This window comes from Tenrec ecaudatus, chromosome 4 (assembly GCF_050624435.1).
Source record: "Tenrec ecaudatus isolate mTenEca1 chromosome 4, mTenEca1.hap1, whole genome shotgun sequence".
In the NCBI taxonomy this organism is placed as follows: domain Eukaryota; kingdom Metazoa; phylum Chordata; class Mammalia; order Afrosoricida; family Tenrecidae; genus Tenrec; species Tenrec ecaudatus.
This window is the reverse complement of record NC_134533.1, coordinates 18,088,959-18,233,137: the sequence shown is the minus strand read 5'-3', so window position 1 is coordinate 18,233,137 and position 144,179 is coordinate 18,088,959. Positions and strand designations below refer to the sequence as shown.

At 39.7% G+C, this 144,179-nt stretch overlaps 8 protein-coding genes and 7 pseudogenes across 8 annotated transcripts; 8 read left to right on the top strand and 7 right to left on the bottom strand.

The window, feature by feature from the left end:
- Positions 1-5,586: 5,586 nt before the first annotated feature.
- On the top strand, positions 5,587-6,540 carry LOC142446370 (olfactory receptor 9G19-like; annotated as a pseudogene).
- A 2,390-nt stretch (positions 6,541-8,930) lies between these two features.
- Positions 8,931-9,869, bottom strand: LOC142445687 (olfactory receptor 9G4-like). The gene has a single exon (XM_075547624.1). The coding sequence runs from the start codon at positions 9,867-9,869 to the stop codon at positions 8,931-8,933; it is 939 nt and encodes a 312-aa protein (XP_075403739.1).
- A 16,825-nt stretch (positions 9,870-26,694) lies between these two features.
- On the top strand, positions 26,695-27,620 carry LOC142446369 (olfactory receptor 9G19-like). Its single transcript, XM_075548123.1, is given in 2 exon segments — positions 26,695-27,090; positions 27,093-27,620. Coding segments are annotated over 2 exon segments (918 nt in total). The 5' UTR covers positions 26,695-26,700.
- Positions 27,621-38,322: 10,702 nt separating this feature from the next.
- LOC142446368 (olfactory receptor 9G19-like) lies at positions 38,323-39,212 on the top strand (annotated as a pseudogene).
- Positions 39,213-41,655: 2,443 nt separating this feature from the next.
- Positions 41,656-42,594, bottom strand: LOC142445686 (olfactory receptor 9G4). Its single transcript, XM_075547623.1, has one exon. The coding sequence runs from the start codon at positions 42,592-42,594 to the stop codon at positions 41,656-41,658; it is 939 nt and encodes a 312-aa protein (XP_075403738.1).
- Positions 42,595-50,677: 8,083 nt separating this feature from the next.
- On the top strand, positions 50,678-53,887 carry LOC142445685 (olfactory receptor 9G19-like; annotated as a pseudogene).
- Positions 53,888-56,178: 2,291 nt separating this feature from the next.
- Positions 56,179-57,117, bottom strand: LOC142445684 (olfactory receptor 9G4-like). The gene has a single exon (XM_075547621.1). The coding sequence runs from the start codon at positions 57,115-57,117 to the stop codon at positions 56,179-56,181; it is 939 nt and encodes a 312-aa protein (XP_075403736.1).
- A 7,147-nt stretch (positions 57,118-64,264) lies between these two features.
- Positions 64,265-65,203, bottom strand: LOC142445683 (olfactory receptor 9G19-like). Its single transcript, XM_075547620.1, has one exon. It carries the CDS (start codon positions 65,201-65,203, stop codon positions 64,265-64,267), a length of 939 nt encoding a protein of 312 aa, XP_075403735.1.
- A 131-nt stretch (positions 65,204-65,334) lies between these two features.
- LOC142445682 (ubiquitin-conjugating enzyme E2 B pseudogene) lies at positions 65,335-86,666 on the top strand (annotated as a pseudogene).
- A 4,764-nt stretch (positions 86,667-91,430) lies between these two features.
- On the bottom strand, positions 91,431-92,369 carry LOC142445680 (olfactory receptor 9G19-like). Its single transcript, XM_075547619.1, has one exon. The coding sequence runs from the start codon at positions 92,367-92,369 to the stop codon at positions 91,431-91,433; it is 939 nt and encodes a 312-aa protein (XP_075403734.1).
- Positions 92,370-102,979: 10,610 nt separating this feature from the next.
- LOC142445679 (ubiquitin-conjugating enzyme E2 B pseudogene) lies at positions 102,980-105,633 on the top strand (annotated as a pseudogene).
- A 4,762-nt stretch (positions 105,634-110,395) lies between these two features.
- On the bottom strand, positions 110,396-111,334 carry LOC142445678 (olfactory receptor 9G19-like). The gene has a single exon (XM_075547618.1). The coding sequence runs from the start codon at positions 111,332-111,334 to the stop codon at positions 110,396-110,398; it is 939 nt and encodes a 312-aa protein (XP_075403733.1).
- A 10,609-nt stretch (positions 111,335-121,943) lies between these two features.
- On the top strand, positions 121,944-124,596 carry LOC142445677 (ubiquitin-conjugating enzyme E2 B pseudogene; annotated as a pseudogene).
- A 4,766-nt stretch (positions 124,597-129,362) lies between these two features.
- Positions 129,363-130,301, bottom strand: LOC142445676 (olfactory receptor 9G19-like). Its single transcript, XM_075547617.1, has one exon. It carries the CDS (start codon positions 130,299-130,301, stop codon positions 129,363-129,365), a length of 939 nt encoding a protein of 312 aa, XP_075403732.1.
- An 11,040-nt stretch (positions 130,302-141,341) lies between these two features.
- Positions 141,342-141,919, top strand: LOC142445675 (ubiquitin-conjugating enzyme E2 B pseudogene; annotated as a pseudogene).
- The last annotated feature ends 2,260 nt before the right edge of the window (positions 141,920-144,179 follow it).

The window sequence follows — 144,179 nt, the reverse complement described above, 5'->3', positions numbered from 1 at the left end:
ATGCAAAATAGAATGATAATTATCAGTCTCCAGATAATTCCACGATATCACAATCTTAAGAGCAAAAAAAATCTCTCTAAATAATACCCAATTGGTCAACGTGTGATTTTGATTAATTCTGTTGGTAATAAATTTGCAAATTATTAAATCCTGAGAGACCAGGTCTCTAAAGCTCTGAGGACCTAAAAGAGATATAAAAGATTCTGGGAGCAACGGATGCGGACTCTGTTTGGATGATGGTGTGGCTGAGATGTTTAGGTAAGTTGCCTAGTTCAGATGTTAAAGGTAGATGGAAAAAACAACTTTTTATTGGGAATTATATGAAGGACACAGCAGATGATACTTTCACATTCAACAACTCTTACGCATTCTGATTCAATGCACCAATTGTTATCTTCTCAAAGTACCATTGGTTATCTCACTTCTATCGATGTCACCTGTTTCCATTCCTTCTTCACGAATCTTCTGAACTTTGTCCTTGGTGAATGCTGTCCTTCCGATCTTAAGTGGTGAATGGTTAATGGTTCTACCATGGCGATGAGTTCAGTTACAGACTGCACGTAAAGGCCACTAGTCTTGAAGGTGCTCTGGTAGCTAGCTAACCAGTCAACCAGGTTTTTTTATCCATTTAAATTCTGTTCTACATTTATCTCCCACTCTCTCCTCGATCTTCTAAAATGATCCGTTTGGAGCAGTTGGTAGTGCAGTTGGGCATTGCTTAGTTCTTCTGATTCTAGGGTAGATGGAAGGTTTTATGTGTCTCTCACAACTAGTCCAGTGAGCTACATACTAGTCATTATAAAGGATTAGGAAGGGCCCTTTAAAAAAATCACAAGCATCTATGTGCCATCAATGAAACTGCTGAAAATACAATAAGGGTGTTTTATTTATTTCTCTTAGCATCGTGAACAGGGAAATTATCATTACAGCAAAATACTAGGAGCAGAAACCTAAAGGAAGCAGACCACCATTAGGACCAGGTTAGCCAACAGCCTTTGTGAATATCGCAAGCATGACTGGAGCCACAGAGTAAAATAGCAGAAAGTAGGAGTCTGAGGAGCAAAAGAAAAGTTTAAATATCTTTAAACTGGCTATTTCTTTAAATATGGTGTATTTAAAATGATTTCTAGGTGGCAGAGATTTGCTTCTAAAAGTACTATAAGTACATAATGTAGGATGAAAATGTTGAAATGTTATTTGAACTCATAAAGTAAATATATTATGTTCAGTAAAGTAAACACGCTAATGAGTTCACACACACTATCAGATAGACATAATCTTCGGGGTCTGATACCAAACAGATCACTCAGTAATTCAAGCCAATCTCTCAACAGGTATGCATAGACAGGTTTCAAGAAAATCACCAAGGAACATGTGGACTCTATTTTGTTTTCCATGCCAGAGTGTGTTATGAGGGAGTTTGCTTCATTTTCCCCTGGTGAAAGCAATTATATGGCTTTGTAAAATTCTCTAAAAGGGCTGAAACACAATAGAAGAGAATTCTCAGCTGTAAAGTAATGGAGCGCAGAGATCGTGAATGCCAGTAAGGGACAGAGCATCACGATGGACTCCGGGTTGGATCATTAGATCACTGGAAGGTTATTGCTGTTGTTCATTGCCATGGAGTCAATTCCAGCTCATAGAGACATCACGTACAATGAACAACGTGTGCCTGCATCTTCCTCATAATCACCAGCAGTTTGGAGTTCATGGTGGTAGCTACTGCACTAATCGATTTCACGGTGGTTCTCCCTCAGACTCCCCTGTCTTCTACCTCACCAATAAGGATGTCCTTCCACTAGCTATGGATCCCTCCTCATGACGTGTCCCAAACTCATGATTCAGAAATTGTCTGCTTGTGACTCATAGTATTTTCTTTTTTTTTAAAATCATTATATCGGGAGCTCTTACAGATTATATAACCATCCATAATTCAATTAGATCAAGCACAGTTGTACAGCTGCTGCCATCATCAGTTTCAAATAACTTACTTTTTCTTTTTTCCTGATTTTATTATAATTATATTTATTTTTTAAAATTTTTTTAACATTTTATTAGGGACTCATACAACTCTTACCACAATCCATACATGCTTCAATTGTATAAAGCACATCTGTACAGTCTCTGCCTTCATCATTTTCAAAGCATTTGCTCTCCACTTAAGCCCTTTGCATTCAGTCCTCTTTAAAAAAGAGGACTCATAATATTTTCATTGGCTAGTTTTCATAAGCAGATCCTCAGGGCTGCTTCTAGTTTGTTCTAATGTAGAAACCCCCATCTCCCAGGAGTGGCCCTTATGGTATTTTCATTACCAGTGACAGAACTTCCACTTTCATGATTTCATGACGACACTCAAGCCACCACAGTGTGACAAATTGCTGGAAAACGTTGAGAAGACTTGGAGCCAAGAATGATTGGGACAAGGTAGAAAATGGAAAGATGCAGGATTGGAATAGATAGTATGTATCAGGTACCTTGGAAAGGTATTAGACACCAATGTTACCCTTGCAATGTTTTACATAAGCATATCACTGTTTTGTAGCATTGCAACTTAACTCCTTATATATGTTAGCTATTTTCCACATGTCAAACTATACACTAAGGCCTCTAAGACTCCTGCTTCCTTCTTGCAATAAAATAAGGTAATTTTTATCATTCCCATAAGTAGATAAGGTAAACAAATATTGAGGAAGTAAAATAAACTTCCCAAGGTTTTTAATACTTGCCCTCAAATCAACGAAAACGTGATATCCACACAAAATTGTGCCCCGTGAGGTTTTGGGAAGCTGATTTTTGACAAGTAGGGAGCCCAGCCTTTAATCTGAGGCAACTCAGAGTAGATCCAAACCTCCAGATCTCCTTGGACAGCACATCACTTTTCGCAGGACTCATCTCTGTATTTCTCTCTCTTCCTGCTACCAATGACAGTGCAGGCCCACAATGAAAGTGAATGGACCACTGCGTCATGCTAGATAAAAGGGAGATTCAATAGTTGGTGGGAAAAAGATGAAATTGACATAAATTTCCCCATGAACTCTTTGAACCCTCCTCATAATTGAAGCGAACACTCAATGATTTTCTCCAATTAGTTACTATTCCTTCACATGATTCCTAGAAGAATCCTCTGAAGAGCTAAAAAGCAATTTCCAAACATGTGGAGTTGTTAACACAGTGTTAAAATCCTTGAAGGAGCAGATGTTAAGTAGGTGTTCAGAAGTCTTATGGTCACAAAGATTGGGACCCATCAACCACAAAGTGTCGAAAAGACAGACATGAGGATGCTCTGTACCCCTGGATCTGTCCCACACAAGGAAAAATGCCCCGCACCTTGTATCCAGCCGGAACACCCGTGTGTGCATGTGAAGTGCTTTCTACTAAGGAATCAGAAATCTATTTCATGTTACAAATAAACACAATATAAATTGTGCACAGTTTACGTACATACCAATTTTTCTCAAAGGGCTCATCCCTGTGAAGATGAAGAGAGCTTAATTATTTTATTGTGTGACATTTGAGGAACTATTTAGTGTTCCGGAAAACAAAATGTTACTAACCACAAAATTTATTTTGCAAGGTTTTAACCTATACGAACTTGACTGGGAAGTGTCATTTATTTTGCTTGGATGTTATCAAGAATTCTTCCACTTTTAAGAAAAACCAAGTCGCCAATAAACATACCACCTCTAATATTTGAGTCATGGATATATCCATGGAGAGTCTACATATGTGTGTAAATATTTGCTTCATTAAGTGTATAAGTATTGACATATTTAATTTTCATTGTTTCATATAATTTTCATTTTACAATTACTACTGCCATTGAGTTGCTACTAATCCATCTTTCCTAGGCCAGACAGCCTCCTCTTTTCCCATGTATTATAATAATAATTACCAAGTAGACATCAAATAATATGCTACGTTCCTTTAAACTTTAGATTAAATTTAAGATACATGCATACATACACATATGAGGCATCTTCAAAAAAGTGTGTGGAAAACATTCATTAGCTTTTCATTCCAGTTTTCTCTGAACTTTCTGAAGCACGCTCACATATATGTTTGTGAGTAGAAGTAGGTTAAATGACCCATAAACTTAATTTTAGGGGCATATATGTGTGTTAGTTTGGAATAAGTAGAGCAACAAATTCAGGGAAACTCATAGGTTTATAAGAAGGACCTTTATATAAAAGAGCAATAGTATATTGAGAAAACATGCCAGCCCAGTCCAGATCAAGGGCAGAAGGCTGATATTAGTCCATATGCCTGGTACCAAGCTATAAATTCCTCTTCAGGCTCATGCAAAACATGCAGTGAAGCTGAATGCAGTAAGATCACAGGGCAGTTGGTGGAAAGTCTCATAGAGCCAGTGGCAGTGAAACGTTTCAGTGTGGACAGGGGTCTCCACATGGGTCCTCCAGCACTGAGGCTCTAGTAGTTCCATGTGTCTTGTCAGCAGGAGACAGAGCAGGGAGTATGTCTGTACATGACCTCCAGTGGTAAGTTTACTTATCTCCATGGTGCCGTCAAATGAGGTCATCAAGCTGCAGCCTAATGGATAGGCTAGACTCCACCCCTTCACAAGCTGACAGGAAATTCTGAAACTGCCACATGAAGTATTCAAAAAAAACCCCATTATTTTAGAACAATGCTAATGTCTGATACTATAAAGCAGCAGTTCTCACATGTGGGATGCGACCATTTTGGGGGTCAAACGACTCTTTCACGGGGTCACCTGATTCATCACAGTAGCAAAATTACAGTTACAAGGTAACAACAAAAATAATTTTATAGTTGGGGCGGTCACCACAACATGAGGAGCTATATTAAAGGGCTGCAGGATTAGAAAGGTTGATAAACACTATTATAGAGAAAGGCTAAATTCCAGCTTTATAGATCCTGAAAAACTCAAAAGGCGATCACATTTTATGAGCTTGATATATTGTAATGGAATTATCTTTACTCTGAAATTTCACCAGTTCTCAATCTGTTTCCCACTCCTGTGATTTATGATCATTGTACTCAAGATTCCTCTAGAGGCTCTGAAGGAAAAACTCCCCCTCTATTGGCACAAGGACAGCATGTCATCAATCCTAAACCATGGGGGACTTCCTGCTCCCATGGGACCTGAGCAATTTGCACATTCCTATCCAGAAAAGAAGAAAGGAAGGATTCTCCTCTGTGTTTCAATCCAATTAGCTGCTCTCCTGAGTGGGTATTATCCCATGTTCACTTTTATTTTTAATAACATTTAATATTCTACAGAACATAATGATTCCTTATTGTTTTCACTCTCTCTCCTATTGAACACATGTTGCTCAAGAATAAGGCACAGCACTGTGACTTCAATATGAGAAAAAAAATAAATAGACTGCACAGCAGCATTGGGACACTCCCACTATCAATGCATTTTCGTGAAATGAATATTTGGAGACTCAAGAGAACTCACATCAAGTAAGTCAGGATTACTGCTCAGCTCTGCTACTTCTACAACCTTTAGTCTTGACCACATCGCATGTATCTGGTCCATAGGAAGCATTCATTGGATATGAGTTGAGGGAAATACACTCTTCTCCACTCTAATTGTAGATGATGAATCCTTTAGTCATGGAGAGGGACAACCACACTGTGACGGAATTCATCCTGTTGGGCTTCTCAACAGACCCTGTGATGCAGATGATCTTATTCATGGTGTTCCTCGTCATGTACTCTGTGACTGTGGTGGGAAATACCATGCTTATCATGCTAGTATGTAATGATGCCCGACTGCACACACCCATGTATTTTTTCATTGGAAATCTGTCATTCCTGGATCTCTGGTATTCCTCTGTCTACACCCCAAAGATCCTAGTGACATGCATCTCTGTGGATAAAAGCATCTCCTTTGCAGGATGCCTGGCCCAGTTCTTCTTCTCTGCTGGACTGGCCTACAGTGAATGTTACCTGTTAGCTGCCATGGCTTATGATCGCTACGTGGCCATCTCTAACCCCTTGCTTTATGCTCAGGTCATGTCAAAAAGACTGTGTGTCTGTTTGGTCATATGTTCCTATACAGGAGGGTTCATCAATGCAGTCATACTCACCAGCAACACATTTACATTGGAGTTTTGTGGTGACAATGTCATTGATGACTCTTTCTGTGATGTCCCACCACTGGTGAAGTAGGCATGTGATGTGAAAGAGAGCTACCAGGCAGTGCTTTACTTCCTACTGGCCTTGAATGTCATCGCCCCAACTGTGCACATCCTTGCCTCCTACCTCTTCATCATTGCTGCCATCCTGAGGATCCGCTCCACTCGAGGCCGCCACAAAGCCTTCTCCACCTGCTCCTCCCACGTGATCTCTGTCACCTTGTACTATGGCTCCATTCTCTACATCTACTCTCGCCCAAGCTCCAGCTATTCCCTGGAGAGGGACAAAATGGTTTCTACCTTTTATACTGTGGTCTTCCCCATGTTGAATCCCATGATCTACAGTCTGAGGAATAAGGATGTGAAAGAGGCTCTGAAAAAACTCCTCAGGTTAACACAACCAGGAGTCTAAATTGAAATCAATTTCCAGAAATTAGTGCTAAAGGATGATGGATTGCTTAAAGGCAAGCCTGGGAATTTGGGACTTTAGAAACCAAAGATATCTTTTGTTCCCTAAAAACCTATCCACTGAGATCATTGTATATCTTTGTTTTAGATTCTTTGTGAGGTTCAGTGAACAGACTCTATTCTGGACTATAGTATGTACATAGATAAAAGTCAACAGTCAACTCAAATTGATTCTGACACACCATGAATCTGTCTGTTGCTCCACAGTAGACTTGGGCTCCCCAAAGATTGCAAAGTCCATGAACTTCCTCAGGGAATCCGGTGGTGTAGCAATTACACAGAGGGTTCCTAACCGCAAAGGTAGCCGGTGGAAGGCACCTTGGGAGAAAGATAGGGCATTTCTACTCCCACAAACAGTTACAGAAACTCACAGGGGCAGTTCTATTCTGTCCTACAGCGTCACTATGACTCAGAATTGACTTAATAGCAATAAATTTGGGGGTGTTTTTGGTATGATCTGCCTCAGGGTAGGTCCAAAGATATAACAGGATTATTAGGAGAGCAACTGACCATTCTTGCTCCCTAGAGGCCTCTATATTTTTCTTTCTTTCCCATGACTGTAAATCTATTTCTACTCATAAGTTTTCAGACAATGTAAATCTTTACAAAAGCAAATAACCTCATTTTTCTCCCATATGGTGCCTTGTGGGTTTGAACAGCCCACCTTGCGGTTAGAAGTCCAATACTTAACCCACAGGACTATCCAAATTTCTTCCTAAAGAATCGAGGTCTAGTTTAATATTCACTCACTCACTTTAATTGAGTCCATTCTGACAAATAGTGACCCAACAGGACAGAGTAGAACTGACCCAGTGGATTTCCAAGGATATAAATCTTTGTAGAAGTAGAAAACTTTGTCATTCTGTAGTAAAGACTGACAAGTTCAACTGCTAAACTTCTCATTAGCAGTTCAGTACCTTGCGAACTATGTTCCACCTAGACTCCTTCAATTTAATATTAATATAGATTGGAGGTAATTTGGTTTAATATGAAACCAAGGAGGGTTAATTTAATAAATACCATTTTTAATGGCAGAACCTTCATTTCATGCAAAGCAAACTAGAATGTTTCACTTCTAAGATCCCAAAGGATTGATCCAAGTTTTCCGATTTCCCTCGGAGAGAGTTCTTATAGGCATGTGAAGAAAATGCTATGTGTGTTGCTGAAAGGCATAGAATAGACATCATATTTTTTCAATTAAGTGCTACCAATGGTATTAGAAGAATACAGGATGTGAAGAAAATTGTGATATAAAGCAAGTGGGCAGTGATATATTAGAAATAAAACAGGTGAAAAGAAAACCAGGAATACCATACAAATTACTAAGAGTAAAGCAGCAATAATTACTTTGAGCAAAATTTTAATTTAGATGCATTTTGGAAAGCTTTTCATTTCAATACTTACAATTTTTAGTAGCCAAGGTCTAATATCTAGGCTTACAGCTTCTTATCTGAAATATATGTCTAATGATTCTCCCAATGTTCTACAGAGTATTGAATAAAATATTTCCTAAAATTATTGCATGAGTCTGATGTTGATCTGTAAAATTTCTTTATACCTAGTATTTTCTGGTGGAAACAACCATCAATGAGTCTAGAAAAGAGTGGGAATGATTTGGTTTGGGTTGTCTGTTTCATTTTGTTTCACTTGAGGCTGTGGGAGGACATACGGTCACGTGGCAGAAGGGACGCTGCTATGGGATATTCCTGTTCTAAGGGAGAAATACTCTCTCTTTAGAGGTTATAGATTAAGAAGGGTCGTGTTCTTCCATAGATTTACTTTTTGTTTGTCTTAAATAAACTAAACAAGTTCTAAACACCCAGACTACTATTTTATTCAGATATAAGACACCGTTTCACACACATATGTTCTTTATATGCAATCACAACTTTAGAAAGGAATTGATAATAAAAAATTCTGTACTAACATGAAGTATTTGTAAATATTTCAGTAAATCTCAAGTAGTTCGACCCATTCCACCACAACCCTTTACCTAACCGAATTTGTTTGCCAAGCTTCAAAGGCAAATCATACACAAAACCCATCACCATTAGCTCCTCTCTTGCGAAGACATCACCCGAAAAATATATTTTATAAAAATCCCAGTAACTCACAGTGGTAAAATGAAATCCTGCAGAAAGTGTGACAAACAACCAATATAAGTTGAAAGTGGTTTACCTCTCAACACCCTCAGAGTAACAACTGAAAGAATAGTTTCATTAACATTTCACTAAGCCTGACAGTGGAATTTCAGTGAAATTTCAATATTTCCAGACTACAGCACTAATTTGGAAAGAAAATCAGAGCATTCATTGGAAAGATAGAGGATGGCCTTCAACGTTGTGGCCTCAAGGTCTGTATTGCTTTCCGGAAAGCCTCTTTGACATCTTTGTTCCTCACGCTGTAGATGAGAGGGTTGAGCAAGGGGTTCACCACAGTGTAGAAGAGGGCAGCCACCTTGTCTTTAGCCAGCGAGTAGGTGGAACTGGGCCTGGAGTACATGAAGAGCAGGGACCCGTAGAAGAACATGACCGAGATCACATGGGCAGCACAGGTGGAGAAGGCCTTGCGCCTTCCAGAGGCTGAGCGGATGCGCAGGATAGCCAGGAGGATGTTGAAGTAGGAAATCAGGATGGCCAGGATGCTGGAGAGGACCGTGAAGCTCACCAAACCCAGGAGCACTTTCTCATAGACCCGCGTGTCCGTGCAGGACATCTTCACCAGAGGTGGGACATCACAGAAAAAGTGCTCGATGATGTTCTTGCCACAGAAACTCAGGCGGAAAGTGTTGGCAGTATGAGCGATGGCATTCAACAGCCCACCAATGTAGGAGCCAGCGACGAGCCCGGTGCAGAGAGCCGGGGACATAGTGCCAGAGTAGAGGAGTGGATTACAAATAGCCGCGTGGCGGTCATAAGACATGGCGGCTAGGAGATAACACTCTGTGTAGGCTACAGCGCAGGAAAAGAACATCTGCGTCCCACATCCTGACAAAGAAATGCGCTTGTCTTCTGAGATACAATTAGCCAGGATGAGGGGGGTATACACAGAGGTGTACCAGAAATCAAGGAAAGACAGACTGCCAATAAAAAAGTACATAGGTGTGTGCAGCTGTGAATCAATCCGGACTAAGATCACCAGAGTCATGTTCCCAGACAAGGTCACCAAATAGAGCACTAGAAATACTCCAAACAGAATCAGCTGCAACTGACGATCTGCTGTGAAGCCCAGCAAGATGAACTCCGTCAGGGTTGTGCGATTTCCCACCCTCATATCCACGCTCTGAGGGTCTGATTAAGATTCCGGGTGGGATGTGGAGGCGTCACTTAGGGATTCTACTGGTGTAAGAAGTAAATAATGCTGTTATTTAAGATATCTCAGTAATGACAATACTGGATTCGGGTTAATATCCCAGTAGGCAGCTGGCTTCCATCTGCATATATGGAAGTGTGAGAAAGCTAAAGCCAAGAGAGGACTGTGATTTATTTTCATTTTGGAAATATTTACTATTAGACTCAGAACAGAATTGAAATTAGAATGCAACCCCAAGTGCTATAGCTCAAGGTCCACTGCTGTCCTCGTTAGGAAGTGGGTGTGAGAATTACTCAGATATGGCTGGCAATGTGCAGAGAAGATAGGACTTGACCGATGATATTGTTTAAGCAAAGCAGCTTGAAGACCTGGAATCCACTCCATTTCTCTCTCAGTCTCTAATGGATCTCTCTCTACTCACTAGCACATGAACAGAAGAGGCTCTCTCCCTACATGTCTTTATCCACTGAAAACTTCAACAAACCTAAATGACTCCCATATCCTATGCCTCAGGAATAATTCCATACTTATCAGGAGCTTCACAGTAGATATATAGTTTATATTGTGCAAATAAATAAAAATAGTTTGTACTGTCATCCATTATTAACACTAAATTTTTTTCTGAGTCCGCTTAAGGTTTTTACCTCGGCTGAAATGGGATGAATATATATTAACGTTTGAATGTTTCTAATGCATATGTATGAGCCAGGTGCTTCATGCAATCAGGAAACCAATTAGAGGCTATATTTAAAAGAGCATAAATGGAAGTTTATTTCGTTATGAGGAAGTACTGTGATCAGATTTACATCTTCAAAGTGCACTCTGACTGCAAATAAGACAACATACTGAACGGGAGTAAATATTCCCTCACAACATAGACCTTCTGAAACCTCTTCTTTTCTATCACGTGCAGAGACAAGTTTATAAAGTTATAAGCAGAAGGGGAGGCAGAGTTCTGGTTAGAATAACTAGGGATTGAATAAACTGTAATTTATCCTGGAGACCGAACTCAAAGACCAGCAGTCTGACTCCAAATAGAAATTTATATTTACAGAGGAATGTGTCCAGAAATGCTTGGAACACCATTAAAGAAAACGTCTCTGAAAATATATCAAAGTAAAAGCTCATTATCTCTTTTTAATTTCTTTATTTATTTACAAAAGAAACTAGAAAGTCTTGGGAGAGTTAATAAAATATACCTGATTAAGCTCTGTAGCATTCCATTAGAAGACACTGTATTATACCACCATTCTCAACTCTGTATGCAGGATGGATCTATCACAATGCAGCATAGCATATTATTATTGTCCACAGTCTGTTGGGTAGAAATGGGTAAACTAAGATCCCCACACCCCACATCACCCCTGCCCTCCCTCGATAGGCAGATATAAAGAAAAAAGGATCACAATTATTTCCAGATCTTCATTTCACAATAGGAATCCTTTGATTCCCTTCTTGAATCCAAATGCCCTGTAACATACTTTGGCCCACAAGAGTCCCCTGTGAATTACAAGGCTGCTCTCAATAGGCTTTGATCTTCTTTCCTCACTTTTGGACCTGGGACCACCAAGTAATGGCAGAGAATGGGATCTCTAGAAAGGTTCTCGCCATCACTCTAGGGTAGAAGCTATCTGTCAGAGATGATTGCTCTCTGACAGCAACCTGGCCCCCAGACATGTGAGGTTGGTGAGTCAGGATCATGCAGTCCCCATTTGACTTTCCAGCTGACCACAGCCACACAAACAAGACTAGCTGACAGCAGACAGACCTGGCACGGTCAAGGCTGAGAAACTGAAACAGTTGTTCTATCATTTTGGAAAAAAATTTAACAGCCCCTCCACTTGTTAACGTAGGAACCATGCTTGAGATATGAATAGAAGGGGGAAATATTCTATAAAGAGTTAATTTAAGTCAGCACTGTGTTATGGTTTGTAGTCTGCCTAAACTCCTGAATGTTTGATATTTTTTTCACTTATTCTAATGTTATTTGCCAAAGAAACGTCAGGTTGATAAATACAGAGTTCCCTACATTAGGAAGTTCTGGGGTTTGGGTCCAGCTCTGAATGTTGTATTATTCACTGTTTACCATCTATGTGAAAAAAAGATGATAAACAGTGGTTGATACTTTTTCCAGGGCTAACCCTCTAAGATTTCCTTTTGTTAGCCTGTATCCATCATAAACATACAAAGAGATGACCTCAGCTACCTACAATCTGGTAGAAAAAAATATCAGAACACAGACTGTATTTTTGGGTACAAAGGAAAAGATTCACATTTGGTTGATGTAAGAGACAGAATGAATTAGACAACATAATTACTCTTTTCACTTCAAGATTTTCATTCTCATTCTTGTTTCATACTGTGCTGTGCATATTCTCAAATGTCTGCAATCTTCAATTTCGACATCTGCAAATATTTAGCAGTTCATAATTTTTTGAAACATAATGAAATTCTGGGAGAGCTTTATAAGAAGCAGCATTTCTTCTTCCCTACCTCACGGGGGTAAATGCACATCTATCTAATTTCACAAATATTTAGACTCAGAGGTCAGAAACGTCTGTAAGTCTGTCCATGGACTTCTTTCCTATAATTTTCAATTTAAAATTTCACAACTAAAAGGTGCCCATATTTCTAGTTAGTGGTAACACTTTATAATTATGAAATATCCTTTGATTTTATGAAATATCTTTTGTGACTACCTTCACAAATAAATAGCATATTTAAAATAGAATTCTACAGATATAAAAATCATCTATCAATTCATTAGTTTCCCATATTAATAAAATTCTGCTTTTCCAATCCCTGAAGACAAAAATTTGGAGCTGATGTACTCTCATTCCCTCTTACTAATCTCCTAAGAAACCTTAGTGTCTTTATGTTCAAGATATATTCTGAAATTTCATTTTACTGCCACCCTCTGCTAAACCACCATCATCTCCTGTCAAGAGTCCCTCAATGCCTCCTAACTTGTCAACAACCTACTGCCCTTCAGGCTACCCTTTAGTAGGTGACATTTAAAAGAGAAAAATCATGTCATACAATGCCTATACTTCATATCTTTTAAGGTTGCCATTTTACTCAAAGATAAAGTCAAAGCCATACAATAGTTGTATGGTCCTCTCTAGCTGGTAATGCTTTACTGTGGCATCCTCTTCTCTGAATTCCATCCCTGACTCAGTTGGCGACCAGTTTGTTGTCATTCTTTCTCAAACACGCAATCAAGGCATGCCTCGGCATCAGAGATTTCAAACTGTCTGTCCCTCTGCCTGGACTTCCATTTCCCCGGACCTGTGCATAGCTTATCCTCCCATCGCCTTTATGTCCCTTCCAAATATCATTGACATAGCGATGGCCAGCCCAACACCCCATCAGAAATGCCATTCCCAGCCTGCTCGACCGCCCTCATCCTTGCTCTGCTCCTTTCCCCTACATATTATCTTCTATTTATTACTCCTGCGTAGTCTATTTCCCCCACCCACCACAATGCAAAATCCACAAATGTAGACAGACAAGTCTAGCTTATTTATTGCTGTCTCACCAGAACTAGCAGTTTTCACAAACTAATTTTTTAAAGTCACCACGGAGGGATTCAAACTGATGTTGACCCATGTGTGCAGAGTGGAACCATATAGCACAGGGTTGATTTCTCACAAGACCGTACTTCAGAGGTGGATTTTAAACTATGCTCCACCCTGTGTATCCAGCATACCGAAGTGGATTTTAAACTATGCTCAACACTGTGTATCTAGCATACTGAACTTTCAATTCTAGATAAAGTCAGGTATTTCGCGAGATGGGATCCTGGCCTCCTCTTTAGAAGGTTGTGTGTGTGTGTGTGTGTGTGTGTGTGTGTGTGTGTGTGTGTGTGTGTGCGCGTATAGTTGTTTGAGTAGGTGTTTGGCATTCAGGGATCCTTTGAAGACTAACCCAGGTCCTGCTGTCCTATTCCAACTGTATCTCAGGTCACAGAGAAGCCAGATTTTGTAACTCCGCTGCCCCCAGGTGCTTACCCTCTGTTGGGAAGTTTGATTCCTGGAAATGACACTCTGTCCCTCGCTGATGTGTTGACCTGCCTTAGCTAACCCTGTATTTATATATGTATAAATTGGTGTGTGTGTGTTTGTGTGTGCGTATATATTTACCCAGCACTCCTTTGGGATGTCTTCTACTCTGCAGCACAGAAATATTTATTCCAGGCTCCAGAGATTCAATTAAAGGTGATTTGGAGTTTAGGGATGTCATAGTAATTAGGATATGATAAAATAAGGAAGAGTTTACTAAAAATGAAAGTTCTCTTTTTCTTTCTCTTATAAGCCAGAAGATACTCATTGTGTCTTATAGGAAACTCTCCAAGTTGCACTAACTAGGTATTCTGGAACATATCACGTGATCTATAATCTTGATCTTTATTCTTTCTCCCAAGGCTTAAAAACCCTGCCCTGTGCAGGCGACTAGCAATTCTGGGAAACAAATCATTGATCTTTTTTATCTTATTATATACTTATGTCTTATATGCCAAAATAGTACCACAGTGAAGTAATATGTGCATCCTAAAATTATATCATCCATGATTTAATTATAAATTAACTACACATAAAATAACAAGAAAACAAATACAAAATTGATGTAATCTTAATGCGTAATAGTAACCTTGGTAGTACAGTAATTAATGCCCTCAGCTGCAGCCTACAAAGTTGGGGGGGTGGCTCAACCTGTCAATCTGCAGGAGAAAGTGTTAGTGTCTTCCTCCATCAAGCTGAGAGCCTTAGAAACCATATGGGAACATGCTACTCTGTCCTATAGGGTTGCTATAAATCAGTATCTTCTTGATGAAAGTAAGTTTTCTTTGGTTTGATTTCAGGTTATTGGTTGTAAATCATCTTTATGGCCCCCATTAAGATTCCTAATCTATAATTATATATTCTTTTGATGCTGTAATTACTAAAATCATTGATTACATTATTGATTACCATGTACTGTGATCCACCAAAATTAATGATTTATTGTCACCTCATATCAACAAGTATTATCTTCTGTATTAACACTTTTAATGAATTCAAAAAAACATTTTTTATGCTGGGTGTTTCACAGACTAAATTTGTCAGAATAAATTTATAACAAAAGATATATATCAATTTTTAAGTATTCCTTAGATTCAATGTTTTCTGGAATCCCTATATTTCTCTCTTTCTGTCTCATTGTCTAGCTGTATCTCCATTATTATTCCTGTCATACTCATATAGCTTCTATACCTTTGTTCTTGATTGTTTAATTATTAGAGAAAAAAACATTTCTCTGAAAGCTCACAGAGATTCTAACTAAAGGCGTTTGTTCCCTCATATGCTTAATACCAATGAAACCTGCTGCTTTTATGTCACGAAATGACATAGAAGGGACTAAATCCAGAATCAGATTAAGAAAAGAAGAAAACGTTCTTTCTAGGGTCTTTCAAAGTAGGTGTTGTTCATCCTACTGTCTAGGGCACTGGGTCTCAGCCTTCCTAATGCCACGGCCCTTTCATACAGTTCCTCATGTTGTGGTGACCACCCCACCATAAAATTATTTTCATTACTACTTCATCGCTGTCATTTTGCTACTGTTACGAATCGGGCAACATCGATGAAAGGGTCATTAGATCCCCAAAGGGGTCACAACCACAAGTTGAGAACTGCTGCTCCACAGCCTTCTCTCCAAACAAGCAGACCTTCAGAGCTGGAACTTCTGAGTTTACATTCCTCCTCTTCCACTCATGGATCAATGATTTGAAGCAAGACCATTTAATCGATCTTATTTGAACATTTGTTATATGATTTTGTCAAAAAATATTGAGAAATTTCCAGAAGAACATTCGTGTATTGTACAATTTAATAGTTTAATTACATTCTTAATGAGGTGGAGGGGGTTTACATTTCTGACCATCAACTTTGCTCAACAGTTCAAACAATTCCTCAACTCCCAACCTTGCATTCTACCTCACCCGTCTCCCACCCCCTGATTTGAAGGGGAGCTAGCTGGATATGAAGTGGGAAATTGAAAGGATTTTATCATATTTCTTCTATGCCTTTTTTCCTTCTTGTGGTGGATAAATGTAACACAAACAGTCAAGCATCTCCCATAATCAGACTCTCCTAAATATTTTAATAAAACTCACTACCCCGAAAGCTATTGTTTCTGAACATATCCTCCATCTGGGTCTATACACCTCTGGGGCAGTGTTTCAACATAGCTGTTTTGACAACCTCAAGGGATTCAAATCATACCCCTTTTAAATGTCCTTTGAGCTTTGAGAATAATGAGTATAAAAGGGCAAGATCAGAGTTATAAGGGTTGCAGGGTGGATAATGGGGTGAGGTTTCCCTATGAAATTCCCCATGGGAGCTCTTGCTGCCCTGAAGGGATGAACATGTGTGTTGTCTTGATGAAGCGGGGCAGCGGAGGGAGGAGGGGAAGAAATCCCTTGGCACAACTTTGCTGACCTTTTCAGAACCAGAAAAGTTATTCCGTGGGATTTTCCAACTCTCCTAAAGCTTCTTCCTACAGTGACCCCCATCATGATTCTGTGTTGTTCAAAGAAGTCTGTCAAATCTCATTTGGAATCCCATAAAACAGTCACCAAAACCTGACCTGACCTCTCAGTCTTTTTTTTTTTTTAATTAAAAAACATTTTATTAGGGGCTCATACAACTCTTATCACAATCCATACATATACATACATCAATTGTATAAAAAACATCTGTACATTCTTTGCCCTAATCATTTTCTTTTTTTTTTATTTTTTTTTTAATTTTAACAATTTATTAGGGGCTCATACAATTCTTATCACAGTTCATACATATACATACATCAATTGTATAAAGCACATCTGTACAGTCCCTGCCCTAATCATTTTTTTCCTCCTCTTTTCTTTTTTTACATTTTATTAGGGACCCATACAACTCTTATCACCATCCATACATATACATACATCAATTGTATAAAGCACATCCATAGATTCCCTGCCCCAATCATTCTCAAAGCATTTGCTCTCCACTTAAGCCCCTTGCATCAGGTCCTCTTTCTTTTTTCCCCTCCCTCCCCTTTCCCCCCTCCCTCATGTGCCCTTGGTAATTTATACCTCGTTATTTTGTCATATCTTGCCCTATCCGGTGTAATAATTTTTAAAATAATAATAATTTAGAACATTTTATTAGTTAAAAGGCATACTTCAATAAAGATACTGAAGAGTCAGTAATTCACAGAAGTGTTTATAAAGGTATTTTTTTAAACAATTTATTGGGGCTGATACAATTCTTTTCACAGTTCATATATATACATACATCAATTGTATAAAGCACATCTGTACAGTCTTTGCCCTAATCATTTTTTTCTCTTTTCTTCTTTTACATTTTATTAGGGACTCAAACAACTCTTACCACAATCCATACATATACATACATCAATTGTATAAAGCACATCCATACATTCCCTGCCCCAATCATTCTCAAGGCATTTGCTCTCCACTTAAGCCTCTTGCATCAGGTCCGCTTTTTTTTTTCCCCTCCCTCCCCTTTCCCCCCTCCCTCATATGCCCTTGGTAATTTATACCTCGTTATTTTGTCATATCTTGCCCTATCCGGAGTCTCCCTTCCCCCCTTCTCTGCTGTCCCTCTCCCAGGGAAGAGGTCACATGTGGATCCTTGCAATCAGTTCCCCCTTTCCAACCCACTCACCCTCCACTCTCCCAGCATCGTCCCTCACACCCTTGGTCCTGAAGGTATCATCCACCCTGGATTCCCTGTACCTCCAGCCCTCATATGTACCAGTGTACAGCCTCTGTCCTATCCAGCCCTGATAGGTAGAATTCGGATCATGGTAGTTGGGGGGAGGAAGCATGCAGGATCTGGGGGAAAGCTGTGTTCTTCATCGATACTACATCACACCCTAATTAACCCATCTCCTCTCCTAAGCCCCTCTATGAGGGGAGACCTCTCAGTCTTGAATGTAACCGGCTCAGTAGATCCCCTTGAAAGTCATTGTTTTGATTAGACCTCGCTCCCTGGATCATACTGGTAAAACCAAAACTCCCTAGTTATCATTAGTTCCATAAACTATATGCATTTACTTAGATCTTGTTTAAAAGACTCATGGAAAAATCAGTTCTTTAAGCGAGCAGATCTTTGAATAATGTTTCTGGCACCCATAACACCGAACTATATTTGAGACATAGCTGTTCATTGCAAGTTGAAACTGGTAAACCGTGTGAGAGCTCAATTTCAGTATCTCTCTCTACAGTCTTCTTCCATCGATGTCTGGGTCTCAGCTACTGTTTCTTCATTTGTAGAGGTTGGCCGTCTTCCTTCTCCTGGCTCGTTATGTCACTTGATCCACTTAAATTAACAACATTTACACTGTTTGGGGCAGTATTTCCATAAATCTGATCATAGCTTAGATGGTTTAGAAATATGTTCACTTAAGTTGCCGCTATGTGTGCATAAGCAAATGTGGTGAAGAAAGCTTATGGTGCCCAGCTAACAAAAGATATAGCATCTGGGGTCTTAAAGGCTCTAAGATAAACAAGTGGCCATCTAGTTCAGAAGCAACAAAGCCCACATGGAAGAAATAAATCAGCCTGTGTGACCACGAACTGTCGAAGGGATCAGGTATCAAGCATCAAGGAACAAAATATCATATCATTGAAATAGTTCCTTCCCCATAGGATTGTGAGAAATTACATGAAATAATTCACATTACATACTGAGCAGAGGATTAGGCACACATCCAAATCCCAAAAAATACTTGTGCTTAGAATAATTGGGAAGTTTGAATAGAAATTTTCTGGAGATCCGCAGAAATGATCACTTTTATAATCACATGAGGAAGGGCTAATGAATTCATGAGACTGGCAGAGATTGAACTATTTGAATATAAATCCAAGCAGATCAAGGGAGAAGCCTCTTCTTTTTGTCTAAATTTTCTATTCATTGCACACTGTGCAGAAATAATGTACGAGGTTTTAACTTCACAATCTGCTTGCAAAGCCTATCGCTGCTCTATACAATCAGCCGATATTTTGAATTAACCAATCCCATAGCTACAAAATAAAATTGGTAAAAATATCTATCACATAACTTTTATGAAACATGGAAATACAAGGAGAGTTCTTTCCAAAAGTTCATGGGAACATTTAATTTAAAAGTAATGGAATATTTCCATGGATGTTTTGCAGGCCCCTCTTAAATGAAAATTTTCTAGTAGAGATCCTGGTTTGGAAGCACATCATTCCTATCTTCCTTCTCTCCATTATTATTAATTTTTTAGGAATTATATTTGTGAAAATCAAATCTAACTTAATCCAGTCATTGTGTGTATTCCCTTATGGAATTTCCATGAGGACCTAGGCCATGAAGTGCTCAATTGATTCAGGTTTATGAACTACATATAGGGTGAGGTCAGCAGTGCTCTTAACACTCCAAGAACTTGTAGACTAGACATCTATTGTAGGACAATAAACATTGCAAGTAAATATTCTGATCCTGGGGTACACTTTATGCATTCATACTTTAGATCAGCTTTATGTGATTTGATTTAAGCACACCTGGAATTGCCTACAATTGGAAATACCACCAAGCTTTTCCCTTTAGCCCCAGAGAGTTACCAGAATTTTAATACTGATTCAGGTTAGCCCATTATCTCCATGACGATTCTGGGTGTGGCCTTAAGAGATCTGTGATGTCATTTAATTTAATCTCTACTGCTCCTCCAAATATACTCTACTTCAGAGAGCTCTGTTAAATTGCCAACCAATTCTCCATAATCCATTCCACTTACTCTTTGTATGACTATGTTGTCAAGGGAGACCAGCCCCTGGAGAAGGACACCATGCTTGGTAAAGGAAGGGCAGGGAATGATGAAGACTGTCAACACGTTGGAACACAGAGACCCCAATGGTCTCAAACATGCACACAGCTGTGAGGACAGTGGTAGGCCTAGCAATGTTTTGATCTGTTGCACATAGGGTGGCTATGGGGCAGAGCCAACTCGATGGCACCTAAGAAAAGAATAAGATGCTTTCCCCACCCACATGGAAGAAGTTCACCAGCCGGTGCAATCATGAGGTGAAGTCTGGACCAAATAACAGGTATCAGAAGACCCATAACAAATAAACCAACAAACAAAAAGCCCATTTTGTTTAGAATGAGAGGAGTCAGAGCAGAGACTCAAAGCGCATCTGTAGATGATGGGACATGCCACAACAGACGGCTCACTGGGAAGGGGTAAGTCAATCAGCGAGCAGTAAAGGACCAGTGAAACACACAATATTTCTCTGGTTCTTTGGGGCATGCTCATCCCCGGTTATCATGACCCCATTGCTGCCTCTCACTTTGGGCTAGACCAAAGCATGTACACAGGTACAGATAAGAAATAAGAGCTCAGGATACACAGAATCCAGGAACAGGAATGGGAATAACAATACTAGAAGGGTAGAGAGAAAGTGAGGAGAGGAGAGGAGAGGAGGATGGGGAAACTGATCACAATGCTCAACACATAGCCACACACACCCCTCCAGGGGGACGAACAACAGAAACCTTGAGGGGAGGGAGACAGTGGTCACTGTAAGATGCGAAAATAATAATAATATATAATTTATCAAGGGGTCAGAAGGGGGTTGGCGAGAGAAGCTGATACCAAGAGCTCAATAGAAAGCAAAGATCTAGAAAAGAATGATGGCAGCATTTAAACAAATATACTTGATACATTTGATATATGGATTGTTAGAAGAGTTGTAAGAGGTCCCAATAAAATGATCTTTTAATAAACATTTTTAAAAGAATAGCACGCTCTGTTTCTTTCTTCAGAAATGCCCTTCCACCACATGGCAACTGTGTTTCCTCTTGCTGTGTGAGATCTCTCACGGCGCAATTTCCACTCTCATGTCACCCAGTATCAGGTATGGTTAGTGCTATTTTAACCTACCGCACTTCTTTATAGAGGTTTATTTACTCCCAATAAACTGCATGCTTCTTCTGGTAGGGTCCATGTCTTTATTCTGTCTCATGTAGGTAGAACCGGGAGAATATCTAGAACATACTAGAACGTACTAGACCGAGAACATACTAGATAGTAGATAATATCTGGGTTTTAGGAAGGATTTAGAGCACTGGGAGAACTAGTTTGGAATGTTGACTCAGCCACACGCCACCTTTGTCACCTTACTGTATGACCAAGGATTTCCATGTCTCAGATAATACATTTGTAAAAGAGTAATAATAACTATACTTCTTTCATAAGACTATGGTGCAGGCTAAAATAATATGGCACTTTCAAAAGCACCAGGCAGAGTGTCTGCTGCATACTAATCACACTATAAATAACATGGTAAGAATGGGAGCAAGGCAACAAGTGCGTTTAAGCATGTCACTGCAGAATTGGGTCATGCGTGGATGAAGAACGCAAGTGAATGTACTTTTGCAAAATCTATATAGAGTTTAAAAGTGGGTGAAGTTCACACTTAAAGAATACAGTCAGAGCCCCATAGGTACTCAAAGATTATGCTTCTTTGAAGGGGAGCAAGCAGGAATTTTATAATCAGATTGTCCTGAGTTCAGATTTTAACTCCCCTTCTTTCTGAGTTGATCTTATGGCAGCTAAGTGATTGTTCTGACTCTCTTGTATGTAGCTAGAACTGCAATGTGGTCTTCTGAGAAGTGTTTTACAAGCAAAGTACCACAAGGTAGTTGCACAAAGTAGCTTCTATTATATCATAATGATCATCAGTTATTTTATTTTTTACAAATTCTTCTTTGTATGGAGCAAGATTGTCCTAAATAAGGTCATCACATTCTTTAGTTAATTGCCCTTTCAGAAACTTTCTGAGCATGAAGCCCTGAGGTGCTTAAATCATCAAATACACTGGGGAGCCTGGAAAGGTATAAGACAGCTAAACACACGCTGCGGGCTTTCATTGCTTGCGACTATGAGAGCTGCAGGTACGTGATTTGATCCTGAGTTGGGGTGGAATTGGCCGTTTCTATGGTCATAATCAGAGTTGGCTGTAACATAAGGGACAAAGGAATCTCCCAGTACATGGTTGTCACTTTCATAGGAACGCTCTGGTTGCCCTGTGGAAAACCGACTCCAAAGCAGTGCTTGCAAATGGTTTCTGGCTCTACAGGTAGGAGGCACCCACCTGTGATAACAAGGATGCATCACTTAGCACACCCATTGGTTTCTGTTAAAGTATCATAATCAAAAAGACAGAAATCCCTGAAGTGTTCTAACTAATAAGACCAAAAAAGCAAAAACAAACAAACACATTGACATTGAACTCTGGTGAATTACACTGTGGGCCATAAACTGCAGAGTCAATCTGTTGAACCCACCAGCCATTAGTAAGCTTTCTGCCCCTGGAAAGCCTCCCATTAGTAGGAGCTTCTTTGATCCTGATATCAAATATTAAAGGAGGTGACAAAGTAGTTAATAACTTGGCGTATGGAATAAGACTGCACAATTAACAATTTCTGAAATCTCAATTTGATCCTCTATTAACTAGAAGGTTGCTGGTTCAAATCCACCAGCTATTTCAAGGAATAAAGTTTTGGCTATCTGCTCCAGTAAACATTTACAACCTCCAAAACCCTGAATAGGCTCATTTATTACAGATGAATATTTCTGATTTCTCAACTAGACAGAAGTGTGTTTGGGGGGAGGTTCATCTGCAAACCTACTCAAGAAATATGTTGTGCTGAATGAATATTATAAAGCATATAGATTCATAATATAATACATTGTCAAGAATAAATAATATAATGTATATAATAATAGTTGAATACTTCAACCAAGCACACAAAATCCTGTGCTTAGTTTAGAGGGAATTTGAAATGCTATTCATTATCTTACATAAATCATCAAATTCTGAGATTATGGAAATCAGAAATATTTAAGCAGGAGGGATTGAGATTGAGACGATTGACACAGATGCCAACAGTGTTTTGCTTTTTGCTACAGGAATGCACTTTTAATTTTGATGAGTTCCATGTTCTCAAATATTTTGTCCAATCATAAAATTATCCTCATATTAGGTTAAGAGATTTTTCCAGAATAAACAGCCTACCCAATCTCACAATGGAACTACAAATCAACCTGAGGTAAACACTGAGGAATATATGCAATAAGGATAGGCACTTTTATGCAGATTAGAGTTTAGTAGTGGACGCTGAGGTTAGGAAAGGGGGGGAAAGAGGAAGCCATTGCTTAGAAAGCATTGAATTTCTGTTCATGGAGACAGAAATCTTGATAATGGATACTGGTGATGGTTATACAACTTGATGGACATAATTGGTGAGATCAGCTTATATACAGGAAAATATGCTATCGATAAATTTATAACAATAAGCAATAATGGAAAATAAAACTGGGAAAGAACATATCTGAGGGAGGAGAGAGGGACTAGGTTACCTGTGTGTTATAGTGGGGGCTGAGTGGTGCTAGTGGAAAGAATAAACTTGGAAAGGGGGAAGGCAAGTCAGGGAAATGGACAACAATGTGGGAGTCAAGGAATCCTTTTAAAAATTAGCCACAGAGCGAAGAAAAACCTGGAAAAAGGGAGAGAACTAGCTATGAAGATGGCTGAGGAGAAAGTGGAGGACGCAGGAGGATTTCCAGCCTCCAGAAAGAGCAACTACAAACAGCACAGATGATGCCCCATTTACTCCAGGAAATACCAAGGCCAGGCCCGCTGACTGGAAGGAGGCAAACCGTGAAGGGAAAGTTAGTGGGAATCAGCAGCAGACAAGGACTGAGGGCAACATCACAGTGAGCAAGTCCACTTTGGGAGAGATGTTGGATATTTCCTCAGATCATTTGAGACAGCTTTGGAGCTTTCAAAAGAAAGGAGGCCGATGAGGGAACTGGCATTTTCCTGGGAACACTGACTGTCCTGATGCGAACAGTCCAGGTGGATCTGAATGGAAGCACCAGGAGCGCCAGGAGGTGACTGCTCTCAGGGAAGGAGGAGACTGTCATGGCTTAGACTAGGCTAGGAGGGAAACGGAGCCGTGAGAAGCTGGTCATGCTCTGAGTGCATCTATGTATTGAAGGTGGAAATAAGAGGTGTTTGCTGATATTTTTCAGAAACAGTATAAAGGAAGAGTCAAGAGTGATATTAAATGATTGCCCCTATCTTGGAAATCATGCCATTTATTTTTGTGGGGAAGTCTGGGAAAGAAAAATTGTCCAGGACTCAGTTTTATGGATGTACCAGGTGAAACTGTCAGAAGAGGCATTTAAAAAATTCGGGGGGGGGGGGCAACTAGGGCCAGGTTTCCATGGGTGCTCCTCCCTGTGCCTTCGGCTACTGCTGCCTACGATGCTAGGTCCATAAGGCTGGGAGTCTGGAAATGCTGTCCAAGAAACATTGCTTCTTGCTTATAGAGGCGGGTTTGAGCCTGATGAGATCAGGGGACTGGATGCTCTCCATGGACAGGGCCATGGGGACCATAGGGCCTTGATTCTGCCTCCCCTTCCTTTGGTGACCTTGGCTGTAGGAGGCACCACACTTTGTGGACCCTAGGACCCACAAGTTTCAGGCTGTCATAGAGAGCCTGATGCCGCTGTGGCTTCCCAGCCCCTGCGCTGCCTTTTCCCAAGGGAAGTCACCTCAAAGCAGCTGCTGAAAGACAGCAGGAAGGATGGAGGACAGGAAGCAGAGGGGGGCCCAGTCAGCCTCAGAAGGAGCAGGAGCCTGAGCCAAACTGAGCAAGTAGAGCACTGTGCTGGCTGACTTAATCAGAAGGTTCCAGGTGTAGGTCTCAGACTTCTCTGGCATCTGCTCCAGATTCTGCATGGTCTGATACTAGAGAGAAGTTCAACTGTAGGGAGCAGGGTGACAAGATTATTTACAGCATTGAGCGACACCACTGGACATAGGAGAGTTCATTCACATATGGAAAGTAAACACAAAGCCAGCTCTGGTCTTCTGGACTAGTTGTGGATTTAGAAGGGAATCCCTCACAAAGTTTGGTCTCAGGGCACTGAAAGCTGGGGTAATAACACCACAAACCAGCAACTAGAGAAGTAGAAGGAAAAGCAGTAAGTATGAAAGTATGATAATGATGCATCTCTGATGGCTATTATGCATTGGACTGATAACCCCACAAGGCCAGTTGTTCAAAACCACCAGATGCTCAAAGGGCAAAAGATGAGGCTGTCTGGTCACATAAAGATTTACAGCTTGGGAAGCCCACAAGGCAATGGTACTCTCTCCTCTATGGTCCCTAGTAGACAGAATCAACTCCAGTGATGATGCTGATGCTGACGCTGATGATGATGATGAACTGGACAGGCAGGCGTGATGAATTGTTAAGCACTACTGATCATTAATTATAGTCCTTTGACTTCTTTGGGCCTTAATATGAACATCTTTAGTGACATCTCAGAAAAACACAGTCAATGCTATTGTGCTAGGTGACTAAGCGAACCTAGAGGACAGAGTAGAAACCTCCCCCGTAGGTTGGTTTCGGAGACCATAACTCTTTACCGCTGTACAAAGTCTCTTTCTCTTTTGGAGCAGCTGGTGGTTTCCAACGGATGACCTTGGGGTTGACAGCCACCACAGCCTAATTCGGACAATCTTCTCTATTTTACTTGGAAAGAAGCCCGTATCTTAGCACTAATATTGGAACGCTCACAGAAATTGAATGCTCCTAGGTTCCACTAGGATGAATCTACACATCATAAAAATCTTATTTTCTGGGATTCATGTTCATTTAAGTACAAAAGGACTTCAGTTTGTATATAATTAGCATAATGGGATGGTACTTTAATGGATTAGAGATGCATAGTTGCTACCTATAATCCTGTATACTCACTACATTAAAGTTTTTTTCATGGTCACTGCAGATTTATGTATAGCCAAACAGAATTGTGGGCCTCTTTGTCAGTTTAAGGCACATTTGGTTTTTTGCATCATTATTATTAAGGGTAAAACCCACAATGGTAAAAATTAAAATAACAGAAATATTAAATATTTTGTTTTCATTTTCAGAATAGACAAAGAGTTTTGCTTAAACCTAAAATTGGTTCGTTATTAGTCTGTGTTTGGTGGTTCTCGCAGGCTATGTATAAGTACAGTTAAATCTGTGTGCTGAATCATCTCATTATTGTATATCGTCCAGCTTTATATTTTCTAAAAATTTGTAGGTACGTTACTATGTGCTGTAAACTCTTTCTCCCTTATACCCATTGGTGGTTTGGCAGCAGCTCCACAGGGGAAAGATGATGCTTTGTCTTCTTATAAAGATCTATAGTCTCAGAAGTCCTCCTTTGCAATTCTACTCTCTCCTATAGGATCACTTTCCATCACAGACAACTCCATGGCAAGGATTTGGGGTTCCGTGGTCTAGATGCTACTATGAAACAGAACTACATAATGGTATTCCAGTATATGCTAGACACAAAAGAAAAAAATCAAATTTTAAAAATATCTTAGAATTAGGTCCTAAGTCCGGTCTTTCCTATGGAAACGCTTTAGGTCCAGTCTGTTTCCCCCTTAGTCTGATAGTCCTTCTTCATGGGAAAAACTATTCACTGACTTCAGAAATGTGAAATTGAATGTCTACTGAGCAATATGAGTGCTGGGTGCAAATTGGGGGGGCGGGGAAAGAATCATTCCAAATCAACAATGAAAGTCATTGGAGGAAGCCTAGATTTCTAGATGTAGCAGTGATGTGCTATGAATTCGCTCATATGTTTCCCTTTACGCAGCAAAGCAACTCAGGTTACACCAACTGATTTTTCTTCAGGTGAGATGGCGGCCATGGACAGAAGCAATAGCACTGTGACTGAGTTCATCCTCGTGGGCTTCACAACAGACCCCATGATACAGTTGGTCCTGTTTGTGGTGTTTATTGGTGTGTACTCGGTGACTGTGGCAGGAAATACCACACTCATTGTGTTGATCTGTAACGATTCCCGGCTCCACACACCCATGTACTTTTTCATTGGTAATTTGTCTTTTCTGGACCTCTGGTATTCCTCTGTCTACATCCCGAAGATCCTAGTGACCTGCATCTCTGAGGACAAAAGCATCTCCTTTGCTGGCTGTGTAGCTCAGTTCTTTTTCTCTGGTGCCCTGGCATATAGTGAATGTTACCTCTTGACTGCCATGGCTTACGACCGCTATATGGCCATATCAAAACCACTGCTTAATATTCTCAGGCAATGCCCATCAGGTTGTGTGCATTTTTGGTGGCAGCCTCATATCTTGGTGGGTTTATTAACACTTCTGTCATCACCAAAAGAACTTTTGCCATGAACTTTTGTGGTAACAATGTCATAGATGACTTTTTCTGTGACTTACTCCCCCTGGTGAAGTTGGCTTGTGGCAGAAAAGATGGCTACCAAATTTTATTGTATTTTCTCTTAGCTTCGAATGTCATCACCCCCACTGTGCTCATACTTGCATCCTATCTCTTCATCATTGCCACCATTTTGAAGATCCGCTCCACCCAGGGCCGCCTCAAAGCCTTCTCCACCTGCTCCTCCCACTTGATCTCCGTCACCTTGTACTATGGCTCCATTCTCTACATCTACTGCCGTCCGCGATCAAGTTACTCTATGGAAAGAGACAAGATAGTCTCCACCTTTTACACTGTGGTTTTCCCTATGCTGAATCCCATGATCTATAGTCTAAGGAATAAGGATGTGAAAGAGGCTCTGAATAAACTATTGAAATAAATCAAGGTTCTCTTCTGCTAAGAAGTTGCTAAGATGATTTCTTTTCAGGTTACATATCAAGTTTGGATACCATCATGCCCCATCATGATCAAGAAAACATAAAACTCAAGCTAAAGAGTTTTTCCCATCTTGACACAGGGGTCCAAGATATGAAAACTGGGACAAATTAGAAATTGAATTTAAATGTAAACTGTAAGGATTTTGTCTGGATTCTATCGGCTAGGAACAACAAGCAATGTGGATTAGAAAAAAAACAGTAAATCAGTAAAAAGCAAAAAAAATTCCTCTGCCTTTATAAATAAAATAAACACTATCTCATAGAAAGATCTCTTCAGACTGATTCATATGGTGTTGCATCTACACAGTTATGCCCTCGGTGTAGAAAAAGAACACGATGCATTAATGTTTAGTGCTTTCCTGTGACTAGTAACTAGATGGTGTGCATCACTATTTCCTTGGTGAATAAAATGAAATATTGACATCAACTGTTTCCAGAGCGTTTAGCATGAAGACCTAGTAGGACACATGGATCATCTAGGTGAAAACTAACCTCAGCAAGCATGATCTCACCAATCTGCTGGTCTCATGCAAAGAGGAAAATCAGCCAAGACTCATAGACAGGATTTGTGTGCATTATTGTAACGCCCCAGGATCCTTTAAGCCTGCCACTAATCAAATTATGACATAGTTGGCATTAAAATACAATTACCAAAATAATAACTATAGTGAAGTAACCTCACATGCTAAGTCAGAGCCTATCAGGTGGAAAAAAAGTCAATTCTAACTCATAAACCTACAGGACAAATTAGAACTGGCCCTGTATGTTTCTGAGGCTACAGCTCTTTACCGGTTTGTTTGCCTGTGGGCAGACCCTGTCCTTCTTGCCTGAGGGAAGACAGCTTTGCTTCCTTGACTTTGAACCCACATGAGCTGAAGGACTTCCACTATATTAACTGTTCCGTGGAAGTGAGTTTCACAGAGCCATCAGTACTGCAGTGTGGACTAGTTAGTTTTTATATTCCTTCTTGCTGTATAGACCTATCCATATATTTATATATATAGATATATATGGATATGTGAAAGCATATGTTTTAAAGTTATATGTTCTATATGTAAATTCTTAGTGTCTTAAACAATGCCAATCCAGGAGAAGAGATCTTTAAAAAATCCCAAAGGAATACCATTGTATAAATATCTATATAAACAATATTGAAAAGATTCCTATATTAACAGTCAATTTCATGTCCAGTAAAAGATATTAAAATAATAAGTATCTAAATAATTGAGATTGCTGAAACTATAAAAACTACTATTCCTATGCTCAATAAAAACCATAATACCTGACGTTTCCGTGATTCTTGTCCATTTACTCTCTCCCTGAATCTCTGCTGATTGCAAACATTATACGATGTCTCAAACTTACATTCTAGCGAGATCTGAAATTTCACTCTCATGTCTGTTGGGTGGTCATAATACTTTTTATTAAGAAATCCTGAAGCTCCACTGAGATAACTAAGTTCACCTAGCTCCTTAACATAATTCTTGACTCTATTTTGTAGCACAGATAATTTTCTTATGGTGACTGGAATCAATCACCCTGTTCAGTAGGCTGACTCTTGTATGTCACTGGAAGAGAAGACCAAGATATTCAGGAGAAACCATTCTATTTCAATTTATTATGACAATGAAACTTCTCCATTGGGGAAGCATCCCTGCCTCAGGCACACAGACTTACAATACCACTGTACCCTGGGACAGGAGATAAAAGCTAGTGGACTATTTGGGCAACAGTGAAGCAGAATGCAGTAGTCTAAGTCCTCTGAGGATAAAACACCAAGAAGGATTCAGCGTGCTAGGCCTTTATTAAAGGAAATAACTGTGCACAAGAAAATTGAGAAGGAATAAGAAAAGGCAAGAAGAGACATCAGCTCATGATAAAATATTGACCGCAAGGGAAAAGGATAGTGTGTTAGTCTGAGTCGACTAGAGAAACAAATCCATAGACATTCGTATGTATATAAGAAAGAGGTTTATATACAAGAGCAATGGAATATTGAGAAAACATTCCAGGCCAGTCCAGATCAAGTCCATAAGTCCAGTATTAGCCCATATGTCCAATACCAATCTATAACTTCCTCTTCAGACTCACAAAACACATGCAATGATGCTGAATGCAGGATGATCACAGGCCAGTGGGTAGAAAGTCTTTTGGATCCAGTGGCGGTGTAAGCATCGCAATGCTGGCAGGGTCTCCACATGACTTCTCCAGCTGTAGGGTTCTGACTGTCACCATCCTGTCTTCATGTGGCTTGTCAACAAGAATATCTCAGAGAGTGAACCAGTGTCTTGCCTACAGCAAGCTATTTATATCCTTAACACCTCCAAATGAAGTCACCAAGCTGCGACTTGATTGACAGGTAAACGCCACCCCTTCACTCGTAAGTCTCAAATTGACAACAGATTATGTAACTACCACAGATAGGTAATAACTCATGTGTGAACGTATCCTAAATCATGTGAAGAGTAACCGAAGTTCAGCCAGGTCAGTAGAGAAGTCCTTGAATCAAAGAAAGGAATCCACAATATAATAAAACCAGACATGCCTTCATATTTATACTACGCTGTCATTTTTTGGCAGCATCCTTGGTGCAGAGGTATGATTGAGAGGTCTGAGCTAAATAGCTAGGGTGCTTGGTCCAAGTACATGCTCTGCATTTGAAGGACTGAAAGACTCATGTCCTGGCCGTTTCAGGGCCCATGATCACTGCAGTCCCTTAGTTGCCAGAAATGTATAGTCTTGATTAAAGAAAGATCGTATCAGATAGCAGATGCTGTTTTAAATAATATAACGTAACTTTGAGGGCACCTGCTTAGAAGCTATGATGGTGAGAGTTTGTCTCACTTACCTTGAGCATATTAATGGAAAAGCCCAATCCCAGTGTTATAAAGAAGAGTAGCAATTCCTGGAGAAGGACACCGTGCTTTGTCAAGTAAAGGGCATTCAAGAGAGAAAATCGCCCAACGAGATGAATAGACACAGTGGCTGGAACAATGGGCTCAAGCATAGCAATGAATGTGAGGATGCACAGAATTCAGGAGTGTTTCGTTAAGTTCTTCATAGCGCACATAGCATCATTCACCCACTTAATATAAAAACTCACTAGCACTGAGTTGATTCTGACTCAGTAACTCTGGGACAGAATAGACTGCCTCTGAGTTTCTATAAACTGTAAATCTTTATTGGAGCAGAAAGCCTCATATTTCTCCCACAGAGCATCAGTGAGACGGCATCAACTAGTGAGTACTTAACAAGTGCCTCGATGGAGGTAATTACTGCTTTCCTTTCTACCTAATATAGTTCTTGGTCAAAGATAACATTTGGTGGTATCCCATGTTCATGAATTAGGTGATTTTTCTAGATTAAGCTAGATATGTTGATAATAGGAAGTTGGCAGGGAGATGGGTGTATAAAGAAAACGAGTTACAGTCTCAGCAACCCAAGGGGCAATTCTGCTCTATCCTAAACGGCTGTGGAACCAACTGATGGCATTGAGATCATTCATAGTACTGTTGAAAATTTTGACATGTAATAGTAATTCAGTTTACTGAATTGGCTTATTTATGAAGCAATTTTTTTAATGTTCCTCCTAAAATTAATGACTATTCCTAAAAGAAAATCACTCCCCTGTCATTTGGGCTTAGGAGGAATTGTCTGGTCAAATTGGGTTGCCATGCAGGTGACAATGGTGTTTTCAGAAAATGATGGTACTTTAAAATCACATTGTAATTTCTGTTGTTTGCATTTCAGATACAGAAAATGAAGGGTGGTCATATTAGGCAGTGCTCAAATGCCCCATCCTGCATGCCAGAATCCAGCCTCTGCACAGTCAGCTCTGTTATATCTTCTAAGGTTGACCACATATTTGGGCTGTGAATCTGGATCCCTGAAACTCAGAAAGTGGCTGTAGTCATCAATAATCACTTCCCTAGGACCACAAATTGTGAAAGACTTTTTCAAAACGCAATTCGGGAATTCTAATCACCGATTTCTTTATTTCCATAGGGTGGTCACAGTTTAAACTTCAACAGGTGCCAACAACCCATGCACTATTTATAATCTCGATTGGCATGTATCTTTGACTAAGTTCATGTGTCTGTCAATGCCTTGCTTTCCACCCGCTTTTCATACCACAATACCACCCTTGATCATCTTTAAACAAATTTGATTAAATTATAGATTACCAGTGTTTCATTTGAGTAAGGAGTACATCTAATAAAGAAACTATAAGAAAGTGATGTGTGCCGTATGGAACCACCCCTAGAATTAGTGTGAGAACACATAAGTAACTTCTGAGACATTACGACCCTAGGTCTGAAGACATCAGAAAAGCAAGTGGTCAAGGGCACTGGAGGGTGAACTTCGAAAGAGGACTGTTTGGCTGGAGCTGTGGTGTCTGTCCAGAGATGCAGCCAGATTATGGCACCTCAACAGTTAGAGAGCCTGGGGAAAGTCACTCTGACCTCACTCTTCCTCACTGCGCATGAACAAACCCATTAGAAGACGGGAAGCAAAGAAGCCCATTGATGGCTGACATAGGTCACCCTCTTAAAGCTCGAGGAGGTTGAGAAGAAAAACAGAAATGGAGAGATGCATTGATGTTATGCAGAAATATTTCTATTGATGAACAGGTATACTTTAGTATGCACATATAAATATATGCAACCAACTAACCAAACAAACACACAACCCCATTGCCAGTGTGTCATTTTCTTTTTTTTTTTGGGGGGGGGTGTGTGTCAATTTCTATATAATAAAAGAGAATTACTCTTGTAGACTCCAAAGCATCAATTTTTATGTTTCTCCTGTAGAGTGGCTTGTGAACTTAAACAGTTAATTTTTTTATTAACAGCCAACAGCTTAAAATTGCACAATTAGGACTCCTCATAAATATATAGTCTATCTCATATGCCTGAGAAAACCAGGGCTTTCTTCTCCCATTCACCGTTACAGTCTTAGAAGCTCACAGTGCCAGTTCTCTCCATTCCTACAGAGTTGCTAGGAGTCAGCATCAACTCAATGTTAATGACTATCTAGTATGCACATGCATGTTTATCTTCCTCATGATGCAAAATAGAATGATAATTATCAGTCTCCAGATAATTCCACGATATCACAATCTTAAGAGCAAAAAAAATCTCTCTAAATAATACCCAATTGGTCAACGTGTGATTTTGATTAATTCTGTTGGTAATAAATTTGCAAATTATTAAATCCTGAGAGACCAGGTCTCTAAAGCTCTGAGGACCTAAAAGAGATATAAAAGATTCTGGGAGCAACGGATGCGGACTCTGTTTGGATGATGGTGTGGCTGAGATGTTTAGGTAAGTTGCCTAGTTCAGATGTTAAAGGTAGATGGAAAAAACAACTTTTTATTGGGAATTATATGAAGGACACAGCAGATGATACTTTCACATTCAACAACTCTTACGCATTCTGATTCAATGCACCAATTGTTATCTTCTCAAAGTACCATTGGTTATCTCACTTCTATCGGTGTCACCTGTTTCCATTCCTTCTTCACGAATCTTCTGAACTTTGTCCTTGGTGAATGCTGTCCTTCCGATCTTAAGTGGTGAATGGTTAATGGTTCTACCATGGCGATGAGTTCAGTTACAGACTGCACGTAAAGGCCACTAGTCTTGAAGGTCCTCTGGTAGCTAGCTAACCAGTCAGCCCAGTCTTTTTATCCATTTAAATTCTGTTCTACGTTTATCTCCCACTCTCTCCTCGATCTTCTAAAATGATCCGTTTGGAGCAGTTGGTAGTGCAGTTGGGCATTGCTTAGTTCTTCTGATTCTAGGGTAGATGGAAGGTTTTATGTGTCTCTCACAACTAGTCCAGTGAGCTACATACTAGTCATTATAAAGGATTAGGAAGGGCCCTTTAAAAAAATCACAAGCATTTATGTGCCATCAATGAAACTGCTGAAAATACAATAAAGTTGTTTTATTTATTTCTCTTAGCATCGTGAACAGGGAAATTATCATTACAGCAAAATACTAGGAGCAGAAACCTAAAGGAATCAGACCACCATTAGGACCAGGTTAGCCAATAGCCTTTGTGAATATCGCAAGCATGACTGGATCCACAGAGTAAAATAGCAGAAAGTAGGAGTCTGAGGAGCAAAAGAAAAGTTTAACTGTCTTTAAACTGGCTATTTCTTTAAATATGGTGTATTTAAAACGATTTCTAGGTGGCAGAGATTTGCTTCTAAAAGTACTATAAGTACATAATGTAGGATGAAAATGTTGAAATGTTATTTGAACTCATAAAGTAAATATATTATGTTCAGTAAAGTAAATACGCTAATGAGTTCACACACACTATCAGATAGACATAATCTTCGGGGTCTGATACCAAACAGATCGCTCAGCAATTCAAGCCAATCTCTCAACAGGTATGCATAGACAGGTTTCAAGAAAGTCACCAAGGAACATGTGGGCTCTATTTTGTTTTCCCATGCCAGAGTGCGTTAAGAGGGAGTTTGCTTCATTTTCCCCTTGTGAAAGCAATTATATGGCTTTGTAAAATTTTCTGAAAGGGATGAAACACAATAGAAGAGAATTCTCAGCTGTAAAGTAATGGAGCGCAGAGATCGTGAATGCCAGTAAGGGACAGAGCATCACGATGGACTCCGGGTTGGATCATTAGATCACTGGAAGGTTATTGCTGTTGTTCATTGCCATGGAGTCAATTCCAGCTCATAGAGACATCACGTACAATGAACAACGTGTGCCCTTCCTCATAATCACCAGCAGTTTGGAGTTCATGGTGGTAGCTACTGCACTAATCGATTACACGGTGGTTCTCCCTCGGCCTCCCCGGTCTTCTACCTCACCAATAAGGATGTCTTTCCACTAGCTATGGATCCCTCCTCATGACGTGCCCCAAACTCATGATTCAGAAATTGTTTGCTTGTAACTCATAGTATTTTTTTAAATCTTTATATCGGGAGCTCTTACAGATTATATAACCATCCATAATTCAATTAGATCAAGCACAGTTGTACAGCTGCTGCCACCATCAGTTTCAAATAACTTACTTTTTCTTTTTTCCTGATTTTATTATTATTTTATTTATTTATTTAAAAAATTTTTTAACATTTTATTAGGGACTCATACAACTCGTACCACAATCCATACATGCTTCAATTGTATAAAGCACATCTGTACAGTCTCTGCCCTCATCATTTTCAAAGCATTTGCTCTCCACTTAAGCCCTTTGCATTCAGTCCTCTTTAAAAAAGAGGACTCATAATATTTTCATTGGCTAGTTTTCATAAGCAGATCCTCAGGGCTGCTTCTAGTTTGTTCTAATGTAGAAACCCCCATCTCCCAGGAGTCGCCCTTATGGTATTTTCATTACCAGTGACAGAACTTCCCTTTCATGATTTCATGAGGACACTCAAGCCACCACAGTGTGACAAATTGCTGGAAAACGTTGAGAAGACTTGGAGCCAAGAACGATTGGGACAAGGTAGAAAATGGAAAGATGCAGGATTGGAATAGATAGTATGTATCAGGTACCTTGGAAAGGTATTAGACACCAATGTTACCCTTGCAATGTTTTACATAAGCATATCACTGTTTTGTAGCATTGCAACTTAACTCCTTATATATGTTAGCTATTTTCCACATGTCAAACTATACACTAAGGCCTCTGAGACTCCTGCTTCCTTCTTGCAATAAAATAAGGAAATTTTTATCATTCCCATAAGTAGATAAGGAAAACAAACATTGAGGAAGTAAAATAAACTTCCCAAGGTTTTTAATACTTGCCCTCAAATCAACGAAAACAGGTGATATCCACACAAAATTGTGCCCCGTGAGGTTTTGGGAAGCTGATTTTTGACAAGTAGGGAGCCCAGCCTTTAATCTGAGGCAACTCAGAGTAGATCCAAACCTCCAGATCTCCTTGGACAGCACATCACTTTTCGCACGACTCATCTCTGAATTTCTCTCTCTTCCTGCTACCAATGACGCCGCAGGCCCACCATAAAAGTGAATGGACCACTGAGTCATGCTAGATAAAAGGGAGATTCAATAGTTGGTGGGAAAAAGATAAAATTGACATAAATTTTCCCATGAACTCTTTGAACCCTCCTCATAATTGAAGCAAACACTCAATGATTTTCTCCACTTAGTTACTATTCCTTCACATGATTCCTAGAAGAATCCTCTGAAGAGCTAAAAAGCAATTTGCAAACATGTGGAGTTGTTAACACAGTGTTAAAATCCTTGAAGGAGCAGATGTTAAGTAGGTGCTCAGAAGTCTTATGGTCACAAAGATTGGGACCATCATCCACCAAGTGTCGATAAGACAGACATGAGGATGCTCTGTACCCCTGGATCTGTCCCACACAAGGAAAAATGCCCCACACCTTGTATCCAGCTGGAACAGCCGTGTGTGCATGTGAAGTGCTTTCTACTAAGGAATCTGAAATCTATTTCATGTTACAAATAAACGCAATATAAATTGTGCATAGTTTACGTACATACAAATTTTCTCAAAGGGCTCATCCCTGTGAAGATGAAGAGAGCTTAATTATTTTATTGTGTGAAATTTGATGAACTATTCAGTGTTCCGGAAAACAAAATGTTGCCAACCACAAAATTTATTTTGCAAGGTTTTAACCTATACGAACTTGATTGGGAAGTGTCATTTATTTTGCTTGGATGTTATCAAGAATTCTTCCACTTTTAAGAAAAACCATGTTGCCGATAAACATACCACCTCTAATATTTGAGTCATGGATATATCCATGGAGAGTCTACATATGTGTGTAAATATTTGCTTCATTAAGTGTATAAGTATTGACATATTTAATTTTCATTGTTTCATATAATTTTCATTTTACAATTACTACTGCCATTGAGTTGCTACTAATCCATCTTTCCTAGGCCAGACAGCCTCCTCTTTTCCCATGTATTATAATAATAATTACCAAGTAGACATCAAATAATATGCTACGTTCCTTTAAACTTTAGATTAAATTTAAGAAACATGCATACATACACATATGAGGCATCTTCAAAAAAGTGTGTGGAAAACATTCATTAGCTTTTCATTCCAGTTTTCTCTGAACTTTCTGAAGCACGCTCACATATATGTTTATGAGTAGAAGTAGGTTAAATGACCCATAAACTTAATTTTAGGGGCATATATGTGTGTTAGTTTGGGATGAGTAGAGCAACAAATTCAGGGAAACTCATAGGTTTATAAGAAGGACCTTTATATAAAAGAGCAATAGTATATTGAGAAAACATGCCAGCCCAGTCCGGATCAAGGGCAGAAGGCTGATATTAGTCCATATGCCTGGTACCAAGCTATAAATTCCTCTTCAGACTCATGCAAAACATGCAGTGAAGCTGAATGCAGTAAGATCACAGGGCAGTGGGTGGAAAGTCTCATGGAGCCAGTGGCAGTGAAACGTTTCAGTGCGGACAGGGGTCTCCACTGAGGCCCTAGCGTAGTTCCATGTGTCTTGTCAGCAAGAGACAGAGCAGGGAGTGTGTCTGTACATGACCTCCAGTGGTAAGTTTACTTATCTCCATGGTGCCGTCAAATGAGGTCATCAAGCTGCAGCCTAATGGACAGGCTAGACTCCACCCCTTCACAAGCTGACAGGAAATTCTGAAACTGTCACATGAGGAATTAAAAAAAAACCCATTATTTTAGAACAATGCTAATGTCTGATACTGTAAAGCAGCAGTTCTCACATGTGGGATGCAACCATTTTGGGGGTCAAACGACCCTTTCGCGGGGTTACCTGATTCATAACAGTAGCAAAATTACAGTTACAAGGTAACAACAAAAATAATTTTATAGTTGGGGCGGTCACCACAACATGAGGAACTATATTAAAGGGCTGCAGGATTAGAAAGGTTGATAAACACTATTATAGAGAAAGGCTAAATTCCAGCTTTATAGATCCTGAAAAACTCAAAAGGCGATCACATTTTATGAACTTGATATATTGTAATGGAATTATCTTTACTCTGAAATTTCACCAGTTCACAATCTGTTTCCCACTCCTGTGATTTATGATCATTGTACTCAAGATTCCTCTAGAGGCTCTGAAGGAAAAACTCCCCCTCTATTGGCACAAGAACAGCATGTCATCATCTCCTAAACCATGGGGGACTTCCTGCTCCCATGGGACCTGAGCAATTTGCACATTCCTATCCAGAAACTAAGAAAGGAAGGATTCTCCTCTGTGTTTCAATCCAATTAGCTGCTCTCCTAGTGGGTATTATCCCATGTTCACTTTTATTTTTAATAACATTTAATATTCTACAGAACATAATGATTCCTTATTGTTTTCACTCTCTCTCCTGTTGAACACATGTTGCTCAAGAATAAGGCACAACACTGTGACTTCAATATGAGAAAAAAAATAAATAGACTGCACAGCAGCATTGGGACACTCCCACTATCAATGCATTTTTGTGAAATGACTATTTGGAGACTCAAGAGAACTCACATCATGTAAGTCAGGATTACTGCTCAGCTCTGCTACTTCTACAACCTTTAGTCTTGACCACATCGCATGTATCTGGTCCATAGGAAGCATTCATTGGATATGAGTTGAGGGAAATACACTCTTCTCCACTCTAATTGTAGATGATGAATCCTTTAGTCATGGAGAGGGACAACCACACTGTGACGGAATTCATCCTGTTGGGCTTCTCAACAGACCCTGTGATGCAGATGATCTTATTCATGGTGTTCCTCGGCATGTACTCTGTGACTGTGGTGGGAAATACTATGCTTATCATGCTAATATGTAATGATGCCCGACTGCACACACCCATGTATTTTTTCATTGGAAATCTGTCATTCCTGGATCTCTGGTATTCCTCTGTCTACACCCCAAAGATCCTAGTGACATGCATCTCTGTGGATAAAAGCATCTCCTTTGCAGGATGCCTGGCCCAGTTCTTCTTCTCTGCTGGACTGGCCTACAGTGAATGTTACCTGTTAGCTGCCATGGCTTATGATCGCTACGTGGCCATCTCTAACCCCTTGCTTTATGCTCAGGTCATGTCAAAAAGACTGTGTGTCTGTTTGGTCATATGTTCCTATACAGGAGGGTTCATCAATGCAGTCATACTCACCAGCAACACATTTACATTGGAGTTTTGTGGTGACAATGTCATTGATGACTCTTTCTGTGATGTCCCACCACTGGTGAAGTAGGCATGTGATGTGAAAGAGAGCTACCAGGCAGTGCTTTCTTCCTACTGGCCTCGAATGTCATCGCCCCCACTGTGCTCATCCTTGCCTCCTACCTCTTCATCATTGCTGCCATCCTGAGGATCCGCTCCACTCGAGGCCGCCACAAAGCCTTCTCCACCTGCTCCTCCCACGTGATCTCTGTCACCTTGTACTATGGCTCCATTCTCTACATCTACTCTCGCCCAAGCTCCAGCTATTCCCGGGAGAGGGACAAAATGGTTTCTACCTTTTATACTGTGGTCTTCCCCATGTTGAATCCCATGATCTACAGTCTGAGGAATAAGGATGTGTAAGAGGCTCTGAAGAAACTCCTCAGGTTAACACAACCAGGAGTCTAAATTGAAATCAATTTCCAGAAATTAGTGCTAAAGGATGATGGATTGCTTAAAGGCAAGCCTGGGAATTTGGGACTTTAGAAACCAAAGATATCTTTTGTTCCCTAAAAACTTCTCCACTGAGATCATTGTATATCTTTGTTTTAGATTCTTTGTGAGGTTCAGTGAACAGACTCTATTCTGGACTATAGTATGTACATAGATAAAAGTCAACAGTCAACTCAAATTGATTCTGACACACCATGAATCTGTCTGTTGCTCCACAGTAGACTTGGGCTCCCCAAAGATTGCAAGGTCCATGAACTTCCTCAGGGAGCCCGGGTGGTATAGCAATTACACAGAGTGTTCCTAACAGCAAAGGTAGCAGGTGGAAGGCACCATAGGAGAAAGATAGGGCATTTCTACTCCCACAAACAGTTACAGAAACTCACAGGGGCAGTTCTATTCTGTCCTACAGCGTCACTATGACTCAGAATTGATTTAATAGCAATAAATTTGGGGGTTTTTTTGGTATGATCTGCCTTAGGGTAGGTCCAAAGATATAACAGGATTATTAGGAGAGCAACTGATCATTCATGCTCCCTAGAGACCTCTATATTTTTCTTTCTTTCCCATGACTGTAAATCTATTTCTACTCATAAGATTTCAGACAATGTAAGCCTTTACAAAAGCAAATAACCTCATTTTTCTCCCATATGGTGCCTTGTGGGTTTGAACAGCCCACCTTGCGGTTAGAAGTCCAATACTTAACCCACAGGACTATCCGAATTTCTTTCTAAAGGATCGAGGTCTAGTTTAATATTCACTCACTCACTATAATTGAGTCCATTCTGACACATAGTGACCCAACAGAACAGAGTAGAACTGACCCTGTGGATTTCCAAGGATATAAATCTTTGTAGAAGTAGAAAACTTTGTCATTCTGTAGTAAAGACTGACAAGTTCAACTGCTAAACTTCTCATTAGCAGTTCAGTACCTTGAGAACTATGTTCCACCTAGACTCCTTCAATTTAAAATTTATAGAGATTTTTTGGAGGTAATTCGGTTTAATATGAAACCAAGGAGAGTTAATTTTATATTAATACCATTTTTAATGGCAGAACCTTCATTTAATGCAAAGCAAACTAGAATGTTTCACTTCTAAGATCCCAAAGGATTGATCCAAGTTTTCTGATTTCCCTCTGAGAGAGTTCTTATAGGCATGTGAAGAAAATGCTATGTGTGCTGCTGAAAGGCATAGAATAGACCTCATATATTTTCAATTAAGTGCTCCCAATGGTATTAGAAGAATACAGAATGTGAAGAAAATTGTGATATAAAGCAAGTGGGCAGTGATATATTAGAAATAAAACAGGTGAAAAGAAAGACCAGGAATACCATACAAATTACTAAGAGTAAAGCAGCAATAATTACTTTGAGCAAAATTTTAATTTAGATGCATTTTGTAAAGGTTTTCATTTCAATACTTACAATTTTTAGTAGCCAAGGTCTAATATCTAGGCTTACAGCTTCTTATCTGAAATATATGTCTAATGATTCTCCCAATGTTCTACAGAGTATTGAATAAAATATTTCCTAAAATTATTGCATGAGTCTGATGTCGATCTGTAAAATTTCTTTATACCTAGTATTTTCTGGTGGAAACAACCATCAATGAGTCTAGAAAAGAGGGGGAATGATTTGGTTTGGGTTGTTTGTTTCATTTTGTTTCACTTGAGGCTGTGGGAGCACGTACGGTCACGTGGCAGAAGGGACGCTGCTATGGGATATTCCTGTTCTAAGGGAGAAATACTCTCTCTTTAGAGGTTATAGATTAAGAAGGGTCGTGTTCTTCCATAGATTTACTTTTTGTTTGTCTTAAATAAACTAAACAAATTCTAAACACCCAGACTACTATTTTATTCAGATATAAGACACCGTTTCACACACATATGTTCTTTATATGCAATCACAACTTTAGAAAGGATGTTATAATAAAAAATTCTATACTAACATGAAGTATTTGTAAATATTTGAGTAAATTTCAAGTAGTTCGACCCATTCCTCCACAACACTTTACCTAACCGAATTTGTTTGCCAAACTTCAAAGGCAAATCACACACAAAACCCATCACCATTAGCTCCTCTCTTGCGAAGACATCACCCGAAAAATATATTTTATAAAAATCCCAGTAACTCACAGTGGTAAAATGAAATCCTGCAGAAAGTGTGTCAAACAACCAATATAAGTTTAAAGTGGTTTACCTCTCAACAACCTCAGAGTAACAACTGAAAAAATAGTTTCATTAACATTTCACTAAGCCTGACAGTGGAATTTCAGTGAAATTTCAATATTTCCAGACTACAGCACTAATTTGGAAAAAAAATCAGAGCATTCATTGGAAAGATAGAGGATGGCCTTCAACGTTGTGGCCTCAAGGTCTGTATTGCTTTCCGGAAAGCCTCTTTGACATCTTTGTTCCTCACGCTGTAGATGAGAGGGTTGAGCAAGGGGTTCACCACAGTGTAGAAGAGGGCAGCCACCTTGTCTTTCGCCAGTGAGTAGGTGGAACTGGGCCTGGAGTACATGAAGAGCAGGGACCCGTAGAAGAACATGACCGAGATCACATGGGCAGCACAGGTGGAGAAGGCCTTGCGCCTTCCAGAGGCTGAGCGGATGCGCAGGATAGCCAGGAGGATGTTGAAGTAGGAAATCAGGATGGCCAGGATGCTGGAGAGGACCGTGAAGCCCACCACACCCAGGAGCACTTTCTCATAGACCCGCGTGTCCGTGCAGGACATCTTCACCAGAGGTGGGGCATCACAGAAAAAGTGGTCGATGATGTTCTTGCCACAGAAACTCAGGCGGAAAGTGTTGGCGGTATGAGCGATGGCATTCAACAGCCCACCAATGTAGGAGCCAGCGACGAGCCCGGTGCAGAGAGCCGGGGACATAGTGCCAGAGTAGAGGAGCGGATTACAAATAGCCGCGTGGCGGTCATAAGACATGGCGGCCAGGAGATAACACTCTGTGTAGGCTACAACGCAGGAAAAGAACATCTGCGTCCCACATCCTGACAAAGAAATGCGCTTGTCTTCTGAGATACAATTAGCCAGGATGAGGGGGGTATACACAGAGGTGTACCAGAAATCAAGGAAAGACAGACTGCCAATAAAAAAGTACATAGGTGTGTGGAGCTGTGAATCAATCCGGATTAAGATCACCAGAGTCATGTTCCCAGACAAGGTCACCAAATAGAGCGCTAGAAATACTCCAAACAGAATCAGCTGCAACTGACGATCTGCTGTGAAGCCCAGCAAGATGAACTCCGTCAGGGTTGTGCGATTTCCCACCCTCATATCCACGCTCTGAGGGTCTGATTAAGATTCCGGGTGGGGTGCGGAGACGTCACTTGGGGATTCTTCTGTTGTAAGAAGTAAATAATGCTGTTATTTAAGATATCTCAGTAATGACAGTACCGGATTTGGGGTAATATCCCAGTAGGCAGCTGGCTTCCATCTGCATATATGTGAGAAAGCTAAAGCCAAGAGAGGACTGTGATTTATTTTCATTTTGGAAATATTTACCAATAGACTCAGAACAGGATTAAAATTTGAATGCAACCCCAAGTGCTATAGCTCAAGGTCCACTGCTGTCCTCCTTAGGAAGTAGGTGTGAGAATTACTCAGATATGGCTGGCAATGTGCAGAGAAGATAGGACTTGACCTATGATATTGTTTAAGCAAAGCAGCTTGAAGACCTGGAATCCATTCCATTTCTCTCTCAGTCTCTAATGGATCTCTCTCTACTCACTAGCACATGAACAGAAGAGGCTCTCTCCCTACATGTCTTTATCCACTGAAAACTTCAACAAACCTAAATGACTCCCATATCCTATGCCTCAGGAATAATTTCATACATACCAGAAGCTACACAAGTAGATTATTGGTTTGCATTGGGAAGATATATAAATATAGTTTGTGCTATCATCCATTATTACACTCATTTTTTTCTAAGTCTGCTTAAGCTTACGTACCTTTTACCTTAGCTGAAATAGAATTAAAATATATTAATGTTTGAATGTTTCTAGTGCATATGTATGAGCCAGGTGCTTCATGCAATCATAAAACTGGCCAGGGGCTATATTTAAAACAGCTTAACTGGAAGTCATGATCATTATGAGGAAGTACTATGATCATATTTACAACTTGAAGTTCATTCTGACTGCAGATAAGACAAGTATTGAAAGAGAGAAAACATTTCCTCATAACGAAGAGTTTCTGAAACCTCTTCTCTTCTATCACCTGCAGAGAAAGCTTTAAAAAGTTACAGGCAGAGAGGGGAGGCATTAAAAAATTCTGGATAGAATGACTATGAATTACAAAATCTGTAATTGACCCTGAGAGTCCAGACTCAAGGACTAACAGCCTTACTCCAAATGGAAATTTATATTTACAGTGTAATGTGTCCAGAAATGCTTGGGACACCATTAAAGAAAACATCTCTGAAAATAAATCAAAGTAAAACCTCATTATCTCTTTCTTTCTTCCTTTCTTTCTTTCTCTCTTTCTTTCTTTCTTTGTTTATAAACAGCAGAAACTACAAAATCTTGGGAGAGTTAATAAAATATACCTGATTAAGCTCTGTAGCATTCCAGTAGAAGACACTGTATTATACCACCATTCTCAACTCTGTATGCAGGATGGATATATCACAATGCAGCATAGCATATTATTATTGTCCACAGTCTGTCGTGTAGAAATGGGTAAACTAAGATCCCCACACCCCACATCACCCCTGCCCTTCCTCGATAGGCAGATATAAAGAAAAAAGGATCACAATTATTTCCAGGTCTTCATTTCAAAGAGTAATCCTTTGATTCCCTTCTTGAATCCAAATGCCCAGTAACATACTTTGGCCCACAAGAGTGCCCTGTGAATTACAAGGCTGCTCTCAATAGGCTTTGATCTTCTTTCCTCACTTTTGGACCTGGGACCACCAAGTAATAGCAGAGAATGGGATCTCTAGAAAGGTTCTCGCCATCACTCTAGAGTAGAAGATATCTCTCAGAGATGATTGCTCTCTGACAGCAACCTGGCCCCCAGACATGTGAGGTTCATGAGTCAGGATCCTGCAGTCCCAATTTGACTTCACAGCTGACCACAGCCACGCAAACAAGACTAGCTGAGAGCAGACAGACCTGGCACGGTCAAGGCTGTGAAACTGAAACACTGGTTCTATAATCTTGCAAAAATTTTAACAGCCCCTCCACTTGTTAAGGTAAGAGCCATACATACTTGAGGCATGGGTACAGGGAGGAAATTTTCTATAGAGTTTATATAAGTCAGAAGAGTGGTGTGATTTGTAGTCTAAAATCCTGAATGGTTGATATTTTTTCACTTATTCAAATGTTATTTGCCAAAGTAATGGCAGGTTGATAAATACAGAGTTCCCTGGATTAGGGAGTACTGGGGTTGGGTTCCAGCTCTGAATGTTGTATTATTCACTGTCTAACATGTATATGAAAATATGATGGCAAACAGAGGTTGCTCGTTTTTCCAGGGACAACCCTCTAAGATTCCAATTTGTTAGCCTGGATCCAACATAAATGTACAGAGAAACCAGCTAACTGCAATATGGTAGAAAAAATATCAGCACAAAGATTGTATTTTGGGTACAAAGGAGAGATACATATTTGTTTGAAATGAGAGACAGAATGAATTAAAGAAAACATAACGATTCTTTTCATTTCACGATTGTCATTCTCATTCTTGTTTCACTAAAAATCAAAATTTGGTGTTGTGCATATTCTCAAATGTCTGCAATCTTCAATTTCTACCTCTGCAAATATTTAGCAGCTTATAAGTTTGAAGCAATATGAAATTCTTGGAGAGCTTTATTAGAAGCAGCATTAATTCTTCCCCAACTCACGGGAAAAAATGCACACTTATGTAATTGAACAAAGCTTTAGAGTCAGGGTTCAGAAACTTCCATAAGCCTGTCCATGGACTTCTTTGCTATAATTCTCAATTTAAAATTCCATCAGGTGCCCATATTTCTTGTTAGTGGTAACACTTTATAATTATAAAACATCCTTTGAGTAATGAATACCTTAAACAGCATATTTAAAACACAATTCCTAATCAACTCATATGAAAATCATCTATCAATTCATTCATTTCCCATATTAATACTGCTTTTTCCCATATTAATTCTGCTTTTCCAATCCCTGAAGACTAAAATTTGGAGCTGCTGTACTTTCATTCCCTCTTACCATTCTCACAAAAAATTAAAATTCAGTATCTTTATGTTCAAGATATATTCTGAATCTGCATTTCACTGCCATCCCCTCCCTAATCACCACCATCTCCTGTCAAGAGTCCCTCAATGCCTCCTAACTTGTCAACAACCTTGTGCCCTTCAGGGCACCCTCTAGTAGGTGGCAATACGTATACAATGCCTGCACTTCATATCTTTTAAGGTTACCATTTTACTCAAAGATAAAGTCAAAGCCATACAATAGTTTTATGGTCCTCTCTAGCTGGTAATGCTTTACTGTGGCATCCTCTTCTCTGAATTCCATCCCTGACTCAGTTGGCGACTAATTTGTTGTCATTCTTTCTCAAACACACAATCAAGGCATGCCTCGGCATCAGAGATTTCAAACTGTCTGTCCCTCTGCCTGGAGTTCCATTTCCCCGGACCTGTGCATAGCTTATCCTCCCATCGCCTTTATGTCCCTTCCAAATGCCATTGACCTACCGATGGCCAGCCCAACACCCCATCCGAAATGCCATTCCCAGCCTGCTCGACCGCCCTCATCCTTCCTCTGCTCCTTTCCCCTACATATTATCTTCTATTTATTACTCCTGCGTAGTCTATTTCCCCCACCCACCACAATGCAAAATCCACAAATGTAGCCAGACATGTGTAGCTTATGTATTGCTGTCTCACCAGAACAAGCAGTTTTCAGAAACTAAATTTTTTAAGGCACCACAGAGGGATTCAAACTGATGTTGACCCATGTGTGGTGCAGAGTGGAACTGAAAAGCACAGGGTTGATTTTTCACAAGACCTTTCTTCAGAGGTGCATTTTAATCTATGCTCCACCCTGTGTATCTCACAAACTAAGCTTGTAATTCTAGAAGGTCAGGTATTCCACTAGATGGAATCCTGTTTAGAAGGTAGTGGGTGTGTTTCAATGTGCGTGTGCATGTGTGCGCGCGCTCACATATAGTTGTTTGTGTAGGTGTTTGGCATTCAGGGATCCTTTGAAGACTCGCCCAGATTCCGCTGTCCTATTCCAACTGCAGCTCAGGTCACAGAGAAGCCAGACTAGGTAACCCCACTGACCCCAGGTGCTTACCCTCTGTTGGGAAGATTGACTCCTGGAAATGACACTCTCTTCCCTTGCTGATGTTTTGACCTGCCTTAACTAACCCTATATATGTGTGTATGTGTTTGTGTATGCGTATATATTTCCCCAGCACTCCTTTGGGATATCTTCTACACAGCAGCCCGGAAATATGTATCCCAGGCTCCAGAGATTCAATTAAAGGTGATTTGGAGTTTAGGGATGTCATAGTAATTGGGATATGATAAAATAAGGAAGAGTTTTTTAAAATTGAAAGTTCACTAATTGTGTCTTAGAGGAAATTCTCCAAATTTCACTAACTAGGTTTTCTGGAACATATCACGTGATCCACAATCTTGATCCTTATTAATTCTCCCAAGGCTTAAATGTCTTGCCCTGGAGCAGGTGACTAGCATTTCTGGGGAACAAATCATCGATCTTTTATATCCTATTATATACTCATGTCTTATATGCCCAAAGAGTACTATAATGAAGTAATATGTAAATCCTAAAGATATATTCTCCATTATTTAATAATAAATTCAATATACATAAAATTAACAAGGAAACAAATACAAAATTCATATAACTGTAATGGTCATTAGTAACCTTGGTAGTACAGTAATTAATGCCCTCAGCTGCAGGCTGCAAAGGGGGAGGTTGGCTCAACCTGTCAATCTGGAGGAGAAAGCGTTAGTGCTCTTCCTCCATCAAGCTGAGAGCCTTAGAAACCATATGGGAACGTGCTACTCTGTCCTATTGGGTTGCTATAAATCAGTATCTTCTTGATTACAGTGAGTTTTCTTTGGTTTGGTTTCAAGTTATTGGTTATAAACCATCTTCATAGTCTCCATTAAGATTCCTAATCTAGGATATAGAATTATATATTCCTTTTATGAATTGATTAATAAAATCATTGTTACATTATTAATTACCATGTAGTGCACTCCACCAAAATTCATGATTTTATTATCACCTCATATCAAATTTTATCTTATGTATTAATGCATTTAATGAACTTATAAAAATATTTATTTCATAGCCTAATTTGTCAGAATAAATTAATAACATAAAAATATCAATTTTTAAGTGTTCCTTAGATTCAATGTTTCCTGGAATCCCTTTCTTTCTCTCTTTCTGTCTCATTTTCTAGCTGTATCTCCATCACTCTTTCTATCATAGTCATATAGCTTCTATATGTTGTTCTTGATTCTTTAATTGTTAGAGAAAGAATATTTCTCTGAAACCTTACAGAAATCTTATCTAAAGGTGTTTGTTCTCTCACATGTTTATTACAAATAAAACCTGCTGCTTTTATATCATGGAATGACACAGAATGGATCAAGTCAAGAATCAGATTAAGAATAGAAGAAAACGTTGCTCTAGGGCCATTTCAAAATAGGTGTCTTTCTTCCCCTCCCCCCCTCAGGTTGACCAGAGACATCTGTTTATCTGCGTGATTAAAGTACCATTACATGGTTTTTATTTTTTTTATCTTTTTAAAATTTATTTTTAATTGTTTTATTAGGACCTCATACAACTTATATCACAATCCATACATACATCAATTGCGTAAGACACATTTGTACATTCATTGCCTTCATCATTCTCAAAATAGTTGCTCTCCACTAATGCCCCTGGAATCAGGTCCTCATTTTTTCCCTTCCCTCCCTGTTCCCCACACCCTCATGAACACTTGATATTTTATAAGTTATTATTTTGTCATATCTTGCCCTGTCTGACATCTCACTTCACCCACTTTCTGTTGTCTGTCCCACAGGGACAGGTCACATGTAGATCCTTGTAATCAGTTCCCCATATCCAACCCACTCTCCTTACTACTGTCCATGGCAGTGGTTCCCAAACTTCCTAATGACACAACCATTTAATACAGTTCCTCATGTTGTGGTGACTCCCCTACCCCCACTATCTAATTATTTTCATTACTACTTCATCACTGTCATTTTGCTACTGTTATGAATCGGGAGACACCCGTGAAAAGGTCATTGAACCCCCAAAGGGCCACAACCCACAAGTTGAGAACCACTGTTCCATGGCTTTCTCTCTCAACAAACAGACTTTCAGAGCTGGAACTTCTGAGTTTACATTCCTGCTCTTTGACTCATGGATCAATGATTTGAAGCAAGACCATTTAACCGATCTTATTTGAACATTTGTTATATGATTTGGTCAAAAAAATATTGAGAGATTGCTAAAGGAACAAACAAATCTGTCTTGGAAGACAGAATGCTCCTTAGAAGTGAGGAAGTGAACAACCCAATTTCTGGACGGCTGTGTGGGACTGTGGGAGCCCCAGAGCCATCTGCAGACTAGCTACTCAGACTGACCCACTAGAAGATACATTCTCAGCAAGGGCAAGTGTCCAAAGCAGCCTTAATACCAGGCAGAGACGACTGTAAACTTGATTATGCTGAATCCAACATAGGACTTAGCCAGTTGACCTCCCGAAAGACAGGTCTGAAATCGTGGTGGGTGCCAGTATCTCTTAGTTGTTCCATGACAGAAATTTCTTCCCTGCTTTTCCAATGTCAGTGGGAGTCGTCTCCCTGTCACCCATTGTTTCTATTTTTGTGTTTATACGAATATGATCTTATCCTTACCACCTTAGTGCAATTTGCTTTTCATTGTTTTCTGTTGAGTTTCCTGGAGGTTAAGTATAGGAGGAAGGGCTATATAAGGATATATAAGGACAATATATAAGGATTCAAGGGGTTTGTAGGGTGTGCATAGGTGGGAGATAGGTGAAGAGAGGGGAAAGCAGATTATGACAGTGGAAAAGGACAGCAGGGCAGAGAGGGAACTGGAGAACTAGAATTGATCAATGCATTTTTGTGAATGCACAATTCATGTTGAAGGTGATCTAACTATGGGGAAGGAGTGATGCTAAATGATAGATGTGGTGGTGATTGTACAATTCCCACTGATATGACTGAACGATTGAAGTATTCAATTAAATGATATGTGAATTATGACATGTAATTGTGTGCCACCAAAAGAGGACATCGAGCTGTGGCCTGATTGACAGTCTAGCCTCCACCCCTTCGCAAGTTGACAGGAAGCTATGAAACTACCACATGTGGTATTTTTTAAAAAGCATTATTTTAGAGCAATACTAATGTTTGATACTGTAGAGCATGGGTTCTCAACATGTGGGAAGCAACCACTTTGGGGCTCAAACAACCCTTTCTCAGGGGTCACCTGATCCATAACGGTAGCAAAATTAGAGTTATTAAGCAGCAACGAAATAATTTTATGTTTTCGGTGGTCACCACAACATGAGGAACTGTGTTAGAGGGCCACAGGATTACTAAGGTTGTGAACCACTGCTATAAAGGAGGGCTAAATGCCAGCTTTTCAGATCCTGACACACTCAAAAAGCTATCACATTTTATGTGCTTGATATATTCTAATGGATTTATCTTTACTCTGAAATTTCACCAGATCCAATCTGTTCCATATCCTGTGATTTATGATCATTCTACCCAAGATTCCTCTCCAGGAGCTGAAGGAAAAACTCCCCCTCTATTTGCAGAAAAAGAGAATGTCATCATGTAGTAAACCATGGGGGACTTCCTGCTCCCATGAGATCTGAACAATTTGTTCATCCCTAACCAATAATAAAGAAATGAAAGATTCTTCTCTGTGTTTAAATCCAATTAGCTGCTCTCCTGAGTAGATATTATCTCGTGTTCACATTTATTTTTAATAATATTTGATATTATTTAAAACGTTACGATTCCTTATTGTTTTCAATCCTTCAACTATTGAACAAATGCTCCTCAAAAATAAGTCATCGCACTGTGTCTTGAACATGAGAAAAAATTAAATACACCGCACAACAGCATTGGGACACTCCCACTATCAATGCATTTTCGTGAAATGAATATTTTGAGAATCAAGAGAACTCACATCAAGTAAGTCAGGATTCCTGCTCAGCTCTGCTATGTCTAACACCTTTAGTCTTGATCTTATTGCATGTATCTGGTACATAGGAAACATACATTGGATATGAGTTGACGGAAATACACTCATCTCCACTCTAATTGTAGATGATGAATCCTTTAGCCATGGAGAGGGCCAAACACACTGTGATGGAATTCATCCTGTTGGGCTCACCACAGACCCTGTGATGCAGATGATCTTATTCATGGTGTTCCTCGGCATGTATTCTGTGACTGGAGTAGGAAATAGCACACATAGAATATGGTTAGTACAGTGACACCCTTCCTGACCTGTTGATCCAAAGGCTTGAGAAGCTCAAAGTGGCTAGGGGGCATTCTCAGCTGCCAGTTCAGTGGAATCCATCCTGTGTTCCCATGTGGGAGGGCTCCTTCCTTCGGGACCAGGCCCACCATGCCTAAGCAACACAGGGTTGCTGGGACAGGAAGCTAAAATGCTGCAAGTGGACCAATAGGAGTAACAGTGAGTGGTGCCACTCCAGCTTCCACCCCTTGGTTCCTGGACCCATGAATTCTGGCTATTGGAGACACAGCACCATATATTGGCCGCTGGTTTAGAGCATATAGAGCTTCCTGGAGAACATTGCCCCAGCCCCGCAAGTTGTTGCCACCTAGTTGGCGCCATATTTGTGTCTTTAGGAGCCCATTCTATCATTCTATCAAGCCAGCAGCTTCAGGATGATGAGGAACTTGATACGACCAGTGGATTCCATGGGAATGGGCCCACTGCCCCACTGTATTTGCTGTAAAGTGAGTTCCTGGATCTGAAGCAATGCTATGTGGGATGCCATGCCAGTGGATGAGGCATTCTGTAAGTCTACGAATAGTAGTTTGGGGAGAAGCATAGCGTGCAGGGAAGGCAAATCCATATCCAGAGTAGGTGTCTATTCCAGTAAGAACAAAACGCTGTCCCCTCCATGATATAAGTGATATAAGTGGTATCCTCTTTAATCCACCTAGCACCAAGTTGCTGGTTGATCTCACCAAGGAATGGTCCCATATCTTCGATTAAATGTTGGATTCTTCTACTGGCCAATGGGGCACTCAGCAGTGGCAGTGGCCAAGTCAGCCTTGGTGAGTGGAAGTCCATGTTGCTGTGCCCATGCATAACGTCCATCCCTGCCACCATATCCGCTTTGTTCATGTGTCCTTTGGGTAATAACAGGATTGGCAGAGGAATGAGGAGGGCCAGGAGTGCTTCTAGAGAAATAAAATCATAAATATGGGCTTCTTAAATTGGCTCCCCAGCCTGACTAGTCTAAAGCATGGATAAGTCTGCTACTCTGCCTAATCCATGGTGTGAAATACCAAAGATAATACCTAAAGTAGCACCACTGATAGATGAAATTCTGGTCAAAGGAGAGGCTCTGAGTGATCATATGTTTGATATTTTCCAGGAGTTTTGTAAGGATGCCAAGTACAGGGAAGCTGTTGGCTGGTCCTTCTTACAATGGAAAGTGTGATTAAGGAGAGGGATGGTCTCAGAGCCTTAAAAGTGCACTTCAGGTACAGACTAAAGGATTTGAAAATGTCCATCTGTGCTACAAAGGAGAGCCTTCTCGCCTCTAGTAAAAGAGCTGACATTGCTGAGAACCATGTCCAGAGTCACATTATGTGGGTGGCTAAATTACAACAGCAGCTGAATTGCAGATCTAGAGCAGTGTCAGAAACCAAAGTAAGGACATTGATTGGGAAAAATTGGGAACCTGAAACATGGATGGGAACATATGGGCTGATGAGACAGAAGAGGAGGATATTGAGCCCATAGAAACAATTGACCCACCTGAGTCAATAGATCCACCTCACTCCTGGGACCAAAATATGTTAGACAGGGTTCTCTAGAGAGATAAACCAGATTGCTGATAAATATATATATAAAGATAGATAGATAGCTAGATAGATAGATAGATAGCACAAGAAATGGACTGTTAAATTATATACAGATAGATAGATAGATAATACAATAAATGAACAGTTAAATTGTAAGCAGTACAAATGGCTCAATGAAACTCACTCCCATGAGAGAGTTGTGAGACGCTGGCAGGCCTTCAAGTCTTGAGAGCTACGAGGTAGTTCTATGTAGAGAGAGCTAGGCTATCCCAACAGAGGCAGCAAACAGCAAGGCAGGCCACCAACTGTCAGCCAGGTCAGCAACCATCAGATCCCAGCTCCATAGATGTACATTCCAATTCTCTGGCGAGGCAAGTCTTAAAGGTTCCTCAAATTACAGTGACACCGTTCACAAGTTAGGTGTCCCGCAGGTAGTATAGCTTGAAAATTGAGGCACAGAACAGGCAAGGCAGCCGCACACTGGTCAGATGATCAAAGAGCAAGAGATAAGAAAGGCGGTGCTCAGCTAGCCATTTATCTCTCCGCCCTTCAATTAAACCCACATATGTTTATCACCCTGGCTGGCACAATATACTATCTCATAATACTAATATGTAATGAAACCTGACTGCACATACCCATATATTTTTTCATTGGAAAACTCCATTCCTGGATCTCTGGTATTCCTCTGTCTAGACCCCAAAGATCCTAGTGACATGCATCTCTGTAGACAAAAGGACTTCTTTGCAGGATGTCTGGCTCAGTTCTTCTCAGTTCTTCTTCACTGGACTGGCCTACAGTGAATGTTGCCTGTTAGCTGCCATGGCTTAGGACCACTATATGGCCATCTCTAACCCCTTGCTTTATGCTCAGGTCATATCAAAAAGACTGTGTGTCTGTTTGGTCATATGTTCCTATACAGGAGGGTTCATCAATGCAGTCATGCTCACCAGCAGCACATTTACATTGGAGTTTTGTGGTGACAATGTCATTGATGACTTTTTCTGTGATGTCCCACCACTGGTGAAGTTGGCATGTGATGTGAAAGAGAGCTACCAGGCAGTGCTTTACTTCCTACTGGCCTTGAATGTCATCGCCCCCACTGTGCTCATCCTTGCCTCCTACCTCTTCATCATTGCTGCCATCCTGAGGATCCGCTCCACTCGAGGCCGCCACAAAGCTTTCTCCACCTGCTCCTCCCACGTGATCTCTGTCACCTTGTACTATGGCTCCATTCTCTACATCTACTCTTGCCCAAGCTCCAGCTATTCCCTGGAGAGGGACAAAATGGTTTCTACCTTTTATACTGTGGTCTTCCCCATGTTGAATCCCATGATCTACAGTCTGAGGAATAAGGATGTGAAAGAGGCTCTGAAAAAACTCCTCAGGTTAACACAACCAAGAGTTAAAATTGAAATCAATTTCCAGAAATTAGTGCTAAAGGATGATGGATTGCTTAAAGGCAACCCTGGGAATTTGGGACTTTAGAAACCCAAGTTATCTTTTGTTCCCTAAAAAATTACCCACTGAGATCATTGTATATCTTTGTTTTAGATTCTTTGTGAGGTTCAGTGAACAGACTCTATTCTGGATTATAGTATGTATACAAATCAAAGCAGCAGTCAACTCAAATTGCATCTGACACACCATGAATCTGTCTGTTGCTCCACAGTAGACTTGGGATCCCTTTGCAAGGTCCATGAACTTCCTCAGGGAGCCGGGTGGTGTAGCAATTACACAGAGGGTTCCTAACCACAAAGGTAGCAGGTGGAATGCACCATGGGAGACAGATAAGGCATTTCTTCTCCCACAAACAGTTACAGAAATTCACAGGGGCAGATCTATTCTGTCCTACAGCGTCACTATGACTCAGAATTGACTTAATTGCAAAAAATGTTATTTTGGGGGGTTAGGGGGTATGATCTGCCTCAGGGTAGATCCAAAGATATAATAGGATTATTAGGTGGGCATCTGACCATTCATACTCCCCAGGGACCATTATATTTTCTTTCTTTCCTGTGACTATACCTCTATTCCTACTCATAAGATTCCAGACACGAAGTCTTTATAGAAGCAAATAACCCCAGTTTTCTCCCATATGGTGCCTTGTGGGTTTGAACAGCCCACTTTGCAGTTAGAAGTCCAATGTTTAACCCACAGGACTATTCAAACTATTCAAACATCTTCCTAGAATCTAGGTCTGAATAGATCACATAGAATAGGGTACAAATACTCCTGTGGATGTCCAAGGATATAAATCTTTATTGAAGCAGAAAACTTTATCATTTTCTAGGGAAGGCTGACAGGTTCAAACTGCTATGGAAGGCTGACATGTTCATTAGCAGTTCAATACATTGCTAACTATGTTCCATCTGGACTCCTTCAATTTATTATTAATAAAGATTTTTAGGAGATAACTTGGTTCAATATAAAATCAGGGAGAATTAGTTTAACATTAACACCATCTTTAATAGAAGAAGCTCCATTTGATGCAAAGTAAACTATAATGTTTCACTTCTAAGATCCCAAAGGATTGATCCAAGTCTTCCTATTTCTCTCTGTGATTGTTCTTATAGGCTTGGGGAGGAAATGGTATGTGCATTGCTGAAAGGCATAGAAAAGACCTCATATATTTTCAGTTAAGTGCTCCCAGGCCTTCAATGATATTAGAAGAATACAGAATGTGAAGAAGATTGTGATGTAAAGCAAGTGGGCAGTGATACCTTAGAAATAAAATAGGTGAACAGAAAGAGCAGGAATCCTATACACTTTACTAAGGGTAAAGTAGGAATAATTATTTTGAGGAAAGTTTTAATTTATATGCATTTAGGAAAAGTTCTCAAAATTCAAAACTTTCCATTTTTAGTAGTCAAGGTCTAATGCCTAAGCTTGAAGCTCCTTATTTGAAATACATATCTACCGAATATTAACTATCAATATTCTACAGAGTATTGAATAAAGATTTCCTAAAAATTTGATATATATCTGATATTGATCTGTAACATTTCTTTAGAGCTAATATTTTCTGGTAGAAGAAATAATCAGTGAGTCCAGAATAGAGGGGGGATGTTTTGGTGTTGTTTGTCTGTTTCATTTTGTTTCTCTTGAGGCTGTAGGAGCATGTACGGTAGCATGGCAGAAGAGACGCAGCTATGGGATATTCCTGTTCTAAGGGAGAAGTATTCTCTATTTAGAGGGTATAGATTTGAAAAGCGTCATATTCTTCCATAAATCTAATTTTTGTTTTGTTTTTTAAATAATCTAAACACATTCTAAACACTCAGAGTAACTATTTTATTCATGCACAGGTTTGCACATATATTTTCTTTATATGCAATCACAACTTTAGGAAATGATAAAATAAAAATACTGTAATAAAATTAAATATATGTAATTGTTTGAGTAAATTTCAAGCACTTAAACCAGTTCCGCAAGATCCCATCACCAACTGCATTTTCTTGGCAGGATTCAAAGGCAAATCCCACACAAAACGCACCTACATTAGTTACTCCCTTGCTAAGATATCCCCAGAAAGGAACATTTCATAGAGAGCCCAGTACTGCACAGAGATAAATGGGAAAGCTGCAGGGAAAGTGTCAAACAACAAAAATAAAAGGGTGTAACTCTCCACAACTTCATAGTAACAACTGAAAGAATATTTTCATTAACATTTCACTAAACCTAACATTGGACTATCAGTGAAATTTCATTATTTCCAGACTACAGCAGTAATTTGGAAAGAAAATCAGAGCATTCATTGGAAAGATAGAGGATGGCCTTCATCTTTGTGGCCTCAAGGTCTGTATTGCTTTCCGGAAAGCCTCTTTGACATCTTTGTTCCTCACGCTGTAGATGAGAGGGTTGAGCAAGGGGTTCACCACAGTGTAGAAGAGGGCAGCCACCTTGTCTTTCGCCAGCGAGTAGGTGGAACTGGGCCTGGAGTACATGAAGAGCAGGGACCCGTAGAAGAACATGACCGAGATCACATGGGCAGCACAGGTGGAGAAGGCCTTGCGCCTTCCAGAGGCTGAGCGGATGCGCAGGATAGCCAGGAGGATGTTGAAGTAGGAAATCAGGATGGCCAGGATGCTGGAGAGGACCGTGAAGCCCACCACACCCAGGAGCACTTTCTCATAGACCCGCGTGTCTGTGCAGGACATCTTCACCAGAGGTGGGGCATCACAGAAAAAGTGGTCGATGATGTTCTTGCCACAGAAACTCAGGCGGAAAGTGTTGGCGGTATGAGCGATGGCATTCAACAGCCCACCAATGTAGGAGCCAGCGACGAGCCCAGTGCAGAGAGCCGGGGACATAGTGCCAGAGTAGAGGAGCGGATTACAAATAGCCGCGTGGCGGTCATAAGACATGGCTGCTAGGAGGTAGCATTCTGTGTAAGCTACGAGGCAGGAAAAGAAAGCCTGTGCCCCACATCCTGACAAAGAAATGCGCTTGTCTTCTGAGATGCAATTAGCCAGGATGAGGGGGGTGTACACAGTGGCGTACCAGAAATCAAGGAAAGACAGACTGCCAATAAAAAAGTACATAGGTGTGTGCAGACGGGAATCAAACCGGATTAAGATGATCATAGTCATGTTCCCAGACAAGGTCACCAAATAGAGCACTAGAAATACTCCAAACAGAATCAGCTGCAACTGACGATCTGCTGTGAAGCCCAGCAAGATGAACTCCGTCAGGGTTGTGCGATTTCCCACCCTCATATCCACTGCTCTGAGGGTCTGATTAAGATTCCGGGTGGGGTGCGGAGGCGTCACTTAGGGATTCTTCTGGTGTAAGAAGTAAATAATGCTGTTATCAAATTTTCTCACTTTTGACAGTACTGGATTCGGGTTAATATCCCAGTAGGAAGCTGGCTTCCGTCTGCATATATGGAAGTGTGAGAAAGTTAAAGCCAAGAGAGGACTGTGATTTATTTTCATTTTGGAAATATTTACCATTAGACTCAGAACAGAATTGAAATTAGAATGCAACCCCAGGTGCTATAGCTCAAGGTCCACTGCTGTCCTCGTTAGGAAGTGGGTGTGAGAATTACTTAGATATGGCTGGCAATGTGCAGAGATGATAGGACTTGACTGATGATATTGTTTAAGCAAAGCAGCTTGAAGACCTGGAATCCATTCCATTTCTCTCTTAGTCCCTAATGGATCTCTCTCTACTCACTAGCACATGAACAGAAGAGGCTCTCTCCCTACTTGTCTTTATACACTGAAAACTTTAACAAACCTAAATGACTCCCATATTCTATGCCTCAGGAATAATTCCATACTTATCAGGAGCTTCACAAGTAGATATATAGTTTATATTGTGCAAATAAATAAATATAGTTTGTACTGTCATCCATTATTACATTTCATTTTTTTCTGAGTCCGCTTAAGGTTTTTACCTAGGCTGAAATGGGATGAATATATATTAACGTTTGAATGTTTCTAATGCATATGTATGAGCCAGGTGCTTCATGCAATCAGGAAACCAATTAGAGGCTATATTTAAAAGAGCATAAATGGAAGTTTATTTCGTTATGAGGAAGTACTGTGATCAGATTTACATCTTCAAAGTGCACTCTGACTGCAAATAAGACAACATACTGAATGGGAGTAAATATTCCCTCACAACATAGACCTTCTGAAACCTCTTCTTTTCTATCACTTGCAGAGACAAGTTTATAAAGTTATAAGCAGAAGGGGAGGCAGAGTTCTGGTTAGAATAACTAGGGATTGAATAAACTGTAATTGACCCTGGGAGACCGAACTCAAAGACCAGCACTCTGACTCCAAATAGAAATTTATATTTACAGAGGAATGTGTCCAGAAATGCTTGGAACACCATTAAAGAAAACGTCTCTGAAAATATATCAAAGTAAGAGCTCATTATCTCTTTTTAATTTCTTTATTTATTTACAAAAGAAACTAGAAAGTCTTGGGAGAGTTAATAAAATATACCTGATTAAGCTCTGTAGCATTCCATTAGAAGACACTGTATTATACCACCATTCTCAACTCTGTATGCAGGATGGATCTATCACAATGCAGCATAGCATATTATTATTGTCCACAGTCTGTTGGGCAGAAATGGGTAAACTAAGATCCCCACACCCCACATCACCCCTGCCCTCCCTCGATAGGCAGATATAAAGAAAAAAGGATCACAATTATTTCCAGATCTTCATTTCACAATAGGAATCCTTTGATTCCCTTCTTGAATCCAAATGCCCTGTAACATACTTTGGCCCACAAGAGTCCCCTGTGAATTACAAGGCTGCTCTCAATAGGCTTTGATCTTCTTTCCTCACTTTTGGACCTGGGACCACCAAGTAATGGCAGTGAATGGGATCTCTAGAAAGGTTCTCGCCATCACTCTAGGGTAGAAGCTATCTGTCAGAGATGATTGCTCTCTGACAGCAACCTGGCCCCCAGACATGTGAGGTTGGTGAGTCAGGATCATGCAGTCCCCATTTGACTTTCCAGCTGACCACAGCCACGCAAACAAGACTAGCTGAGAGCAGACAGACCTGGCACGGTCAAGGCTGAGAAACTGAAACAGTTGTTCTATCATTTTGGAAAAAAATTTAACAGCCCCTCCACTAGTTAACGTAGGAACCATGCTTGAGATATGAATAGAAGGGGGAAATATTCTATAAAGACTTAATTTAAGTCAGCACTGTGTTATGGTTTGTAGTCTGCCTAAACTCCTGAATGTTTGATTTTTTTTTCACTTATTCTAATGTTATTTGCCAAAGAAACGGCAGGTTGATAAATACAGAGTTCCCTACATTAGGAAGTTCTGGGGTTTGGGTCCAGCTCTGAATGTTGTATTATTCACTGTTTACCATCTATGTGAAAAAAAGATGATAAACAGTGGTTGATACTTTTTCCAGGGCTAACCCTCTAAGATTTCCTTTTGTTAGCCTGTATCCATCATAAACATACAAAGAGATGACCTCAGCTACCTACCATCTGGTAGAAAAAAATATCAGAACACAGACTGTATTTTTGGGTACAAAGGAAAAGATTCACATTTGGTTGATGTAAGAGACAGAATGAATTAGACAACATAATTGCTCTTTTCACTTCAAGATTTTCATTCTCATTCTTGTTTCATACTGTGCTGTGCATATTCTCAAATGTCTGCAATCTTCAATTTCGACATCTGCAAATATTTAGCAGTTCATAATTTTTTGAAACATAATGAAATTCTGGGAGAGCTTTATAAGAAGCAGCATTTCTTCTTCCCTACCTCACGGGGGTAAAATGCACATCTATCTAATTTCACAAATATTTAGACTCAGAGGTCAGAAACGTCTGTCTGTCCATGGACTTCTTTCCTATAATTTTCAATTTAAAATTTCACAACTAAAAGGTGCCCATATTTCTAGTTAGTGGTAACACTTTATAATTATGAAATATCCTTTGATTTATGACTACCTTCACAAATAAATAGCATATTTAAAATAGAATTCTACAGATATAAAAATCATCTATCAATTCATTTGTTTACCATATTAATAAAAGTCTGCTTTTCCAATCCCTGAAGACAAAAATTTGGAGCTGACGTACTCTCATTCCCTCTTACCAATCTCCTAAGAAACCTTAGTGTCTTTATGTTCAAGATATATTCTGAAATTTCATTTTACTGCCACCCTCTGTTAAACCACCATCATCTCCTGTCAAGAGTCCCTCAATGCCTCCTAACTTGTCAACAACCTACTGCCCTTCAGGCTACCCTTTAGTAGGTGACATTTAAAAGAGAAAAATCATGTCGTACAATGCCTGTACTTCATATCTTTTAAGGTTACCATTTTACTCAAAGTTAAAGTCAAAGCCATACAATAGTTTTATGGTCCTCTCTAGCTGGTAGTGCTTTACTGTGGCATCCTCTTCTCTGAATTCCATCCATGACTCAGTTGGCGACCAATTTGTTGTCATTCTTTCTCAAACACGCAATCAAGGCATGCCTCGGCGTCAGAGATTTCAAACTGTCTGTCCCTCTGCCTGGAGTTCCGTTTCCCTGGACCTGTGCATAGCTTATCCTCCCATCACCTTTAAGTCCCTTCCAAATGCCATTGACCTACCGATGGCCAGCCCAACACCCCATCAGAAATGCCATTCCCAGCCTGCTCGACCGTCCTCATCCTTCCTCTGCTCCTTTCCCCTACATATTATCTTCTATTTATTACTCCTGCGTAGTCTATTTCCCCCACCAACCACTATGCAAAATCTACAAATGTAGCCAGACATGTCTAGCTTATTTATTGCTGTCTCACCAGAACTAGCAGTTTTCACAAACTAATTTTTTAAAGTCACCACGGAGGGATTCAAACTGATGTTGACCCATGTGTGCATGTGTGGAACCATACAGCACAGTGTTGATTTCTCACAAGAAGTGGATTTTAAACTATGCTCGACACTGTGTATCTAGCATACTGAACTTGCAATTCTAGATAAAGTCAGGTATTTCGCGAGATGGGATCCTGGCATCCTCTTTAGAAGGTTGTGTGTGTGTGTGTGTGTGTGTGTGTGTATGTGTGTGTATAGTTGTTTGTGTAGGTGTTTGGCATTCAGGGATCCTTTGAAGACTAACCCAGATCTTGCTGTCCTATTCCAACTGCAGCTCAGGTCAAAGAGAAGCCAGACTATGTAACTCCGCTGCCCCCAGGTGCTTACCCTCTGTTGGCAAGTTTGATTCCTGGAAATGACACTCTGTCCCTCACTGATGTTTTCACCTGTCTTAGCTAACCCTGTATTTATATATGTTTAAATTTTTGTGTGTGCGTATATATTTCCCCAGCACTCCTTTGGGATGTCTTCTACTCTGCAGCCCAGAAATATTTATTCCAGGCTCCAGAGATTCAATTAAAGGTGATTTGGAGTTTAGGGATGTCATAGTAATTAGAATATGATAAAATAAGGAAGAGTTTACTAAAAATGAAAGTTCTCTTTTTCTTTCTCTTATAAGCCAGAAGACACTCATTGTGTCTTATAGGACACTCTCCAAGTTGCACTAACTAGGTATTCTGGAACATATCACGTGATCTGTAATCTTGATCTTTATTCTTTCTCCCAAGGCTTAAAAATCCTGCCCTGGAGCAGGCGACTAGCAATTCTGGGAAACCAATCATTGATCTTTTTTATCTTATTATATACTTATGTCTTACATGCCAAAATAGTACCACAGTGAAGTAATATGTGCATCCTAAAATTATATCATCCATGATTTAATTATAAATTCACTACACATAAAATAACAAGAAAACAAATACAAAATTGATGTAATCTTAATGCGTAATAGTAACCTTGGTAGTACAGTAATTAATGCCCTCAGCTGCAGCCTGCAAAGTTGGGGGGGTGGCTCAACCTGTCAATCTGGAGGAGAAAGTGTTAGTGTCTTCCTCCATCAAGCTGAGAGCCTTAGAAACCATATGGGAACATGCTACTCTGTCCTATAGGGTTGCTATAAATCAGTATCTTCTTGATGAAAGTAAGTTTTCTTTGGTTTGATTTCAGGTTATTGGTTGTAAATCATCTTTATGGCCCCCGTTAAGATTCCTAATCTATAATTATATATTCTTTTGATGCTGTGATTACTAAAATCATTGATTACATTATTGATTACCATATACGGTGCTCCACCAAAATTAATGATTTATTGTCACCGCATATCAACAAGTATAATCTTCTATATTAACACTTTTAATGAATTCAAGAAAACATTTTTTATGCTGGGTGTTTCACAGACTAAATTTGTGAGAATAAATTTATAACAAAAGATATATATCAATTTTTAAGTATTCCTTAGATTCAATGTTTTCTGGAATCCCTATATTTCTCTCTTTCTGTCTCATTGTCTAGCTGTATCTCCATTATTATTCCTGTCATACTCATATAGCTTCTATACCTTTGTTCTTGATTGTTTAATTATTAGAGAAAAAAACATTTCTCTGAAAGCTCACAGAGATTCTAACTAAAGGTGTTTGTTCCCTCATATGCTTAATACCAATGAAACCTGCTGCTTTTATGTCACGAAATGACATAGAAGGGATTAAATCCAGAATCAGATTAAGAAAAGAAGAAAACGTTCTTTCTAGGGTCTTTCAAAGTAGGTGTTGTTCATCCTACTGTCTATGGCATTGGGTCTCAGCCTTCCTAATGCCACGGCCCTTTCATACAGTTCCTCATGTTGTGGTGACCACCCCACCATAAAATCATTTTCATTACTACTTCATCGCTGTCATTTTGCTACTGTTACGAATCGGGCGACATCGATGAAAGGGTCATTAGACCACCCAAAGGGGTCACACCCACAAGTTGAGAACTGCTGCTCCACAGCCTTCTCTCCAAACAAGCAGACCTTCAGAGCTGGAACTTCTGAGTTTACATTCCTCCTCTTCCACTCATGGATTAATGATTTGAAGCAAGACCATTTAACCGATCTTATTTGAACATTTGTTATATGATTTTGTCAAAAAATATTGAGAAATTTCCAGAAGAACAAACAAATCTGTCTTGGAAGACAGAATGCTCCTTAGGAGTGAGGAAGTGAACAACCCAATTTCTGGAAGGCTGTGTAGGACAGTGGGAGCCCAAACACCATCTGCAGAGGATCTAGTCAGACTGAGCCAGTAGGGGATACATTCTCAGCAAGGGCAAGTGTCCAAAGCAGCCTTCATACCAGGCAGAGACCACTGTAAACTTGATATAGGCCTTAGCCTGGTGACCACCCTAAAGACAGTATCTGAAATCGTGGTGGATGCCAGTATCTCTTAGTTTTTCCAGGACAGAAATTTCTTCCCTGACTTTTTGAATGTCAGTGGGAATCTTCTCCCTGTCACCCATTGTTTCTATCTTTGTGTTTACACTAATATGTTATTATCCTTACCACCTTAGTGCAATTTGTTTTTCATTGTTTTCTGTAGAGTTTCCTAGAGGTTAAGCACAGGAGGACAGGATATATAAGGACAATATATAAGGATTCAAGGGGATATAGGTCATGCATAGGTGGCAGATGGATGATAAGAAGGAAAATCAAATTATGAGAGTGGAAAAGGAGGGCTGAGGGGGACAAGTAAATTTGATCAGGAAAGCAAAATTCATATTGAAGGTGATGCAACCATGGGGAAGGAGGGATGCTCAGTGATAGATGTGGTGGTGATTGTACAATTCCCATTGATATGATTGAAGTATTCAATTGAATTATACATAAATTATATGCCAATAACACTGTTCGGGAGAAATAAGAAGTCAGGATGACTAGACTTCATTGCATCCACATGTTGGACATGGTCTCAGGAGAGAACTGTGCCAGGGAGAAAAATCATACTTGGTAAAATGAAGGTCCGTGAAAAACAGGAAGATCTTCAACAAGATGGTCTGACACAGTGGCTGCAACATCAACAATAGTTTACGGATGGCACAGGACCAGGCAGTAGTGTTGTGTGCTGTTGTACACAGAGTGGACACACCTCAAAACAGCAACAATGTGAGCTATGATCCCACAGACGGTTGTAGTGTGCCCATTTGGAGATTAAAGTATCTTATGAATTTTCAACTTAAAAAACTTTCAAGTGGAAATGAAAAATCTGCTTTTCTTTTAACCTTCTCAGTTCCAAGAAATTTTAAAACTTCTGTTTTCAACTAGGAGACAGCAAATTTCCCGAAAGCCCCAACACCATTTATTTGTAAGATACATTGAAATACATTAGTACATAATTTTTAAAGATGAATGAAAAACAGTTTTCTATATAGTAAAATTTTTTTTGTCTGTTTACTTCTTTATTTCTAAAAGTACAGGCTGATAACAATGATATGGTGATGAAGTGGAACAAACACAATACCCATTGCTTCTCTAGTGTCTTCACTTAGGAAACTTTGCTCTGTCTAACATTTTCTTGAAAGCATCTTTCACATCTTTGTTCCTTAAGCTATAGATCAAAGGGTTCAACATTGGAATCACCACGGTATAGAAAACTGACACAACTTTGTCTCGTTCCAGGGCATAGCTAGTGCTTGGTCGGGAGTAAATAAAGAGAATCGAACCATAGTACAAAGTGACGGCGGTCAGGTGAGAGCCACAGGTGGAGAAGGCTTTGAGGCGGCCCTGAGCAGAGCGGATCTTCAAGATGGCAGCAATGATGAAGATGTAGGAGGCAAGGATGAGCACTGTTGGAGTAATGACATTGGAGGCAAGTATGAAATATAGCACAGCCTGGTAACTCTCCTTCACATCACATGCCAACTTCACAAGTGGGGGAAGATCACAGAAGAAATCATCGATAATATTGTTGCCACAGAAGTTCAAAGTAAATGTTTCACTGGTGATAATAGTCGAGTTAATAAAGCCACCAAGATACGAAGTTGCCACAAGACTGGCACATAATCTTGGGGACATAGCCTGGGAATAAAGCAGGGGATTTGAAATAGCCACGTAGCGGTCATAAGCCATGGCAGCTAATAGATAGCACTCACTGTAGGCCAGTCCAGCAGAGAAGAAGAACTGAGCCAGACACGCAGCAAAGGAGATACTTTTGTCCTCGGAAATGCAGGTCACTAGGATCTTGGGGGCATAGACAGAGGAATACCAGAGATCCAGGAATGACAGATTCCCAATGAAGAAATACATGGGTGTGTGGAGCCGTGAATCACCACAGATCAGAGAAATCAGGGTGATGTTCCCTAAGAGACTGATGACATAAATAATGAGGAAGATAAAAAAGAGTCCTCTCTGTAACCTCAAATCGGCCGTGAACCCTAAAAGTATGAACTCCTTCACGTTGGTGAAATTTTTCTCTTCCATTGTTTGGAGGTTTGCTGAGTCCCTCTCTGTGAAATAATGAATAAATAGGTCATGAATTAAGAAATATTATCCCAAACTTCTGTTTCCCATTTTAAACATTGGAAAAAACTACAACAAAAAAACACTGCTACATGGACATTGTTCTTGGTAAGATGCGTTTCTACTGACCTGAGTCTTACTCCTTTTTTGGATACCTGGGAAATCAGTTCTATGCTATGGTCTCAAGAACTCAGTCCTTATACACCTGACATACTGTGCACCATCTTATATTATTAATCTTGTGTGTGTGACGTGAGTGATTAGAACTTTTTCCTCTGGTTGCACTTGGGATGATTGATGGCCATGTGACCAAAACACCCAATCCCACTGTCTTTGAGTCAATTCCACCTCATAGCGACCCTCTACAGGGTTTCTGCAGCTGCAAATATTTAAGGAAGCAGACAGACTCCTCTGTGTCCCTTGGAGCAGCAGGTTGGTTGGCAGTCCCAATACATCCTACAGTCCCACTGGTGCAATCATGCAAAACACACATAAAAGCAAGTTTGAAAGAATGCTCTGACAATAATCCATGCCTTTGAGTCTTTGTCTTTTTCCAGGGAATTATACAGAGAAGGTTGATCTTAATATTTTAACAGAACTAGAAGTAACTATATCTTGTTCATCTTTTCACCTCAAAACCAAGCATAAAAAGGGCCCTAATGTGGAAGTTAAGGGGGCTGAAAAAAAGACTACAGAGTAACTGTAGAGAAATGGAACTTGGGCCATGGCTACTTTTATGATCTTCAAACATATGCTGAACTAACGACACTAATTGACATAATTGTGTTCATCATGTTGATTGCACTTTACCGAGAATGAATGAGTTTTTAAACTGGCTACACTAATGGTTTCGGGGATGTATGGAGCATAGGCTCTAGCAATCCTCAGGGATGGAAGTGGAAGGTCGGACCATTGCACACATGGTAGAAGTGTCATAATCTGCTTCTTTGCTTCAACCCAAGGACCTGTGCTATAACCCATCACACTCCACCAAGAACTAAATCACTATCACCGGGATTCTGAATTGACAGGTGATATAAAAAAGTTTGCCGTACATTCATGCTTTCATGCTTTCTTATGCTAGAGGAGAAAAACAAAACCGAAGCTACTTACTTTGCCCGTTATGCTAGGTCAAATCCAACTGCCCTTGAGTAGGTGCTGTCTCGTAGGTCTCCGTTAGAGGTTTTGCAGAGCTGTAAGTCTTTATGAGAATAGATAGCCTCATCTATCTCTAGAGGGGCAGCAGATTGATTTCAACCACCAACCTTACGTTCAATATAGCAGGCCAATGCTTGCCCTAAAGTACCACCAGGGTTTATATATTCCAGCTCATGAACTTAAAATTGAACTTGAAAAATAAAGGATATTCTTGTGTTAGACAGGGTTTTGTAGAGAGAAAAAATCAGATTGCTGATAATTTTATATATGTATATTTATAAAGATAGATTTATAACACAAGAAATGAACTGTTAAATTATATACAGCTAGATAGGTATATAAGACAAGAAATGAACAGTTAAATTATAAAGCAATACAAATGGCTCAGTGCAACTCACTCCCATGAGAGAGTTTTGAGACACTGGCAGTTCTTCAAGTCTTGAGAGTCGCCGGGTAGTTCTCTGTGGAGAGATTTAGGCTATTCCAGCACAGGCAGAAAATAGCAAGGCAAGTCACCGACCGTCAGCCAGGTCACCAACCGTCAGTCCCCAGCTCCAGAGTTGTAAATTCAAATCGTGTGGTCTTAAAGGGACTTCAACTTACAGCAACACAGTCCACAGGCTAGGCGTCCCACAGGCAGTGTACACTGTAAATTGAGGCACAGAACAAGCAAGGCAGCTTCACACTGGTCCGATGATTAAAGAGAGAGAGACAAGAAAGGCGAGGTTCACCAAGACATTTATTTCTCCACCCTTCAATTAATCCCACTTGTGTTTATTGGCCAGGTTGGCACAGTAAACTAACTATCTCAATTTTCTTGGAACTTCATCAATTTGAGGAGAGATGATTTTTCCACACTTGAGTCATAGTTGTTGTTATTTATCATAAAGTCATGTAACTAAAACCAAACTAAACTCACTATCAGCAGGTTGGTTTCGACTTAGAGCAGCCCTGTAAACAGACAAGAACTGCTCTTTAGGGATTCTGAGACAATAAAGTTTTATGGGGCAGACAGTCTTCTCCTCCAACAGAGTGACTGGCGGGTTTAAATCGCTGACCTGTGGTTAGTAATGGTTATGTTCAGCCCATTACACTGGTAAAAATCTCTAATTATCATTTTCTAAGGAAACATTTAATATCAAAATCATTAATAGAGTTCATAACAACCAAAAGAAGGTTGGAAAAGTGACATTGAAGCTCTCTTCCTATTTCAAGATTATGAGTGACAAAGTGATTTTTAAGTGAAACATACGTGTAGAAGCAGTTTAGGACTCAGAATCAGAAAACGCTGATTATAATCTTAGTTGTCTGGTGGCAAATATCAATAAAACCATCCCAAGGGCACCGACCTTCTCACCTGTCTTTCTTAGTCCAATGAGACTTTATGAACTCAAATAAGATCCCATGTAATGAAAGAGTTATATCTGGGAGTCTCATTCTCTATAATTTCATAATTGTCTCATCTCATATATATTTGATTCAAATCACCAAGATTCCCAAGTGTACTCATTATTTAATGCCTCACAGGGTTTCAAAGTTCCCTCTGACAAAAACTATCCCTTCTTTTAAAAAAAAGGATATATATTTTAATCATTTTTATTGGGTGCTCTGTGGCACAATGGACAGCGCACTGGACTCCTAACTTTTCCCAACAAGTGATTCAAAAAAGGATTTTTTTATTGATCATTTTTATCTCCAAATTTCCTTAATAAGGAAATGGACAAAATATGATACATGATACACAGGGGTATACAAAACGTTTTTGTAAAATTTCCATGATGGTTTAATAACATTTTTTCATTAATGTTTTCAAAGCTCCCTCATATTGAATAATATTCTTATTTACATAGATACAAGGGATAGTTTTAGAGCTACATGAATTTCCCATTACTTCATGGATCTAAAGCTATACTTATTGGATTCAAAGTATGTTGGGAAGCTTTCTTCTCACAAAACATCAATCAGGCATCTTCCTTGACCAAGAGACCTCTATCAGACATAGCTGCCTCTGGGGGTGGACACACAGAAAGGGGCTGACCTTCTGTTGACTTCTTGGTGCCTTTTCAGGGCTTAATCCACCGGTTCTTTGTGATTTCTAGTTTGGTAATTTAATCAGATAATTATTGAATTATATATTAATAAAGAATATAAGACATCGTCCCAAAGTGATAGGCAAGTTTAATTGTGCTTCATCTCTCAAGGAGATTCTATGCCAGGAAGAGGTCAATAAAAACTAAAGCATATTGAAGTTATAAAAATATTAACCTGCTTGAAGTTTTCTACACATTAACCTGCTCTAAGGACTACCACGGTCCCTTGAATGGCAACAGTGGAAACAAGAGTAGGCTACAGATGCAGAGGGCTTATTAGAATAACATTATCTCCCAAGCACACATCTACTACGCATCTAATTCCTTGCTTTGCTAAGAGAAGATACTTGGAAATGTTTTAACTTTCTTCATCAATTACTATAAGGAAGAAAACCTTTTTCTTTATCATGGAGTATAATTATAATGTGGTTTCATTACATGGAAAAGTTATTAAATTAATGAAATCATATCTAATATTGTTATATATATATTAATTTTATAATATAACCATATTTTATAATATGGTTATATATATTAATTTTTAACCTTTTGCCTATGTTGAGATGAATCATCATTATCTCCCAGATGAATTAAACAAGTTTATTGCCATGATCATAAATAGTCATTTTGTTTGCATTTCACCTGAAACCCAGATTTTCCCACATTACCTTAGAATTCAAAATGCTTTCTACTGATTCCAAAAGAAACGTCTCAGTGGTAGCAATGCTAGGAGAACATATAAGCTTAAGCAGCCCTGTGGGATGTTCCCTGAAAGCAAAGGGGATCTTCGAGTGCAACTCTGGTGCCTTGTGACCAATTATGATGATCATCAATCTTTCTGGAAAGATGTGGAGAGGAATTGTCATGAATGCAATTGGCCCAATTAGCTTGGAAAACTCTTTTAACTTATGAGTGTCATTTATGCATTTGAGATTTAAAGAAAACTAAATCAGAAAGGACTAACTTAACAGAATTTACAACTAAAAATTATTATGAAAATATTACAGAATTGGTTTCCAGAAATGGAGTTATTGCCACTCGTGAAACTGGTTAATTTTACAAATGAAATTGAGAGGCAGAAAATGTAAAAGCCATGTGGACAGAAACGCCATATAGTTAGGGGGAATTTTAGCTCTTTATGATTTTATGTTAGCTAATTGTGGGTAGTTCAGCGAGGACAGGAAGTGTAGAATGCTAATGAAAGGATTTTTAATAGTTTAAATTCAATAGGAAGATATTAGAGAGTTTTGATTAAATGGACAGTGTAGCAAAATAAAATTTGAAGGGAAAAATTAGATCTGTCTTTATAACATGATGAAGATATGAAAAAAACAGCTTCACCAGGTGACTATTACAGCAACCCCAGGGAGCTGATGCCATTTGGGCTAGGGCAGTGGTTTTCGACCTGTGAGTTGTGGTGCCTTGGGAGTGGTAAGACCCTTTCACAGGGGTTGCTAATTCATAACAGGGGCAAAATTACAGAGATGGAGTAGCAATGAAGATAATTTTATGGTTAGGGAGTCACCACAGCATGAGGAACTGTATGAAAGGGCCACGGCATTAAAATGGCTGTGGCATTAAAAAGGTTGAGAACCTTTTTAATTTGGTAAAAAATAGATGGGTCAGATATTTAGACGTTTTATATATATGGTGGTTCTGAGAACTTTGAATGCCTAATATTCTTGAAATTTTATTAACGGTGAAATCAGTTCCTTCTCTATCTCAAGGAAATCTTTTACTCCGAAAAATAGAACAAAATAAAAATTGTTCAATGGCTTTAGCTAATGCAGTTGACTTGAAAGGATTGTCAATGTCTTCTCAGTCCACTCCCCAATATCTATCTGTCTTCCTGGTCTAAAGGATAGCGAGATCCAATCATAGCCCAGGGACCCTAAGTCTACAGAATCCTTGTCCGTGGCTGCTTACGAGTCAAGGAAAGCCATTGCCAAGTGTACTTGTGAGAACTGTTAGGACTCATCCAAGGCCATGAAGAGCTCATGGTAGAGCCAGTATGATAAACTGTCCTTGTCATGTGACTTGCATGTCTTATATTTTTTAGCCCTTCAGCCTCCATCCTCCTTTCACCTGAATGTCTTTTGCTACCAATTTTTACTTTGGGGTCCTGTGTTAGTCTGGGTACTTCGGAGAAACAAATCCACAAAAAATTATGTATAAGAGAGAGTTTTATATATAGGTTAAGTGTGCATCAAGAAAACACCCCAACCCAGTGCTGCTCAAACCTACAAGTCCAACAACAACCCATATGTCCAACACCAGTCCACAAAGTCCTCCTCCATCTCACAAAACAGACATAAAGATGCCGACTGCAGAAGGAAAGCCAAGTCAGTGAACTTGTAAGCATCTCAGTGCTGGCAGGAGTCTCCACACAGCAGTTCCAGCACCCAGGGCTGCATTTGGATAGGTCCACGTGGCTTCTCCTTGGGGATGTCTTGCAGGAAGTCAGCCTTGCAAGCTGAAGCAGGGAACTGCTAAGGCAGCTGCACCCTGGTATGACCATCACAAAGCAAGAGACCTGAGAACTAGAAAGGCGAGGCTCACTGAGCCATTTATCCCTCCGCCCTTCAATCAATTCCACTTGTGTTTATCAGCCAGGTTGGCACAATAAACTAACTCAGGTCCCTTGATAGTACATACAGTAAGGAGCTCTGGTGGTTCTGCTGGTTGGATCTACAAGTCAACTCATTAACTACTCCACAGATCATTGATGAACTTTCGTGATCCCACATAGATTTCAAGTCTTGAAAACCATAAGTAGCTGTTCTATTCTGCCATAAAGGGACACATTGAGTTGGATTCCACTGGTCACCATGTGTGGGTTAGGATCATTTTGATATTGAGCTGGTTTTAGCATTGGACTCCTTACTGAAAGACAAACTGTTACTTGCCATTTCACACTATCAGTCACTCTAGGGGAGTAAGATGCATATCTTCCTTTAAGATGTATAGTCTCAGAAACACTTGGGAATAGTTGTACTTTGTCCTGTAAATCAGAATGAACTCTCTGATTATCATTGTTATTAGGTGCCCTTGAATTGGTTTGTATTCATAGTCATAGCCCTAGGCACAACAGAACTAAATACTGCCTGGTCCACTCTGCTAGCCTCACAATAGATACATCGGAATCCATTATTGTAGCTATTGTGTCAAACCATCTCATCAAGAATCTTCTTTTTCACTGCCCCATTCACTTCACATTTATAAGTACAATGTTCTTTTCCAGGGACTGATAACATGTCCAAAGCTTATAAGGCAAAGTCTCACAATTCTCATTTCTCAGGAGCATTCAGGCTATACCTATTCCAAGGTAGACTTGTTTCTTCTTTTGGCAGTCCACGGTACTTTTTATATTATTTTCCAACACTGCAATTCAAATACATCGACTCTTCATCACTATTCCTTATTCAATAGCCACTTTCAATTCATATGAGGCCATTGAAAATAGCATGGATTAGTGGGACATAACTTAATACTCAAAGAAATATGCTGGTTATTCAATACTTTAAAGATGTCTTATGCAGCAGATTTATCCAGTGCAATGTCATTTGATTTATTTATTTATTTGGCTGCTTCTACCATGAGCATTTATTGTAGATCCAAGCCAGACAAAACCCTTGACAGCTTTGATATTTTCTCTGATTATCATGATGTAAACCTATTGGCCACTTCTTAGGATTTTTTAAGTTGATTTATAATCCATTTTGAAGACTGTAATCCTTGAACTTCATCAACAGCTGCTTCAAATTCTCACTTTCAGCAAGCAGGTTTGCGTCATCTGCATATCTCAAGTTGTTAATAAGCTTTATTCCAATCTTGATGTGGCATTCTTCTTGATATAGTACAGATTCTCAAATTATTTGTACAGCATACAGAATGCATAAGTATGATGAAAAGATAAAATCCTGATGTACATATGTCCTGATTTTAAGCAGTGTTTGAGCAACTCCCTCTTGATCCATGTACAGTATGAACACAATGAAGTGTTTTGGAATTCTGATTCTTTCCAGTATTATCCATAGTTGGTTATTATCCACACAGCTACATGCCTTTGCATAAGTGTTAAAACACAAGTAAATATTTTTTCTATTATTATCTGATTTTAGTCAAGAGTCATGACAAATTGGCAATAATAACCTATATTCCACATCACTTATGGATCTAACTTGAACTTCTGGAAGCTTCCTCTCAATGTACTATGGCCACCACTGTTTAATGTTCCTCAGCAAAATTTTACTTGAACATGATATTAAGGATGTTGTCCATTAGTTTCTGAATTTTGTGGGGGTCACTTTTCTTTGGAGTGTTTATTAATGTGGATCTCTTGCAGTTGTTTGGCCAGGTATCTTTTTTCCAAGTGTCTTGGCTAGACTAATGAGTGCTTCCCTTGCTGCGTTGGCATGTGCAAAAATTGCAATAAGTATTCTGTGAATTCTTGTCCCTTTTTTTCTGGTCTCTAATCCCTTCAGTGCAACTTTCAATTCCCCCATCAGTACAATTGGCTCTTGATCATGTGCTACCTCTTGAAATGATGGAATGTGGTCTAGTTCTTTCTGATATAACGACTCTCTGCTTTCCTACCTCTTCCTTGGATGCTTCCTGCCTGGTTCAGTATTTGGCCGATAGATTCTTCTGTAGTGCAAATCAAGGCTTACATTTTTCTTCAGTTCTTTCAGATTAAGATAGGCTGTGTCCTTTTCTAAGGTCTTTGCACATTTCGTTATGATACTTCACTTTATCTTCTCAAACTCCACTTTGAATTTTTCTGGTCAGCTCTTCATCATTTCTTCCTTTAGCTTTATCTACTCTTCAGGGAAGAACAGGTTTCACAGTCTCTTCTGACATCCCCTTTGATCGTTGTTTATCTGTATTCTGAAATTTTTGTTTCTGCTTGTATTATATCCTTCACATCACCCCACTGTTCTTCAGGTATTTCTTCATTCATGTTCAGTGTTGTCAAGTGGAGTACATTCAAGGTCAAAATCTGGCTCTTATGAAATTGTTTTCATTTTTTTTAACTTTGACTTGAACTTATATATGAGAAATCAGTTGTCTGCTCCCCAGTCATCTCCTGGTCTTGATTGAGTTGTGGATATTGAGCTTCTCCATCATCTCTTGCCGTAAGTGTAGTCAGTTTGATTTCTGTATTTCCGTGTAGAGAAATCTATTTGTATATTTATTTTCTGTTGTTGTTGGAAAAAGGTATCTGAGATGTAGAAATCATTATTCTTGCAAAATTCTATCCTATGATCTCCAGTTTCATCACCAAAGCCATGTTTTTATTACCAAAGTCATATTTTCCAACTACTGTTTCTTTCTTTTGGTTTCCAACTTTCATGTTCCAATCACCAATAATTATAAATGTATCTTGATTTCATGTTTGATCAATTTCAGACTGAATACATTTTTAGGTTTATTCAATTTGTTCCTCACTAGCTTTTGTGTTTGGTGCATAAATTTGAAAAATAGTTGTATTGACTTGTACATTATCCTATCATGCAGAGTATTTTGATTCAAGATTGTAAACCATATGATATCTAATTTAAAATAGCCAATACCAGTCCATTTCAGCTCACTGTTCCCTTTCATTTTGATGACTTCCAATTTTCCTAAATTCATATTATGTACACTTGAAGTTATAATTATTGATAAATATTTCCAGCTATTTGTTCTCATTTTATTTCCCCATCAGCAAATAAAGGTTCTGGAAGCTTCCCTTCCACAGGCTTTATTCCATCCACATCATTACAGTCAACTCTACTTTAAGAAAGTTGTTCGTCTTCAATTATATTTAGAATACCACAACCTGAGGGTTCATCTTATGGTGCTCCATCTGACAGTGTGTCCCTATTATTCCTGAGGTCTTCAGCATCTGGCAATGTTCCACTGCATATAGTCTTGAGTAATTAATGCCACAGAAGTGGACAACCTATTTCTTCTTCATGGTCATTTTCATAGTCTGGAAACTGCCAAAATCTGTTCACCTTGGTTTGGCCCTGCTGGTATTTGAAATATCAGTGACATAACTCATAGCATCTCTTATAGACTAGTAGTCGACACTGGCAGTTTAGTGGATTTTTGAAATATTTTTAATCATAAGGAGTAAGTTTTAGAGGTATAATGATTAAGCACTCTACTGCGATCTGTAAAATCAATAGTTTAAACCCAACAAACATTCCATGAGAGAAATATGTGGCAGTCTCCTTTTCTAAAGATTTACGGCCTTGAAAATTTTGGGGGGGCAGGTCTACACTACTCTGTAAGATCTCTACCCATTAGTTGTAAGTTTCGTTCACTAGGGAGTATGTAGATAGACTCCAAGGAGCCCAGACATGTGCCATGGGAATTTATTAGTATACATATGTGTTTAATTGTTTGCATAGCTTTGACAGGATTTCAATAGGGTACTTGGCTCAGAACCTTTACCACAGACTTCATGTTTTTAGTCCTCATGATAAATGCCTGTAGAGTGAAGTTGACACTCCCTAGAATAGATTTTACAAAAGAAATATGATCTATAAAGGTGTACTGCCTGAAATGTCTTTATATTTTCAGGGACCTTGATCCTCAAGGTCAGCGGTTCTCGACCTGTGGTTCGTGACCCCTTTGGAAGTCGAATGACACATTCACAGAGGTCGCCCGATTCATAACAGTAGCAAAATTACAGTCACAAAGTAGCAATGAAAATAATTTGATGGTTGATGGGGTGGTCACCACAACATAAAGAACTGTATTAAAGGGTCAAGGCATTAGGAAGGTTGAAAACCACTGCTCTAGACATAGCTGCTGAAAATCATTGTTGGCCAAACCATTTTCCATTCTGTTCTTCTGAAAATAATTAAAGGAGGAAAACAAGCTTTAAATTGTATAAACACTGTCAAGGGAAAGCTTTGAAGCGTGCATTAGGCTGAGGTGACGAGAGAAACAAATCCAGTAACACTCATGTGTGTATATGATACAACTTTATATCAAGCAGTAGTTATATATCAAGAAAAAATACTAGCCCAGTTCATCTCAAGTCCAAAAGTATGTTTGTAGACCATAATGACCTCCTCAAACTCATGTAGTCACGTGCTATGATGCAGAATGCAGACATTTCACAGAACAGTATAGATCCACAACCGGTAGAAAATATTGTAGGGTTCCAGCACCTCTCAGGGTGGTCAGCAAACAGGAAGGTTAACATAGTAAAGAAAGGCTGGCCTCCAGAGCGCTATATCTATAGGTCACACTTCCAAGTGAGTGCATCAGGCTGAAACCTGATTGACAGGCTAACCTCCACCCCTATACTCTTATATATCTTCAAGTTGACATGAAATTATATAACTACCACAGTAAGATTATATTGATATTTCATGGCAGATATTGTTAGAAAAGAGAGAGAAGACACCCCTAAATGAAGGATGAATAGTTTTCATATGAATTTCAAGTAAGAATGATTGCGTCCCACAAATGAGAATCCAGGAGAGATAAAACCCTCAGGACCAGTGCTGAGAGTGGCAATACTGGGAGGGTGGAGGGGGAACTGACTACATGGATCTACATATAAACCCCTCCCTGGGGGACAGACAACAGAAAAGAGGGTGAAGGGAGATGTCAGACAAAATAATAAAACTTTATAAATCATCAAGAGTTTAAGGGAGGGGGGAGTGGGGAGGAAAGGGAAAATTGAGGAGCAGATACAAAGGGTTCTAGTAGAAAGCAAATGTTTTGAGAATGATGATGGCTACAAATGTGCTTGACACAATGAATGGATGGATGGATTATGATAAAAGTTGTATGAGTCCCCAGTAAAATGATTTTTAATGGTTCCTTTCTTGAAAAAACTTATGCTCTCCTGAGTCAGATAAACAGGCTGGGTGCTCACCAAGCCCATCTACTCGCAGGAAGACTACATTTCCCAGAATCTCTTGTGTGTTAGTCTAGTGAAGTGACATTGTACAAAAGGATTCTCCTTTGCACTCAGCTGGACTAGATGGTAGTAGAGTTTGATCTGTGGCTCTGTCACTCACGCCAACTGGTTGGGTGGGGCTGTGTCAGTAGGGAGTGGGACACACTAATGGAATGGACTGGTCAAGTTTCGTTGCCGTTCCTCTGTGTATAAGAGAGCCATCTAGAAAGCAGTGGAAGACAACCTGGGGTCATCCATCCAAGAAGAGCCAACAAGGGAGTGCATTCAAGGTCCCTGTGTACAGTTTGGGAGGCTGCGAGAGAGGTACCAGAAGCTTCTCGTGAAGCAGAGCAAAGGAGCCACCCAAAGACAGAGTAGAGCTACCGAACACCTAAGGCAGAGTCCATGAGGCTGTAGGGCAAAGTATCAGGCAGACTAGCCAGACCACAGAACAAGGCAGAAGCCAAGGGGTCATGTGACTAAAAAGCTGAGCTATGGTTCAGGGAGAGGCATGGGTCTGATCAGAGCATACAGGAGCAAATGAAGAGGGAAGGAGAGGGAGTGGAACACATCCTGGCCCACCAACACCCAAGGATGATATTGCTGCTATGCCTGACAATAGGGATGACCGCACCATGAAACAACACATCCTTCACTGGTCCATAACACTATGAGTGACAACACTGAAGACACAGTGTGGGAACTGGGGTGAAACACTAAGGGTTTTCAACAGAGCAGCAAGGGGAGCAATGCAATGAAGTCCCTGAGGAATACCAAAAATAGATTTTAGGGTCAGAGCGTAGCACCCCATCAGACTCAAAAAGAAAATACCCCTAAAGGTCAGCAGACAGACTTGGGACTATTTATAGGCTTCCTTTTTTATGTCATGGTTTTTTTTTTATTGTTCTTGCTGTTTTGTTTTGCTCTGTCTTGTTTTTGTGCTTATTATTGTCTCTGCATGTCTGTCTAGATAAAATAGGTGGGATAAACAATCCAACTCTGGGCTGGTGTGAAGATGGATTCTCTTTCTCCCTTTTTTTGTCAGTTTTCTAGTACGCTAAGGCAATGTGATTGTATTCTGATCAATAGGCTATGCATAAAAGTAAGCAATATCACATGTTTCTGACCATAAAATTCCAGACATCACTACCTACCCTCTTCGGCAAACCATGGTGACCATATATTGGATTTAGGAGCATCAAAAGTTAGAAGGAAATAGATCATGAAGATTCTGTATTAAAGGAAAATAAAATTTTCAAAATAGTTTAATATTAACATGATCTATCCCAATTAAAATAGTTTTGAATATTTATTTAAAATCAAACTTATGAATATGTGTGTCTGTGTCCTCTACCCAATGAAGATTGTCATTGGTTTAAGAGATCAAAAACAAATAAAAATGCAGTCACTGATGTCAAATTGAGGAGCCCTTATGATAGTGGCTAAGCAATTAGCTGCTAATAAACAGACAAGCAGTTGAAACCCACCAGCCATTCTGCCAGAGAAATATGTGATATTCTGTTCCCATAAATATTACAGCCTTGGGAAGCCTAAGGGACAGCTCTACTTTGTCCTACAGGGCTACTGTGAGGCACACTGAAACCACTCCACGGGTGCACTTCAGGTGGCTCAGTGGCACAATGATCAACTTCAGTGGGGGAACCCTAGTGGTGTAGTGGTTAAGTGTTAGGCTGATATTGTGTTGGTTGGCAGTTCAAAATCACCAGGAGCTCATAGGAAAAAGCCTAGGTTTTGTACTCCCGTGAACAGTTATAGTCTTTGAAACCCACAGGATGTAACCAGGAGTCATTATTGACTCCAGGAAAGTGATTTGGGTTTGGTCGGGTTGTTTTTGTTGGATTTGGTTCAGTTTAGTTCGGTTTGGTTGGTTCCATTTGGTTTGGTGGAGGAAAACCCTATGATTCATAGCCACTTGAGCAGAGTTTTGTTCCATTTGCATGGAGTTGCTAAGAGTGGGAGATCAAGTAGATGACTGCTAACAATAATCCTAGAACAGAGAATCTAGTGATAAAATATTGTAATTACAGAGAGGTTGTAATATAATATTTTTAAGACAAATTTGAATTTTAAAACTCTTAAAGGGGGCTTATCATTTTTTGGAATGAATATTTTTAATCTTTATTTTCCCTGAACAGTTTTATTGGCATATAATTCGTGTATTATACAATTTAATAGTTTAATTACATTCTTAATGAAGTGGAGGGGGATTGCATTTTCGATCATCAACTTTGCTCAACAGTTCAAACCATTCCTCAGCTCCCAACCCTGCATTCTACCTCACCCGTCTCCCACCCCCTGATTTGAAGGGGAGCTAGCTGGATATGAAGTGGGAAATTGAAGGGATTTTATCATAGTTCTTCTATGCGTTTTTCCCATCTTGTGGTGGATAAATGTAACACAAAGAGTCAAGCATCTCCCATAGTCAGACTCTCCTAAATATTTTAATAAAACTCACTACCCTGAAAGCTATTGTTTCTGAACATATCCTCCATCTGGGTCTATACACCTCTGGGGCAGTGTTTCAACATAGCTGTTTTGACAACCTCAAGGGATTCAAATCATGTCCTTTTTAAATGTCCTTTGAGCTTTGAGAATAATGAGTATAAAAGGGCAAGATCAGAGTTATAAGGGTTGCAGGGTGGATAATGGGGTGAGGTTTCCCTATGAAATTCCCCATGGGAGCTCTTGCTGCCCTGAAGGGATGAACATGTGGGTTGTCTTGATGAAGCGGGGCAGCGGAGGGAGGAGGGGAAGAAATCCCTTGGCACAACTTTGCTGACCTTTTCAGAACCAGAAAAGTTATTCCGTGGGATTTTCCAACTCTCCTAAAGCTTCTTCCTACAGTGCCTCCCATCATGATTCTGTGTTGTTCAAAGAAGTCTGTCAAATCTCTTTTGGAATCCCATAAAACAGTCACCAAAACCTGACCTGACCTCTCAGTTTTGAATGTAACCGGCTCAGTAGATCCCCTTGAAAGTCATTGTTTTGATTAGACCTCGCTCCCTGGATCATACTGGTAAAACCAAAACTCCCTAGTTATCATTAGTTCCATAAACTATATGCATTTACTTAGATCTTGTTTAAAAGACTCATGGAAAAATCAGTTCTTTAAGCGAGCAGATCTTTGAATAATGTTTCTGGCACCCATAAAACCAAACTATTTTTGAGACATAGCTGTTCATTGCAAGTTGAAACTGGTAAACCGTGTGAGAGCTCAATTTCAGTATCTCTCTCTACTGTCTTCTTCCATCGATGTCTGGGCCTCAGCTACTGTTTCTTCATTTGTGGAGGTTGGCCGTCTTCCTTCTCCTGGCTCTTCTTCTTATGTCACTTGATCCACGTAAATTAACAACATTTACGCTGTTTGGGGCAGTATTTCCATAAATCTGAGCAAAGCTTAGATGGTTTAGAAATATGTTCACTTAAGTTGCCGTTATGTGTGCATAAGCAAATGTGGTGAAGAAAACTGATGGTGCCCGGCTAACAAAAGATATAGCATCTGGGGTCTTAAAGCTCTAAGATAAACAAGTAGCCATCTAGTTCAGAAGCAACAAAGCCCACATGGAAGAAATAAACCAGCCTGTGTGACCATGAGCTATAGAAGGGATCAGGTATCAAGCATCAAGGAACAAAATATCATATCATTGAAAATGTGGGTTAGTGCAGAGTGGAGACTTAAAGTCCATTGATAGCCAACCGGACACCCCTTACTGAAGGGTTGTGGGGAGGAGATGAACCAGTCAGGATGCAGGGTAGCAGCGATGAAACATATAACTTTCCTATAGTTCTTAAATGCTTCCTCCCCCCACTCACCCACTATCATGATCCCAATTCTATCTTACAAATCTGCTATACCAGAGGATGTACATAGATACAGATAGCAACTGGAAACAGAGAATCCAGGATAGATGACTCCTTCAGGACCAGTGCTAAGAGTGGCGATGGCTACTGGGTGGAGAGAATGTGGGATAGAAAGGGGGAACTGATTACAAGAATCTATGTATAGCCTCCTCCCTGGGGGAGGGACAGCAGAGAAGAAAGAGAGGGGATACATCGGACAGTGTAATATATGACAAAATAATAATAATTTATGAATGATGAAGGGTTCACGAAGTGTGGGGAGTGGGTAGCAAGGGGGAAATGAGCAGCAGATATTAAGGGCTCAAGTGGAAGGCAAATGTTTTGAGAATGATGATTGCAAAAAATGAATATATGTTCTTGACACAATGGATGTATGTATGGATTGTGATAAGAATTGAATGGGCCCCCAATAAAATGTTTTTTAAAAATTTTAATACATGAAAAAAAAAATTGGCATGAGCCCTAAGCATTTTTACCATAGTCCAAAAAGTATGTTTTTGAAGGCGCTCTGACAGGACTAAGACAGCATATTATCAAGAGAGTTTGCATGAAAACCTCCACTGTTTGAATACATTTTGTTTAGAATGGACCTGTGCATGGTGTGAAGTAGATCCTTAGGAGCAATACTTTTTGCTCTACCATCTTTGTACAATTTTTCAATTAAAAAGCTTAATAGTGAACAATAAATAATCAAAGTATTCCCACATATCAACTTGTTTGTTATGGTTTGTAAAAAGGTGAAAATAATTTTATATGCCTTTTCATTGCCTTATCTGTATCTTAAATTTTTGTACCGGATATCTAATTATAAGTAAACTCAACATTTCAAGTCTTCTCTCTTAATATGGATCACTTTCTATAAGCTAGTAAAATGTTTTCCTTTTCACATATTTCCTAAATTACTATGTCATTTATGAGGGGGATTCAAAAAGTTCATAAAAATGGAATTAAATGGTATTAGAATTTTTCCATGAGCTTTTGGAAGACCTTTCATATATTTATACACCAATAGAAAAAGTGAAATGCAATATATAATCAGATTAATTTATAGCTCTATCGATTCAAATGTATATATCAATAAACTATCAATGAGAGAAAAGGTTCAGGGAAATTATTTGTTTAAAAAAGGTTGAATATAAAACATAGTGAGATAGAGGAAAAGAACAAATGTCTATTGCCTTCAGTGGCCAAAGCTATTCATTTCCCTTTATTGGCTTCATCAGAAAATTCTAGGAAATATTGGATCATTTTAAGGGAAAAAATCTTTTACTATTCTATCAAGTGTTCTAAATTTCAAGAAAAACACATTGTCTTTTAATTTTGGGGGGTTTTTTAACCAGAAGATCTTTTGAAGAGTCATGAGGTAAACATTAGATGGTAAATATTTCTTTTCCAACGTGAGAATTATTTCTTTTCATCTTCCGTTCTCACTCCCTTCTCCTTTCATCTATGTTTCCTTCCCACTACTCTTCATTCTTCCATCTCTCCTTGCCCCCTTTCCTTCCTCCATTTCTTTATTATTAGCAGATATAACAGTGTAGTATGAGAAGTAATTCCTCTAGTTACAAAAAGCTGTGGCAGTTGCATAATCTCCTGTCAACTTGCGATGTGGTGGAGTCTAGCTTGTCAATCAGGTCTCAGCTTGATGATCTCATTTGTAGGTGCTATAAAGATAAATAGCTCTCTGGAGGCCAGACACAATCTCTCTGCTTCGTCTTCCTGCTGACAAGACACATGGAGGTACGCTGATGGAACCAGAGCCCTGGAGCTGGAGGAGCCACTTGGAGTCACATGCCAGTGCTAGATACTTCCATGGCCACTGGATCCACAAGACTTTCCAACCACTGGCCTATGATCTTCCTGCATCTGGTGTCGTTACATGTTTGCATAAGTCTTAAGAGGAATTTACAGACTGGTATCAGACATATGGGCTAATATCAGACTTATGGACTTCATCTGGATTGGGCTGGGATATTTTCTTTAGATACAATTACTCTTCTATATAAAGCTCTTTCTTGTACACATATGAGTGTCTCCGAGGACTTATTTCTCTACTCTACCTGAACTAATACAAAGACCATGTTCTAGATGTTCTTCTAAATGGTACTATGACCTTGAGCAAACCACGCCCTCATTCTAGTTATTAGTTCCCTCAGCTATCGAAGAAAGAGCTCAGTCCAGATAGTGTCTCAGATCATTTTCAGATTTTCAGATCCAAAATTTCTGTGACTCAATAAAACTGGATTCAGAGCCTGAATTACCAAAAGTTAACTTTTAAAGCAGAATGCTCGCTTAAACTGTTCTTGCTAGTCTGAGGTGGAGGCTCCAAGGGCCAACAGTTATTACCCATCTCCTTTCTTAACAAGATGCCATGGGCATCGTTAAGAATGATTGTGCACTCAGAGACCGGGCAATTACCAAACTTGAGAGAAATTATTCTCCTCACTCCTAAGCAAGTTTCAGAGGAACTAATTAATCAAGACAGTTTTAGATAAGCACACTTTCCTGAGTGATAATTAGTGTTCAGCCCTGAAAATTAGCTTCGCGGGCCTCTCAAAGCTCAAGTAGCAAAGAGGGACTGGACATGATAAATTGGCAAGGACATGGCACATTGATGCAGGGAAGGAGGACTGCTGTCCAGCATCATTGGTTCATGGTTACAGTGCTGTCTTCTTGGGGTTTGATTCCTTACCCTATGAAAGTAAAAAAGGCATTCTGATTTAGCATAATTGGAAAACTCAGAAATTTAAATTAATTTATGATCATTGGAAGCTGTGGGAAACACTGCAATTCCATGTGAAGTTGATGCACAAGTCTTGTTTTACTTTGTTCTGTTTTTTAACAGAAGAGCACATCTGAGTGTGAACACCAGCTGTTGGTCTTTGAGTTTCATAAGAAGGTTAAGTAAAATACCTACAAGGGAAAATGAATTGGAGAATGCATGTGATGCACCTGGAACATAGCGAGAGCTCACCCAGTGCTCAGTGTCATTGTTATTTAATGACCACCATCCTTGTCTCCTCTAAGATAATACACTAGACCCTACTAGTCCCTCTCATTTCTAATCCCTCTTCATTCCTCACCCCCCTATACAAAGCCATTTCTTGTGTAACCCTACAAAGTCAATGTGTCCATCCTCAATCCCTTTTTACAACTTCCTAATCAGACTTTGACTGAAACCATCTATCTTTCCATTCATATCTCTTACCACTTTTCCTGAATCCCACCTATCCCAGACCCTGTCTTGTCACTATATTTTGTTTAAGCTGTTATCTCTACCTGGTGTCATTCCCACCACTGCTGTATATACCAATCCTATCTTTTCCACCCATCTAAAATACAGCCTCCTTCATGAAATCTTGACTGCTTCAATCTTTGCCTCTGGTTTACAAAATGTTTGGTGCTTTTTGATTGTCAGTTCACATATAATGTTGGGTCACTTTAGGATGTTCTTAGAAAGTGCTCATCTTTGGAGAAGAACATTATACATGATATAGTCAACTCAATGCTACTGAGTCAATGCTGCATCATAACAATCCCCTGTGGGTTTCTCAGGCTGTAACTACCTGTTGGAGATTGTTTTGAACAGCCCATCATGTAGATTGAAACCCAGCAAGAAACCACTACACCAACAAAGCTCCAGTTGGTATAGTAGAGAGTCCGTTTTTTAAAAATGGAGAACCCTTAAGTAGATGTATTAACACAATTTCTGCAAAAATTAACTCAAGCATAAACATGAATGTAAGTATGTCACAGGACCAGACAATGTTTTCTTTTTCTGTACATAGGTTTGCTATGTACAAAACTGACTCCTTTAACAACACAGGCTATATGAGCATTTGCTTGAAGATTATTCCTTGTTGGTTCTAAACTGGGATGATTTGGTTGAGACTTTTCATTGAGGAACCCTAACAATTAATATCTTAAATCCTCTTTGCACATTTAGTCAGAACTGTAAAAAAATACCAGCTTCCTTTGATATGCCAGTTTTTCATTTTTTACATATGTAAATATGTATTTTTAAAAATCATTTTATTGGGGCTTACACAACTCTTATCACAATCCATACATACATTCATTGCCCTCATCATTCTCAACCTTTTACATTCATTGCCCTCATCATTCTCAAAATTCGCCTTCCACTTCAGTTCCTGGAATCAGCTTGTTTTCCTTTTTTCCCTCCCCCTCCCAGCATGCTCTCCCCTCCCTCATGAACCCTTAATAAATTATAAATTATTATTTTAGCCTATCTTACACTGCTCGGCGTCTCCCTTCACCCACTTTCCTGTTGCCCATCCCCAAGAGAGGAAGTTATATGTAGATCCCCGAGATGGGTTCCCCCTTTTCCCTTCCCTTCCGGTATCCCCACTCTCACCATTGGTCCTGAAGGGTTCATCTGTCCTAGATTCTCTGTGTTTCCTGATCCCAACTGTACCGCTGCGCATCCTCTCGTCTAACCAGGTTTGCAAGGTAGAATTGGGGTCATGATAGTTGGGGGGAGGAAGTGTTTAACTAGGGAAGGTTGTGAGTTTCAATATTGTTACACTGAACCCTGAGTGACTCATCTCTTCCTCAGTACCCCTGTGGAAGGGATGTCCAGTTGTCTACAGATGGGCATTGGGTCTTCATCATGCACTCCCCTCATTCACTATGATATGATTTTCCCCCCAGCCTTTGTTGCTTGAAAACTGGTCCCCTGAGCCCTTCATGATCACACATGTTGGTGTGCTGCTTCCATGTGGGCTTTGCTGTTTCTGGGCTAGATGACCGCTTGTTTACTTTCAAGCCTTTGAGTTCCCAGATGCTATATCTCTCAATAGCTGGCCACCATCAACCTCCTTCGCCACACTTACTTAAGCTCACATTCGTCTTCAGCGCTTATGTGGGAAAGGTGATCACACAATGATGGTTTTGTTCTTTGATGTCTACTACATGGTCCCTTCAACACCTCGTGTTCACTTAGGCTTGTGTGCTTCTCTGTGGGCTTTGTTGCTTCCGAGCTAGATGACCCCTTGTTTTCCTTCAAGCCTTTAAGACCCTAGACACTATATCTTTTTGATAGCCAGCCACCATCAGCTTTCTTCACCACGTTTGCTTATGCACATATCTGTCTTCAGCAATCATTTCGGGAAGGTGGGTATCATGGAATGACCGTTTAGGTGAGCAAGGTACTATTGTATTGAGGGAGTGTGCACGAGGAGGCCCAATGTCAACCTGCTACCTTCCCACTGGACCTATAAATATATGCACATAGGTATATTTCCCCCATAATCATAAATATATTTACATATGTACATGTCTGTATTTAGGCTTCTATGTATGCCCTTTGCCTCCTACCCCTTTCCTCTATTTCCTTACGCTTTCCTCCTGTCCCACTGCCATGTTCAGCCTTCATTCTGGTTTCAGTAATTCCTCTCAGTTAACTTGCGCTTGGTCACTCCCTACAGTTCCTCCCATGCCCTCCCTCCACTGGTTTTGAACCACTTGTTGTTCCCTTGTCTCTGGATTGGCCAACCTCTCCTCCCTTCCCCTGCTTCCAACACTCTCATGTCTCTCCGAACCATTGATCCCCTTATTTTCTTCTCACATTGTTTGTCCAACCTATCTTATCTAGGTGGACCTGCAGATATAGTAATATGTGCAAAAAATGTGAATGGATATGCCAGTTTTTCTGTAATTCAAACAATGTATTTCTTTAAGTATTTCAAAATTGCCTTGAGGTGGATTGTTTTTCTATTTTCCCTTCAATTCAGTGTTATTAATGTTGAAATAATAGTTTCAAAGGATTCATGATTTTACCAATAAATAAGGCTATTCTATAATGACTAGTAACTCACGAATCTCAATGTTTTAAACTACCAGGCTCCTGGAGGGTACTAAAATGAAAGCATGCCTTAGGAGCCAGAGTTGACTTGGCAAGTTCATCTGAGTGAACAGAGGGTAGCTGGGAGCAAGTCAGAAAAGGGCTGATGCAGAATTTCATGTAGTTACAAGGGGACTCACCTGTGAGTGTTAGTGGTGCATCATCTGAAAACAGTATCCAATCATGGAATGCAGGTGTGTTTGAATCAGAACGGACATCTTTGAAAGATACTACTTTTAAACTAGTAATAGAAATTTCTGGAGCATCTAAATAAAGTACAAACTGAGGTTTTTATTCATTATGCTTCATCCAAATGGGTTTGCTGATGGTGATTTATGTTTTTATATACATCAGGACCAATGGAATCTAACATACAATGTATATTCTGCTGTCTTAATATCAATTCAGTCTCTGCTGGATGAACCAAATCCAAACAATTCAGCCAACAGCCAGGCAGCATAGCTTTATCTGGAAAACATGTAAAAAAAAAAAAAAAGACTTTCAGCAATTTCTGAACAAAGCTGAAGTGGCATACAATAGACAACTGGACTGTTCATCTTTTTCAACACTGTTTAGTGTAACATACCTGTCAGGAGAAAGCCTTATAAACATTAAGTGTCACAGGTATTAAGGGTTGTATAGAAAAGACAAGAAAAAAAGAGGAGAAAGCTCAATTTAGAACCTACAAAAACTTGCATTGTCTTTATTCATGTACCTCATTCTGCAAGGCAGATTTTGCTACATAAATTTGTAGTATATCTTGTTTGTTTTTCCAAATGTATAACATTTGTGTGGAATTTTCATGATCAAATATGCACATTTTGGAAATCTATACTTTTTTCAAATATTGAATGCCTTATTGTTTAAATCCTCTTTTTAATTCATTCAATTTTTAATTGGAAAAAGAGCACATAGAGCTTTTTTGCATATGAATATTAGATGTAAAACTTAAAAATACATAACTTCAGTAGAAAAATAAAAAAGAAAGCAATTTCTTGTTCAAGGTATATTAGGCTTGCATTTCGTGATTTCTGTGTCCAAGGGCTCTGTGATAAGTAGGTTTATTGTGCCAACCTGGCCAATAGAAATATGTGGGATTAATAGGGTTACAGTTTGATTGGAGGCAAAGATATAAATGGCTCACAAGCCCTGCCTCTCTCTGTTGCTTTTTGGTGATTAGACCAGCATGCGGCTGCCTTAGCTAGGTCTCTGCCTCAATTCGTGAGCTACACTACCTGTGGGACACCCGATCTCTGAATTGTGTCACTAGAGCTTGAGGTTCCTTCAAGACTTGCATCAAGACTCTCCTGGTTTATACATCATGTGAGCTTGGGACTGTCTGATCCTGTCTTCTGGCTGACTCTTGGTGACCTGCCATGCTGTTTGCTGCTTGTGGCCAGATTTCCTGCATTGCTGTATGGAAGAATCTGCTGTTTGCTTCCTTGACCTTGGACCAAGTAGCCCCCACATGAGTTGAAATACTTCCAGTATACTAACTGTTCCACAGAATTGAGTTGAGCTGTACTATTGTGTGGACTAATTAGCTGTTATGTTCCTTCATGTTGTATATATCTATATATCTATATCTATATATGGGGAAGATTTCCTACATGAAGTCTCTCACTATTGCTGTACATGACTTCTTTTTGTGTCTCTCTCCAGTAAGTCAATAATTTTAATGTTGTTCCTCTTCATAGTATCAGACATAGGTCATAGGTTTTCTTCAGCTCCTCTGATGATGTTAGATTTTTGTTCGTGTTTGTTAAAGTCTGCTTGGCTGTTCTCCATGTCACTCGTGCAGTTCTCTGCTTCCTCCAGTTGATACTCGAGGTCTGTATTTCTGCTGCTGGATTTTGTTAACTCCTCCCTAAGCTCTTGTATTTCCCTTTGGTGTATCGAGTTTATCTCCTTTATCATTTCATACTTTTTTTTGGTATTGTTTCCTTCATATTCTGTATGACTCCAAGCAGCATTCTCAATCTTTATTTCTGTCTGCTTCTTCAATGCATGTCGTTATGTTCCGGACATTTTCTGCCATTGCCTTTTGATTCCCTTGTTTTTGTTGTTACTGTTGAGGTCGTTGGCGTTGATGGCTGTTTGTATTGCGTTGTGCCATTTCCAGGGAGTCAAAGAGCACTGCCCCTTCTGGGAGGTGTAGGAATGCTTTTTCAAACTGCCTACAGCTAATTTCACTATGGAATTAACCTACCATTTTATCCTCCTGTGCCTTCCCTCTCAGAGAAGTGCCCTGAAAGCCTGATGGGTTGCCTGCTTTGGCCTTGTGGAGGTTGTGCAGAGGTTCCTGCAGCAGCTTGGAACGTTGACCAGTGTTGGCTGAGTTTTCTTAAGTATGTGAGGCACTAAGGTAGAAAGGAGAAAGTTCCCTCAGGCATGTGGGACGACAGAGGAAAAATAAGAGGTCCACCAGGAAGAGTCAGGAATTCCCCGGTAAGAAGTTAGGCAAAGTATTCCCTCTTGGAGGTCAGCAGGGTTTTACCAGTCTCGGACTAACTGCCCAGGGCGCAGCTCACCTAGCTGGGTGTCGCACAGGTGTAAACGCCCTAGGCTAGGGGGAGTGGTCTGGAGGTTGGCAGTGGGTGTGAGAGAAAATGAAAGAGACAAAGAGGGAAAAAATTAAAAAGTAAGTCCTCTGAGGCTGTGGTGGGGATAGAAAGAAGAGAGGGAAACAAAAGTAACAGTGTAGCTAAGTCCTGATCCCTGCTTGTGGAGCTGTAAGGATTTAGTCCCTGCCCTGAGGTGGTGGCAGCAAGCTGCGGCTGTGTCGAGAAAAAGCCCCTGCGCCGCCCACCAGGACTGGGGGGGGGGGGGGGTTGGATAGAGAGAAGAGAGGGAAACAAAAGTAACAATGTAGCTGAGCCCCAATCCCTGCCTGTGGGGGTGCAAGGGTTTAATCCCTGCCCTGAGGCAGACTTCAACAAACTCTGACAGTGTTGAGATTAAGCCCCTCTGTGAGCTGTAAATGGTCCCAGCTCCCACTGACACAGTGGTGGGGCTAAAATCAAGCCCTAGCCGGCCTCCACTGTGGTGAGCTAAAAGCTCCCAGCCCCTCAAAACCTTTTGGGTCTGTGCCTACTTATCTTTCTGATGTTCCTGCTGAAATCCAGCAGTGTTGAATTTCACTCTAAGCACCTCTCCTGGCCTGATTTCTGTGGAGTCCCTCTGGTATGTGTTACTCCTTCGTCATCATGCTGGAAGTCCAAAATATATCATTTTTTAAGTATTCCTTAGGTTCAATGCTTCCTGGAATCCCTCTATTTCGGTCTCATTTTCTAGCTGTCTCTCCATCAATATTTCTGTCATACTCATATAGCTTCTATATCTTTGTTCTTGAATCTGTAATTGTTAGAAAAATATTTCTCTGAATCCTCACAGATTCTAGCTAAAGGTCTTTGTTCTCTCATATGCTTATTACCAGTGAAACCTGCTGCTTTTATGACATGGAATGACATAGAATGGATTGTCAAGAATCAGATTAAAAAAGACGAAAACATAGTTTCTAAGGCCATTTCAAAGTAAGTGTTGTTCTTACTGCTGTCTATGGCAGCGGTTCTCAGCCTTGTTGATGCCACAAACCTTTCATACAGTTCTCCAGTTGTGGTGACCCCCCCCCCCAACCATATAATTGTTTTTGTTAATACTTCATCACTGTCATTTTGCTACTGTTATTAATTGGGTGACCCCAGTGAAAGAATCATTTGACCCGCAAAGAGGTGGCGACCCACAAGTTGATAGACACTGCTCCATGACCTTCTCTCCCAACAAGCAAGACCTTCAGAGCTTGAACTTCTGAGTTTGAAGTCCTCTTCTTTGACTCATGGATCAATGATTTGAAGCAAGACCATTTAATAGGTCTTATTTGAATATTTATTAAATGATTTTGCCAAAAAATATTGAGAGTATCATGGATTTTCAGAAGAATAAAAAATCTATCAGGAAAGATAGACTGCCCCTTAGAAGTGAGGATGTGAACACCCAGTTTATGGGAGGCTGTTTAGGACAGTGGGAGCCAAAAAGCCATGGCAGAGTATCTAGTCAGACTGAGCCACTGGAAGATACATTCTCAGCAAGGGCAAGTTTCCGAAACAGACTTAATACCAGGCAGGGACCACTGTAATCTTGATTATGGCAATTTCAACATTAGACGTAGCCAGTTGACCTCCCTAAAGGGAGAATCTAAAGTAGTTCTGGGAGCAAGTATCTCTTAGTTGTTCCATGACAGAAATCCCTTCCCTGGCTTTTGAATGTCAATGGGAGTCTTTTCCATCTCATTCATTATTTCTACTTTTGTGTTTACACTAATGTAAGCTTATCCTTACCACCTTAATGCAATTTGTTTTTCATTGTTTTTTGTTGAGTTTGCTAGAGGTTAAGCACAGGAGTAACTACATAAGGATATATAAAGACAATATATATTCAAGGGGTTATAGGGTATGAGAGGTTGGAGATGTGTTATATGAAGGGAAAGTGGATTGTGAGAGTATAAAAGGAGGGAGGGGGGAAGGAGAACTAGAGTTGAGCCAGAATGCACAACTCATTTAATGATGATGGAACCATGGGGAAGGAGGGATGCTCTCTGAGAGATGTGGTGGTGAGTGTATAGTTCCCATTGACATGATTGAAGTATTCAATTGAATGATATGTAAAGTATGTGCCAATAAGACTGTTGGGGAAAAATAAGAAGTGAGGATGATTAGACTTCATGTCATATATATGTTGGACATGGTCTCAGGAGAGAACTGTGCCAGGAAGAAAAATCATACTTGGTAAAATGAAGGTCAGTGAAAAAGAAGAAGATCTTCAACAAGATGGTCTGACACAGTGGCTGAAACAATAATTTAAGGATAGCACAAGACCAGGCAGTAGTGTTGTGTGCTGTTGGACACACCCAAACCAAAAATGTGAGCTATGATCCCACAGTCAGTGATACTGTGCCCATTTGGAGGTTGAAATATCTTATGAATTTTCAACGTATAAACATTCAAGTGGAACTGAAAAATCTACTTTTCTTTTAACATTCTCAGATCCAAGAAATTTTTAAATCTCTGTTCCAAAATAGTAGACAAAAATTTTTCCAAAAGCCCCAACAACATTTATTTTAAATATACATTGAAATACATTCTCACATAATTTTAAAAGATGAATGAAAAACAGTTTTCTATATAGTAAAATTATTTTTGTCTGTTTACTTCTTTATGTCTAAATGTACAGGTGGATAACAGTGATATGGTGATGGAGTGGAACACAATCCCCATTGCTTATCTAGTGTCTTCACTTAGGAAACTTTGCTCTGTCTAACATTTTCTTGAAAGCATCTTTCACATCTTTATTCCTTAAGCTATAGATCAAAGGGTTCAATATTGGAATCACCACAGTATAGAACACTGACACTATTTTGTCTCGTTCCAGGGCATAGCTAGTGCTTGGTCGGGAGTAAATAAAGAGAATCAAACCATAGTACAAAGTGACGGCGGTCAGGTGAGAGCCACAGGTGGAGAAGGCTTTGAAGCGGCCCTGAGCAGAGCGGATCTTCAAGATGGCAGCAATGATGAAGAGGTAGGAGGCAAGGATGAGCACTGTTGGAGTAATGACATTGGAGGCAAGTATGAAATATAGCACAGCCTGGTACCTCTCCTTCACATCACATGCCAACTTCACAAGTGGGGGAAGATCACAGAAGAAATGATCAATAATATTGTTGCCACAGAAGTTCAAAGTAAATGTTTCACTTGTGAGAATGGTTGAGTTAATAAAGCCACCAAGATATGAAGCTGCCACAAGACTGGCACATAATCTTGGGGACATAGCCTGGGAATAAAGCAGGGGATTCGAAATAGCCACATAGCGGTCATAAGCCATGGCAGCTAATAGATAGCACTCACTGTAGGCCAGTCCAGCAGAGAAGAAGAACTGAGCCAGACACGCAGCAAAGGAGATGCTTTTGTCCTCAGAAATGCAGGTCACTAGGATCTTGGGGGAATAGACAGAGGAATACCAGAGGTCCAGGAATGACAGGTTCCCAATGAAGAAATACATGGGTGTGTGAAGCCGTGAATCACCACAGATCAGAGAAATCAGGGTGATGTTCCCAAAGAGACTGATGACATAAATAATGAAGAAGATGAAAAAGAGTCCTATCTGTAGCCTCAAATCAGCTGTGAACCCTAAAAGTATGAACTCCCTCATGTTGGTGAAATTTTTCTCTTCCATTGATTGGCGCTTCAGTGATTCCTCTCTGTGAAATAATTAAAAAATAGATCATGAATTAAGAATTAGTATCCCAACCTTCTGGTTCCCATTTTAGACTTGGAAAAACAACAACAACAGAGAACACTGCTACACGGACATTGTTCTTGGTAAGATGCATTTCTACTGATCTGAGTCTTACTCCTTTTTTGGATACCTGGGAAATCAGTTCTATGCTATGGTCTCAAGAACTCAGTCATTATACACCTGACATACTGTGTTCCATCTTGTATTTTTAATCGTGCGTGGGTGTGTCATGCATGATCAGAAGAACTTTTTCTCTGATTGTATTTGGAATGACTAATGACCATGTCACCAAAACACCCAATCTGGCTTTCTTTGAGTCAATTCCCACTCATAGTGACCCTCTATATGCTTTCTGCAGCTGAAAATCCCTATGGAAGCAGATAGGATCCTCTGTGTCCCTTGGAGCAGCTAGTTGGTTGGCAGTCCCAATACATCCTAGAATCCCACTGGTGCCATCATACAAAGTACGCAAAAAAAGCAAGTTTGAAAGAAAGCTATGACAACAATCCATATCTTTCAGTCTTTGTCTTTTTCCAAGGAATTATACAGAGAAGCTAGATGTTAATATTTTAACAGGACTTTGAGATATCTCTGGAGGTTCACTACACTCTAATATCCTTGAAAGAAGTAACTACATCTTGTTCATCTTTTGACCTCGAAACCAAGCAAAAAAGTGCCCTAATGTGGAAGTTAAGGGGGCTGAAAAAAAGACTACAGAGTAACTGTAGATAAATGGAATTTGGGCCATGCTACTTTTATGATCTTCAAACATATGCTGAACTGACGACACTAATTGACAAAATTGTGTTCATCATGTTGATTGCACTTTACCAAGAATGAATGAGTTTTTAAACTGGCTACACTAATGGTTTCGGGGATGTATGGAGCATAGGCTCTAGCAATCCTCAGGGATGGAAGTGGAAGGTCGGACCATTGCACACATGGTAGAAGTGTCATAATCTGCTTCTTTGCTTCAACCCAAGGACCTGTGCTATAACCCATCACACTCCACCAAGAACTAAATCACTATCACCGGGATTCTGAATTGACAGGTGATATAAAACAGTTTGCCGGTACATTCATGTTTTAATGCTTTCTTATGCTAGAGGAGAAAAACAAAACCGAAGCTACTTACTTTGCCCATTATGCTAGGTCAAATCCAACTGCCCTTGAGTAGGTGCTGTCTCGTAGGTCTCCGTTAGAGGTTTTGCAGAGCTGTAAGTCTTTATGGGAACTGATAGCCTCATCTATCTCATGATGGCCAGCAGATTGATTTCAACCACCAACCTTACATTTAACGTAGCAGGTCAATGCTTGCCCTAAAGTACCACTAGGGTTTATATATGCCAGGACATGAACTTAAAATTGAACTTGAAAAGTAAAGAATATTCTCTTGGAACTTCATCAATTTGAGGAGAGGTTATTTTTCCCCCATGAGTCATAGTTTTTGCTATTTATCGTAAAGTCATGTAACTAAAACCAAACTAAACTCACTATAAGCAAGTTGATTCTGACTCAGAACAGCCCTGTAAACAGACAAGAACTGCTCTTTAGGGATTCTGAGACAAGAAAGTTTTATGGAAGACAGCCTCATTCTCCCATAGAGCAAATGGTGAGTTTACATCGCTGACCTGTTGTTAGCAACGGTATGTTCAACCCATTGCACTGGCAAAAATCTCTAATTTTCAATTTCTAAGGAAATATTTAATATCAAAATTATTGATAAAGTTCATAACAACCAAAAGAAGATTGTAAAAGTGGCATTGATGTTCTCTTCCTATTTCAAGATTATCAGTGACAATGTGATTTTTAAGTGAAGCATATGTCTAGAAGCAGTTTAGGACTCAGAATCAGAAGAACGTTGATTGCAGTCTTAGTTGTCTGGTGGCAAATATCAATAAAACCATCCCAAGGACACCGACCTTCTCACCTGTCTTTCTTAGTCCAATGAGATTTTAAGAACTCAAATAAGATCCCATGTGATGAAAGAGTTAAAAGCTGGGAGTCTCATTCTCTATAATTTCATAATTGTCTCATCTCATATATATTTGATTCAAATCACCAAGATTCCCAAGTGTACTCATTATTTAATGCCTCCCAGGGTTTCAAAGTTCCCTCTGACAAAAACTATCCCTTCTTTAAGAAAAAAAGGATTCACTATTGATAATTTTTATCTCCAGAATATCCTTAATATGTTAATGGATAAAATATGATACATGACATACAGGGGCCTTCAAAATGTTTTATTTGTAAAATTTCCATGATGGTTTAATAACATTTTTTCATTAATGTTTTCAAACCTCCCTCATATTGAATAATATTCTTATTTACATAGATACAAGGGATAGTTTTTAGAGCTGCATGAATTTCCCATTACTTCATGGATCTAAAGCTATACTTATTGGATTCAATGTATGTTGGGAAGCTTTCTTCTCACAAAACATCTATCAGGCATCTTCCTCGACCAAAAGGCCTCTATCAGATGTAGCTGCCTCTTGGTGTGGACACACAGAAAGGAGCTGATCATCTATTGACTTCTTGGTGCCTTTCAGGGCTTAATTCACTGGTTCTTTGTGCTCTCTAGTTTGATAATTTAGTCAGGTAATTCTTGAACTATACATTAATAAAGAATATATGACATCGTCCCAAAGTGATAGACAAGTATAATTGTGCTTAATCTCTCAAGGAGATTCTGTGCCAGGAACAGCCTAATAAAGAAATAAACCACATTGAATCTACAAATATATTAAGCCCCTGGAAGTTTTCTACACATTAGCTTGCTTTAAGGGCTAACACTGTCCCTTGAATGGCAACAGTGGAAACAATAGTTGGCTACAGGCGCAGAGGGTTTATGAGAATAATATTATCTTCCAAGCACACATCAACCAAGCAATTTAATTCCTTGCTTTGCTAAGAGAGGAAATAAGCCTGAAGAGAGGATACTTGGAAATGTTTTAATTTTCTTTATCAATTACTATAAGGAAGAAAACCTTTTTCTTTATCATGGAATATAATTGTAATGTGGTTTCATTACAAGGAAAATTTATTAATTTAATGAAACCATATTATAACATATGGTTTCATACAATAATTTTTTAACCTTTTGCCTATACTGAGATGAATAGTCCTTATCTCCCAGATAAATTAAACAAGTTTATTGCCATGATCATAAATAGCCATTTTGTTTGCTTTTCACCTGAAGCCCAGATTTTCCCATATTACCTTAGAATTCAAAATGCTTTCTACTCATTCCAAAAGAAATGTCTCAGTGGTAGCAGTGCTAGGAGAAAATATAAGGTTAAGCAGCCCTGTGGGATGTTCCCTGAAAGCAAAGGCGATCTTCACGTGCAACTCTGGTGCCTTGTGACCAATTATGATGATCATAAATCTTTCTGGAAAGATGTGGGGAGGGATCGTGATGAGTGCAATTGGCCCAATTAGCTTGGAAAACTCTTTTAACTTATGAGTGTCATTTATGCATTTGAGATTTAAAGAAAAACAAAATAAGAAAGGCCTAACTTAACAGAATATTCTGCAGAGAGTAGATGCTCAGGAAAAAGCAAGGTTAAGATGTAAAGAGAGGCTGGCCTACAGAGAGCTATATCTCTAGGTCACACTTCCATGTGAGTTCATCAGGTTGAAACCTGATTGACCGGCTAACCTCCACCCCTATACTCTTATATATCTTCAAGTTGACATGAAATTATGTAACTACCACAGTAAGACTCTATTGATGTTTCATGGTAGATATTTTTTAGAAAAGAGAGAGAAGACACCCCTAAGTGAAGTAGTGACGGTTTTCATATGAATTTCAGGTAAGAATGATTGCGTCCCATGAAGGAGAATCCAGGACAGATAAAACCCTCAGGACCAGTGCTGAGAGTGGCAATACCAGGAGGGTGAAGGGAAGGTATGGTAGGAAGGGGGAAATGACTACATGGATCTACATATAACACCCTCCCTGGGGGACAGACAACAGAAAAGTGGGTGAAGGGAGATGTCAGTCAGAGAGTGTAAGACATGACAAAATAATAAAACTTTATAAATCATCAAGAGTTTAAGGGAGGGGGTAGGGGGGAGAAAAGGGGAAAATGAGGAGCAGATACAAAGGGCTCTAGTAGAAAGCAAATGTTTTGAGAATGATGATGGCAATAAATGTACAAATGTGCTTGACACAATGGATGGATATATGGATTATGATAAAAGTTGTATGAGTCCGCAGTAAAATGATTTTTAATGGTTCCTTTCTTGAAAAAACTTATGCTCTCCTGAGTCAGATAAAAAGGCTGGGTGCTCACCAAGCCCATCTACTCGCAGGAAGACTACATTTCCCAGAATCTCTTGTGTGTTAGTCTAGTGAAGTGACATTGTACAAAAGGATTCTCCTTTGCACTCAGCTGGACTAGATGGTAGTAGAGTTTGATCTGTGGCTCTGTCACTCACGCCAACTGGTTGGGTTGGGCTGTGTCAGTAGGGAGTGGGACACACTAATGGAATGGACTGGTCAAGTTTCGTTGCCGTTCCTCTGTGTATAAGAGAGCCATCTAGAAAGCAGTGGAAGACAACCTGGGGTCATCCATCCAAGAAGAGCCAACAAGGGAGTGCATTCAAGGTCCCTGTGTACAGTTTGGGAGGCTGCGAGAGAGGTACCAGAAGCTTCTCGTGAAGCAGAGCAAAGGAGCCACCCAAAGACAGAGTAGAGCTACCGAACACCTAAGGCAGAGTCCATGAGGCTGTAGGGCAAAGTATCAGGCAGACTAGCCAGACCAAAGAACAAGGCAGAGGCCAAGGGGCCATGTGACTAAAAAGCTGAGTATGGTCCAGGGAGAGGCATGAGTCTGATCAGAGCATACAGGAACAAATGAAGAGGGACGGAGAGGGAGTGGAACACATCCTGGACCACCAAGCCCCAAGGATGATATTCCCGCTATGCCTGACCATATGGATGATATCACCATGAAACAGCACATCCTTCACTGGTCCATAACACTACAGATAACAACAATGTAGACGCAGAGTGAGAAATGGGGTGAAACACTAAGGGTTTTCAACAGAGCAGCAAGGGGAGCAATGCAATGAAGTCCCTGAGGAATACCAAAAATTAACTTAGGGGCCAGAGCGTAGCACCCCATTAGACTCAACCAGAAAACACTCCTAAAAGTCAGCAGACAGACCTGGGACTACTTATAGACTTCCTTTTTTATGTCATGGTTTTTTTTAATTGTTGTTGCTGTTTTGTTTTGCTCTGTCTTGTTTTTGTGTTTAATATTATCTCTGCATGTCTGTCTAGATAAGATAGGTGGGATAAGCAATCCAACTCTAGGCTGGTGTGACAATGGATTCTCTTTCTCCCTTTTTTCATTAGTTTTCTAGTAAGGTAAGGCAATGTGATTGTATTCTAATCAACAGGCTATGCATAAAAGCAAGCAATATCGCATGTTTCTGATCATAAAATTCCAGACAGAATTACCTACCCTCTTGTCAAACCATGGTGACCATATATTGGATTTAGGAGCATCAAAAGTTAGAAGGAAATGGATCATGAAGATTCTGTATTAAAGGAAAATAAAATTTTCAAAATAGTTTAATATTAACATGATCTATCCCAATTAAAATAGTTTTTAACATTTGTTTAAAAATCAAACTTATAAATATGTGTGTCTGTGTCCTCCACCCAATGAAGATTGTCATTGGTTTAAGAGATCAAAAACAAATAAAAATGCAGTCACTGACGTCAAATTGAGGAACCCTTATGATAGTGGCTAAGCAATTAGCTGCTAATAAACAGACCAGCAGTTGAAACCCACCAGCCATTCTGCCAGAGAAATATGTGATATTCTGTTCCCATAAATATTACAGCCTTGGGAAGCCTAAGGGACAGCTCTACTTTGTCCTACAGGACCACTTTGAGGCACACTGAAACCACTGCATGGGTGCACTTCAGGTGGCTCAGTAGTACAATCATCACCTTCAGTGGGGGAACCCTAGCGGTGTAGTGGTTAAGTGTTGGGCTGATATTGTAATGGTTGGCAATTGAAAAACACCACGAGCTCATAGGAAAAAGCCTAGGTTTTGTACTCCCGTGAACAGTTATAGTCTTAGAAACCCACAGGGTGTAACCAGGAGTCATTATTGACTCCAGGGCATTGGGTTGGGTGGGTTGGGTTGGGTTGGGTTGGGTTGGGTTGGGTTGGGTTGGGTTGGGTTGGGTTGGGTTGGGTTGAGTTGGGTTGGATTTGGTTTGGTTTGGTTTGGTTTGGTTTGGTTTGGTTTGGTTTGGTTTGGTTCCATTTGGTTTGGTGGAGGAAAACCCTATGATTCATAGCCACTTGAGCAGAGTTTTGTTCCATTTGCATGGAGTTGCTAAGAATGGGAGATCAGGTAAATGACTGCTAACAATAATCATAGAACAGAGAATCTAGTGATAAAAGACTGTAATTACAGAGAAGCTGTAATATAATATTTTTAAGACAAATTTGAATTTTAAAACTCTTAAAAGGGCTTATCATTTTTTGGAATGAATATTTTTAATTTTATTTTCCCTGAACAATTTTATTGGCATACAATTCGTGTATTATACAATTTAATAGTTTAATTACATTCTTAATGAGGTGGAGGGGTTTACATTTCTGACCATCAACTTCGCTCAACAGTTCAAACCATTTCTCAACTCCCAACCCTGCATTCTACCTCACCCATCCCCCACCATCTGATTTGAAGGGAGCTAGATGGATATGAGGTGGAAAACTGAAGGGATTTTTATCATTTTTCTTCTATGCATTTTCCCCTCTTGTGGTGGATAAATGTAACACAAACAGCCAAGCATTTTCCACAGTCAGACTCTCCTAAATATTTTAATAAAACTCACTACCCTGAAAGCTAATGTTTCCCAACATATCCTCCATCTGTGTCTGAACACCTCTGGGGCAGTGTTTCAATATGGCAGTTTTGAAAACCTCAAGGGATTCAAATCATGTCCCTTTTAAATGTCCTTTGTATTTTGAGAATAATAGGTATAAAAGGGCAAGATCAGAGTTATAAGGGTTGCAGGGTAGATAATGGGGTGAGGTTTCCCTATGAAATTCCCCATGGGAGCCCTTGCTGCCCTGAAGGAATGAACAGGTGTGTTGTCTTGATGAAGCGGGGCGGCAGAGGGAGGAGGGGAAGAAATCCCTTGGCACAACTTTGCTGACCTTTTCAGAATCAGAAAAGTTATTCTGTGGGATTTTCCAACTCTCCTAAAGCTTCTTCCTACAGTGCCTCCCATCATGATTCTGTGTTGTTCAAAGAAGTCTGTCAAAACAACTCTTTTAAAATCCCATAAAACGGTCACCCAAACCTGACCTGACCTTTCAATCTTGAATGTAACCAGCTCAGTAGACCCCCTTGATAGTCATCGTTTTGATTAGTACTGGCTCTCTGGGTCATACTGGTAAAACCAGAACTCCCTACTTATGATTAGTTCCATAAATTAAATGAATTGACTTAGATATTGCTTAAAAGACTCATGGAAAGATCAGTTCTTTGAGCTAGTAGATCTTTGTGTAATGTTTCTGGCACCCTAACACCAAAATATTTTTGAGACCGAGATATTCATTGAAAGTTGAAAATATTGACCTGTGTGAGAGCTCCACTTCAGTAGCTCTCTCTAGAGTCTTCTTCCATCAATGTCGGGCCCTCAGCTACTGTCTCTTCATTGGTGGAGGTTGACCGTCTTCCTTCTCCTGGCTCATCTTTGAGGTCTTCTTGACCCGTGTTATTTCACATGATCCATTTAAATTAACAACATGTACACTGTTTGGGGCAGTATTTCCATATATCTGAGCAAAGCTTCAATGGTTTGGAAATATGTTAATTTAAGTTGTCATTAAAAATTTGGCATGAGCCCTAAGCATTTTTACCATAGTCCAAAAAGTACACTTTTTGAAGGCGCTCTGACAAGACTAAGACAGCATATAAATAAGAGTGTTTACATGAAGACCTTCACTGTTAGAACACACTTGGTTTGGAATGGACCTGTGCATGGTATGAAGTAGAACCTTAGGAACAATTCTTCTTGGTCTACCATCTTTGTGCAATATTTCAATAAAAAATCTTAACAGTGAACAATAAATAATCAAAGTATTTCCACCTATCAATTTGTTTGTTATGGTTTGTAAAAAGGTGGAAATAAGTTTATATGCCTTTTCACTGAAACTCTTATCTGTACCTTAAATTTTTGTGCTGGATATAGAATTACAGTAAACTCAATATTTCAAATCTCATCTCGTAATATGGATCATTTTCTATAAGCTGGTAAAATGTTTACCTAATCCTATATTTCCTCAATTACTATGTCACGTATGAGGGGGATTCAAAAAGTTCATGAAAAAATGGAATTAAACCGTATTGGAATTTTTCAATGAGCTTTTAGAAGACCTTCCATATATTTATATACCAATAGAAAAAGTGAAATGTAATATAAAATCATATTATTTTATAGCCCTATCTATCCAAATGTATATATCAATAAACTATCAATGAGAGAAAAGATCCAGGGAAATTTTTTTAATGTTGACTGTAAAAGGTAGGGATAGAGAAAAAGAACAAATGTCCGTTGCCTTCAGTGGCCAAAGCTATTGCCAGTGCTAAATACTTCCATGGCTACTGGATCCACAAAACTTTCCACCCATTGGCCTGTGATCATGTGCATTCTGTGTTGTTGCATGTGCTGCATGAGTCTTAAGAGGAACTTACAGACTGGTATCAGACTTATGGACTTGATCTGGATTGGGCTGGGATATTTTCTTAAGATACAATTACTGGAACTTTTATATAAAGCTCTTTCTTGTACACATATGAGTGTCTCCAAGGATTTGTTTCTCTAGTCTACCTGGACTAACACAAAGACCATGCTCTAGATGTTCTTCTAAATAGTGTTATGTCCTTGAGCAAACCATGTCCTCACTCTAGTTATTAGTTGCCTGCGCTATCAAAGAAAGATCTCAGCCCAGATAGTACCTCAGATCATTTTCAGATTTTCAGATCCAAAATATCTGTGACTCAATAAAACTGGATTCAGAGCCTGAATTACCAAAAGTTAACTTTTAAAGCAGAATGCTCGCTTAAACTGTTCTTGCTAGTCTGAGGTGGAGGCTCCAAGGGCCAACAGTTATTACCCATCTCCTTTCTTAACAAGATGCTATGGGCATCGTTAAGAATGATTGTGCACTCAGAGACCGGGCAATTACCAAACTTGAGAGAAATTATTCTCCTCACTCCTAAGCAAGTTTCAGAGGAACTAATTAATCAAGACAGTTTTAGATAAGCACACTTTCCTGAGTGATAATTAGTGTTCAGCCCTGAAAATTAGCTTCGGGGGCCTCTCAAAGCTCAAGTAGCAAAGAGGGACTGGACATGATAAATCGGCAAGGACATGGCACATTGACGCAGGGCAGGAGGCCTGCTGTCCAGCATCATTGGTTCATGGTTACAGTGCTGTCTTCTTGGGGTTTGATTCCTTACCCTATGAAAGTAAAAAAGGCATTCTAATTTAGCATAATTGGAAAACTCAGAAATTTAAATTAATTTATGATCATTGGAAGCTGTGGGAAACACTGCAATTCCATGTGAAGTTGATGCACAAGTCTTGTTTTACTTTGTTCTGTTTTTTAACAGAAGAGCACATCTGAGTGTGAACACCAGCTGTTGGTCTTTGAGTTTCATAAGAAGGTTAAGTAAAATACCTACAAGGGAAAATGAATTGGAGAATGCATGTGATGCACCTGGAACATAGCGAGAGCTCACCCAGTGCTCAGTGTCATTGTTATTTAATGACCACCATCCTTGTCTCCTCTAAGATAATACACTAGACCCTACTAGTCCCTCTCATTTCTAATCCCTCTTCATTCCTCACCCCCCTATACAAAGCCATTTCTTGTGTAACCCTACAAAGTCAATGTGTCCATCCTCAATCCCTTTTTACAACTTCCTAATCAGACTTTGACTGAAACCATCTATCTTTCCATTCATATCTCTTACCACTTTTCCTGAATCCCACCTATCCCAGACCCTGTCTTGTCACTATATTTTGTTTAAGCTGTTATCTCTACCTGGTGTCATTCCCACCACTGCTGTATATACCAATCCTATCTTTTCCACCCATCTAAAATACAGCCTCCTTCATGAAATCTTGACTGCTTCAATCTTTGCCTCTGGTTTACAAAATGTTTGGTGCTTTTTGATTGTTAGTTCACATATAATGTTGGGTCACTTTAGGATGTTCTTAGAAAGTGCTCATCTTTGGAGAAGAACATTATACATGATATAGTCAACTCAATGCTACTGAGTCAATGCTGCATCATAACAATCCCCTGTGGGTTTCTCAGGCTGTAACTACCTGTTGGAGATTGTTTTGAACAGCCCATCATGTAGATTGAAACCCAGCAAGAAACCACTACACCAACAAAGCTCCAGTTGGTATAGTAGAGAGTCCGTTTTTTAAAAATGGAGAACCCTTAAGTAGATGTATTAACACAATTTCTGCAAAAATTAACTCAAGCATAAACATGAATGTAAGTATGTCACAGGACCAGACAATGTTTTCTTTTTCTGTACATAGGTTTGCTATGTACAAAACTGACTCCTTTAACAACACAGGCTATATGAGCATTTGCTTGAAGATTATTCCTTGTTGGTTCTAAACTGGGATGATTTGGTTGAGACTTTTCATTGAGGAACCCTAACAATTAATATCTTAAATCCTCTTTGCACATTTAGTCAGAACTGTAAAAAAATACCAGCTTCCTTTGATATGCCAGTTTTTCATTTTTTACATATGTAAATATGTATTTTTAAAAATCATTTTATTGGGGCTTACACAACTCTTATCACAATCCATACATACATTCATTGCCCTCATCATTCTCAACCTTTTACATTCATTGCCCTCATCATTCTCAAAATTCGCCTTCCATTTCAGTTCCTGGAATCAGCTTGTTTTCCTTTTTTCCCTCCCCCTCCCAGCATGCTCTCCCCTCCCTCATGAACCCTTAATAAATTATAAATTATTATTTTAGCCTATCTTACACTGCTCGGCGTCTCCCTTCACCCACTTTCCTGTTGCCCATCCCCAAGAGAGGAAGTTATATGTAGATCCCCGAGATGGGTTCCCCCTTTTCCCTTCCCTTCCGGTATCCCCACTCTCACCATTGGTCCTGAAGGGTTCATCTGTCCTAGATTCTCTGTGTTTCCTGATCCCAACTGTACCGCTGCGCATCCTCTCGTCTAACCAGGTTTGCAAGGTAGAATTGGGGTCATGATAGTTGGGGGGAGGAAGTGTTTAACTAGGGAAGGTTGTGAGTTTCAATATTGTTACACTGAACCCTGAGTGACTCATCTCTTCCTCAGTACCCCTGTGGAAGGGATGTCCAGTTGTCTACAGATGGGCATTGGGTCTTCATCATGCACTCCCCTCATTCACTATGATATGATTTTCCCCCCAGCCTTTGTTGCTTGAAAACTGGTCCCCTGAGCCCTTCATGATCACACATGTTGGTGTGCTGCTTCCATGTGGGCTTTGCTGTTTCTGGGCTAGATGACCGCTTGTTTACTTTCAAGCCTTTGAGTTCCCAGATGCTATATCTCTCAATAGCTGGCCACCATCAACCTCCTTCGCCACACTTACTTAAGCTCACATTCGTCTTCAGCGCTTATGTGGGAAAGGTGATCACACAATGATGGTTTTGTTCTTTGATGTCTACTACATGGTCCCTTCAACACCTCGTGTTCACTTAGGCTTGTGTGCTTCTCTGTGGGCTTTGTTGCTTCCGAGCTAGATGACCCCTTGTTTTCCTTCAAGCCTTTAAGACCCTAGACACTATATCTTTTTGATAGCCAGCCACCATCAGCTTTCTTCACCACGTTTGCTTATGCACATATCTGTCTTCAGCAATCATTTCGGGAAGGTGGGTATCATGGAATGACCGTTTAGGTGAGCAAGGTACTATTGTATTGAGGGAGTGTGCACGAGGAGGCCCAATGTCAACCTGCTCTCTTCCCACTGGACCTATAAATATATGCACATAGGTATATTTCCCCCATAATCATAAATATATTTACATATGTACATGTCTGTATTTAGGCTTCTATGTATGCCCTTTGCCTCCTACCCCTTTCCTCTATTTCCTTACGCTTTCCTCCTGTCCCACTGCCATGTTCAGCCTTCATTCTGGTTTCAGTAATTCCTCTCAGTTAACTTGCGCTTGGTCACTCCCTACAGTTCCTCCCATGCCCTCCCTCCACTGGTTTTGAACCACTTGTTGTTCCCTTGTCTCTGGATTGGCCAACCTCTCCTCCCTTCCCCTGCTTCCAACACTCTCATGTCTCTCCGAACCATTGATCCCCTTATTTTCTTCTCACATTGTTTGTCCAACCTATCTTATCTAGGTGGACCTGCAGATATAGTAATATGTGCAAAAAATGTGAATGGATATGCCAGTTTTTCTGTAATTCAAACAATGTATTTCTTTAAGTATTTCAAAATTGCCTTGAGGTGGATTGTTTTTCTATTTTCCCTTCAATTCAGTGTTATTAATGTTGAAATAATAGTTTCAAAGGATTCATGATTTTACCAATAAATAAGGCTATTCTATAATGACTAGTAACTCACGAATCTCAATGTTTTAAACTACCAGGCTCCTGGAGGGTACTAAAATGAAAGCATGCCTTAGGAGCCAGAGTTGACTTGGCAAGTTCATCTGAGTGAACAGAGGGTAGCTGGGAGCAAGTCAGAAAAGGGCTGATGCAGAATTTCATGTAGTTACAAGGGGACTCACCTGTGAGTGTTAGTGGTGCATCATCTGAAAACAGTATCCAATCATGGAATGCAGGTGTGTTTGAATCAGAACGGACATCTTTGAAAGATACTACTTTTAAACTAGTAATAGAAATTTCTGGAGCATCTAAATAAAGTACAAACTGAGGTTTTTATTCATTATGCTTCATCCAAATGGGTTTGCTGATGGTGATTTATGTTTTTATATACATCAGGACCAATGGAATCTAACATACAATGTATATTCTGCTGTCTTAATATCAATTCAGTCTCTGCTGGATGAACCAAATCCAAACAATTCAGCCAACAGCCAGGCAGCATAGCTTTATCTGGAAAACATGTAAAAAAAAAAAAAAAAGACTTTCAGCAATTTCTGAACAAAGCTGAAGTGGCATACAATAGACAACTGGACTGTTCATCTTTTTCAACACTGTTTAGTGTAACATACCTGTCAGGAGAAAGCCTTATAAACATTAAGTGTCACAGGTATTAAGGGTTGTATAGAAAAGACAAGAAAAAAAGAGGAGAAAGCTCAATTTAGAACCTACAAAAACTTGCATTGTCTTTATTCATGTACCTCATTCTGCAAGGCAGATTTTGCTACATAAATTTGTAGTATATCTTGTTTGTTTTTCCAAATGTATAACATTTGTGTGGAATTTTCATGATCAAATATGCACATTTTGGAAATCTATACTTTTTTCAAATATTGAATGCCTTATTGTTTAAATCCTCTTTTTAATTCATTCAATTTTTAATTGGAAAAAGAGCACATAGAGCTTTTTTGCATATGAATATTAGATGTAAAACTTAAAAATACATAACTTCAGTAGAAAAATAAAAAAGAAAGCAATTTCTTGTTCAAGGTATATTAGGCTTGCATTTCGTGATTTCTGTGTCCAAGGGCTCTGTGATAAGTAGGTTTATTGTGCCAACCTGGCCAATAGAAATATGTGGGATTAATAGGGTTACAGTTTGATTGGAGGCAAAGATATAAATGGCTCACAAGCCCTGCCTCTCTCTGTTGCTTTTTGGTGATTAGACCAGCATGCGGCTGCCTTAGCTAGGTCTCTGCCTCAATTCGTGAGCTACACTACCTGTGGGACACCCGATCTCTGAATTGTGTCACTAGAGCTTGAGGTTCCTTCAAGACTTGCATCAAGACTCTCCTGGTTTATACATCATGTGAGCTTGGGACTGTCTGATCCTGTCTTCTGGCTGACTCTTGGTGACCTGCCATGCTGTTTGCTGCTTGTGGCCAGATTTCCTGCATTGCTGTATGGAAGAATCTGCTGTTTGCTTCCTTGACCTTGGACCAAGTAGCCCCCACATGAGTTGAAATACTTCCAGTATACTAACTGTTCCACAGAATTGAGTTGAGCTGTACTATTGTGTGGACTAATTAGCTGTTATGTTCCTTCATGTTGTATATATCTATATATCTATATCTATATATGGGGAAGATTTCCTACATGAAGTCTCTCACTATTGCTGTACATGACTTCTTTTTGTGTCTCTCTCCAGTAAGTCAATAATTTTAATGTTGTTCCTCTTCATAGTATCAGACATAGGTCATAGGTTTTCTTCAGCTCCTCTGATGATGTTAGATTTTTGTTCGTGTTTGTTAAAGTCTGCTTGGCTGTTCTCCATGTCACTCGTGCAGTTCTCTGCTTCCTCCAGTTGATACTCGAGGTCTGTATTTCTGCTGCTGGATTTTGTTAACTCCTCCCTAAGCTCTTGTATTTCCCTTTGGTGTATCGAGTTTATCTCCTTTATCATTTCATACTTTTTTTTGGTATTGTTTCCTTCATATTCTGTATGACTCCAAGCAGCATTCTCAATCTTTATTTCTGTCTGCTTCTTCAATGCATGTCGTTATGTTCCGGACATTTTCTGCCATTGCCTTTTGATTCCCTTGTTTTTGTTGTTACTGTTGAGGTCGTTGGCGTTGATGGCTGTTTGTATTGCGTTGTGCCATTTCCAGGGAGTCAAAGAGCACTGCCCCTTCTGGGAGGTGTAGGAATGCTTTTTCAAACTGCCTACAGCTAATTTCACTATGGAATTAACCTACCATTTTATCCTCCTGTGCCTTCCCTCTCAGAGAAGTGCCCTGAAAGCCTGATGGGTTGCCTGCTTTGGCCTTGTGGAGGTTGTGCAGAGGTTCCTGCAGCAGCTTGGAACGTTGACCAGTGTTGGCTGAGTTTTCTTAAGTATGTGAGGCACTAAGGTAGAAAGGAGAAAGTTCCCTCAGGCATGTGGGACGACAGAGGAAAAATAAGAGGTCCACCAGGAAGAGTCAGGAATTCCCCGGTAAGAAGTTAGGCAAAGTATTCCCTCTTGGAGGTCAGCAGGGTTTTACCAGTCTCGGACTAACTGCCCAGGGCGCAGCTCACCTAGCTGGGTGTCGCACAGGTGTAAACGCCCTAGGCTAGGGGGAGTGGTCTGGAGGTTGGCAGTGGGTGTGAGAGAAAATGAAAGAGACAAAGAGGGAAAAAATTAAAAAGTAAGTCCTCTGAGGCTGTGGTGGGGATAGAAAGAAGAGAGGGAAACAAAAGTAACAGTGTAGCTAAGTCCTGATCCCTGCTTGTGGAGCTGTAAGGATTTAGTCCCTGCCCTGAGGTGGTGGCAGCAAGCTGCGGCTGTGTCGAGAAAAAGCCCCTGCGCCGCCCACCAGGACTGGGGGGGGGGGGGGTTGGATAGAGAGAAGAGAGGGAAACAAAAGTAACAATGTAGCTGAGCCCCAATCCCTGCCTGTGGGGGTGCAAGGGTTTAATCCCTGCCCTGAGGCAGACTTCAACAAACTCTGACAGTGTTGAGATTAAGCCCCTCTGTGAGCTGTAAATGGTCCCAGCTCCCACTGACACAGTGGTGGGGCTAAAATCAAGCCCTAGCCGGCCTCCACTGTGGTGAGCTAAAAGCTCCCAGCCCCTCAAAACCTTTTGGGTCTGTGCCTACTTATCTTTCTGATGTTCCTGCTGAAATCCAGCAGTGTTGAATTTCACTCTAAGCACCTCTCCTGGCCTGATTTCTGTGGAGTCCCTCTGGTATGTGTTACTCCTTCGTCATCATGCTGGAAGTCCAAAATATATCATTTTTTAAGTATTCCTTAGGTTCAATGCTTCCTGGAATCCCTCTATTTCGGTCTCATTTTCTAGCTGTCTCTCCATCAATATTTCTGTCATACTCATATAGCTTCTATATCTTTGTTCTTGAATCTGTAATTGTTAGAAAAATATTTCTCTGAATCCTCACAGATTCTAGCTAAAGGTCTTTGTTCTCTCATATGCTTATTACCAGTGAAACCTGCTGCTTTTATGACATGGAATGACATAGAATGGATTGTCAAGAATCAGATTAAAAAAGACGAAAACATAGTTTCTAAGGCCATTTCAAAGTAAGTGTTGTTCTTACTGCTGTCTATGGCAGCGGTTCTCAGCCTTGTTGATGCCACAAACCTTTCATACAGTTCTCCAGTTGTGGTGACCCCCCCCCCAACCATATAATTGTTTTTGTTAATACTTCATCACTGTCATTTTGCTACTGTTATTAATTGGGTGACCCCAGTGAAAGAATCATTTGACCCGCAAAGAGGTGGCGACCCACAAGTTGATAGACACTGCTCCATGACCTTCTCTCCCAACAAGCAAGACCTTCAGAGCTTGAACTTCTGAGTTTGAAGTCCTCTTCTTTGACTCATGGATCAATGATTTGAAGCAAGACCATTTAATAGGTCTTATTTGAATATTTATTAAATGATTTTGCCAAAAAATATTGAGAGTATCATGGATTTTCAGAAGAATAAAAAATCTATCAGGAAAGATAGACTGCCCCTTAGAAGTGAGGATGTGAACACCCAGTTTATGGGAGGCTGTTTAGGACAGTGGGAGCCAAAAAGCCATGGCAGAGTATCTAGTCAGACTGAGCCACTGGAAGATACATTCTCAGCAAGGGCAAGTTTCCGAAACAGACTTAATACCAGGCAGGGACCACTGTAATCTTGATTATGGCAATTTCAACATTAGACGTAGCCAGTTGACCTCCCTAAAGGGAGAATCTAAAGTAGTTCTGGGAGCAAGTATCTCTTAGTTGTTCCATGACAGAAATCCCTTCCCTGGCTTTTGAATGTCAATGGGAGTCTTTTCCATCTCATTCATTATTTCTACTTTTGTGTTTACACTAATGTAAGCTTATCCTTACCACCTTAATGCAATTTGTTTTTCATTGTTTTTTGTTGAGTTTGCTAGAGGTTAAGCACAGGAGTAACTACATAAGGATATATAAAGACAATATATATTCAAGGGGTTATAGGGTATGAGAGGTTGGAGATGTGTTATATGAAGGGAAAGTGGATTGTGAGAGTATAAAAGGAGGGAGGGGGGAAGGAGAACTAGAGTTGAGCCAGAATGCACAACTCATTTAATGATGATGGAACCATGGGGAAGGAGGGATGCTCTCTGAGAGATGTGGTGGTGAGTGTATAGTTCCCATTGACATGATTGAAGTATTCAATTGAATGATATGTAAAGTATGTGCCAATAAGACTGTTGGGGAAAAATAAGAAGTGAGGATGATTAGACTTCATGTCATATATATGTTGGACATGGTCTCAGGAGAGAACTGTGCCAGGAAGAAAAATCATACTTGGTAAAATGAAGGTCAGTGAAAAAGAAGAAGATCTTCAACAAGATGGTCTGACACAGTGGCTGAAACAATAATTTAAGGATAGCACAAGACCAGGCAGTAGTGTTGTGTGCTGTTGGACACACCCAAACCAAAAATGTGAGCTATGATCCCACAGTCAGTGATACTGTGCCCATTTGGAGGTTGAAATATCTTATGAATTTTCAACGTATAAACATTCAAGTGGAACTGAAAAATCTACTTTTCTTTTAACATTCTCAGATCCAAGAAATTTTTAAATCTCTGTTCCAAAATAGTAGACAAAAATTTTTCCAAAAGCCCCAACAACATTTATTTTAAATATACATTGAAATACATTCTCACATAATTTTAAAAGATGAATGAAAAACAGTTTTCTATATAGTAAAATTATTTTTGTCTGTTTACTTCTTTATGTCTAAATGTACAGGTGGATAACAGTGATATGGTGATGGAGTGGAACACAATCCCCATTGCTTATCTAGTGTCTTCACTTAGGAAACTTTGCTCTGTCTAACATTTTCTTGAAAGCATCTTTCACATCTTTATTCCTTAAGCTATAGATCAAAGGGTTCAATATTGGAATCACCACAGTATAGAACACTGACACTATTTTGTCTCGTTCCAGGGCATAGCTAGTGCTTGGTCGGGAGTAAATAAAGAGAATCAAACCATAGTACAAAGTGACGGCGGTCAGGTGAGAGCCACAGGTGGAGAAGGCTTTGAAGCGGCCCTGAGCAGAGCGGATCTTCAAGATGGCAGCAATGATGAAGAGGTAGGAGGCAAGGATGAGCACTGTTGGAGTAATGACATTGGAGGCAAGTATGAAATATAGCACAGCCTGGTACCTCTCCTTCACATCACATGCCAACTTCACAAGTGGGGGAAGATCACAGAAGAAATGATCAATAATATTGTTGCCACAGAAGTTCAAAGTAAATGTTTCACTTGTGAGAATGGTTGAGTTAATAAAGCCACCAAGATATGAAGCTGCCACAAGACTGGCACATAATCTTGGGGACATAGCCTGGGAATAAAGCAGGGGATTCGAAATAGCCACATAGCGGTCATAAGCCATGGCAGCTAATAGATAGCACTCACTGTAGGCCAGTCCAGCAGAGAAGAAGAACTGAGCCAGACACGCAGCAAAGGAGATGCTTTTGTCCTCAGAAATGCAGGTCACTAGGATCTTGGGGGAATAGACAGAGGAATACCAGAGGTCCAGGAATGACAGGTTCCCAATGAAGAAATACATGGGTGTGTGAAGCCGTGAATCACCACAGATCAGAGAAATCAGGGTGATGTTCCCAAAGAGACTGATGACATAAATAATGAAGAAGATGAAAAAGAGTCCTATCTGTAGCCTCAAATCAGCTGTGAACCCTAAAAGTATGAACTCCCTCATGTTGGTGAAATTTTTCTCTTCCATTGATTGGCGCTTCAGTGATTCCTCTCTGTGAAATAATTAAAAAATAGATCATGAATTAAGAATTAGTATCCCAACCTTCTGGTTCCCATTTTAGACTTGGAAAAACAACAACAACAGAGAACACTGCTACACGGACATTGTTCTTGGTAAGATGCATTTCTACTGATCTGAGTCTTACTCCTTTTTTGGATACCTGGGAAATCAGTTCTATGCTATGGTCTCAAGAACTCAGTCATTATACACCTGACATACTGTGTTCCATCTTGTATTTTTAATCGTGCGTGGGTGTGTCATGCATGATCAGAAGAACTTTTTCTCTGATTGTATTTGGAATGACTAATGACCATGTCACCAAAACACCCAATCTGGCTTTCTTTGAGTCAATTCCCACTCATAGTGACCCTCTATATGCTTTCTGCAGCTGAAAATCCCTATGGAAGCAGATAGGATCCTCTGTGTCCCTTGGAGCAGCTAGTTGGTTGGCAGTCCCAATACATCCTAGAATCCCACTGGTGCCATCATACAAAGTACGCAAAAAAAGCAAGTTTGAAAGAAAGCTATGACAACAATCCATATCTTTCAGTCTTTGTCTTTTTCCAAGGAATTATACAGAGAAGCTAGATGTTAATATTTTAACAGGACTTTGAGATATCTCTGGAGGTTCACTACACTCTAATATCCTTGAAAGAAGTAACTACATCTTGTTCATCTTTTGACCTCGAAACCAAGCAAAAAAGTGCCCTAATGTGGAAGTTAAGGGGGCTGAAAAAAAGACTACAGAGTAACTGTAGATAAATGGAATTTGGGCCATGCTACTTTTATGATCTTCAAACATATGCTGAACTGACGACACTAATTGACAAAATTGTGTTCATCATGTTGATTGCACTTTACCAAGAATGAATGAGTTTTTAAACTGGCTACACTAATGGTTTCGGGGATGTATGGAGCATAGGCTCTAGCAATCCTCAGGGATGGAAGTGGAAGGTCGGACCATTGCACACATGGTAGAAGTGTCATAATCTGCTTCTTTGCTTCAACCCAAGGACCTGTGCTATAACCCATCACACTCCACCAAGAACTAAATCACTATCACCGGGATTCTGAATTGACAGGTGATATAAAACAGTTTGCCGGTACATTCATGTTTTAATGCTTTCTTATGCTAGAGGAGAAAAACAAAACCGAAGCTACTTACTTTGCCCATTATGCTAGGTCAAATCCAACTGCCCTTGAGTAGGTGCTGTCTCGTAGGTCTCCGTTAGAGGTTTTGCAGAGCTGTAAGTCTTTATGGGAACTGATAGCCTCATCTATCTCATGATGGCCAGCAGATTGATTTCAACCACCAACCTTACATTTAACGTAGCAGGTCAATGCTTGCCCTAAAGTACCACTAGGGTTTATATATGCCAGGACATGAACTTAAAATTGAACTTGAAAAGTAAAGAATATTCTCTTGGAACTTCATCAATTTGAGGAGAGGTTATTTTTCCCCCATGAGTCATAGTTTTTGCTATTTATCGTAAAGTCATGTAACTAAAACCAAACTAAACTCACTATAAGCAAGTTGATTCTGACTCAGAACAGCCCTGTAAACAGACAAGAACTGCTCTTTAGGGATTCTGAGACAAGAAAGTTTTATGGAAGACAGCCTCATTCTCCCATAGAGCAAATGGTGAGTTTACATCGCTGACCTGTTGTTAGCAACGGTATGTTCAACCCATTGCACTGGCAAAAATCTCTAATTTTCAATTTCTAAGGAAATATTTAATATCAAAATTATTGATAAAGTTCATAACAACCAAAAGAAGATTGTAAAAGTGGCATTGATGTTCTCTTCCTATTTCAAGATTATCAGTGACAATGTGATTTTTAAGTGAAGCATATGTCTAGAAGCAGTTTAGGACTCAGAATCAGAAGAACGTTGATTGCAGTCTTAGTTGTCTGGTGGCAAATATCAATAAAACCATCCCAAGGACACCGACCTTCTCACCTGTCTTTCTTAGTCCAATGAGATTTTAAGAACTCAAATAAGATCCCATGTGATGAAAGAGTTAAAAGCTGGGAGTCTCATTCTCTATAATTTCATAATTGTCTCATCTCATATATATTTGATTCAAATCACCAAGATTCCCAAGTGTACTCATTATTTAATGCCTCCCAGGGTTTCAAAGTTCCCTCTGACAAAAACTATCCCTTCTTTAAGAAAAAAAGGATTCACTATTGATCATTTTTATCTCCAGAATATCCTTAATATGTTAATGGATAAAATATGATACATGACATACAGGGGCCTTCAAAATGTTTTATTTGTAAAATTTCCATGATGGTTTAATAACATTTTTTCATTAATGTTTTCAAACCTCCCTCATATTGAATAATATTCTTATTTACATAGATACAAGGGATAGTTTTTAGAGCTGCATGAATTTCCCATTACTTCATGGATCTAAAGCTATACTTATTGGATTCAATGTATGTTGGGAAGCTTTCTTCTCACAAAACATCTATCAGGCATCTTCCTCGACCAAAAGGCCTCTATCAGATGTAGCTGCCTCTTGGTGTGGACACACAGAAAGGAGCTGATCATCTATTGACTTCTTGGTGCCTTTCAGGGCTTAATTCACTGGTTCTTTGTGCTCTCTAGTTTGATAATTTAGTCAGGTAATTCTTGAACTATACATTAATAAAGAATATATGACATCGTCCCAAAGTGATAGACAAGTATAATTGTGCTTAATCTCTCAAGGAGATTCTGTGCCAGGAACAGCCTAATAAAGAAATAAACCACATTGAATCTACAAATATATTAAGCCCCTGGAAGTTTTCTACACATTAGCTTGCTTTAAGGGCTAACACTGTCCCTTGAATGGCAACAGTGGAAACAATAGTTGGCTACAGGCGCAGAGGGTTTATGAGAATAATATTATCTTCCAAGCACACATCAACCAAGCAATTTAATTCCTTGCTTTGCTAAGAGAGGAAATAAGCCTGAAGAGAGGATACTTGGAAATGTTTTAATTTTCTTTATCAATTACTATAAGGAAGAAAACCTTTTTCTTTATCATGGAATATAATTGTAATGTGGTTTCATTACAAGGAAAATTTATTAATTTAATGAAACCATATTATAACATATGGTTTCATACAATAATTTTTTAACCTTTTGCCTATACTGAGATGAATAGTCCTTATCTCCCAGATAAATTAAACAAGTTTATTGCCATGATCATAAATAGCCATTTTGTTTGCTTTTCACCTGAAGCCCAGATTTTCCCATATTACCTTAGAATTCAAAATGCTTTCTACTCATTCCAAAAGAAATGTCTCAGTGGTAGCAGTGCTAGGAGAAAATATAAGGTTAAGCAGCCCTGTGGGATGTTCCCTGAAAGCAAAGGCGATCTTCACGTGCAACTCTGGTGCCTTGTGACCAATTATGATGATCATAAATCTTTCTGGAAAGATGTGGGGAGGGATCGTGATGAGTGCAATTGGCCCAATTAGCTTGGAAAACTCTTTTAACTTATGAGTGTCATTTATGCATTTGAGATTTAAAGAAAAACAAAATAAGAAAGGCCTAACTTAACAGAATATTCTGCAGAGAGTAGATGCTCAGGAAAAAGCAAGGTTAAGATGTAAAGAGAGGCTGGCCTACAGAGAGCTATATCTCTAGGTCACACTTCCATGTGAGTTCATCAGGTTGAAACCTGATTGACCGGCTAACCTCCACCCCTATACTCTTATATATCTTCAAGTTGACATGAAATTATGTAACTACCACAGTAAGACTCTATTGATGTTTCATGGTAGATATTTTTTAGAAAAGAGAGAGAAGACACCCCTAAGTGAAGTAGTGACGGTTTTCATATGAATTTCAGGTAAGAATGATTGCGTCCCATGAAGGAGAATCCAGGACAGATAAAACCCTCAGGACCAGTGCTGAGAGTGGCAATACCAGGAGGGTGAAGGGAAGGTATGGTAGGAAGGGGGAAATGACTACATGGATCTACATATAACACCCTCCCTGGGGGACAGACAACAGAAAAGTGGGTGAAGGGAGATGTCAGTCAGAGAGTGTAAGACATGACAAAATAATAAAACTTTATAAATCATCAAGAGTTTAAGGGAGGGGGTAGGGGGGAGAAAAGGGGAAAATGAGGAGCAGATACAAAGGGCTCTAGTAGAAAGCAAATGTTTTGAGAATGATGATGGCAATAAATGTACAAATGTGCTTGACACAATGGATGGATATATGGATTATGATAAAAGTTGTATGAGTCCGCAGTAAAATGATTTTTAATGGTTCCTTTCTTGAAAAAACTTATGCTCTCCTGAGTCAGATAAAAAGGCTGGGTGCTCACCAAGCCCATCTACTCGCAGGAAGACTACATTTCCCAGAATCTCTTGTGTGTTAGTCTAGTGAAGTGACATTGTACAAAAGGATTCTCCTTTGCACTCAGCTGGACTAGATGGTAGTAGAGTTTGATCTGTGGCTCTGTCACTCACGCCAACTGGTTGGGTTGGGCTGTGTCAGTAGGGAGTGGGACACACTAATGGAATGGACTGGTCAAGTTTCGTTGCCGTTCCTCTGTGTATAAGAGAGCCATCTAGAAAGCAGTGGAAGACAACCTGGGGTCATCCATCCAAGAAGAGCCAACAAGGGAGTGCATTCAAGGTCCCTGTGTACAGTTTGGGAGGCTGCGAGAGAGGTACCAGAAGCTTCTCGTGAAGCAGAGCAAAGGAGCCACCCAAAGACAGAGTAGAGCTACCGAACACCTAAGGCAGAGTCCATGAGGCTGTAGGGCAAAGTATCAGGCAGACTAGCCAGACCAAAGAACAAGGCAGAGGCCAAGGGGCCATGTGACTAAAAAGCTGAGTATGGTCCAGGGAGAGGCATGAGTCTGATCAGAGCATACAGGAACAAATGAAGAGGGACGGAGAGGGAGTGGAACACATCCTGGACCACCAAGCCCCAAGGATGATATTCCCGCTATGCCTGACCATATGGATGATATCACCATGAAACAGCACATCCTTCACTGGTCCATAACACTACAGATAACAACAATGTAGACGCAGAGTGAGAAATGGGGTGAAACACTAAGGGTTTTCAACAGAGCAGCAAGGGGAGCAATGCAATGAAGTCCCTGAGGAATACCAAAAATTAACTTAGGGGCCAGAGCGTAGCACCCCATTAGACTCAACCAGAAAACACTCCTAAAAGTCAGCAGACAGACCTGGGACTACTTATAGACTTCCTTTTTTATGTCATGGTTTTTTTTAATTGTTGTTGCTGTTTTGTTTTGCTCTGTCTTGTTTTTGTGTTTAATATTATCTCTGCATGTCTGTCTAGATAAGATAGGTGGGATAAGCAATCCAACTCTAGGCTGGTGTGACAATGGATTCTCTTTCTCCCTTTTTTCATTAGTTTTCTAGTAAGGTAAGGCAATGTGATTGTATTCTAATCAACAGGCTATGCATAAAAGCAAGCAATATCGCATGTTTCTGATCATAAAATTCCAGACAGAATTACCTACCCTCTTGTCAAACCATGGTGACCATATATTGGATTTAGGAGCATCAAAAGTTAGAAGGAAATGGATCATGAAGATTCTGTATTAAAGGAAAATAAAATTTTCAAAATAGTTTAATATTAACATGATCTATCCCAATTAAAATAGTTTTTAACATTTGTTTAAAAATCAAACTTATAAATATGTGTGTCTGTGTCCTCCACCCAATGAAGATTGTCATTGGTTTAAGAGATCAAAAACAAATAAAAATGCAGTCACTGACGTCAAATTGAGGAACCCTTATGATAGTGGCTAAGCAATTAGCTGCTAATAAACAGACCAGCAGTTGAAACCCACCAGCCATTCTGCCAGAGAAATATGTGATATTCTGTTCCCATAAATATTACAGCCTTGGGAAGCCTAAGGGACAGCTCTACTTTGTCCTACAGGACCACTTTGAGGCACACTGAAACCACTGCATGGGTGCACTTCAGGTGGCTCAGTAGTACAATCATCACCTTCAGTGGGGGAACCCTAGCGGTGTAGTGGTTAAGTGTTGGGCTGATATTGTAATGGTTGGCAATTGAAAAACACCACGAGCTCATAGGAAAAAGCCTAGGTTTTGTACTCCCGTGAACAGTTATAGTCTTAGAAACCCACAGGGTGTAACCAGGAGTCATTATTGACTCCAGGGCATTGGGTTGGGTGGGTTGGGTTGGGTTGGGTTGGGTTGGGTTGGGTTGGGTTGGGTTGGGTTGGGTTGGGTTGAGTTGGGTTGGATTTGGTTTGGTTTGGTTTGGTTTGGTTTGGTTTGGTTTGGTTTGGTTTGGTTTGGTTCCATTTGGTTTGGTGGAGGAAAACCCTATGATTCATAGCCACTTGAGCAGAGTTTTGTTCCATTTGCATGGAGTTGCTAAGAATGGGAGATCAGGTAAATGACTGCTAACAATAATCATAGAACAGAGAATCTAGTGATAAAAGACTGTAATTACAGAGAAGCTGTAATATAATATTTTTAAGACAAATTTGAATTTTAAAACTCTTAAAAGGGCTTATCATTTTTTGGAATGAATATTTTTAATTTTATTTTCCCTGAACAATTTTATTGGCATACAATTCGTGTATTATACAATTTAATAGTTTAATTACATTCTTAATGAGGTGGAGGGGTTTACATTTCTGACCATCAACTTCGCTCAACAGTTCAAACCATTTCTCAACTCCCAACCCTGCATTCTACCTCACCCATCCCCCACCATCTGATTTGAAGGGAGCTAGATGGATATGAGGTGGAAAACTGAAGGGATTTTTATCATTTTTCTTCTATGCATTTTCCCCTCTTGTGGTGGATAAATGTAACACAAACAGCCAAGCATTTTCCACAGTCAGACTCTCCTAAATATTTTAATAAAACTCACTACCCTGAAAGCTAATGTTTCCCAACATATCCTCCATCTGTGTCTGAACACCTCTGGGGCAGTGTTTCAATATGGCAGTTTTGAAAACCTCAAGGGATTCAAATCATGTCCCTTTTAAATGTCCTTTGTATTTTGAGAATAATAGGTATAAAAGGGCAAGATCAGAGTTATAAGGGTTGCAGGGTAGATAATGGGGTGAGGTTTCCCTATGAAATTCCCCATGGGAGCCCTTGCTGCCCTGAAGGAATGAACAGGTGTGTTGTCTTGATGAAGCGGGGCGGCAGAGGGAGGAGGGGAAGAAATCCCTTGGCACAACTTTGCTGACCTTTTCAGAATCAGAAAAGTTATTCTGTGGGATTTTCCAACTCTCCTAAAGCTTCTTCCTACAGTGCCTCCCATCATGATTCTGTGTTGTTCAAAGAAGTCTGTCAAAACAACTCTTTTAAAATCCCATAAAACGGTCACCCAAACCTGACCTGACCTTTCAATCTTGAATGTAACCAGCTCAGTAGACCCCCTTGATAGTCATCGTTTTGATTAGTACTGGCTCTCTGGGTCATACTGGTAAAACCAGAACTCCCTACTTTGATTAGTTCCATAAATTAAATGAATTGACTTAGATATTGCTTAAAAGACTCATGGAAAGATCAGTTCTTTGAGCTAGTAGATCTTTGTGTAATGTTTCTGGCACCCTAACACCAAAATATTTTTGAGACCGAGATATTCATTGAAAGTTGAAAATATTGACCTGTGTGAGAGCTCCACTTCAGTAGCTCTCTCTAGAGTCTTCTTCCATCAATGTCGGGCCCTCAGCTACTGTCTCTTCATTGGTGGAGGTTGACCGTCTTCCTTCTCCTGGCTCATCTTTGAGGTCTTCTTGACCCGTGTTATTTCACATGATCCATTTAAATTAACAACATGTACACTGTTTGGGGCAGTATTTCCATATATCTGAGCAAAGCTTCAATGGTTTGGAAATATGTTAATTTAAGTTGTCATTAAAAATTTGGCATGAGCCCTAAGCATTTTTACCATAGTCCAAAAAGTACACTTTTTGAAGGCGCTCTGACAAGACTAAGACAGCATATAAATAAGAGTGTTTACATGAAGACCTTCACTGTTAGAACACACTTGGTTTGGAATGGACCTGTGCATGGTATGAAGTAGAACCTTAGGAACAATTCTTCTTGGTCTACCATCTTTGTGCAATATTTCAATAAAAAATCTTAACAGTGAACAATAAATAATCAAAGTATTTCCACCTATCAATTTGTTTGTTATGGTTTGTAAAAAGGTGGAAATAAGTTTATATGCCTTTTCACTGAAACTCTTATCTGTACCTTAAATTTTTGTGCTGGATATAGAATTACAGTAAACTCAATATTTCAAATCTCATCTCGTAATATGGATCATTTTCTATAAGCTGGTAAAATGTTTACCTAATCCTATATTTCCTCAATTACTATGTCACGTATGAGGGGGATTCAAAAAGTTCATGAAAAAATGGAATTAAACCGTATTGGAATTTTTCAATGAGCTTTTAGAAGACCTTCCATATATTTATATACCAATAGAAAAAGTGAAATGTAATATAAAATCATATTATTTTATAGCCCTATCTATCCAAATGTATATATCAATAAACTATCAATGAGAGAAAAGATCCAGGGAAATTTTTTTAATGTTGACTGTAAAAGGTAGGGATAGAGAAAAAGAACAAATGTCCGTTGCCTTCAGTGGCCAAAGCTATTGCCAGTGCTAAATACTTCCATGGCTACTGGATCCACAAAACTTTCCACCCATTGGCCTGTGATCATGTGCATTCTGTGTTGTTGCATGTGCTGCATGAGTCTTAAGAGGAACTTACAGACTGGTATCAGACTTATGGACTTGATCTGGATTGGGCTGGGATATTTTCTTAAGATACAATTACTGGAACTTTTATATAAAGCTCTTTCTTGTACACATATGAGTGTCTCCAAGGATTTGTTTCTCTAGTCTACCTGGACTAACACAAAGACCATGCTCTAGATGTTCTTCTAAATAGTGTTATGTCCTTGAGCAAACCATGTCCTCACTCTAGTTATTAGTTGCCTGCGCTATCAAAGAAAGATCTCAGCCCAGATAGTACCTCAGATCATTTTCAGATTTTCAGATCCAAAATATCTGTGACTCAATAAAACTGGATTCAGAGCCTGAATTACCAAAAGTTAACTTTTAAAGCAGAATGCTCGCTTAAACTGTTCTTGCTAGTCTGAGGTGGAGGCTCCAAGGGCCAACAGTTATTACCCATCTCCTTTCTTAACAAGATGCTATGGGCATCGTTAAGAATGATTGTGCACTCAGAGACCGGGCAATTACCAAACTTGAGAGAAATTATTCTCCTCACTCCTAAGCAAGTTTCAGAGGAACTAATTAATCAAGACAGTTTTAGATAAGCACACTTTCCTGAGTGATAATTAGTGTTCAGCCCTGAAAATTAGCTTCGGGGGCCTCTCAAAGCTCAAGTAGCAAAGAGGGACTGGACATGATAAATCGGCAAGGACATGGCACATTGACGCAGGGCAGGAGGCCTGCTGTCCAGCATCATTGGTTCATGGTTACAGTGCTGTCTTCTTGGGGTTTGATTCCTTACCCTATGAAAGTAAAAAAGGCATTCTAATTTAGCATAATTGGAAAACTCAGAAATTTAAATTAATTTATGATCATTGGAAGCTGTGGGAAACACTGCAATTCCATGTGAAGTTGATGCACAAGTCTTGTTTTACTTTGTTCTGTTTTTTAACAGAAGAGCACATCTGAGTGTGAACACCAGCTGTTGGTCTTTGAGTTTCATAAGAAGGTTAAGTAAAATACCTACAAGGGAAAATGAATTGGAGAATGCATGTGATGCACCTGGAACATAGCGAGAGCTCACCCAGTGCTCAGTGTCATTGTTATTTAATGACCACCATCCTTGTCTCCTCTAAGATAATACACTAGACCCTACTAGTCCCTCTCATTTCTAATCCCTCTTCATTCCTCACCCCCCTATACAAAGCCATTTCTTGTGTAACCCTACAAAGTCAATGTGTCCATCCTCAATCCCTTTTTACAACTTCCTAATCAGACTTTGACTGAAACCATCTATCTTTCCATTCATATCTCTTACCACTTTTCCTGAATCCCACCTATCCCAGACCCTGTCTTGTCACTATATTTTGTTTAAGCTGTTATCTCTACCTGGTGTCATTCCCACCACTGCTGTATATACCAATCCTATCTTTTCCACCCATCTAAAATACAGCCTCCTTCATGAAATCTTGACTGCTTCAATCTTTGCCTCTGGTTTACAAAATGTTTGGTGCTTTTTGATTGTTAGTTCACATATAATGTTGGGTCACTTTAGGATGTTCTTAGAAAGTGCTCATCTTTGGAGAAGAACATTATACATGATATAGTCAACTCAATGCTACTGAGTCAATGCTGCATCATAACAATCCCCTGTGGGTTTCTCAGGCTGTAACTACCTGTTGGAGATTGTTTTGAACAGCCCATCATGTAGATTGAAACCCAGCAAGAAACCACTACACCAACAAAGCTCCAGTTGGTATAGTAGAGAGTCCGTTTTTTAAAAATGGAGAACCCTTAAGTAGATGTATTAACACAATTTCTGCAAAAATTAACTCAAGCATAAACATGAATGTAAGTATGTCACAGGACCAGACAATGTTTTCTTTTTCTGTACATAGGTTTGCTATGTACAAAACTGACTCCTTTAACAACACAGGCTATATGAGCATTTGCTTGAAGATTATTCCTTGTTGGTTCTAAACTGGGATGATTTGGTTGAGACTTTTCATTGAGGAACCCTAACAATTAATATCTTAAATCCTCTTTGCACATTTAGTCAGAACTGTAAAAAAATACCAGCTTCCTTTGATATGCCAGTTTTTCATTTTTTACATATGTAAATATGTATTTTTAAAAATCATTTTATTGGGGCTTACACAACTCTTATCACAATCCATACATACATTCATTGCCCTCATCATTCTCAACCTTTTACATTCATTGCCCTCATCATTCTCAAAATTCGCCTTCCACTTCAGTTCCTGGAATCAGCTTGTTTTCCTTTTTTCCCTCCCCCTCCCAGCATGCTCTCCCCTCCCTCATGAACCCTTAATAAATTATAAATTATTATTTTAGCCTATCTTACACTGCTCGGCGTCTCCCTTCACCCACTTTCCTGTTGCCCATCCCCAAGAGAGGAAGTTATATGTAGATCCCCGAGATGGGTTCCCCCTTTTCCCTTCCCTTCCGGTATCCCCACTCTCACCATTGGTCCTGAAGGGTTCATCTGTCCTAGATTCTCTGTGTTTCCTGATCCCAACTGTACCGCTGCGCATCCTCTCGTCTAACCAGGTTTGCAAGGTAGAATTGGGGTCATGATAGTTGGGGGGAGGAAGTGTTTAACTAGGGAAGGTTGTGAGTTTCAATATTGTTACACTGAACCCTGAGTGACTCATCTCTTCCTCAGTACCCCTGTGGAAGGGATGTCCAGTTGTCTACAGATGGGCATTGGGTCTTCATCATGCACTCCCCTCATTCACTATGATATGATTTTCCCCCCAGCCTTTGTTGCTTGAAAACTGGTCCCCTGAGCCCTTCATGATCACACATGTTGGTGTGCTGCTTCCATGTGGGCTTTGCTGTTTCTGGGCTAGATGACCGCTTGTTTACTTTCAAGCCTTTGAGTTCCCAGATGCTATATCTCTCAATAGCTGGCCACCATCAACCTCCTTCGCCACACTTACTTAAGCTCACATTCGTCTTCAGCGCTTATGTGGGAAAGGTGATCACACAATGATGGTTTTGTTCTTTGATGTCTACTACATGGTCCCTTCAACACCTCGTGTTCACTTAGGCTTGTGTGCTTCTCTGTGGGCTTTGTTGCTTCCGAGCTAGATGACCCCTTGTTTTCCTTCAAGCCTTTAAGACCCTAGACACTATATCTTTTTGATAGCCAGCCACCATCAGCTTTCTTCACCACGTTTGCTTATGCACATATCTGTCTTCAGCAATCATTTCGGGAAGGTGGGTATCATGGAATGACCGTTTAGGTGAGCAAGGTACTATTGTATTGAGGGAGTGTGCACGAGGAGGCCCAATGTCAACCTGCTACCTTCCCACTGGACCTATAAATATATGCACATAGGTATATTTCCCCCATAATCATAAATATATTTACATATGTACATGTCTGTATTTAGGCTTCTATGTATGCCCTTTGCCTCCTACCCCTTTCCTCTATTTCCTTACGCTTTCCTCCTGTCCCACTGCCATGTTCAGCCTTCATTCTGGTTTCAGTAATTCCTCTCAGTTAACTTGCGCTTGGTCACTCCCTACAGTTCCTCCCATGCCCTCCCTCCACTGGTTTTGAACCACTTGTTGTTCCCTTGTCTCTGGATTGGCCAACCTCTCCTCCCTTCCCCTGCTTCCAACACTCTCATGTCTCTCCGAACCATTGATCCCCTTATTTTCTTCTCACATTGTTTGTCCAACCTATCTTATCTAGGTGGACCTGCAGATATAGTAATATGTGCAAAAAATGTGAATGGATATGCCAGTTTTTCTGTAATTCAAACAATGTATTTCTTTAAGTATTTCAAAATTGCCTTGAGGTGGATTGTTTTTCTATTTTCCCTTCAATTCAGTGTTATTAATGTTGAAATAATAGTTTCAAAGGATTCATGATTTTACCAATAAATAAGGCTATTCTATAATGACTAGTAACTCACGAATCTCAATGTTTTAAACTACCAGGCTCCTGGAGGGTACTAAAATGAAAGCATGCCTTAGGAGCCAGAGTTGACTTGGCAAGTTCATCTGAGTGAACAGAGGGTAGCTGGGAGCAAGTCAGAAAAGGGCTGATGCAGAATTTCATGTAGTTACAAGGGGACTCACCTGTGAGTGTTAGTGGTGCATCATCTGAAAACAGTATCCAATCATGGAATGCAGGTGTGTTTGAATCAGAACGGACATCTTTGAAAGATACTACTTTTAAACTAGTAATAGAAATTTCTGGAGCATCTAAATAAAGTACAAACTGAGGTTTTTATTCATTATGCTTCATCCAAATGGGTTTGCTGATGGTGATTTATGTTTTTATATACATCAGGACCAATGGAATCTAACATACAATGTATATTCTGCTGTCTTAATATCAATTCAGTCTCTGCTGGATGAACCAAATCCAAACAATTCAGCCAACAGCCAGGCAGCATAGCTTTATCTGGAAAACATGTAAAAAAAAAAAAAAAGACTTTCAGCAATTTCTGAACAAAGCTGAAGTGGCATACAATAGACAACTGGACTGTTCATCTTTTTCAACACTGTTTAGTGTAACATACCTGTCAGGAGAAAGCCTTATAAACATTAAGTGTCACAGGTATTAAGGGTTGTATAGAAAAGACAAGAAAAAAAGAGGAGAAAGCTCAATTTAGAACCTACAAAAACTTGCATTGTCTTTATTCATGTACCTCATTCTGCAAGGCAGATTTTGATACATAAATTTGTAGTATATCTTGTTTGTTTTTCCAAATGTATAACATTTGTGTGGAATTTTCATGATCAAATATGCACATTTTGGAAATCTATACTTTTTTCAAATATTGAATGCCTTATTGTTTAAATCCTCTTTTTAATTCATTCAATTTTTAATTGGAAAAAGAGCACATAGAGCTTTTTTGCATATGAATATTAGATGTAAAACTTAAAAATACATAACTTCAGTAGAAAAATAAAAAAGAAAGCAATTTCTTGTTCAAGGTATATTAGGCTTGCATTTCGTGATTTCTGTGTCCAAGGGCTCTGTGATAAGTAGGTTTATTGTGCCAACCTGGCCAATAGAAATATGTGGGATTAATAGGGTTACAGTTTGATTGGAGGCAAAGATATAAATGGCTCACAAGCCCTGCCTCTCTCTGTTGCTTTTTGGTGATTAGACCAGCATGCGGCTGCCTTAGCTAGGTCTCTGCCTCAATTCGTGAGCTACACTACCTGTGGGACACCCGATCTCTGAATTGTGTCACTAGAGCTTGAGGTTCCTTCAAGACTTGCATCAAGACTCTCCTGGTTTATACATCATGTGAGCTTGGGACTGTCTGATCCTGTCTTCTGGCTGACTCTTGGTGACCTGCCATGCTGTTTGCTGCTTGTGGCCAGATTTCCTGCATTGCTGTATGGAAGAATCTGCTGTTTGCTTCCTTGACCTTGGACCAAGTAGCCCCCACATGAGTTGAAATACTTCCAGTATACTAACTGTTCCACAGAATTGAGTTGAGCTGTACTATTGTGTGGACTAATTAGCTGTTATGTTCCTTCATGTTGTATATATCTATATATCTATATCTATATATGGGGAAGATTTCCTACATGAAGTCTCTCACTATTGCTGTACATGACTTCTTTTTGTGTCTCTCTCCAGTAAGTCAATAATTTTAATGTTGTTCCTCTTCATAGTATCAGACATAGGTCATAGGTTTTCTTCAGCTCCTCTGATGATGTTAGATTTTTGTTCGTGTTTGTTAAAGTCTGCTTGGCTGTTCTCCATGTCACTCGTGCAGTTCTCTGCTTCCTCCAGTTGATACTCGAGGTCTGTATTTCTGCTGCTGGATTTTGTTAACTCCTCCCTAAGCTCTTGTATTTCCCTTTGGTGTATCGAGTTTATCTCCTTTATCATTTCATACTTTTTTTTGGTATTGTTTCCTTCATATTCTGTATGACTCCAAGCAGCATTCTCAATCTTTATTTCTGTCTGCTTCTTCAATGCATGTCGTTATGTTCCGGACATTTTCTGCCATTGCCTTTTGATTCCCTTGTTTTTGTTGTTACTGTTGAGGTCGTTGGCGTTGATGGCTGTTTGTATTGCGTTGTGCCATTTCCAGGGAGTCAAAGAGCACTGCCCCTTCTGGGAGGTGTAGGAATGCTTTTTCAAACTGCCTACAGCTAATTTCACTATGGAATTAACCTACCATTTTATCCTCCTGTGCCTTCCCTCTCAGAGAAGTGCCCTGAAAGCCTGATGGGTTGCCTGCTTTGGCCTTGTGGAGGTTGTGCAGAGGTTCCTGCAGCAGCTTGGAACGTTGACCAGTGTTGGCTGAGTTTTCTTAAGTATGTGAGGCACTAAGGTAGAAAGGAGAAAGTTCCCTCAGGCATGTGGGACGACAGAGGAAAAATAAGAGGTCCACCAGGAAGAGTCAGGAATTCCCCGGTAAGAAGTTAGGCAAAGTATTCCCTCTTGGAGGTCAGCAGGGTTTTACCAGTCTCGGACTAACTGCCCAGGGCGCAGCTCACCTAGCTGGGTGTCGCACAGGTGTAAACGCCCTAGGCTAGGGGGAGTGGTCTGGAGGTTGGCAGTGGGTGTGAGAGAAAATGAAAGAGACAAAGAGGGAAAAAATTAAAAAGTAAGTCCTCTGAGGCTGTGGTGGGGATAGAAAGAAGAGAGGGAAACAAAAGTAACAGTGTAGCTAAGTCCTGATCCCTGCTTGTGGAGCTGTAAGGATTTAGTCCCTGCCCTGAGGTGGTGGCAGCAAGCTGCGGCTGTGTCGAGAAAAAGCCCCTGCGCCGCCCACCAGGACTGGGGGGGGGGGGGGGGGTTGGATAGAGAGAAGAGAGGGAAACAAAAGTAACAATGTAGCTGAGCCCCAATCCCTGCCTGTGGGGGTGCAAGGGTTTAATCCCTGCCCTGAGGCAGACTTCAACAAACTCTGACAGTGTTGAGATTAAGCCCCTCTGTGAGCTGTAAATGGTCCCAGCTCCCACTGACACAGTGGTGGGGCTAAAATCAAGCCCTAGCCGGCCTCCACTGTGGTGAGCTAAAAGCTCCCAGCCCCTCAAAACCTTTTGGGTCTGTGCCTACTTATCTTTCTGATGTTCCTGCTGAAATCCAGCAGTGTTGAATTTCACTCTAAGCACCTCTCCTGGCCTGATTTCTGTGGAGTCCCTCTGGTATGTGTTACTCCTTCGTCATCATGCTGGAAGTCCAAAATATATCATTTTTTAAGTATTCCTTAGGTTCAATGCTTCCTGGAATCCCTCTATTTCGGTCTCATTTTCTAGCTGTCTCTCCATCAATATTTCTGTCATACTCATATAGCTTCTATATCTTTGTTCTTGAATCTGTAATTGTTAGAAAAATATTTCTCTGAATCCTCACAGATTCTAGCTAAAGGTCTTTGTTCTCTCATATGCTTATTACCAGTGAAACCTGCTGCTTTTATGACATGGAATGACATAGAATGGATTGTCAAGAATCAGATTAAAAAAGACGAAAACATAGTTTCTAAGGCCATTTCAAAGTAAGTGTTGTTCTTACTGCTGTCTATGGCAGCGGTTCTCAGCCTTGTTGATGCCACAAACCTTTCATACAGTTCTCCAGTTGTGGTGACCCCCCCCCCCAACCATATAATTGTTTTTGTTAATACTTCATCACTGTCATTTTGCTACTGTTATTAATTGGGTGACCCCAGTGAAAGAATCATTTGACCCGCAAAGAGGTGGCGACCCACAAGTTGATAGACACTGCTCCATGACCTTCTCTCCCAACAAGCAAGACCTTCAGAGCTTGAACTTCTGAGTTTGAAGTCCTCTTCTTTGACTCATGGATCAATGATTTGAAGCAAGACCATTTAATAGGTCTTATTTGAATATTTATTAAATGATTTTGCCAAAAAATATTGAGAGTATCATGGATTTTCAGAAGAATAAAAAATCTATCAGGAAAGATAGACTGCCCCTTAGAAGTGAGGATGTGAACACCCAGTTTATGGGAGGCTGTTTAGGACAGTGGGAGCCAAAAAGCCATGGCAGAGTATCTAGTCAGACTGAGCCACTGGAAGATACATTCTCAGCAAGGGCAAGTTTCCGAAACAGACTTAATACCAGGCAGGGACCACTGTAATCTTGATTATGGCAATTTCAACATTAGACGTAGCCAGTTGACCTCCCTAAAGGGAGAATCTAAAGTAGTTCTGGGAGCAAGTATCTCTTAGTTGTTCCATGACAGAAATCCCTTCCCTGGCTTTTGAATGTCAATGGGAGTCTTTTCCATCTCATTCATTATTTCTACTTTTGTGTTTACACTAATGTAAGCTTATCCTTACCACCTTAATGCAATTTGTTTTTCATTGTTTTTTGTTGAGTTTGCTAGAGGTTAAGCACAGGAGTAACTACATAAGGATATATAAAGACAATATATATTCAAGGGGTTATAGGGTATGAGAGGTTGGAGATGTGTTATATGAAGGGAAAGTGGATTGTGAGAGTATAAAAGGAGGGAGGGGGGAAGGAGAACTAGAGTTGAGCCAGAATGCACAACTCATTTAATGATGATGGAACCATGGGGAAGGAGGGATGCTCTCTGAGAGATGTGGTGGTGAGTGTATAGTTCCCATTGACATGATTGAAGTATTCAATTGAATGATATGTAAAGTATGTGCCAATAAGACTGTTGGGGAAAAATAAGAAGTGAGGATGATTAGACTTCATGTCATATATATGTTGGACATGGTCTCAGGAGAGAACTGTGCCAGGAAGAAAAATCATACTTGGTAAAATGAAGGTCAGTGAAAAAGAAGAAGATCTTCAACAAGATGGTCTGACACAGTGGCTGAAACAATAATTTAAGGATAGCACAAGACCAGGCAGTAGTGTTGTGTGCTGTTGGACACACCCAAACCAAAAATGTGAGCTATGATCCCACAGTCAGTGATACTGTGCCCATTTGGAGGTTGAAATATCTTATGAATTTTCAACGTATAAACATTCAAGTGGAACTGAAAAATCTACTTTTCTTTTAACATTCTCAGATCCAAGAAATTTTTAAATCTCTGTTCCAAAATAGTAGACAAAAATTTTTCCAAAAGCCCCAACAACATTTATTTTAAATATACATTGAAATACATTCTCACATAATTTTAAAAGATGAATGAAAAACAGTTTTCTATATAGTAAAATTATTTTTGTCTGTTTACTTCTTTATGTCTAAATGTACAGGTGGATAACAGTGATATGGTGATGGAGTGGAACACAATCCCCATTGCTTATCTAGTGTCTTCACTTAGGAAACTTTGCTCTGTCTAACATTTTCTTGAAAGCATCTTTCACATCTTTATTCCTTAAGCTATAGATCAAAGGGTTCAATATTGGAATCACCACAGTATAGAACACTGACACTATTTTGTCTCGTTCCAGGGCATAGCTAGTGCTTGGTCGGGAGTAAATAAAGAGAATCAAACCATAGTACAAAGTGACGGCGGTCAGGTGAGAGCCACAGGTGGAGAAGGCTTTGAAGCGGCCCTGAGCAGAGCGGATCTTCAAGATGGCAGCAATGATGAAGAGGTAGGAGGCAAGGATGAGCACTGTTGGAGTAATGACATTGGAGGCAAGTATGAAATATAGCACAGCCTGGTACCTCTCCTTCACATCACATGCCAACTTCACAAGTGGGGGAAGATCACAGAAGAAATGATCAATAATATTGTTGCCACAGAAGTTCAAAGTAAATGTTTCACTTGTGAGAATGGTTGAGTTAATAAAGCCACCAAGATATGAAGCTGCCACAAGACTGGCACATAATCTTGGGGACATAGCCTGGGAATAAAGCAGGGGATTCGAAATAGCCACATAGCGGTCATAAGCCATGGCAGCTAATAGATAGCACTCACTGTAGGCCAGTCCAGCAGAGAAGAAGAACTGAGCCAGACACGCAGCAAAGGAGATGCTTTTGTCCTCAGAAATGCAGGTCACTAGGATCTTGGGGGAATAGACAGAGGAATACCAGAGGTCCAGGAATGACAGGTTCCCAATGAAGAAATACATGGGTGTGTGAAGCCGTGAATCACCACAGATCAGAGAAATCAGGGTGATGTTCCCAAAGAGACTGATGACATAAATAATGAAGAAGATGAAAAAGAGTCCTATCTGTAGCCTCAAATCAGCTGTGAACCCTAAAAGTATGAACTCCCTCATGTTGGTGAAATTTTTCTCTTCCATTGATTGGCGCTTCAGTGATTCCTCTCTGTGAAATAATTAAAAAATAGATCATGAATTAAGAATTAGTATCCCAACCTTCTGGTTCCCATTTTAGACTTGGAAAAACAACAACAACAGAGAACACTGCTACACGGACATTGTTCTTGGTAAGATGCATTTCTACTGATCTGAGTCTTACTCCTTTTTTGGATACCTGGGAAATCAGTTCTATGCTATGGTCTCAAGAACTCAGTCATTATACACCTGACATACTGTGTTCCATCTTGTATTTTTAATCGTGCGTGGGTGTGTCATGCATGATCAGAAGAACTTTTTCTCTGATTGTATTTGGAATGACTAATGACCATGTCACCAAAACACCCAATCTGGCTTTCTTTGAGTCAATTCCCACTCATAGTGACCCTCTATATGCTTTCTGCAGCTGAAAATCCCTATGGAAGCAGATAGGATCCTCTGTGTCCCTTGGAGCAGCTAGTTGGTTGGCAGTCCCAATACATCCTAGAATCCCACTGGTGCCATCATACAAAGTACGCAAAAAAAGCAAGTTTGAAAGAAAGCTATGACAACAATCCATATCTTTCAGTCTTTGTCTTTTTCCAAGGAATTATACAGAGAAGCTAGATGTTAATATTTTAACAGGACTTTGAGATATCTCTGGAGGTTCACTACACTCTAATATCCTTGAAAGAAGTAACTACATCTTGTTCATCTTTTGACCTCGAAACCAAGCAAAAAAGTGCCCTAATGTGGAAGTTAAGGGGGCTGAAAAAAAGACTACAGAGTAACTGTAGATAAATGGAATTTGGGCCATGCTACTTTTATGATCTTCAAACATATGCTGAACTGACGACACTAATTGACAAAATTGTGTTCATCATGTTGATTGCACTTTACCAAGAATGAATGAGTTTTTAAACTGGCTACACTAATGGTTTCGGGGATGTATGGAGCATAGGCTCTAGCAATCCTCAGGGATGGAAGTGGAAGGTCGGACCATTGCACACATGGTAGAAGTGTCATAATCTGCTTCTTTGCTTCAACCCAAGGACCTGTGCTATAACCCATCACACTCCACCAAGAACTAAATCACTATCACCGGGATTCTGAATTGACAGGTGATATAAAACAGTTTGCCGGTACATTCATGTTTTAATGCTTTCTTATGCTAGAGGAGAAAAACAAAACCGAAGCTACTTACTTTGCCCATTATGCTAGGTCAAATCCAACTGCCCTTGAGTAGGTGCTGTCTCGTAGGTCTCCGTTAGAGGTTTTGCAGAGCTGTAAGTCTTTATGGGAACTGATAGCCTCATCTATCTCATGATGGCCAGCAGATTGATTTCAACCACCAACCTTACATTTAACGTAGCAGGTCAATGCTTGCCCTAAAGTACCACTAGGGTTTATATATGCCAGGACATGAACTTAAAATTGAACTTGAAAAGTAAAGAATATTCTCTTGGAACTTCATCAATTTGAGGAGAGGTTATTTTTCCCCCATGAGTCATAGTTTTTGCTATTTATCGTAAAGTCATGTAACTAAAACCAAACTAAACTCACTATAAGCAAGTTGATTCTGACTCAGAACAGCCCTGTAAACAGACAAGAACTGCTCTTTAGGGATTCTGAGACAAGAAAGTTTTATGGAAGACAGCCTCATTCTCCCATAGAGCAAATGGTGAGTTTACATCGCTGACCTGTTGTTAGCAACGGTATGTTCAACCCATTGCACTGGCAAAAATCTCTAATTTTCAATTTCTAAGGAAATATTTAATATCAAAATTATTGATAAAGTTCATAACAACCAAAAGAAGATTGTAAAAGTGGCATTGATGTTCTCTTCCTATTTCAAGATTATCAGTGACAATGTGATTTTTAAGTGAAGCATATGTCTAGAAGCAGTTTAGGACTCAGAATCAGAAGAACGTTGATTGCAGTCTTAGTTGTCTGGTGGCAAATATCAATAAAACCATCCCAAGGACACCGACCTTCTCACCTGTCTTTCTTAGTCCAATGAGATTTTAAGAACTCAAATAAGATCCCATGTGATGAAAGAGTTAAAAGCTGGGAGTCTCATTCTCTATAATTTCATAATTGTCTCATCTCATATATATTTGATTCAAATCACCAAGATTCCCAAGTGTACTCATTATTTAATGCCTCCCAGGGTTTCAAAGTTCCCTCTGACAAAAACTATCCCTTCTTTAAGAAAAAAAGGATTCACTATTGATCATTTTTATCTCCAGAATATCCTTAATATGTTAATGGATAAAATATGATACATGACATACAGGGGCCTTCAAAATGTTTTATTTGTAAAATTTCCATGATGGTTTAATAACATTTTTTCATTAATGTTTTCAAACCTCCCTCATATTGAATAATATTCTTATTTACATAGATACAAGGGATAGTTTTTAGAGCTGCATGAATTTCCCATTACTTCATGGATCTAAAGCTATACTTATTGGATTCAATGTATGTTGGGAAGCTTTCTTCTCACAAAACATCTATCAGGCATCTTCCTCGACCAAAAGGCCTCTATCAGATGTAGCTGCCTCTTGGTGTGGACACACAGAAAGGAGCTGATCATCTATTGACTTCTTGGTGCCTTTCAGGGCTTAATTCACTGGTTCTTTGTGCTCTCTAGTTTGATAATTTAGTCAGGTAATTCTTGAACTATACATTAATAAAGAATATATGACATCGTCCCAAAGTGATAGACAAGTATAATTGTGCTTAATCTCTCAAGGAGATTCTGTGCCAGGAACAGCCTAATAAAGAAATAAACCACATTGAATCTACAAATATATTAAGCCCCTGGAAGTTTTCTACACATTAGCTTGCTTTAAGGGCTAACACTGTCCCTTGAATGGCAACAGTGGAAACAATAGTTGGCTACAGGCGCAGAGGGTTTATGAGAATAATATTATCTTCCAAGCACACATCAACCAAGCAATTTAATTCCTTGCTTTGCTAAGAGAGGAAATAAGCCTGAAGAGAGGATACTTGGAAATGTTTTAATTTTCTTTATCAATTACTATAAGGAAGAAAACCTTTTTCTTTATCATGGAATATAATTGTAATGTGGTTTCATTACAAGGAAAATTTATTAATTTAATGAAACCATATTATAACATATGGTTTCATACAATAATTTTTTAACCTTTTGCCTATACTGAGATGAATAGTCCTTATCTCCCAGATAAATTAAACAAGTTTATTGCCATGATCATAAATAGTCTTTTGTTTGCTTTTCACCTGAAGCCCAGATTTTCCCATATTACCTTAGAATTCAAAATGCTTTCTACTCATTCCAAAAGAAATGTCTCAGTGGTAGCAGTGCTAGGAGAAAATATAAGGTTAAGCAGCCCTGTGGGATGTTCCCTGAAAGCAAAGGCGATCTTCACGTGCAACTCTGGTGCCTTGTGACCAATTATGATGATCATAAATCTTTCTGGAAAGATGTGGGGAGGGATCGTGATGAGTGCAATTGGCCCAATTAGCTTGGAAAACTCTTTTAACTTATGAGTGTCATTTATGCATTTGAGATTTAAAGAAAAACAAAATAAGAAAGGCCTAACTTAACAGAATATTCTGCAGAGAGTAGATGCTCAGGAAAAAGCAAGGTTAAGATGTAAAGAGAGGCTGGCCTACAGAGAGCTATATCTCTAGGTCACACTTCCATGTGAGTTCATCAGGTTGAAACCTGATTGACCGGCTAACCTCCACCCCTATACTCTTATATATCTTCAAGTTGACATGAAATTATGTAACTACCACAGTAAGACTCTATTGATGTTTCATGGTAGATATTTTTTAGAAAAGAGAGAGAAGACACCCCTAAGTGAAGTAGTGACGGTTTTCATATGAATTTCAGGTAAGAATGATTGCGTCCCATGAAGGAGAATCCAGGACAGATAAAACCCTCAGGACCAGTGCTGAGAGTGGCAATACCAGGAGGGTGAAGGGAAGGTATGGTAGGAAGGGGGAAATGACTACATGGATCTACATATAACACCCTCCCTGGGGGACAGACAACAGAAAAGTGGGTGAAGGGAGATGTCAGTCAGAGAGTGTAAGACATGACAAAATAATAAAACTTTATAAATCATCAAGAGTTTAAGGGAGGGGGTAGGGGGGAGAAAAGGGGAAAATGAGGAGCAGATACAAAGGGCTCTAGTAGAAAGCAAATGTTTTGAGAATGATGATGGCAATAAATGTACAAATGTGCTTGACACAATGGATGGATATATGGATTATGATAAAAGTTGTATGAGTCCGCAGTAAAATGATTTTTAATGGTTCCTTTCTTGAAAAAACTTATGCTCTCCTGAGTCAGATAAAAAGGCTGGGTGCTCACCAAGCCCATCTACTCGCAGGAAGACTACATTTCCCAGAATCTCTTGTGTGTTAGTCTAGTGAAGTGACATTGTACAAAAGGATTCTCCTTTGCACTCAGCTGGACTAGATGGTAGTAGAGTTTGATCTGTGGCTCTGTCACTCACGCCAACTGGTTGGGTTGGGCTGTGTCAGTAGGGAGTGGGACACACTAATGGAATGGACTGGTCAAGTTTCGTTGCCGTTCCTCTGTGTATAAGAGAGCCATCTAGAAAGCAGTGGAAGACAACCTGGGGTCATCCATCCAAGAAGAGCCAACAAGGGAGTGCATTCAAGGTCCCTGTGTACAGTTTGGGAGGCTGCGAGAGAGGTACCAGAAGCTTCTCGTGAAGCAGAGCAAAGGAGCCACCCAAAGACAGAGTAGAGCTACCGAACACCTAAGGCAGAGTCCATGAGGCTGTAGGGCAAAGTATCAGGCAGACTAGCCAGACCAAAGAACAAGGCAGAGGCCAAGGGGCCATGTGACTAAAAAGCTGAGTATGGTCCAGGGAGAGGCATGAGTCTGATCAGAGCATACAGGAACAAATGAAGAGGGACGGAGAGGGAGTGGAACACATCCTGGACCACCAAGCCCCAAGGATGATATTCCCGCTATGCCTGACCATATGGATGATATCACCATGAAACAGCACATCCTTCACTGGTCCATAACACTACAGATAACAACAATGTAGACGCAGAGTGAGAAATGGGGTGAAACACTAAGGGTTTTCAACAGAGCAGCAAGGGGAGCAATGCAATGAAGTCCCTGAGGAATACCAAAAATTAACTTAGGGGCCAGAGCGTAGCACCCCATTAGACTCAACCAGAAAACACTCCTAAAAGTCAGCAGACAGACCTGGGACTACTTATAGACTTCCTTTTTTATGTCATGGTTTTTTTTAATTGTTGTTGCTGTTTTGTTTTGCTCTGTCTTGTTTTTGTGTTTAATATTATCTCTGCATGTCTGTCTAGATAAGATAGGTGGGATAAGCAATCCAACTCTAGGCTGGTGTGACAATGGATTCTCTTTCTCCCTTTTTTCATTAGTTTTCTAGTAAGGTAAGGCAATGTGATTGTATTCTAATCAACAGGCTATGCATAAAAGCAAGCAATATCGCATGTTTCTGATCATAAAATTCCAGACAGAATTACCTACCCTCTTGTCAAACCATGGTGACCATATATTGGATTTAGGAGCATCAAAAGTTAGAAGGAAATGGATCATGAAGATTCTGTATTAAAGGAAAATAAAATTTTCAAAATAGTTTAATATTAACATGATCTATCCCAATTAAAATAGTTTTTAACATTTGTTTAAAAATCAAACTTATAAATATGTGTGTCTGTGTCCTCCACCCAATGAAGATTGTCATTGGTTTAAGAGATCAAAAACAAATAAAAATGCAGTCACTGACGTCAAATTGAGGAACCCTTATGATAGTGGCTAAGCAATTAGCTGCTAATAAACAGACCAGCAGTTGAAACCCACCAGCCATTCTGCCAGAGAAATATGTGATATTCTGTTCCCATAAATATTACAGCCTTGGGAAGCCTAAGGGACAGCTCTACTTTGTCCTACAGGACCACTTTGAGGCACACTGAAACCACTGCATGGGTGCACTTCAGGTGGCTCAGTAGTACAATCATCACCTTCAGTGGGGGAACCCTAGCGGTGTAGTGGTTAAGTGTTGGGCTGATATTGTAATGGTTGGCAATTGAAAAACACCACGAGCTCATAGGAAAAAGCCTAGGTTTTGTACTCCCGTGAACAGTTATAGTCTTAGAAACCCACAGGGTGTAACCAGGAGTCATTATTGACTCCAGGGCATTGGGTTGGGTGGGTTGGGTTGGGTTGGGTTGGGTTGGGTTGGGTTGGGTTGGGTTGGGTTGGGTTGGGTTGAGTTGGGTTGGATTTGGTTTGGTTTGGTTTGGTTTGGTTTGGTTTGGTTTGGTTTGGTTTGGTTTGGTTCCATTTGGTTTGGTGGAGGAAAACCCTATGATTCATAGCCACTTGAGCAGAGTTTTGTTCCATTTGCATGGAGTTGCTAAGAATGGGAGATCAGGTAAATGACTGCTAACAATAATCATAGAACAGAGAATCTAGTGATAAAAGACTGTAATTACAGAGAAGCTGTAATATAATATTTTTAAGACAAATTTGAATTTTAAAACTCTTAAAAGGGCTTATCATTTTTTGGAATGAATATTTTTAATTTTATTTTCCCTGAACAATTTTATTGGCATACAATTCGTGTATTATACAATTTAATAGTTTAATTACATTCTTAATGAGGTGGAGGGGTTTACATTTCTGACCATCAACTTCGCTCAACAGTTCAAACCATTTCTCAACTCCCAACCCTGCATTCTACCTCACCCATCCCCCACCATCTGATTTGAAGGGAGCTAGATGGATATGAGGTGGAAAACTGAAGGGATTTTTATCATTTTTCTTCTATGCATTTTCCCCTCTTGTGGTGGATAAATGTAACACAAACAGCCAAGCATTTTCCACAGTCAGACTCTCCTAAATATTTTAATAAAACTCACTACCCTGAAAGCTAATGTTTCCCAACATATCCTCCATCTGTGTCTGAACACCTCTGGGGCAGTGTTTCAATATGGCAGTTTTGAAAACCTCAAGGGATTCAAATCATGTCCCTTTTAAATGTCCTTTGTATTTTGAGAATAATAGGTATAAAAGGGCAAGATCAGAGTTATAAGGGTTGCAGGGTAGATAATGGGGTGAGGTTTCCCTATGAAATTCCCCATGGGAGCCCTTGCTGCCCTGAAGGAATGAACAGGTGTGTTGTCTTGATGAAGCGGGGCGGCAGAGGGAGGAGGGGAAGAAATCCCTTGGCACAACTTTGCTGACCTTTTCAGAATCAGAAAAGTTATTCTGTGGGATTTTCCAACTCTCCTAAAGCTTCTTCCTACAGTGCCTCCCATCATGATTCTGTGTTGTTCAAAGAAGTCTGTCAAAACAACTCTTTTAAAATCCCATAAAACGGTCACCCAAACCTGACCTGACCTTTCAATCTTGAATGTAACCAGCTCAGTAGACCCCCTTGATAGTCATCGTTTTGATTAGTACTGGCTCTCTGGGTCATACTGGTAAAACCAGAACTCCCTACTTATGATTAGTTCCATAAATTAAATGAATTGACTTAGATATTGCTTAAAAGACTCATGGAAAGATCAGTTCTTTGAGCTAGTAGATCTTTGTGTAATGTTTCTGGCACCCTAACACCAAAATATTTTTGAGACCGAGATATTCATTGAAAGTTGAAAATATTGACCTGTGTGAGAGCTCCACTTCAGTAGCTCTCTCTAGAGTCTTCTTCCATCAATGTCGGGCCCTCAGCTACTGTCTCTTCATTGGTGGAGGTTGACCGTCTTCCTTCTCCTGGCTCATCTTTGAGGTCTTCTTGACCCGTGTTATTTCACATGATCCATTTAAATTAACAACATGTACACTGTTTGGGGCAGTATTTCCATATATCTGAGCAAAGCTTCAATGGTTTGGAAATATGTTAATTTAAGTTGTCATTAAAAATTTGGCATGAGCCCTAAGCATTTTTACCATAGTCCAAAAAGTACACTTTTTGAAGGCGCTCTGACAAGACTAAGACAGCATATAAATAAGAGTGTTTACATGAAGACCTTCACTGTTAGAACACACTTGGTTTGGAATGGACCTGTGCATGGTATGAAGTAGAACCTTAGGAACAATTCTTCTTGGTCTACCATCTTTGTGCAATATTTCAATAAAAAATCTTAACAGTGAACAATAAATAATCAAAGTATTTCCACCTATCAATTTGTTTGTTATGGTTTGTAAAAAGGTGGAAATAAGTTTATATGCCTTTTCACTGAAACTCTTATCTGTACCTTAAATTTTTGTGCTGGATATAGAATTACAGTAAACTCAATATTTCAAATCTCATCTCGTAATATGGATCATTTTCTATAAGCTGGTAAAATGTTTACCTAATCCTATATTTCCTCAATTACTATGTCACGTATGAGGGGGATTCAAAAAGTTCATGAAAAAATGGAATTAAACCGTATTGGAATTTTTCAATGAGCTTTTAGAAGACCTTCCATATATTTATATACCAATAGAAAAAGTGAAATGTAATATAAAATCATATTATTTTATAGCCCTATCTATCCAAATGTATATATCAATAAACTATCAATGAGAGAAAAGATCCAGGGAAATTTTTTTAATGTTGACTGTAAAAGGTAGGGATAGAGAAAAAGAACAAATGTCCGTTGCCTTCAGTGGCCAAAGCTATTGCCAGTGCTAAATACTTCCATGGCTACTGGATCCACAAAACTTTCCACCCATTGGCCTGTGATCATGTGCATTCTGTGTTGTTGCATGTGCTGCATGAGTCTTAAGAGGAACTTACAGACTGGTATCAGACTTATGGACTTGATCTGGATTGGGCTGGGATATTTTCTTAAGATACAATTACTGGAACTTTTATATAAAGCTCTTTCTTGTACACATATGAGTGTCTCCAAGGATTTGTTTCTCTAGTCTACCTGGACTAACACAAAGACCATGCTCTAGATGTTCTTCTAAATAGTGTTATGTCCTTGAGCAAACCATGTCCTCACTCTAGTTATTAGTTGCCTGCGCTATCAAAGAAAGATCTCAGCCCAGATAGTACCTCAGATCATTTTCAGATTTTCAGATCCAAAATATCTGTGACTCAATAAAACTGGATTCAGAGCCTGAATTACCAAAAGTTAACTTTTAAAGCAGAATGCTCGCTTAAACTGTTCTTGCTAGTCTGAGGTGGAGGCTCCAAGGGCCAACAGTTATTACCCATCTCCTTTCTTAACAAGATGCTATGGGCATCGTTAAGAATGATTGTGCACTCAGAGACCGGGCAATTACCAAACTTGAGAGAAATTATTCTCCTCACTCCTAAGCAAGTTTCAGAGGAACTAATTAATCAAGACAGTTTTAGATAAGCACACTTTCCTGAGTGATAATTAGTGTTCAGCCCTGAAAATTAGCTTCGGGGGCCTCTCAAAGCTCAAGTAGCAAAGAGGGACTGGACATGATAAATCGGCAAGGACATGGCACATTGACGCAGGGCAGGAGGCCTGCTGTCCAGCATCATTGGTTCATGGTTACAGTGCTGTCTTCTTGGGGTTTGATTCCTTACCCTATGAAAGTAAAAAAGGCATTCTAATTTAGCATAATTGGAAAACTCAGAAATTTAAATTAATTTATGATCATTGGAAGCTGTGGGAAACACTGCAATTCCATGTGAAGTTGATGCACAAGTCTTGTTTTACTTTGTTCTGTTTTTTAACAGAAGAGCACATCTGAGTGTGAACACCAGCTGTTGGTCTTTGAGTTTCATAAGAAGGTTAAGTAAAATACCTACAAGGGAAAATGAATTGGAGAATGCATGTGATGCACCTGGAACATAGCGAGAGCTCACCCAGTGCTCAGTGTCATTGTTATTTAATGACCACCATCCTTGTCTCCTCTAAGATAATACACTAGACCCTACTAGTCCCTCTCATTTCTAATCCCTCTTCATTCCTCACCCCTCTATACAAAGCCATTTGTTGTGTAACCCTACAAATTCAATGTGTCCATTATTAATCCCTTCTTGCAATGTCCTAATCAGACTTTGATCTGACACCATGTATCTTTCCAACCATATCTCTTACCACTTTCCCTGAATCCCACCTATGCCAGACCCTGTCCCGTCATTATACTTTGTTTACGCTGCTATCTCTACCTGGTGTCGTTCCCATCACTGCTGCATATACCAATCCTACCTTTTCCACCCATCTCAAATACAGCCTCCTTCATGAAATCTTGACTGCTTCAATCTTTGCCTCTGGTTTACCAAATGTTTGGTGCTTTTTGACTATCAGTTCACATATAATGTTGGGTCACTTTAGGATGTTCTTAGAAAGTGCTCATCTTTGGAGAAGAACATTATACATGATATAGTCAACTCAATGCTACTGAGTCAATGCTGCATCCTAACAATCCCCTGTGGGTTTCTCAGGCTGTAACTACCTGTCGGGATTGTTTTGAACAGCCCATCATGTAGATTGAAACCCAGCAAGAAACCACTACACCAACAAAGCTCCAGTGGTTATAGTAGAGAATCGGTTTTTATTAAAAAAGAAAGAAAAATGGAGGACCCTCAAATAGATGGATTAACTCAATTTCTGCAAAAATCAACTGAAACATGAACATGAATATCAGCATGTCACAGGACCAGACAATGTTTTCTTTTTCTGTACATAGGTTTGCTATGTACAAAACTGACTCCTTTAACAACACAGGCTATGTGAGCATTTGATTGAAGATTATTCCTTGTTGGTTCTAAACTGGGATTATTTGGCTGGGACTTTTCATTGAGGAACCCTAACAATTAATATCTTAAATCCTCTTTGCACATTTAGTCAGATCTGTAAAAAAAAAAAAAAAAGAATACCAGCTTCCTTTGGTATGGCAGTTTTTCTGTAATTCAAACAATGTATTTCTTTAAGTATTTCAAATGGACTTGAGGTGGAGAGTTTTTATATTTTCCCTTCTATTCAGAGTTATTAGTGTTGCCATAATAGTTTCAAAGGATTCATGATTTTACCAATAAATAAGGCTATTCTATAATGACTAGTAACTCACGAATCTCAATGTTTTAAACTACTAGGCTCCTGGAGGGTACTAAAATGAAAGCATGCCTTAGGAGCCAGAGTTGACTTGGCAAGTTCATCTGAGTGAACAGAGGGCAGCTGGGAGCAAGTCAGAAAAGGGCTGATGCAGAATTTCATGTAGTTACAAGAGGACTCACCTGTGAGTGTTAGTGGTGCATCATCTGAAAACAGCATCCAGTCATGGAATGCAGGTGTGTTTGAATCAGAAAGGACATCTTTGGAAGATACTACTTTTAAACTAGTAATAGAAATTTCTGGAGCATCTAAATAAAGTACAAACTGTGAGGTTTTTATTCATTATGCTTCATTCAAATGGGTTTGCTGATGGTGATTTATATTTTTATATACATCAGGACCAATGGAATCTAACATACAATGTATATTCTGCTGTCTTAATATTAATTCAGTCTCTGCTGGATGAACCAAATCCAAACAATTTAGCCAACAGCCAGGCAGCATAGCTTTATCTGGAAAATATTAAAAAAAAAAAACTTTCAGCAATTCCTGAACAAAGCTGAAGTGACATACAATAGACAACTGGACTGTTCATCTTTTTATCATTGTTTAGTGTAACATACCTGTCAGGAGAAAGCCTTATAAACATTAAGTGTCACAGGTATTAAGGGTTGTATAGAAAAGGCAAGGAAAAAAGAGGAAGAAGCTCAATTTAGAACCTACAAAAATTTGTTTTATCTTCATTCATGTTCCTCGTTCTGCAAGGCTGATTTTTGCTACATAAATTTGCAATATATCTTGATTATTTTTCCAAGTGTATAATGTTTGTGTGGAATTTGATGACCTAATATACACATTTTGGAAATCTATACTTTTTTGAAATACTGAATGGCCTATTTTTTAAATTCTCTTTTCAATTCTTTCCATTTTTAATTGGAAAAAGTACATAGAGTTTTTTGCATATGTATATTAGATGTAAAGCAGTTAAAATACATAACTTCAGTAGAAAAATTAAAAAGAAACCAATTTCTTGTTCAAGGTATACTTGGATTGTATTCGGTGGGTTCTGTGTCGAAGGGCTCTGTGGTAAGTAGGTTTATTGTGCCAACCTGGCAAATAGAAACATGTGGGATTAATATGGTTATAGTTTGATTGGAGGGCAAAGAGATAAATGGCTCGGCAAGCCCTGCCTCTCTCTCTTGATCTCTGGTGATTAGACCAGCACATGGCTGCCTTAGCTAGCTCTCTGCCTCAATTCGTGAGCCACACTCCCTGTGGGACACCCAGTCTCTGAATTGTGTCACCAGAGCTTGAGGTTCCTTCAAGACTTGCATCAAGACTCTCCTGGTGTATACATCATGTGAGCTTCGGACTGTCAGATACTGTCTTCTGGCTGACTCTTGGTGACCTGCCCAGCTGTTTGCTGCTGTGGCCAGATTTCCTGCATTGCTGTATGGAAGAATCTGCTGTCTGCTTCCTTGACCTTGGACCCAGTAGCCCTCTCATGAGTTGAAGTACTTCCAGTATACTGACTGTTACACAGAATTGAGTTGAACTGTACTATTGTGTGGACTAATTAGCTGTTATGTTCCTTCATGCTGTACATATCTATCTATATATCTATATCTATGTAGATAAGTAGATATCGATATAAAATCATTAAGTGTCCTGGTTTTTCTTCTCTAGAGAACTCTGTCTAACACACGTTCTCCAAAACTGAAGGCTCTACCACTTGAATTTTCCTACTCCATGAAGTTGGTGTAGGGACTCTTAATTGCTTCCACCAACAGTGACAGACAGTATTTATGTCCAAATTTTAAAGTTTAACATAGGTTGTCTGGCCATGTCTCAATCCAAGGGACTGTCTAGCACACATCCACTTATCACTATGAAGAATTTATCTTCATTAATTTGTTTTGCAAAATATTTTCAGAACGTATTATTTATCCAAACATTTATCATCAGGGACTCTAACTCATATTATTAACTACCCATTGTTGATCATATGGTAGTTATATAATCTGCTGTCAACTTGTAAAGGGGTGGAGTCTAGCCTGTCAATCAGATTGCAGCCTGATGATCTCCTTTAGAGGTGTCACCGAGATAAATATTTCACTGGAGACCAAAGACACTTGCTCACTCCCTGTGAAACATTCCTGTTGACAAGCCACATGGAGGTATGCTGATGGCAGCCAGAGCCTTGGAGCTAGAGGAGTCACGTGGAGACCCACGCCAGTGCTGAGATGCTTCCACTGCCACTGGATCCACAAGAGTCTCCACCCACTAGCCTCTGATTTTCATGCACTCAGCATCATTGCACGTGTTTTGTGAGTCTGAAGAGGACTTTACAGTTTGGTATTGGACATATAGACTAATATCGGACTTATGGACTTGATCTGTGTGGTATATAAAAAGACTTTCCCCCAGCATTTTCTCCCCCAAAGATATACCAAACTTTAGAGGCTTTACCAGCACATGGTAGGAGGTCAGATGGTTAGAGATATTCTCCCTGATGGTATTCAGCTACCAGATTACTGACTGGTCCAGTGTAGGTGGGCTCACACTACTGATAACGATAGTGATTGCTGCCCTGGAGAGCTTAGAACACGTCAAACCTGTTCAGTGACATCCAAAATTAGGCTGCCATCCTGAACCTAGGATCTGCCCATCTTGTCACATGTGTACCCTAAACCCTCCACTTCCTATTTTGTGTATACCCTGAGATCTCCCACTTTCATTACTGTATTACCTATAGTACAACCCCTTCCTGTGATGTGTGTCCTTACCTGTAACTGGGGGCTTGAATGCGCCCAGAAAACTATGTAAGCCTTGGTTAGA

What these genes read in the sequence shown, in the direction of transcription:
- LOC142445687 (XM_075547624.1), bottom strand. Translation starts at nt 9,869, where the DNA reads ATGAGGGTGGGAAATCGCACAACCCTGACGGAGTTCATCTTGCTGGGC.
- LOC142445686 (XM_075547623.1), bottom strand. Translation starts at nt 42,594, where the DNA reads ATGAGGGTGGGAAATCGCACAACCCTGACGGAGTTCATCTTGCTGGGC.
- LOC142445684 (XM_075547621.1), bottom strand. Translation starts at nt 57,117, where the DNA reads ATGAGGGTGGGAAATCGCACAACCCTGACGGAGTTCATCTTGCTGGGC.
- LOC142445683 (XM_075547620.1), bottom strand. Translation starts at nt 65,203, where the DNA reads ATGGAAGAGAAAAATTTCACCAACGTGAAGGAGTTCATACTTTTAGGG.
- LOC142445680 (XM_075547619.1), bottom strand. Translation starts at nt 92,369, where the DNA reads ATGGAAGAGAAAAATTTCACCAACATGAGGGAGTTCATACTTTTAGGG.
- LOC142445678 (XM_075547618.1), bottom strand. Translation starts at nt 111,334, where the DNA reads ATGGAAGAGAAAAATTTCACCAACATGAGGGAGTTCATACTTTTAGGG.
- LOC142445676 (XM_075547617.1), bottom strand. Translation starts at nt 130,301, where the DNA reads ATGGAAGAGAAAAATTTCACCAACATGAGGGAGTTCATACTTTTAGGG.